The sequence below is a fragment of the Pagrus major genome, chromosome 11 (genome assembly GCF_040436345.1).
Source record: "Pagrus major chromosome 11, Pma_NU_1.0".
NCBI classification, from domain to species: domain Eukaryota; kingdom Metazoa; phylum Chordata; class Actinopteri; order Spariformes; family Sparidae; genus Pagrus; species Pagrus major.
The window spans coordinates 27,689,898-27,834,076 of record NC_133225.1 but is presented as its reverse complement, the minus strand read 5'-3'; the positions used below and the strand labels follow the sequence as shown (position 1 = coordinate 27,834,076).

At 39.3% G+C, this 144,179-nt stretch overlaps 8 protein-coding genes across 12 annotated transcripts; 4 read left to right on the top strand and 4 right to left on the bottom strand.

Moving 5' to 3' along the window:
• Positions 1-12,844: 12,844 nt before the first annotated feature.
• Positions 12,845-14,070, bottom strand: LOC141004304 (trace amine-associated receptor 13c-like). Its single transcript, XM_073475734.1, has 2 exons — positions 13,985-14,070; positions 12,845-13,646 (listed from the first exon to the last, which is right to left on the bottom strand). The coding sequence occupies exons 1-2, from the start codon at positions 14,068-14,070 to the stop codon at positions 12,845-12,847; spliced, it is 888 nt and encodes a 295-aa protein (XP_073331835.1).
• Positions 14,071-30,549: 16,479 nt separating this feature from the next.
• Positions 30,550-40,436, top strand: henmt1 (HEN methyltransferase 1). Of its 2 annotated transcripts, none has more exons than XM_073477078.1 (9): positions 30,550-30,666; positions 30,938-31,050; positions 31,968-32,102; positions 32,235-32,417; positions 35,498-35,684; positions 37,707-37,920; positions 38,078-38,207; positions 38,333-38,484; positions 40,091-40,436. In XM_073477078.1, the coding sequence occupies exons 1-9, from the start codon at positions 30,583-30,585 to the stop codon at positions 40,195-40,197; spliced, it is 1,305 nt and encodes a 434-aa protein (XP_073333179.1). In that variant the 5' UTR covers positions 30,550-30,582; the 3' UTR covers positions 40,198-40,436. The 2 variants fall into 2 exon arrangements, with proteins under 2 accessions (XP_073333179.1, XP_073333178.1); XM_073477077.1 differs by having other exon boundaries at positions 38,075-38,207.
• Positions 40,437-43,755: 3,319 nt separating this feature from the next.
• Positions 43,756-68,191, bottom strand: fam102bb (family with sequence similarity 102 member Bb). 2 transcript variants are annotated; one of them, XM_073476504.1, is made up of 11 exons: positions 68,006-68,191; positions 62,724-62,844; positions 61,060-61,089; positions 60,536-60,652; positions 57,322-57,368; positions 55,516-55,610; positions 51,328-51,429; positions 50,157-50,391; positions 48,840-48,976; positions 47,791-47,860; positions 43,756-43,862 (listed from the first exon to the last, which is right to left on the bottom strand). In XM_073476504.1, the coding sequence occupies exons 1-11, from the start codon at positions 68,149-68,151 to the stop codon at positions 43,820-43,822; spliced, it is 1,143 nt and encodes a 380-aa protein (XP_073332605.1). In that variant the 5' UTR covers positions 68,152-68,191; the 3' UTR covers positions 43,756-43,819. The 2 variants fall into 2 exon arrangements, with proteins under 2 accessions (XP_073332605.1, XP_073332606.1); XM_073476505.1 differs by having other exon boundaries at positions 51,328-51,426.
• A 2,451-nt stretch (positions 68,192-70,642) lies between these two features.
• slc25a24 (solute carrier family 25 member 24) lies at positions 70,643-85,579 on the top strand. Its single transcript, XM_073476503.1, has 10 exons — positions 70,643-71,157; positions 75,113-75,239; positions 75,400-75,487; positions 78,174-78,285; positions 81,834-81,992; positions 82,444-82,596; positions 82,816-82,923; positions 83,571-83,738; positions 83,877-84,027; positions 84,373-85,579. The coding sequence occupies exons 1-10, from the start codon at positions 70,978-70,980 to the stop codon at positions 84,552-84,554; spliced, it is 1,428 nt and encodes a 475-aa protein (XP_073332604.1). The 5' UTR covers positions 70,643-70,977; the 3' UTR covers positions 84,555-85,579.
• Positions 85,580-86,035: 456 nt separating this feature from the next.
• Positions 86,036-89,310, bottom strand: LOC141004894 (transmembrane protein 69-like). The gene is made up of 3 exons (XM_073476591.1): positions 89,223-89,310; positions 87,951-87,995; positions 86,036-87,821 (listed from the first exon to the last, which is right to left on the bottom strand). Exons 2-3 carry the CDS (start codon positions 87,993-87,995, stop codon positions 87,051-87,053), a joined length of 816 nt encoding a protein of 271 aa, XP_073332692.1. The 5' UTR covers positions 89,223-89,310; the 3' UTR covers positions 86,036-87,050.
• A 1,661-nt stretch (positions 89,311-90,971) lies between these two features.
• tm4sf4 (transmembrane 4 L six family member 4) lies at positions 90,972-97,198 on the bottom strand. The gene is made up of 5 exons (XM_073476585.1): positions 96,692-97,198; positions 95,534-95,623; positions 93,660-93,805; positions 92,696-92,882; positions 90,972-91,582 (listed from the first exon to the last, which is right to left on the bottom strand). The coding sequence occupies exons 1-5, from the start codon at positions 96,860-96,862 to the stop codon at positions 91,568-91,570; spliced, it is 609 nt and encodes a 202-aa protein (XP_073332686.1). The 5' UTR covers positions 96,863-97,198; the 3' UTR covers positions 90,972-91,567.
• A 1,423-nt stretch (positions 97,199-98,621) lies between these two features.
• On the top strand, positions 98,622-123,451 carry tm4sf18 (transmembrane 4 L six family member 18). Of its 3 annotated transcripts, none has more exons than XM_073476361.1 (12): positions 98,622-98,812; positions 100,254-100,407; positions 100,490-100,643; positions 102,198-102,404; positions 104,823-104,975; positions 105,061-105,148; positions 106,784-106,955; positions 108,212-108,368; positions 109,325-109,507; positions 109,763-109,847; positions 110,271-110,366; positions 115,940-116,075. In XM_073476361.1, exons 1-12 carry the CDS (start codon positions 98,713-98,715, stop codon positions 115,975-115,977), a joined length of 1,587 nt encoding a protein of 528 aa, XP_073332462.1. In that variant the 5' UTR covers positions 98,622-98,712; the 3' UTR covers positions 115,978-116,075. The 3 variants fall into 3 exon arrangements, with proteins under 3 accessions (XP_073332462.1, XP_073332461.1, XP_073332463.1); XM_073476360.1 differs by lacking the exon at positions 115,940-116,075 and adding an exon at positions 112,222-113,196 and having other exon boundaries at positions 98,623-98,812; XM_073476362.1 differs by lacking the exons at positions 98,622-98,812; positions 100,254-100,407; positions 100,490-100,643; ... (5 more) ...; positions 109,325-109,507; positions 109,763-109,847 and adding exons at positions 120,018-120,086; positions 120,757-120,899; positions 122,254-123,451 and having other exon boundaries at positions 110,284-110,366; positions 115,940-116,176.
• A 2,002-nt stretch (positions 123,452-125,453) lies between these two features.
• cp (ceruloplasmin) lies at positions 125,454-139,156 on the top strand. The gene is made up of 24 exons (XM_073476002.1): positions 125,454-125,830; positions 127,600-127,844; positions 127,929-128,141; positions 129,455-129,628; positions 129,715-129,806; positions 130,399-130,561; positions 130,678-130,816; positions 130,913-131,052; positions 132,943-133,083; positions 133,170-133,214; positions 133,316-133,530; positions 133,657-133,807; positions 133,902-134,114; positions 134,753-134,957; positions 135,047-135,186; positions 135,314-135,442; positions 136,363-136,469; positions 136,562-136,617; positions 136,797-136,868; positions 137,518-137,609; positions 137,704-137,843; positions 137,934-137,990; positions 138,684-138,789; positions 138,883-139,156. Exons 1-24 carry the CDS (start codon positions 125,670-125,672, stop codon positions 138,906-138,908), a joined length of 3,222 nt encoding a protein of 1,073 aa, XP_073332103.1. The 5' UTR covers positions 125,454-125,669; the 3' UTR covers positions 138,909-139,156.
• The last annotated feature ends 5,023 nt before the right edge of the window (positions 139,157-144,179 follow it).

The window sequence follows — 144,179 nt, the reverse complement described above, 5'->3', positions numbered from 1 at the left end:
AAAAACTCACTGTTTCAGTGCTTGTGAACATACATTTGGGTGTCTTGACTACCTAACAGCCCACAAACTGTGAAATAAGACATCCCAGTAAGTGTTTTTATGGGCTGCCAAGGTCAGAAAACATGAGATTCAGCATGCACTTCAGATTTTGGTCTACTTCTTACGTAAAGAGGAGTTTCATTTGAATAATACTGCCCCCAATATGAGTATCCCCAGTAATGGCTTGAGTGCTAGCTGGTGGAAGGTCCACCATTGTTTTTCTCATAACGAGGGACAGCTAGCGCTAGTTTTATGTTGAACAAAAGAGTTAAGCACAGCTGCTCTGTTTGCTGCACTGGCAAGCACTTTTTTAACAAGGTACCGTGGCTACCATGGCGAAACCACAGGATATTTTTAACAAGAGCAGTGCCAGTACAACACTAAGCAGGGGAGCTGCTATTTTTTTTTGTGTGTGCATGTGTGTGTGTGTTGCTGCTGTGTGTACATTTAGTTGCTAGACTAAAACTCATGACCATGACAGTACCCCCCTTTCAAGGGACAGCTCAACAAAACCAAAGTTATCTGGAGGAAAAGGGGAACTGGAGAGGATGGTTTGGGGGCTGGACAGAGGTGTGGCATTACAGCCGTTGGGAAACTCACTAAGAAAATACACAGGGACTAATTGACGAATTAGAACACAGAGAAAAGGCAGAAAAAGACTAAAATTATAAAGCAAAACATGGCACACAAGGAGAGTCTCTTTCAACATAAAACATAAAATAAGTGAACTAAAACTCAGGACAATGACAGTACTCCCCTTTCTAAAAGGACGTCTGGGAGCCGTCCCCCCCACAAACAAGTCCAAAGAGGTCAAGTGCAGCAAAACGAGAAAACCAAAGTTATCTGGAAGACAGCAGGAACTGGGGAGGATAGCTAGGGTGACCAGAAGGCAGGGCCAAAGGTAGAGCAAGTCTGCAGGGCGAACAGGAGGCTGGGCCGTAGAATGGAGCATCTCTGTGTAACCGATGTATAAATGTAGTTGGTTGTAAATGTAGTGTTCATTTAGCTTTTTAAATTACAACAACCATTTCACAGAAATGTTTTTAGCATTACATTTGCCCTGAGTACTGTATTATTAGTGCTTCAAAATGTTATTTTTTTCTGACAACAAGTCTGTGGATCAGAGTCAGTACTTCTGTTACAAAATCAACACACTGGCAGGATATGTTGAGGAAACTGCATGTTCAATATTTGATCCACACCAAGGGTGGAACTTCATCATCTTCACTGGGAAAGGTTGCATCAAAACAGTGGTTCACATCCTGAAATTGTTTTTTTGCTGTCATTTATTTAGTTCAGTATATTGCTACCAAAGTAAATAAGTTTATGTGTCACAACACTGTGCACACATGACTGTGGTGTTTGACTGTCTTCATTCAAAATGTTTGTGAATGTAATGCAGTGTGCAGTTGAAAAAAAAGAATACATTTCACCATCAAATTTGACCATCATAAAATAATTAAGTAAATACACATTCATTTCTCATCTCTACATTATCTTGGCCTCACAGGAGCCTGGCTGTAGTATCTGAAGGCTGACAATGATTTTGACTGATTTTCTAAACCACGGGTAGAAAAACGCATAGATCAGAGGATTAAATGTGGAGTTACAACTGAACAGCCAAAGTTGAACTAATGAATCTACACTTGTGGTGTCCTGTCCTGCTATAGAAGAGCTGTAGTACGGAAGGATACAAAGTACAAACACAAGAAGGATAACACCAAGAGTTCTAGCAGCCCTCATCTCAGATCTCTTAACAGTCACAGTATTTGATCTGAGAGCTGAAATTTTAGACCACATGACATGTGCCTGTGACACAGCCACCATGAACACTCTCATATAGAGAACTATGATGACAGTAAGAGGGCAGAAAAAGGTGACCAGCAAGTCTACTGCCCCGAAAATGTAGTTCACAACAAAAACACACTCTTGATAGCAGGAATTCAACAAATCTATCTGTGACAAGTGATCTTTCAGTATCATTAAGCTGTAGGTAACCGAACAGAACCAACACAGAGACACACAGATTTGAACTCTTCTCAGTGTTATCATGGAAGAATAGCGCAGAGGGTAACAAATAGCCACATAACGGTCCACTGATATGAGCACCATGCTCCCAACAGAGGCAGAGGTGAGGATGAAGGTACACAGGTGCAAGAAAAAACATGAAATTGTATTTGGAAATGTACAGGATTGCCACATGATGATATCAGATGGCATCACTACAAGGCCCACCAGCAGGTCAGACACAGCTAGACAGAGGAGGATGAGATTGGTGGGAGTCTGGAGCTGCCTGGAGGAAGAGATAATGATTAGTGTCTCATGTTCAGTTCAAATGAGTTTACATCACAGCAGTTAGTGTGACAATATGGACAGAATGTGGACAGTGAAATTTCATTTACAGCAACATGAAAACCAATGTCTACATAGCCTACATGCCAAATAAAGCACTATATCATTCAGATCCAAAAATTCCTGATATCTTTGACCCATCTAACTTTTTCAAAAACACAGTCAATAGAGGTGCATAGAAGGTGGAATAAGAAATTAAGTTGGTGTTTGTAGCATAGAATGACACAGAACAGCATATAATAAACATTATCTGTCATATTTCAAGAAAAGTGTCAGTGCCTGAAGTGGGAGATAGAGATGATGACCAACAAGTTGAGCACCACAGTGAGCAGAGAGATGCAGGACAGCAGTGTTTTGATGACCATGGTTCTGGGAGTAACAGGCATTGACCTGCAGGAGGTGTTGAGGGGGATACAGAGGGGGTCTCGCAGCCCTCTGGTGAACTTTTTCATGAGGTGAGATATTTATCTTCTTCTTTTCCATCATCTTTCCTCTTGCCCTCTCTCTCTTTCTCTCTCTCCTCCCCTTGCTCCTCTCCACACACACTCCACAACAACTCTTCCATTACATCATTCACTCTCACACTTGATTTTTTTTCCTCCCTACATCTCCCTTCCTCTGTCAAGCTACCAATGCAATGCAACTGATTCCCATCTCTCCCATCTTGTTTTTCCTCCATATAATTATTTACCTAGTTATTGCTTCAACCTTATCTTCCAGCCATTGTATGATTTTACATTGCCAAAGATAAAAATAAAATGTAGAGTACTTTCAATAGAAGGACATACTACCAAATCGTCCATTTCTTCTGTTTATTATCCACAGTACGGGGACACTGTATCTGGAAGATGTTGTTCATGAATATTTTAAATGTAATATTTCAATGCTGTGAGCACCTAAAAGATTCATGTAGCCGGCCAAACAATTTAATAGCCTGGCAAAGATAGACACCACCTATTCAGGAGTCCTGCGCTATACAATCCAGTTTACTACCATTTTTAATCCCTTTTAGCAAAAGGACCCAAATGCAAGACATGAAGACAGGTTGAAAAAGAAAGACGCAAGCTTCAAAGTGGACATCTAATAAAAACAAAAAAACTCACTGTTTCAGTGCTTGTGAACATACATTTGGGTGTCTTGACTACCTAACAGCCCACAAACTGGGAAATGAGATATCCCAGTAAGTGTTTTTATGGGCTGCCAAGGTCAGAAAACATGAGATTCAGCATGCAATTCAGATTTTGGTCTACTTCTTACGTAAAGAGGAGTCTCATTTGAATAATACTGCCCCCAATCTGAGTATCCCCGGTAATGGCTTGAGTGCTAGCTGGTGGAAGGTCCACCATTGTTTTTCTCATAACGATGGACCGCTAGCGCTAGTTTTATGTTGAACAACTGCTCTGTTTGCTGCACTGGCAAGCACTTTTTTAACGAGGTACCGTGACTACCATGGCGAATGCCAGCTCTAGTGTAAGCTTCCATTAAAGCAAAACGGGGACATAAGATGATGTGAATTTCATGGACATTTTTCAAAGATTCAACTTATCACTCAAATTTTGAAGTTGATATTATCATTTGTAATGAAATAAGTAGTATGCATTTTTTAGGATACCATGAGATGTGGTTATCAGTCAAATCAGCGGTGTGGGTGCATGTATGCATGAATGCAACGTGTCGTGTGGTGAGAAGACGTTGAATGGCTGAAAACAAAACAACCATGACCAGGGAGAAAGAGAGAGAGCCTCTTGAAAAGGAAGGCGGGTTATATAGTGGGGGAGCACTGGGCCCAGGTGTTTCCAACTATATGATCAGCTAGCGCTCCACCCTCCAGGTACCTGCAGCGTCATAGAAATAAAATAAGCCAGGGGTCCGTCACACACAGACAAGGGCAAAAACAAAACCAGCTCTAATGTGTGGCTGACAAAAAAAACATCTAAGTAAACAGTTGGGTTGATAATGATGTCTTTTTGGCTGCAAATAATGATCATTACAGAGAAATCTGCCAATTAGTTTCATGCTTGTTTATTTTGTCTCTAAAAGATCTGTTTAAAATATTTCATAGTACAAAGAGAATCAATTTTCTATCATTTAAGACAATGGTGAAAAATGCTTGCACTTAAAACTCAAAGCTATCAAATGTTTGGTAGTTGTCTTATTTGAAAAATATGGGACGCTAGGACCCAGGTCACCAGGTGGGAAACCTAGCAACAGCAGCCGCACAGTACATTAGACTAGGATCTCGCAGGACTTCACAAGTCCACGTTTGTTCTCGTCGCTCACCCACGTTCATGCTCCTGTTGCCGGCGCCGTGTGTCTGAGAAGAAAAGAGGTACAAACATTTTCTGGGTCTATACAGTTTTTGTTTTATCTTGAGTTTAGACTACTGCCTGGTCGATTTTTTCTCTTTATACATTCATGGTATGACGTCGTGCAGAGTGCGGAACAAAACCTGTAGCAGACGCGACGTCATAGAGCAGCTTCCGGTGGATTCCCAGCGTGTCTCTCGTGTAGAGGAGGAGCACAACAAGTTTACCTGTTCAAAACTAAAATGTTACTTTTTGTAAGTGTTTTTAGTGTGTCTGTTCAGAACATGGTGGCTTATGTTATGTTGGTAATTGTCTTTTTTGTGCTGGTTTATTATATAGTTTAACCATTAGTGAGGTAGCTGTTACATTTCCTGACACCAGCTGTTTTATCCCCCGTTGAAGCGCACTCTGCTAGACAAACTATGTCATTACACCAATTTTAAATTAGCCCAAGCATGTTTTTCTGCATTATAGTTTTTAAATATAAGGTTTTCAAATCGGTGCATATCGTGATAGGCTAATATCTGCCGATAAAATCGGCCAACCGATGAATCGGTCAGGCTCTACTATTTTGCACAATGTTCATTTTGTGTCCTTCAAGGAATTTAGATGGTAAAAAATTCCAAGGGGTCATGTAACTTAAAATGACCCTGCTTGTAGTGTATTGTGAGGAACATGAGAAAACTCTGCCTGAATAAACTCAGTCCACTGTGTACAATTTAAAGGTGTATTTACTTGTTACTTTAATACAGTTATAAAAAGACAATTGTAGTAGGGAGAGAAGGAAGATAACTGGATAAAATGGAGTTGTAGAATTAGAAATGTCACAGTTATGGTTAAGGCATCAACAATGTCCTTTGGGAGGTGTACATAGGTGTGTCGGGGCAGGGTGGTGCTCCCATTGAGCCATCCCCCCTGTTAAAATTAACAAATCACCTAATGAATGTATTAATTTTGTTTTGTAGGCTAAGCTGGTGACACACATCAGCAGGGCAGCCACTGTTCTCTCCTCCCAAAAAATTGTGTAATTAGTAGGGCTGGGTATCGTTTAAAAATTTTCAATACCAGTACTGATACCAGTACCCTTAAAACGATACTGATACCAACTGAGTACTTCATTCGATACTTTTTTTCAACTTGATTCGATATTAATCATATGAAAAGAAAGCAATCGGTTGCGTGAATGTCACCACTCCTCCCCATTCAAAAGATTTTTTACACAAATGCATGTTGAAAGTGCTCAAATATTTATTAAATAACTGTACAAACATGTACAACGAAATATTATTTGGGTTGTGTAATTTTCAACAACAACATCACAACCAACCAACATTCTGAATCTAACCAGTAAGTAACCACTGACCAGTCAGTCCTCCTCAACAGTTCTTTTTAAGGAATATTATCATGTCAGCCTTCTCTGGGGCAAGGCATGCCCTTTCCTGGCTTAATGTGTCTCCAGCAGTTGAAAATATCCGCTCTGCTGGAGTGGAGGATGCCTGGACACAAGTATAATTTGAGGCCAGGTCAAACAGTTGTTCTGGCAGTGATCTACAAATTTTAACACAAGTGATTAATACTGAATTGAAAAAATTAAAAGCATGGTTGGACGAAAATAAACTATCATTAAACCTGAGCAAAACAAGAATAATACTTTTTGGCAATCATAGAACTAATGTACAACTAGAGATACAATTAGATGGGGTTAGTATTGAAAGAGTAAATGAAATCAAATTTTTAGGGGTGATCATTGATGACAAGATTAGTTGGAAATCACAAATTAAACATGTACAAACCAAAATGTCAAGATGCATCGCAGTATTAAATAAAGCAAAACAGGCACTGGATCATAAATCACTCCGTATTCCATATTGTACATTAGTTCTTCCATACCTCATTTACTGTGTAGAAGTCTGGGGCAATAACTATATGACTACAATACATCCACTTCTAATTTTACAAAAGAAAGTAATACGGATCATTCATGGGGCAGGATACAGGGATCACACAAACTCACTTTTCTTACAGTCAAAACTCATAAAATTCAAAGATATTGTGGATTTTCATACAGCACAAATATTATTCAAAGCAAAAAATAATCTGCTACCAGAAAATATTCAGAAACTATTCACTGGAAGGGAAGGGGGTTATAATTTAAGGGGAAAATTTAAATTCAAAATACTGAAGGCACGCACAACAGGGAAAACTTTTTGTATTTCAATTTGTGGGGTTAAATTATGGAACAGTCTGGAGGGGATGCTCAGGGAATGTCCAAACATAAACCAGTTTAAAAAAAAACATAAGGAGATGATTTTTACAAGGTACAGAAATGAGGAGGGTGTTTTGAATATCACTGGGTGTAAATTGTTTATTTAGTTTGTTATTTATGTATCTTTGTGTTATCTTCAGTAGGTGTAGGGCATATGTATGTGTATGTATGTATGTATATGTATATATGCATATATGTGTATATATGTGTGTGTGTGTAGGTCTGTGTGTATGTGTGTATGTATGTATATGCATGTATGTTTATATATGTATATATTGCACTCTGTGTCATCTTCAGTATGTGTGTGTACATTATATATTATAAATATAAAGAATAATATACTATAAATTATATTTTATTAGGATAAATATTTTTGTAATACATTTATGTTTTGTTAGATATAGAACAAAGGAAATTGAAAAATGACAAATGGAAGTTATTATTGTTATTATTATTATTATTATTATTATATTGATAGAAGTCAAAGTATTTCAGTGGTATTATTTATTAAAAAGGGGTGGAATAAAATAAGTTTATACTTCCTCCCACTCCTTTTCGGATATGTAAACAGAATTTATAGTTTTCAGTTTATGTTTACTTTGTACATGATAATTTTGTTTTTTACATGTTCGAAATAAACTATCTAAAACTAAAACTAAAACAAAATGGGGAATGTCCCTCTCCTCTCCCACCACCACTCAGCAGGATTGGTGGAGGTCAGCTCTGCAGGTAGAGCTCTGTAGAGTTTAAGCTCCTTTCAAGCCTTCTCTGACCAGTCAAGGAGTGGCACTGCCTGGATAGTTTTAAGGGCCAGGTCCTCCTTGGCAAACAGCTCCCCCAGTGCAGAGTCAGACGTGGAGTGGCTCGTAGTCACAGCAGTCTATAAAGATAAGTATCAAGGTAAAAATTGAGAGAAAAAAAACCAAGTGAGACTAAACCAGAGGAAAGCACTGAAGTACTGATCATCTAAATGCAAAGTGCTTAGGTTTGTCTATTTAAGAGATGAGTAAGTAATGAATGGTAAGTATTATGGAAAGCTTACATATGTTGTGTTCTCCATAGATGCAGCCTCTTCATCCTCTTCTTCCTCCTCCATCCCCTCATCCAGTTGGTCCTCTTTGTCTTCACTGATTTCCAGTGCATGCTATGTTAATACAGTGTTATATCACTATTCTGTGTGGCATTTCAATAATTAATACTTCATCTTCATCCCAGAAAGTACAGTAACAATAGTCAAAATGAAGCAAACCTGTTCAGCATTTTCGCCGCATGCCTTCTCTTCCAACCTAGACCAAACGGCAGCATCCAGGATTTTGGTCTTAAACCTGGGGTCTTGTGATGTGGCCTCTTCCAGGAACATCCTGATGTCTTCATCCTGTGAGAGATAATTAATATGCCAATACCAGAGTTAGACCCTTTCATAATGTATTTTTAGTGATTTACTACAACAACAACAAAATACATACCGTGTAACGCTTTGAAAGGTCATCCCAAACCCTTTTCTTAATGGCAGCATTAAAGGTGGAGTCTGCATCCTGAACCTTGAAGTGGCCCTCACTCTCACGAACTCTTCTGCATGCCTGAAGTCCTGGTCTGAAATTCTCTGCAGTCTGAAAAAAGAAGACAACCACCACACACAAAACCAAAGCAGTTTTAATGAAGATATCAAATTAAAGAAATACCGTGTCAGTCTAGTGATAATGTCATGCACATCAAATCTTACCTGTCCCTTTCCATTGACCTCCTGAGCCTAGGGTCCAAAGATGCTGCCTGAATGGCTGAATACTGCTCTACAAACCGTTCAATCATGAGGTAGAGTGTATTCCACCTAGTTCTCACATCGAGCACAATTGCATGCTGTGGGAGATCTGAAAACATATTAAACAACGCACATGCATTTCATTTACATGTTAAGTAATAATTTTGGAAACATTTATGCTGCCAATAGAGGAATAGACATACCTAAGAGGCGTTGTTTCTCCTTCATAACTGGCTTGGCTAAGCTCGCCTTCCTCAGCCACACAACCACTGCCCGGATTCTTGCTGCCCAATTCGACACTGTTGGTTCAGTGTACACCTTTTGGGCAGCAAGGTTAAGAGAATGAGCAAAGCAGCCTATCTTGACCACCTTCAACATCCTAGCAGCCACACCCATATTTGCAGCATTGTCGACTGTTAATGCTACCACCTTTCCCTGAATATTAAACTCTGCCATTACGTGACGAATCTCTTCTGCCACAAATTCTCCTGTCTGGGCCTCATAGACAGCTTTAGTGTGGAGAACCCTTTCTTGCAGCTGACCTCCCTTAGCAAAGTGGACAGTGACTGTAATGTAGTGATCTTGGGCTACACTGGTCCAACCATCACAGGTAAGCGCCACATGCTCAGTCTCCTCCAACTCTGCCTGCACTCTCTCCCTCTCTACAGCGTACCACGCTGGTATCAGTGTGGTAGAGAGCATGTCTCATGATGGCGGTTGATACCGTGGGTTAAGGGCAGCAACCATCTCTCTAAGTAAAACACAGGACACAGAGAATTTTAAATGTTTCATCTCAAAGCATTAGTTGCTGAAACTTCCATTTCCTGAGCATAAGTGAGTGAGTTACAATCATCAGTGCTGGCTGGCTTACCTAATCCAAGGTGACTCTACAGTTGAAAAAGGCTGAAGCCCCTTCACAATGAACACTTTCCTGTGGCATTCCTCCTTCCTCTCCCTTGTCATCTGCGATCTTGCAGCTACTGTGAATGGTGTGAGGCTGCTGCTAGAGTCTCTGGCAACGTCAGCCGGTGCAGTGGTGGTAGTAGTAGTCGTAGTTGGACCTTAACATTAAGTACGTAAGTAATTAAGCTGCTACAGAAGCTAAAACTACCGGTAACCTAACCACTGAACCAAACATTGACAGATGTGACTGAGTACCGTAATTTTCGGACTATAAGCCGCTACTTTTTTCACATGCACACAGTGCGGCTAATTTATAGATTTTTACTGGCTAACGGCCACCGGGGGGCACTTTCTAGCAGTAAACGCAAAAGTGAGACAGACGTGGGGAAAGATTATGCGCCGAAGAAGACACTAGTTTTGATTTTGAACTGTCATTTGCGCATCATACACACACCCTCATCATGGAAAACACACGAAGAAATGCATATGATACAGCTTTTAAGTTAAAGGCAATCGATCTGGCAGTCAAAGAAGGAAATAGAGCTACTGCACTTAATCTTGGCATCCCGTGTTGGTGCCGTACTGCTGATTTTCAGGCACAGTTTGAAAAAAAGCGTGTCTTAAATTAAAACTAAAAAAAAATCTTTCTGTGGAAATACCTCATGGTACAACATGAAAACCTGCGGCTTATATTCAAGTGCGGCCTATATATGTACAAAATGTATTTTCTTTTAAAATTTAGCTGGTGCGGCTTATATTCAGGTGTGCTCAATAGTCCGAAAATTACGGTAGTAGGGTGCTAACTTGCTTATTAGGTAAAATTAGCAAGCTAGCTAGGCTAGCATTAGCACACATGCCTACAACATGCCCAAAACGATTTACTTGACAATAAATGTCATATAAATAACACAAATAAACACACAAACGATGAGTACTGTTATAATAACCTAATAACCATTTATATATTACCTGAAGTTATCGACGGTTGCGCCTGCGCCGTGTCCTGTTGAGATGACGACGACGACGCTGGTGTTGTAGACGCCGGCTTCTTAAACACCGTACAGTTCTCCATCCTTAAGTTTGCTCCGTGCCTGATGAGGTGTTTCATCATATTACTGGTATTCCCCGTTTTCCCCGAAATAATCTTGCCGCATTCTATGCATCTATTTGTACCCGGTGCGACAGGCGTGTAGTACAACCATACTTTTGAACGTTTTGCTGCCGGCATCTCGTAATGATAACCAGCCAACTCTGCACGGCTTGAACCCGCTTTACCGCCATACAAACTATTGGTGGACCAATCACACGGCGCATTGAATCGAAGAACGCTTGTGGTGATTGGCTGCGAGCAAAACCATAGAAACAGTAATTTTTTTCTTGATCTGGGTACAAAAAGAACCGATTGCAGGTATCGTTTCACAGGCGCAGTTTCGATACTACTTGGTACCGGGTTGTTTTAGTCGATACCTGAAAAGTATCGAGTACCGATACCCAGCCCTAGTAATTAGTCAGTGCCTCCTTGCTTTATGTGGTTTTATTGCTCTTGTACCTTGATAGTTATGACCATTCACCTTCCCATGGTGTCTTAGAGTGTAATGTTTTTCTTTGAAAGTGTGTAGTGCTCATTAATAGTATTTTACAAGTTTGCAGTGCTTTTTTACAGTTTGCTTCAAGTGTGCAGTGCCTTCTAACCTTTAAGTGTGCAGTGTTATTCACCTAGGGTCTTGTTTTGGTAAAACCCCTGGTACTAGTTGATTTTCCTACAGATACAAATGTGCTTATTTTATTGTATGTGAAATAGTGTTGAATAAAATTGTTATTTTTGTACTTACACTAAAAAGCCTCTGCCTTTCCTTGCCTCAACCTGTATGGAGAGCTTTTGCTGCAAGTTCAGAGTAGAGTCACACTGTGTGTGGTTCAGGGTTCAGTACTGGTCACATATAAAAAATACTTTTCAAAATAGCTGTCTATCTATAGCTATCAGTGTGGGTAAACTAATATAAGCATGTGACATGTCAACTTTTTAATTCCATCTGGTTTGATTTTTCATCAGAGCACTAAAGACACCTCTCAGGTGGATGTTACTTAATTCACTTTTCTTACAGGAGATGAAAGCTCTGACCTACATCAGGCCCTGTTTGGGTAACAGTAAAGCTTTTACAGGACAAGCCTCATGGTCTTCGAGTAAGACAGGGTACCTAAATGTTCTGTTCCTGCTTAAATTTTATCTGGTTGAGGGAATAAAAGGCCAGAATCCACCACATGTAAAGGTTCAAAGCACTCAACATTTTTTCAAGCATCATTTAATACCATGCAAAAACAGTAATGCTTTCCAATATACATAAAAGAGCCCCAGTACAATTAAGGGACAGAAAGTCAACAGTGAAAGGTTGTCTTGTGTTTTACTGTACCCCTAATACATTAAATTACAGTGAAACAATAAAATAATAACATTTCGAAACACAAGAATCAAGGGCATGTCAAATAACACAGTATAGATTCTCCTGTTTTATTCAACTCATCAGGAATTTGCATGTTTTTTATTTGGGGTTAACTTAGTACATAGTTCTGTGTTAATTATTTGGTATTTGAAGGTACTTTGAAATTAACAGTGGGAGGTGGTCTGAAGGGGGAAAAAGAGAGGCATAAATTATTAACCTGAAAGCGCAAATTGGTTTTTGTTCTACATGTCACCTCCCGTGCCCGTTAATTATGCCCAACAGTCTTGTGATGAAAGTATTCATTTAGCTTTTTAAATTACAACAACCATTTCACAGCAATGTTTTTAGCATCACATTTGCCTTGAGTGCTTCAAAATGTTGTTTTTTTCTGACAACAAGTCTGTGGATCAGTCAGTACTTCTGTTACAAAATCAACACACTGGCAGGATATGTTGAGGAAACTGCATGTTCAATATTTGATCCACACCAAGGGTGGAACTTCATCATCTTCACTGGGAAAGGTTGCATCAAATCAGTGGTTCACATCCTGAAATTGTTTTCTTGCTGTCATTTATTTAGTTCAGTTTATTGCTACAAAAGTAAATAAGTTTATATGTCACAACACTGTGCACACATGACTGTGGTGTTTGACTGTCTTCATTCAAAATGTTTGTGAATGTAATGCAGTGTGCAGTTGAAAAAAACAACATTTCACCATCAATTCAACTAAATTCTCTTTCATAAAATAATTAAGTAAATACACATTAATTGCTTATCTCTACATTATCTTGGCCTCACAGGAGCCTGGCTGTAGTATCTGAAGGCTGACAATGATTTTAACTGATTTTCTAAACCACGGGTAGAAAAAGGCATAGATCAGAGGATTAAATGTGGAGTTACAATAGAACAGCCAAATTTGAACTGATGAATTTACACTTGTGGTGTCCTGTCCTGCTATAGAAGTACAGTATAATGGAAGAATACAAAGTACAAACACAAGAAGGATAACACCAAGAGTTCTAGCAGCCCTCATCTCAGATCTCTTAACAGTCACAGTATTTGATCTGAGAGCTGAAATTTTAGACCGCATGACACGTGCCTGTGACACAGCCACCATGAACACTCTCATATAGAGAACTATGATGACAGTAACAGGGCTGAGAAAGGTGACCAGCAAGTCTACTGCCGCTAAAATGTAATTCATGAGAAGAACACACTCTTGATAGCAGGAATTCATCAAATCTATCTGTGACAAGTGATCTTTCAGTAACATTAAGCTGTAGGTAACCGAACAGAACCAACACAGAGACACACAGATTTGAACTCTTCTTGGTGTTATCAAGGAAGAATAGCGCAGAGGGTAACAAATAGCCACATAACGGTCCACTGATATGAGCACCATGCTCCCAAAAGAGGCAGAGGTGAGGGTGAAGCTAAAAAGGTAAAAAAGCGCACATGAGACATCCAGATACGTACAGGATTGCCACATGATGATTTCAGGTGGCATCACTACAAGGCCCACCAGCAAGTCAGACACAGCTAGACAGAGGAGGATGAGATTGGTGGGAGTCTGGAGCTGCCTGGAGGAAGAGATAATGATTAGTGTCTCATGTGCAGTTCAAATGAGTTTACATCACAGCAGTTAGTGTGAGGATACGGACAGAATGTGGACAGTGAAATTTCATTTACAGCAACATGAAAACCAATTTCTACATAGCCTACATGCCAAATAAAGCACTGTATCATTCAGATCCAAAAAGTCCTGATATCTTTGACCCATCTAACTTTTTCAAAAACACAGTCAATAGAGGTCCATAGAAGGTGGAATAAGAAATTAACTTGGTGTTTGTAGCATAGAATGACACAGAACAGCATATAATAAACATTATCTGTCATATTTCAAGAAAAGTGTCAGTGCCTGAAGTGGGAGATAGAGATGATGACCAACAAGTTGAGCACCACAGTGAGCAGAGAGATGCAGGACAGCAGTGTTTTGATGACCATGGTTCTGGGAGTAACAGGCATTGACCTGCAGGAGGTGTTGAGGGGGATACAGAGGTCAGCTGCTTTCAGTGTCTCCATGACCATCAGAGAAGGTGATTGTGGATCTGAACAGAGACCTGGTGAGGTCTCGCAGCCCTCTGGTGAACTTTTTCATGAGGTGAGATATTTATCTTCTTCTTTTCCATCATCTTTCCTCTTGCCCTCTCTCTCTCTCTCCTCCCGTTGCTCCTCTCCACACACACTCCACAACAACTCTTCCATTACATCATTCACTCTCACACTTGATTTTTTTTCCTCCCTACATCTCCCTTCCTCTGTCAAGCTACCAATGCAATGCAACTGATTCCCATCTCTCCCATCTTGTTTTTCCTCCATATAATTATTTACCTAGTTATTGCTTCAACCTTATCTTCCAGCCATTGTATAATTTTACATTGCCAAAGATAAATATAAAATGTAGAGTACTTTCAATAGAAGGACATACTACCAAATCGTCCATTTCTTCTGTTTATTATCCACAGTACGGGGACACTGTATCTGGAAGATGTTGTTCTTGAATATTTTAAATGTAATATTTCAATGCTGTGAGCACCTAAAAGATTCATGTGGCAGGCCAAACAATTTAATTGCCTGGCAAAGATAGACACCACCTATTCAGGCGTCCTGCGCTATACAATCCAGCTAATCCCTTTAAGCAAAAGAACGCAAATGCAAGACATAAAGAAGGGTTGAAAAACAACGATGCAAGCTTCAAAGTGGACATCTAATAAAAAGAAAAAAACTCACTGTTTCAGTGCTTGTGAACATACATTTGGGTGTCTTGACTACCCAACAGCCCACAAACTGCGAAATAAGACATCCCAGTAAGTGTTTTTATGGGCTGCCAAGGTCAGAAAACATGAGATTCGGCATGCAATTCAGATTTTGGTCTTCTTCTTACGTAAAGAGGAGTCTCATTTGAATAATACTGCCCCCAATCTGAGTATCCCCGGTAATGGCTTGAGTGCTAGCTGGTGGAAGGTCCACCATTGATTTTCTCATAACGAGGGACAGCTAGCGCTAGTTTTATGTTGAACAAAAGAGTTAAGCACAGCTGCTCTGTTGTTTGCTGCACTGGCAAGCACTTTTTTAACAAGGTACCGTGGCTACCATGGCGAAACCACAGGATATTTTTAACAAGAGCAGTGCCAGTACAACACTAAGCAGGGGAGCTGGTCTTTTGTGTGTGTGTGTGTGTGTGTGTGTGTGTGTGTGTGTGTGTGTGTGTGTGTGTGTGCGTGTGTGTGCGTGTGTTGCTGCTGTGTGTACATTTAGTTGCTAGACTAAAACTCATGACCATGACAGTACCCCCCTTTCAAGGGGGCTCAACAAAACCAAAGTTATCTGGAGGAAAAGGGGAACTGGAGAGGATGGCTTGGGGGCTGGACAGAGGTGTGGCATTACAGCCGTTGGGAAACTCACCAACAAAATACACAGGGACTAAGTGGCGAATTAGAACACAGAGAAAAGGCAGAAAAAAAAAATTATAAAGCAAAACATGGCACACAAGGAGAGTCTCTTTCAACATAAAACATAAAATAAGTAAACTAAAACTCAGGACAATGACAGTACTCCCCTTTCTAAAAGGACATCTGGGAGCCGTCCCCTCCACAAACAAGTCCAAAGAGGTCACGTGCAGCAAAATGAGAAAACTAAAGTTATCTGGAAGACAGCAGGAACTGGGGAGGATAGCTAGTGTTACCAGGAGGCTGGGCCGAAGAATGGAGCAGCTCTGGACGAAGGCCTTAATGTGGGCGATGTAACTTGAGGCTGGGACAGGGTTGCTGGACTGGACACCAGCATCAGGGCAGCAGGACTGGAGGCTGGCAACAGTACAGCGGCCGGGAAACTGGCAGGGGAGCCAGTGGTGCAAGGGAAACAGGAGTCATCTTCTGCAAAGAAACCAATGACTGCTGCAGCTCAGGCTCAGTGTGTTGTTGCAACACAGAAGAAGAAGACAGCTTCCGTGATGGAAAAGGGGACTGCTGCAGGGCAGAACAGGAGGCCAGCAGCTGGAGGTCAGTAGGGGCTTCTGCCTGCAGGTCTGGTTGTGGATTTGCAGGGGCTGCCAAATGCCGTTCAGGTAGTTCGAGTTGGAAATTGGCACAGACAGTCAACTGAGGGCTTGGAGCAGGTGGCAAGAATAGGTGACAGCAAGGCAGGGCGACATGTGAAGCAAGAGTGGGTTTCAGCCAGACCACCAACTGCAGCAGGAGTCGGAGGAACTGGCTACTGGAAACCAGTGTTGGGACCGACCACATGGTTCTGACATCAGAGCGGCCTGCGTGTAGCCCAACACTTAAATGCGGCCTCCTTGCACTAACAATGCCTGGTAAGCAAAGGAAAATGCACCAACCCTAATGTCCATTAGGTGGCGCCTGCCTGTCACAGTCCCCCCAGATTTGAAAACTCCCATCCCCCATTGTTTATGAGCGCACCTGATGGCATCAGTTCCGCCGTGACCCGAGAAGATAGGTACAGCAGGCAGGCTCATTTCAATGCAGTCCCAGAGTTATGTGTTGCTGGAAGCATCAGCTTTCGTCTGCACAACTGTTACTCAACGGGAGCACCCAGACATTTGGATTTTACCCGCCTAGGCCGCAGTCTTTCATCTCGCTGGATGAGCCAAAGCTGACATGTGTTTACTATACACGCTTCAGATCCAGAAAAGACGCTGCGCAACCAGCCTCTTTTCATACCCCTGCAGAAGGAGGATTTCCCCTCAGAAAACGCCCGCTTTGCCCGTTTTCTTAATGCCCACGTCGACTACGCTGTTTCAACAGCTACTGCAGGACGCTGCAACCGCCTCTAATCCACACTGAGGAAGCGAGCTGGATTAAAGAAGACACGCACTACAAGTGAGGCTTAATTAGTGTCTGGGCAGATACTTAGCGTGTATTGTATGCTTGTAAGCTACATTAACTGTGAGTTTGTGGACCGCTGAGTCCTTTTTATTCGCTATAGTTTTATGTTATAAAAGAAAGCTTGCTGCTTGCTTTTTTTTGTGCTCATCACAAACTGATTTGAGCCTTTGAGTGTTAGCTTAGCTGCCGTTAAGAGCGTTATCTCTTAATCTTTGTCTCTCTCTCTCTCTCTCTCTCTCTCTCTCTCTCTCTCTCTCTCGCTCTCTTAACTACACGTACACACACATGTAATCTTTTCCTGTTACCCAAAGATTCCACTGGATGCATGTCTGCTGTGTTCCGGCTCCGGTACAGTTTTGCTTCATCATCCGTCGTCCGGCAACCCCCACTGGCTGCGTTTTTAATCCGCCACCAAGCTCCGCTGAACAGCTGGAGTTACGAGACTGAGGAGTTCCCACGATAATTACATAATCACGCGCGACCGCAGTTATAGGTATGTGTTACAAACACAACAACAGGAAGTGTTCCCAACCGAAGGATTAGAAGAAGAGCTTGTATTTGTCTCTTTTTCGAGGTTTTTGTGCTGGCGTCAACATGGAGTGTTTAATTTTCAAAATTAATCGGAACATATGTTGTTGTTTTGTGTCTGACTTCCTGTCTGCTCTGTGCTAAATTCGGCTGAATTGCTGCGCCGTGCTCTGGCATCCACCAGAAATAGAAGTCCTGCGTATCTGCTCCCTAGGGCTGAGGACTGCAGGAGCTGGGACGGAGCAGACACGCAGCGCAGCAGACCCAGTGGAAGTTAACACATAGACTAGAGTGAAACCAATCAGTCAAAACTGTTAAATTTTTATTGATTTAATTTTTATAATTATTATCAATAATTATTAATTTCTAATAACCACACCTGCCCTACCATCAATTCCCAACACCAGGAATGGGAGTCAGCAGGACTACTGTCTGGGAAACAAGAACAGTAGTGGTCCAGACCACCGACTGAGAATTAGGAGCAGGTGTAAGTCAATCAGATGCCAAAAACCCTCAGCGGGAGTCGGCCGGGCCGCCAACAGAGAACCAGGAGCAAGTGTTGGCTGGTGCGCTGACAAGGCACCAGCAACGGGAGTCGACCAGACAGCTGACTCAGGAACAAATTATTCTGACTGAGGAACATGCACAGGACCAGACGAGGTTGCAGCTTTCCCAAGAACAGGAGAGGCCAAGACCCCAACTCAGTAGCAGTTAGATCCTCTTCTCAAAGAATAAGTGTACTAATTTCACACATTGAAGTGTGTTTGAAGGTCTTGGGGAGGACTAATGCATATGTGATTAAATGTTTATATCTCTGTCTGTGGACACATTTTGTCAACACGATAGCGCCACAACTGCTCAAGATGCAGTGAGAATGAGACTTTACAGGTGTGTAATTGAGATCAAAAGTCAGTCAAGTTTGAAGAGGGGTGTGGTTCTGAGTACTGTCGCACTGACAAAATGTGTCCACAGACAGACAAAGTACTCAGAACTGCTTCTGTGTTAGTTTCAGCAACAATACGTGTCTCCAGCACCACATTTTGCCAGGCTGACATTCTCACACACACACACACACACACACACACAAAGAAGGGCGAAAAACAAAACCAGCTCTCATGTGTGGCTGATAAAAACCCATCTGAGTAAATAGTAGTGTTCATAATATTGCTTTTTTGTTTCTTCCGGTTGGCACGTTGGGAAGATGGCAGGCTGACTGAACACTCTCCCCCTCACACAGACTAATTCCCCAGATTCAAGTGCCTTAACACAGTAATACAGTTGTTAAACTATGGAAGGGGAAAAAACCAGTAAAGCTAAAAGTAAAGTGAACACAAGATCTGGAAAATACGAGAAAGCAGCCGCGGAGAGCAATGACGACGCTAATGCTAGCTCACCTAGCCCGGCCAGACTTGACCCCCGCTGAAGCTAGCCTGCTAGCTAGTATTCATGCAGAGATTAAGGCGATGCGCTCCAACGTAAAGAGTGAGCTGCACTCATTCCAGTCTACATTGAGAGAGGACGTGAAGAAGGAGCTGCGTGAACTCCGGGACGAAATTAACCAGGCTCTAGGAGATATCAGGGGGGACTTGAAAAACACAACAATGCAAGTCGAGGAAGGTGAACAGCGTGTGGCCGCTCTGGAGGAGTGCAACCTTGACCTCGAGGATTCGCTCCGCCAATTGGAGCAGAAACAGGAATTCATGCACACAAATGTGACAGACTTGGAGGCTCTGTCACGGCGAAATAATATCCGCATATATGGCATCCCCGAAGGTGAGGAAGAAAATAACATGATGAACTTTATGGTCAAATTTCTGAAGTCAGAGCTGGCTGCCTCTGGCGAGCTCGATCTGAAAATACAGCGCTGCCACAGAGCTCTGGCTCCGCGACCTCCACGAGATGTTCCACCGCGGTCCATAATAATTAACTTTCAGGAGTATAAAACTAAAGATCAGATCCTGTCGTCTGCTTGGAAGAAGAAGGAGGTATTAAGGGTGTGCAGTTCCAGACCCCCCCGCCCACCAAGCTCAAGGTGTTTCTGGACGGTGGACCCAGGATTTACAATGACGCAAGAGAAGCTGCGACGACCTGCGGAAAAAGGGGTTCCCCGTCGACCAAGACTGTCAGGCCTAGGCTTGGAAGGAGGACTCAGGAGCAGAATTAGGACAATTAGAGCAGGCTTTATTGTGAAATTTGTTTTCTTCACTTGAACTCTTGAGCAAGGTGACAAACAAACAGGCTATAAATCACAATATCTAATCTGCAGGTGGAGAAAACAATAAACAGCACAACAACAAAATGAGGCAAAACCTCAAAGAAAAAGGATAAGGAAACCGAAAATCATTCCTGAGGAGGCAAATAAAAGGACTAAGATCCCAACTACTCTGGCTCACTCGGCTATGAAAACTTATAACAAAAAGTCACTCCAATCGGAGGAAGAAGAAAAGGCTATAAACATAAACTACTCTCACGACTGACTATGAAAAATGAATGAAACAAAAGAGGCACTCCACCGGAGGCAAACAAATGGCTATGAACTAGACTTGAAATACACTGAGAAAAATTACAAACAAAAGTCACTCACTTAAGAGGATCAAGGAAAGAAATACAAACTTTGATTCTTGGAGCTTGGAGCTGGGGTGCGTGACGAATACAACACTCTGGCACAGAACAAAGGGAGACACAGACTATAAGACACATCAGGTGAGGGAACACAGGTGGAAACAATTAGGGATTAGGGGAGACGTCAGACTGGTGGCACATGAGGAAGGGCAAGTGACCTGAAACGAGAGGAGAGTTACTTTTCAAAATAAAACAGGAAGTTCACGAGACACCAAACCCAGGACAAGACATCCCTCACCGCGGTGTGACAAAGACGAGCCTGGCCCAACTCCAGGATCTCGCATCACAGCGTGGCAGAGGGTCGGGGACAAGCGCCATCAACGAGCATCCCACCCAGAGCAGATATGAGAGAAACTGCGCGCTTTCAGCTGCAACCCCCAGGAGACCAGATCCCAACTTCAGGGTCTGAATGCGGCTGATCCTCCTCAGCCCCATCAGGTGAACTGATAATTAACAAATGACTTGTAACAACTCATATCCTCTCCTTCCTCTTATTTTACTTTGATTTAAAGACTGACTTTTAGCTTGAGATAAGCAGGTTTGTTGATAGAGGGAGAGTGCACCGGTGGAAAGACTGCCATGGTAGAGTTCAATGTCATTTGAAGTGACTCTTGTAACTTCAAGGAGGGGCCCTTTTGTTAAGTCAGGCTTTCCCCTCAGTTTTAAGGAGCATATATGTTCCCTAGTTGTGGAAGTCAATTTGTTGTACGCTCACTGTGTTCTGCATTGTTCATATTTCAATAGTTGTTTACACCTAAGTTCAAGGGTAATATGTTTCAGGTTGCAACAGGCCATTATTGACAGCAAATGGACTATCAGAAATAAAAGATAATGACACTTAATGTGAATGGGTTACATAATCCTGTGAAAAGAAGCAAAGTTATTGCTAAAATTAAAAGGGAAAATATTCAAGTGGCTTTTTGGCAAGAGACACATCTCTCTAACTTAGAACATGAAAAACTAAAAAAGATGGGGTTCATGAACACATTTTATTCCTCTCACAAATCTAGGCGTAAGAGGGGAGCGACAATTTTACTCTCAAACAAGTTACAGTTCCAATTAACTGCTCAAATCAGAGATAAGGAAGGTCGCTATATCTTAGTCAAAGGCAAGATTGATGACAAAGAAGTCACCCTGTTAAATGTATATATGCCACCAGGACATGACAGATCATTTATTAAAAAAATATTTGACTTTAATCTGTGGGGGAGACCTGAATATCCAATTGCAACCCAAACTTGACTCAACAAATTTACACAAGGAGAAATCAAAGTTCAGTATTCATGTGGAAAATGCTAAGGGAATTTGGTATGATAGATATATGGAGGGATCTGCACCCCACAGAAAAGCAATTTACCTACTACTCCCCTCGCCACGCAGAATATTCCAGATTGGACTATTTTTTATTTCAACTGCAGATAGACATAGAATAAGTAATGCGAGATAGGCGTTAGAGATGTCTCAGACCATTCAGGAGTATATCTCTCTCTGCATTTAGATAATAAAAGGAAGAATATCCTATGGAGGCTCAATACCAGCTCATTGAATGATGTAAGGAATATATAAAAGAAGAGTTAAAAGAATACTTTCTCGACTGAAGACCAATAAAACACCGGGGTCAGACGGGTTTGTTACTGAATGGTACAAAACATTCAAGTCTGAGTTGACGCCGCTGCTCCTCAGATGCTTTCACCACATCCTAAAGGAAGGCCGGTTGCCCCAATCGTGGAACGAGGCAGTAATATCAATAATTCCTAAGGAAGGCATGGACAAGGGAGAATGCAGTTCATATAGGCCAATATCTATTATGAATGTGGACTATAAACTATTTGCCTCAATTATGGCCAAAAGGATAGAACACACGGTCTCTGAAAGGATAGAACCAGATCAAACAGGGTTTGTCCGAGAAAGACAAAAACAGGACAATATTAGACTAACACTCCATGTGGTAGACTATGTGGTCAATGAAAATATTAGTGCAACGCTGATCAGTTTAGATGCAGAGAAGGCGTTTGACTCGGTTGGGTGGAGCTATTTACCAAGTACTGCAACGTTTTGGCTTTAATGAAAAATCTGTTCAATGTATTAGATCACTTTATTCAAACCCCACTGCTAGAATAAGAATCAACGGTCACCTAACACAACCCATCAAGCTAGAGAGAGAATGTCGCCAAGGCTGTCCACTAAGTCCCGCCCTCTTTGCGCTCTTTATAGAACCCTTAGCTCAGGCAATAAGGGAGGACCCAGAGATTAAGGGGATTTCAATTGGAGATAATGAATACAAAATAAGTCTGCTTGCCGATGATATATTGCTCGCTGTGAGTTTCAAAGTTTCAAATCACTAGTGCAGGCAGATCCCTCTTGTGTTTGTGTGTCGCTCGGTCGCTCACAGCAGGATGTAAATACCGGTGTGTATCTATCGCGAGTTCTGTTGATCTTGTCTGGCGCGGCTTCCCTAGTGCAATCGGCTGTGAGGGAGACTCGCGTTTTTATGCTTGTTTATTTTGTCTCTAAAAGATCTGTTCAAAATATTCAAAGTACAAAGAGAATCAATTTACTATCATTTAAGACAAAGGTGAAAAATGCTTACACTTAAAACTCAAAGCTATCAAATGTTTGGTAGTTGTCTTATAAAAAATACTTTTCAAAATAGCTGTCTATCTATAGCTACCAGTGTGGGTAAACTAATATAAGCATGTGACATGTCAACTTTTTAATTCCATCTGGTTTGATTTTTCATCAGAGCACTAAAGACACCTGTTAGGTGGATGTTACTTAATTCACTTTTTTCTTACAGGAGATGAAAGCTCTGACCTACATCAGGCCCTGTTTGGGTAACAGTAAAGCTTTTACAGGACAAGCCTCATGGTCTTCGAGTAAGACAGGGTACCTAAATGTTCTGTTCCTGCTTTAATTTTATACAAATAAAATCTTTATTATTGCTGGTTGAGGGAATAAAAGGCCAGAATCCACCGCATGTAAAGGTTCAAAGCACTCAACAGTTTTTCAAGCATCATTTAATACCATGCAAAACCAGTAATGCTTTCCAATATACATAAAAGAGCCCCAATACAATTCAGGGACAGAAAGTCATCAGTGAAAGGTTGTCTTGTTTTTTACTATACTCCTAATACATTAAATTACAGTGTAACAATAAAATAATGACATTTCGAAACACAAGAATCAAGGGCATGTCAAATAACACAGTATAGATTCTCCTGTTTTATTCAACTCATCAGGAATTTGCATGTTTTTTGTAATTGGGGTTAACTTAGTACATAGTTCTGTGTTAATTATTTGGTATTTGAAGGTACTTTGAAATTAACAGTGGGAGGTGGTCTGAAGGGGGAAAAAGAGAGGCATAAATTATTAACCTGAAAGCGCAAATTGGTTTTTGTTCTACATGTCACCTCCCATGCCCCTTAATTATGCCCAACAGTCTTGTGATGAAAGTATTCATTTAGCTTTTTAAATTACAACAACCATTTCACAGCAATGTTTTTAGCATCACATTTGCCTTGAGTACTGTATTATCAGTGCTTCAAATTTTTTTTTTTTTTTCTGACAACAAGTCTGTGGATCACGGTCAATACTTCTGTTACAAAATCAACACACTGGCAGGATATGTTGAGGAAACTGCATGTTCAATATTTGATCCACACCAAGGCTGGAACTTCATCATCTTCACTGGGAAAGGTTGCATCAAAACAGTGGTTCACATCCTGAAATTGTTTTTTTGCTGTCATTTATTTCGTCATTTGTTCAGTATATTGCTACCAAAGTAAATAAGTTTACAGACATACATTTCACCATCAATTTGACTAAATTCTCCTTCACAAAATAAATAAGTAAATACACATTAATTGCTTATCTCTACATTAACTTGGCCTCACAGGAGCCTGGCTGTAGTATCTGAAGGCTGACAATGATTTTAACAGATTTTCTAAACCACGGGTAGAAAAAGGCATAGATCAGAGGATTAAATGTGGAGTTACAACTGAACAGCCAAAATTGAACTGATGAATCTACACTTGTGGTGTCCTGTCCTGCTATAGAAGAGCTGTAGTATGGAAGGAAACAAAGTACAAACACAAGAAGGATAACACCAAGAGTTCTAGCAGCCCTCATCTCAGATCTCTTAACAGTCACAGTATTTGATCTGAGAGCTGAAATTTGAGACCGCATGACACGTGCCTGTGACACAGCCACCATGAACACTCTCATATAGAGAACTATGATGACAGTAAGAGGGCTGAGAAAGGTGACCAGCAAGTCTACTGCCACTAAAATGTAGTTTATGACAAGAACACACTCTTGATAGCAGGAATTCATCAAATCTATCTGTGACAAGTGATCTTTCAGTATCATTAAGCTGTAGGTAACCGAACAGAACCAACACAGAGACACACAGATTTGAACTCTTCTTGGTGTTATCATGGAAGAATAGCGCAGAGGGTAACAAATAGCCACATAACGGTCCACTGATATGATCACCATGCTCCCAACAGAAGCAGAGGTGAGGATGGAGGTAGACAGGTACAAGAAAACACATGAAATTGTATTTGGAAATGTACAGGATTGCCACATGATGATTTCAGGTGGCATCAATACAAGGCCCACCAGCAAGTCAGACACAGCTAGACAGAGGAGGATGAGATTGGTGGGAGTCTGGAGCTGCCTGGAGGAAGAGATAATGATTAGTGTCTCATGTTCAGTTCAAATGAGTTTACATCACAGCAGTTAGTGTGACAATATGGACAGAATGTGGACAGTGAAATTTCATTTGCAGCAACATGTACCAATGTCTACATAGCCTACATGCCAAAAAGAGCACTGTATCATTCAGATCCAAAAAGTCCTGATATCATTGACCCATCTAACTTTTTCAAAAACACAGTCAATAGAGGTGCATAGAAGGTGGAATAAGAAATTAAGTTGGTGTTTGTAGCATAGAATGACACAGAACAGCATATAATAAACATTATCTGTCATATTTCAAGAAAAGTGTCAGTGCCTGAAGTGGGAGATAGAGATGATGACCAACAAGTTGAGCACCACAGTGAGCAGAGAGATGCAGGACAGCAGTGTTTTGATGACCATGGCTCTGGGAGTAACAGGCATTGACCTGCAGGAGGTGTTGAGGGGGATACAGAGGTCAGCTGCTTTCAGTGTCTCCGCCACCATCAGAGAAGGTGATTGTGGACCTGAACAGAGACCTGCTGAGGTCTCGCAGCCCTCTGGTGAACTTTTTCATGAGGTGAGATATTTATCTTCTTCTTTTCCATCATCTTTCCTCTTGCCCTCTCTCTCTCTCCTCCCGTTGCTCCTCTCCACACACACTCCACAACAACTCTTCCATTACATCATTCACTCTCACACTTGATTTTTTTTCCTCCCTACATCTCCCTTCCTCTGTCAAGCTACCAATGCAATGCAACTGATTCCCATCTCTCCCATCTTGTTTTTCCTCCATATAATTATTTACCTAGTTATTGCTTCAACCTTATCTTCCAGCCATTGTATGATTTTACATTGCCAAAGATAAATATAAAATATAGAGAACTTTCAATAGAAGGACATACTACCAAATCGTCCATTTCTTCTGTTTATTATCCACAGTACGGGGACACTGTATCTGGAAGATGTTGTTCTTGAATATTTTAAATGTAATATTTCAATGTTGTGAACACCTAAAAGATTCATGTGGCAGGCCAAACAATTCAATAGCCTGGCAAAGATAGACACCACCTATTCAGGAGTCCTGCGCTATACAATCCAGCTAACTACCATTTTTATTCCCTTTTAGCAAAAGGACCCAAATGCAAGACATGAAGACAGGTTGAAAAACAACGACGCAAGCTTCAAAGTGGACATCTAATTAAAAAATTAAAAAACTCACTTTTTCAGTGCTTGTGAACATACATTTGGGTATCTTGACTACCTAACAGCCCACAAACTGGGAAATGAGATATCCCAGTAAGTGTTTTTATGGGCTGCCAAGGTCAGAAAACATGAGATTCAGCATGCAATTCAGATTTTGGTCTACTTCTTACGTAAAGAGGAGAATCATTTGAATAGTACTGCCCCCAATCTGAGTATCCCCGGTAATGGCTTGAGTGCTGGTGGAAGGTCCACCATTGACTTTCTCATAACGAGGGACCGCTAGCGCTAGTTTTATGTTGAACAACTGCTCTGTTGTTTGTTGCACCGGCAAGCACTTTTTTAACGAGGTACCGTGGCTACCATGGCGAAACCACAGGATATTTTTAACAAGAGCAGTGCCAGTACAATGCTAAGCATGGGAGCTACTCTTGTGGAGCTACTTTTGTGTGTGTTGCTGCTGTGTGTACATTTAGTTGCTAGACTAAAACTCATGACCATGACAGTACCCCCCTTTCAAGGGACGGCTCAACAAAACCAAAGTTATCTGGAGGAAAAGGGGAACTGGAGAGGATGGCTTGGGGGCTGGACAGAGGTGTGGCATTACAGCCGTTGGGAAACTCACCAACAAAATACACAGGGACTAAGTGATGAATTAGAACACAGAGAAAAGGCAGAAAAAGACAAAGACAAAAAGTATTAAGCAAAACATGGCACACAAGGAGAGTCTCTTTCAACAGAAAACAGGAAATAAGTAAACTAAAACTCATGATCATGAAAGATCCCCTTTTTCAAGTGACGGCTCAACAAAACCAAAGTCATCTGGAGGAAAAGGGCAACTGGGGAGGATGGCCTGCGGGCTGGACAGAGATGAAGCTGGAGACCAATGAAGGGCAACAAAAGGCAGGGCCCAAGGGCGGTCGTAGGGGTTCAAGACACAATACCAACAAAGTCATCTGTCACCTGGCAGATGCAAGTAACCTAATAAAGGGGGATTCTGTGACATCACAAGACGCTTTGTGGAAAAGCGTTAAATCATGCTGTGATAACATGAGTCATTAGGTTTGCACAAACTTGTGGAGGCCATGCCAGCTCTAGTGTAAGCTTCCATTAAAGCAAAATGGGGACATAAGATAATGTGATCATGGACATTTTTCAAAGATTCAACTTTTCACTCAAATTGTGAAGCTGATATTATCATTTGTAATGAAATATTTTTTGGCATAGTAGTAATAATTGAAAACATCTGTATCATATTTTTGTATGGTATTTGTCTGTTGGGCATAAAAAGACTAAACTCTTTGTAAACCACATTGTTATGAATAGAACTGCAGCAGATGCAGTGTACAGTGCTGCTGTACCATGTGTTTGAATTACATATCTGAGTTCAGCTTTAGATGCAAATTAACTTTAAAAGTTCAGCCGTAGGAGTGTACAAGTGTTCATCATGTGTCTACTGAAAGTCACAAACTTAAACGTGGTACAAGAAAATTTAAAGTGGTTATCAAACAGTCTCAATTTAATATGAATTCCTCTATATGACCTACAGCACATAAGCAGATGAGACCATCAGCGAGAAGTTTGACTTTTTCTATACAATGATCATAGTTATTCTTAATGCTTGTCATGCAGTGTGATTCCAACTTATTTTTGATTTATCCAGGTTGGATTAGTCATAAAATTTAGCCTGAGGAAAGAAGCTGGTCAGTAGTAACAGGGGTGGTTAACACAGTGGTACAGTATGGCCCTAAAACAAAGTTTACTTTGTTTAACCCTCATCACCTTTTGTCCAAAGGGGCCACCTGAATTTAACTTCATCCTAGTAGATTTAAATATCTGGCTCATGTTGTCATGGTCTGTTGTCCACTTACTTTGCACTGATCCACGATATTGGCCTTATAACCCCATTTTGGAATAAGTGGCTGAAACACTAAATAAACCATACTGTTTTTGGGACACAAAACTTGTTTCCAAACTATTGCATCATGTTTAGATGAGGAGAACTGCACAGTGTGTTTATGTTAAAAGATATTTTCTTAACACCTTTGATTGGAGGCATGTCCCTGTGGTTTGAGACACCATTATTTATCAAGAAGGTGTTAACAGGCTGCCACGCAATAAGGTACACAAATTGTGGTATAATGACATGTTGTTTCTCACTGAAGGGAATATCATATTCTCTTGGGCATTAGTCCATTCAGGCAGGGAGTTTGTGTGTATGTGGTGCAGCACAGTGTGAGCTGATCGATGTTAATCTGGTATGAAGTATGTCTTCTCTTTCTTTTAGATTGTTATATTCACATGGTCCCTGGCAAAAATAAAATAAAATAAAACACAAACTATAATTTGAAACCCAAAAAATTCTACAGTGGACTCAAAGTAAGAATCAAAATAAGTTTGAGCTTTACAGGGCAGAAATCAAGGCCCTGCTTCCACACAAAACAACATCCAAAAGGAGGTTAGAAGCAAAATAAATAAATATATACATTTTAACAAAACAATAAATCACAGCCATGCCCGTGGCTCTCTGAGGCTGGTGCTAAGAGCTACATGCTGACATGTTCACAATGAAAATATTAACAACAACAATGTCAAGAAGGTGCAATGTTTACCATGTACACCATCTTAGTTAAGTGCTAAACACAAAGTATCAGAGCTGATTCAGTTAGCTAGTCGATACAACAAAATGTTGATTGCCAGAAAAATAACTATTCTGATTTTGATGATTACTCTGCAAAATACCCCAAATTCCCTTATTCCAGCTTCTTAATTGTGAGAATGTGTTGCTTTACTTTGACTTGTGTTATAAGAAAACTGAATGCCTTTGTTTTTGAGTGTTGGCAAGACAAAACAAGACTTTAAATGACATTATCTTGACCTTTAGTTAATTGTGATGGGCATTTTAACCTCTTTTTGGTCAAACAACTGTTCAAGAAAATAAACATATAGATGATATAAATATAAATTAAAATGTTGACAGTGTTGTACTCTTGCTTAATTAAATCTGTTTTAACCTTTCATTGTATTTATTGGTTTGGGTCATGTATTTTGAAAAATAAGAACAGATTAGAGAATCAATTGAATTAAGCACTCATCGGTCCCTGCTGCTATTGGGCTGTTACATTTACAGTTATAATAACATTAAACACCTTGTTCTGTTTTGTTTCTCCTGTCAATTGTTTGTTTGCTGATCAGTGTGGGTACTACTGTCAGCCTGATATGTGGACTTGTGACTTTGTCATTGTGACTTTGACTTGAAGTCAGCTTGAGTCACTGTTCTGATGACCTGCAATTTGACTTGGCAGTAAAAAAATAACTTGAGACTCGACTTGCACTTGGAAGTTAAAGACTTATCTTGAGACATAATGACTAGACTTGTCTGTGTTCATTTTATGTTTTCAGTTAAGCCTTTTAGGTTTTTTGATTCTGGCTGTTAGTATCTGCCTTAAAGTGATGGGGAGGGAACATTGTTTTGATTGAAAAGGAATTAAGAAACAGAGAAGCATTGTACATTTATTTGTTTTTTGTGTGATTACATTTATATCACTGAATTTGAATAATTACTGTATGATATAAATGCAATTCATCGTCATAATTTTTGAACAGGTTAGATAAACTGGCCAATTATTAGACAGGTATTCATACCTTGTCTTTTGTCTTTATAAAGACCGGATACTGCAGATATGACTGTAGTATCTAGGGTGGGGGGAAAGTGACTTGACTTGCCTTAACTAAAGACTTGACTTGATTTAACATTATCTATGACAAGAGCGTCAAAGGCTTGGGAATTGTTTGAGACTTGGACCAAATAACTTGAGTCACTCATCTGCTGCTGGCTGTGCAAAAAAGCCTGTCAGGAAAAGACCGAACATTGATACATTTCCGTACAATATTCCATGACAATCTGCTGGTAAATCCTTCACCTCAGAGTTTTGTCTGACTAATGCATTCAACAATCTTCCTACTCTTGACAGAGAAAAGTGCCATGTAAATGTATCACATAACAATAAAAAAATTTAATCAATATGGACTAATTTGTACGACATGAAAAAACTATTTCCACTCTTGCAAACTGTTGATTTTTTTGTAAATCTTCCCAAGCTATGTTATCTTTCTTTACACTTTCACTTTGCATTACCCAAAATGACGGCAGCCATCTTGTTTTTAAACTGATTAATGGGTGGTAGTGTCATAGACATACAGTATATACATGTATATATGTCTATGGGTGGTGTAGCGATGACGTATTTTTGTAGGCTAACCCGGTTTCCTTGACAAAAAGTATATGGGATTTTTCCATTGGATTTTGGAATATCGCCGAAAATAAGCTCTGTGGCAAACCAAATTTATGATACTGACACATTCTGGTCAGCAGGATAATGTTCACAGATGAACACCACTTTTGTGATTTTCAAACAGTAAAATAAACCCTGCGCAAATATGCACATCACCGATGAAACTGCGTCGTCGTCCAAAAAAAGTCAGCGCGTCAGCACTCAATAACAACAGCGCCCTTTGTGGTCCGGCGGGCTTGTACACGCTGACGTTAGCCAGAATTTGCAGGATTAAAACGTTAAAGATGGAGCCAATGTTCAGTCCGCCGCTTCACAGGCAGAGACACCATTATGTCATCGATTTTGTCAAGAGGAACAAACCACTTAAGGTAGCTACTGTCTTCATGGGAAACACTGAACTCTTTAACTTCAAAGCCAACGTTTGCTGACGGTCTAAACGGTCATTCAGAGGCTAATTAACGTCTTCACCGAAACAATTAACGCTAACTAGCGTCGCGGTGCTAACGTTAGCTTAACGCCGATTGTCCTTCATAATGTTTTTGGTTCCTTGCTGTGATAACTTTCACATTGCGCTCGGTCGTTGTACTCCCTCCAGCCAAGACTAGCTTTATTTCTCACATGGTTCGTCATTCTCCTCAGGTGGTGGACTTGGGCTGCGGTGAGTGCAGCCTTCTCAAGAAACTCAAGTTTCACCGTGAAATTGAACTTCTGGTTGGAGTGGACATCAATGGTGCCAAAGTAAAGAAACATATGTATGTAGCTATTTGTGTTCAAGCAAACCAAGATGTGACTGAATAATTAACAACTGGTAATGTTTCAAGGCTGGGCACATGGTTGAAATTAGCTTAATTTTATTCTCCTGCCCTGGTCAAAAAATAGGACAGGATTTTCAACTTTTCTGATAGAATCCTTTTAGGAGTCCCATACATTTCTAGGAATCCTATAAGAAAAATGTTGTTTCTTTTAGGATTTCTCAGTCCTATTGGAAATCCGTTTTAATCTATCAGTTCCAGTTAAATACCTTGTAGACTTTATATCCCCTTTATCAGAAAAGATAGGTTTGGTTCTTTTTTAAAAACTTCTTGGAAGACCTGATTTAATTTGTACAAGAATTAGCTATATGACTCTTACTTCTTATTCTAAATCTTTTTTTGACTGTGATGGATTGGGATGGACATTTTTAATTTTCCTCTTTGACATCACAAAGATTAAACAATTAATTGCTCAATCTGGAAAAAAAATCATTAATAACGTAAATAAAAATGATTTGCAGCTGTACGAGCTGTACTGTATGAGAAGTAACATAAAATAATCAAAACTGATTGTCAGTGCTTTGAATGTTTCCACCACAAAATATTGTTATACGTATGTTTAAATACCATTTGCTTGCAATGCAGTCAAGTGGACAATATCATACAACACAATCTAGCCGCACATATCTAGGATTGCATGATATTGGAAACAGTTGATATTATACTTTGAAAAAATATCTCTAGGATCCAAATTGAATATGAGTAGTTTCTCTTGCAGCGCCCAGAATTTTTAAAATTATGTGAAACATAAAAACATTTTAGGTATTTGACTCCTCAATAACGGTGTGTTTTGTTGTTGTGATAATTATGACTGTGTGGATTGATGGTAAGTACACTGTGCTTTTATGTTCCCGCAGGCATGGTTTAGCTCCCCTATCAACTGACTATCTGCAGCCAAGTTTTGATCAGCTGCGCATTGAGCTGTACCAGGGCTCAGTCACACAGAAAGACGTCCGCCTCAGAGGTTTTGATCTGGTGACCTGTGTGGAGCTGTAAGGGGCTGTTGAAGTTTTCTTACCATTTCCACATGTTTACCTGGCCTTTCTTTCTATCTGTGTTGTTTCCATCTCTCTGTCCCTCTGTGCCATTACTTATCACCATCTTTCCTCCCTGGGTATCTGCAGCATAGAGCACCTCACTCTTGTTGATGTGGAGGGCTTCTCTGAGGTGGTGTTTGGTTACATGACCCCAGTTACGGTTATCGTCAGCACCCCAAACTCCGAGTTCAACCCCCTTCTGCCTGGACTGACAGGTTTCAGGCACAGTGACCACAAGTTTGAGTGGACCAGAGCTGAGTTCCAGTCCTGGTATGCTATTTTTAAGGATCCATTTTCAGGCTTTTTTGACTGTAGCTGACAGCAAAATGATTGCTGTGAGTGTGTTAATGAAGATGTAGCAACAGATTAATATTTGATATGCTCTCAAAAACAACTGATAAATCCTCAGAGCTACCAGCCTCCCTTACCTTATTTGCTGTTGTGACACAAAATCTTATTTTAAATAACAGTTAACTAAGTCTTTTGCCTTTTTTTGATTACAAGGACAGATTGTAATCCTTCAGCATTTGCACAAAGATTTTGAATATGCTGTACTATGAGGCTGGAGTAGATTATATTATATTAATATTGCTAGGGAGTTGGTTGACAAGAACAGCAACCTTTCTTCAGTTGTCTTGATGCTTTAGGCTCTGATAACTTTAAAGCTGAGTAAAGTCTTTCTATGTATGTTACTAGAAGCGTCAGAATTTAAGCATTAGAAAGGACCCTTCTCTGCTTCTCTCCTGAGCTCATTTCTACCGATTTTAATGTCCCACAACAGTGATTCACTAACTCTGGTACAAGCTCCACCTGGTGGTATGCAAGAGCTTCTGAAATTTGCACTCCAAACTGGCCCAAAGCCCCATTCATTTAATAAAATTTTATTACAGACAAAAGTTATATATACACATCACAATGCGTTAAGAGGAATTTGCGTTAATGCGTTTACTTTGACAGCCCTAGTTTAAATAGTAAAAATTTGGAAATTAAATTTGTCTGCGCTTAGCTTTGTAGGGTGAACATGACATGACATGATGTGGCGTATATGTCCATGTGATGAAATGAACTAGTAAGCTAAGGAGCGCAGTCAGATTCAGACTTCTCAGTTGCTCATTAAAAACCAGTAGCCCCATTCACACTGCCCTTTGAGTGCGGGGATCCTGCGCCATTCTCCGCATCCTCCTTTATGCGAAAGTCTCAGATGCGACAAGGGGTGAAATTTCGCTGCGCCTCTGGAGGTAGTATCAGAGCCACGGCATTGGCGAACCGTACCTGTGTGAATGGATAAGCCAGCGGCGCGGAGCGGGGGCGTGTCGATCTGATGGTGTTCACTCTCTGATAACTAATCAGATCCTTCACTCAACAAAATAAAGAGAAATGTCCCACAAAGCAACGTTATAGGACCAAACAACAGTAACGTAGTAACTGGTAGTGTCTTTCGCAACTTATATGAGGAAAAAAAATACCGCAGTTATACATGGAGTAGTGTCTGTCATCCTGTCTGTCCTAACGACTCTTGGTCACATTTCTTCCTGAAAAACAGCGTCTGTCCCCGGCAAAAAACTTTAACTCACCAAGTGCTTGTCTCCTTCCACTATTGTGTTGTTGTAGTTACTGTCTTGAAAAAATCACTGCGACGGTCAGCCCTCCAGACCGAGACTTAAGTGAACTTTCCCCCAGAAAACAGCCTCCCTCCCTGCGAGTGAGAGAGTCAGACAGCGTCCTGTTTACTGATGGCAATTATGTAATTATGTAATTTGGAGAAAAACGTAACTTTGTCACTTTCCAGGATGCATGGTGGGTCAGGATCTCAATCACAAAAAACCATAACAGCATCCATATGATTATAAACAGTCAGCGGGTACATGTTTAGATTAACAGGTGGACACCGGGGGAAACATGTTGAAAAAAACACACAGACGTCGTCATCATCATGGTGCGTCTTTATGCCAGAGCTGCTTGGCTCTGTGTGAACAAACAACGGCTGAGAATTGGTGAACCACCGCTGTGGCGATAATGCGGTGACTCTGTGTGAAAAGGGCTAGTGAGTGGAATATTGAAATGGCAAACAGGCAAACAACAAAACAGTTGAGAGGCAAGTGAAAACGCTGGCCCTGACTGGTCAGATGAACTCGATGCCAATGAGAACCTGAGTAAGCAGTCGGGCCGCCGGTGTGACAGTTTAACTGGAGTTCATTTTAACTGGTGAGGGTCCCAGATGTGCTGGAGGCGTGGTCTGAGAATCCCGTCTCGAGAATTTCCACTAACCAGGAAAACATTCCGATCACACCGCTCATGGATCTAAGTCATGCATATGTATATCATTTTTAACGTGGCCTGTGCACCACTATTCCACACAGTCTGCGACCTGCAAACCACAACAAACCCTACAGAGCACACAATGACAGTGTAGGTGACTGTGTCAATGCCTGTCCAAAAAAACGCAAATGTCAATAAATCGTCCAAATCTGCATGTTGTCGGCCTTATATCTTTGTCATGAACGTCAAACGCAGTGTGGAGATCGCTGTTAGCTGTGGCGTTGAGTGCGCAGCCGCCAGGTTGACTTGTAACGCAACATGGTACCATTGGTTACTAAAAGTAATCGTTCCCAGCTGTACTTGGTATGTAGTGGTACATGGTACATGTTCTGAAAAGTTTGGGAACCTCTGCCTTAGACAATATGTTAAACTGTTTCAGGCCCTTAACAACTAATTTGTTTTATGTATTACCTCCGAATCCCCCCTGTGTCTGTTTGTTGGTTTTTCAGCAGGATTACACAAAAACTACGAAACAGATCACCACAAAACTTGTTGCAGGATGGGTCTCTGCCTAGGATAGATTCCATTAACTCTTGGTGTGGATCTGGATAAAGAGACAGATCCAAGAATTTTTTTCTCACTTTCTTTTACATTGTGAGATGTGTTCCTAAATTTCTCAGGGAATAATGCATGGATATTGATTTTTAAAAAATCAGGTGTATTTATGTGGCTGGTATCTATGAGTGAGTCCAAAAGGGGACGGTTGGGCCTTGGCAAAGGTTTGCGCTCTGTTTTGATTATGATTATATTACACTATATGTATATGTGTTTCCTTCCATAGTTTAAGTTGTCTAGCCTCTTAATGTTATTATTGGTGGGGTGGGGGTTATCTACCAGCCCAAACATGCTGATATAGTGAATTGTCAAGGCTGTGGTTACAAATTGAGAAATAAACTTTGTTAAAAAAAATAAAAAGGAAAAAAGATGATTGCAACAGGAAATGTTAATAAATCAACCCTAAAACACATCAGCGCTGTTAAAGAACAATAAAGATTTAAACTGAATATTGTTAACATTGCATCCCTCCTCAGGGCTCTGAAGGTGTGTCTGGAATACAGTTATGAGGTGGAGTTCACTGGTGTTGGAGAGGCACCGACAGGCCAGAAGCAGAGTGTTGGCTACTGCACCCAGATTGGTGTTTTTCAGCGGCTCAGGGGTAGAGATAGCTGCAACGTGTTGTGTGGTGATGATGCCGAGGATGTGTTTTCATACACATTGGTAAGTAGATTTCTGAGTTGTGCAACATGTTGACCCAGTGTTTTAAGACTCATAACATAATTTTCGTTCCCCACCTTCTCTCCCCATATCTCCTGCTGCTCTCTAGTTTCACTATCAAATAAAGGCAGGATAGTGTAAAAAAATGTTTTAAAACAATGTGTGAGTTTTTAAAAGGGACAAACATGTATGCAGGCAGAAACTGGTGACACTTTTATTTGCTGATCTGCCTTAAATCCTGTGCCATGGTTGCCGGTCTGTGTTGTGCTGGAAGCCCAGTGTTGGTTTGTAAGTTAGTGGACTGCATTTCTAAGCTAAGCTGTTGCTCTCTGTAAGGAGAGAAATCCAGCAGCAATTTGGTCATTTAAAAAGGCCCTGCAAGAGAAACTACTCATATTTAATTAACTTAACATCAAGTTTTTGTCCAGACGCGGAAAATCCGGTCCTTTGAGTCCTTCACAAAGAAATCCACAGTCCAGCATCATTAAACAACTTAAACAAATATTCCACAGGCTTGTACAGTCAGTTGAGAGAGATGGGGACAGTCTCATTTTTCATGTCACGTTACAATCCACTCTGTGGGCAATAAAAAAAGTGATGTAATATATGTAAATGTCTACAAATTATTACATATATGTTGAGACCCTCTCAGTTAGAACAATTCATTAGAATTATAACCTGTTGCACAACCCTTCATCATTTCAATACAAATCAACAAATTCTGCACTCTTTCAGACTAATTTTATCTCCTAATGTCTCTGGATAACCCCTAACTATTTTTAAAGTACAAAACACATCCATTCCTTAACAAGTTTCAAATTGTTCTGATATAATCCAGTTAAATGTGCAAAAAATGGCTTCAAGTCAAATCCTTCTTTTAACCATCTTGGTCTTTGTGCCAATCAGAATGCCTCCTTCTTAGGGAGCAACTTGTTATAACAATTTAGTCATACAACTGTTTTCTGTTTATTATTCCTAACAAAGAGGGAAAAGGAATCCTTAATATGACCATGTATTGATACACTTCAACAAGTCCCCTGTATTTTCTAAATCATATTGTGAAGTATTAAGTATCAACAAGTGGACAGATCCCCTCAAACAAGCTCTAATTAGTTTTGAGAGAGTGGAAGGAATACAAATTGACTAGCACAGAAAACCAGGAAAACAGTTGTGAGTTTTTCAAAAGGGACATTAAGTAATCTGTTACCTTTTGTCGGCCTCTGCTGGTGAACATCAGCAACTATAACATCAGTAGTTTTGGTAGCATGCATGAAGTCTGGGGCACTGCCCCCTTAAAAATAGAAAACTGCTATTAACATAAAGTCAAAGTAGAATCATAATTCTAGATGAGTAACTAGTTGGTAAGAGTTGGGTTTCAACAGACTGTGATCTTAGTTTTGCAGCTCCAAGTTATAAAAATGTTACAGGCAAGAAAAAATGTCTTTTAAAGTCAGATGTTTCACATTTGGCTAAGTAATACTTGACTTATTGTTATTGATTAGCAGCCATATCAAGCTCTAGATCAGGGAACTCAAACTTATTCTTCAAAGGCCCGTATCTGATTTTTTATTCAAGGTTTAGGGGTCTGCTATGATTGGCGATAACAAAATAACATTTAATCAAGTAATTATCTGTCACATCTCACATCTTTAGTATTTAATTAAGAATGTTGCAGTAAAACAACCTAAACATTTTCAATGATAGACTGCATTGGCATCTGTTATACAAGAATATAGTTGAGTTTGCTGATAACAACAATTATATAAGATAGATTTTAATAGTTTTTAAAAAAATCTGCCTATAAAGACATGTACAAGACAATCTGATGTTGTTGTTGTTGTTGTTATGATAATAAAATGTATTTAAAAATGGAAAAAAAGACTTTGAGAAGCCCTGCTCTAAAGATGCTGTTTACTTTAATCCCCGAGTGCTGTGGGGAAGTTAAAATCTCATTCAGGGGTCTCAGTCGGTAAAGGCTTCTATGGTAATCTGATGAAGAGATGTCTTTATCTATTTCTATATCAGCTGTATACTGTCAACTACCCCAGCCTGCGTGACAACAACATCTTGCGAAGGGTCCTGGTGAGTGAGGTGTTGTACTGGACAGAAAAGCTAAAGACAAGATGGATGGAGGAGAATACTGGAGAGAGGGATGACGCCTCTACACTGTGCCATACTGAGGGAGGAGTGGAGGGATGTCTCAGAGCATTAGAACGATGCATGGAGATGGAAGAGACAGGTGGACTTACCAACAGTAGTTCACAATATAAAATAGAAACCGATTTTGAAATGACAAGGGCCAGCAAATGTCATTGAGGTTTTTCTTAGTTGTGTGTTTTGTCACATAAGGTGCCTACAGTATGTTTCTCTCTTTAAAAAAACATACCTCACAGCAGCATGTGGAGCAGAGAGGAAACATCTAATGGAGCACTGTGGTGGAGCTGTGTCAGAGGCCCAGGAAGGACAGGATGAAGAGGTGTCTTGGACAAACATCCAAGAAAATCAGGAGTCTTGCAAACTGCGCAGGTGTTTCCTTGAGATGAGGAGGAACAGTATGGATGTGTCAAAATAAGGCAGTTTGTGTCATGTAGATTCTGGCATCACAGCTATGGTCCCATAATCGTAATTTCTTCTTTTTTGTGTGCTGGTAGGTGTGTGTCTGTACCTCTGGCTGTGCTGTGGTCCTGTTGCCCCAAAATCGGTACCCTGAGTGGAAGTCTCAGTAATCTCAGACATCTCCTGATGGGGGAACCTGAAGTTAAGCTGAGCCAGGACAGCTCTGCTGTGCTTGTGCAGGTGCAAGGTACTGTAAATATTTGAACACTTTCTCATCTGTTAAATGTGTAAAACCTAAACATTATATAAGATGTGCAAATTAATAAGCAAGTTAATCTTCTAGTGGTGGAAAACATTTCCTTTCCATTGGTAATTTATTTTTCACTTTACAACACAAGGTTGAAATTTAAGATTTAGCCCCTTTTCACTACACACACAGACGCACACATGCGCACACATACAGAACATTTATACAAATATTTAAATGTAGAATAAAACAAATATAAAAACAAATAAATACATTTATTTATATATATGTACACTATTTGAGCAATAACTTTTCAAAGCAAAGGTATCACTTAATAATGTATCAGTACTTTGCTTCAACATTGCAGAAATCAATGTTGAGCACATATCATATTCAAAACTATGTGACACTTCTCTGATACCAGCTGTAAACTCTCCTTTATACAAACATATCATTTACTATGCAGTACCAAATGCAATACCAAGGGTTTGCCCAGCAGATGACGCCAGTGCTTCATAAAAATGGCTCCATAGTAGTGAAATGATTCACAAGGCTTCGGCCCTGTTCATATTTGATATCAACAATGCATCCCAAGTGATCTGATCACAAGTGGACAGGTCGTAGGTACAGGTGTGAACACCCCCAAGATGCATTGAGGACCCATTTGAGATCCAATCACTCAGACCACATTAAGAGGTTTTGTGTGATGTATGTGACCACATTCTTTTACAGTGTGTACGCACATGGAGATTTATTTGGGCTCTCTCAACCTGCCCGGGCTCCCCTATTAATCGAGTGATTTTTAAGAGTTTTTGCTTGAAGAGAAACTTAAACTTTGTGAAACAGCTACAGGAAATTCTATATCATTGGTGCCTTCTGTAAATTTGGCAGTAAATGCAATGGTTTATTTCCTTGTACAAAGTGTCAGTTTGTCACGGCACTGCAGTACCAGCATGGCTGTGCATCATACCTCCCAACAGCTGTTTGAACACAGTTTCAACTGATTTCACCAGTTGCACAAAATGTATTAAATATGACATATTGATGGTAAACATGTCAAACATTACAAATAAAGTAAACCGTAACTAATAAAGGCTTCTTCTTTGTCGTCTGTGGAGAAAGTCACCAGACCCTCCAAAAAACAACGCTCAATTTTGAGATTTTCAGAATTTTTAACTATTTGAGCCTAATTGTTTATTCAGCAAATGTTCATGAACATAGGATTTCTTTCTTTGTGTAAAAAATGTTGTATTGGTTTGATTCAGTGATGTGGATGTATACACTATGTGCACATGAGCATATAGAGCTGGAAGGTGAGATCCGATCACAAGACGTCACTCGAGACCCATTTAATGCCAGGTGTGAATTGATGGGCTTAAAGCTGTCCACTTGTGATCAGATCATTCAGGATGGATGGTAATAGCAAAAGTGAACAGCCTCTTGGTTTCCCCAATTACTACTCTCAACAACTCTGCTCATTGAACTTAGAAATACATCATCAGCTGACTGTACAGTGTTTTTTTCCTGCTCTTGTGCTTATCCAATGTAATTGATAACTGAATGGTTACCTGTGTTTGTGACACTGGTCATTTATTTGTGTTTTTAGACCTTGTGGAAGAGGATCAGGCTGATTGGGAGGACAGCGGGTATGCAGAGGCCAGTCTGTGCTCACACAGTGCTGAGCAAGAGGAAGACTGGGAGGCAAATGTTTGATGTGGAAGACACAATCTTGTTGGGACAAGTAGGTTACTTGTTCAAAATTATCAAGGACAATCACAAGAGAATAAATGGTGACAAGTTGAGAGTTAAAGAGTTGCACTAAGTTTGTTTAAATTTCAGCTTTGGATCAAGATGATTTTGATGGTTTGTATGAACCACAGCTGTTTCAATTGATAAACAAAATGTCTTGAGGCAGGTCGATGAAAATAAAATATCAGTTGGTCTGTAAAATATCTTCATACTGTGGTCATTGTGCATCATACCCAGGCTGAAGCACAATCTACACATGCTCCAAGTTTTTAACTGTTTTATTCAACAGTGCAAGGTACACATGTGAAGCATCCAGTACACTTGTTAAGGAAGCAAATGTTGGTCTAAAGAACAAGTCTGTAACAGGTAACACTGGACAGTGTCATAACAGCGGAGGACATCACTTTACAAGAAAATACATTTTACAGTTTTATATAGACAACAGCTTCACAGAAGAGAAGAAGAAACCATGTTTGTAACAACATGTTAGGTACCAAGATGAATATACCTGTGTCACACAGGTAAAACAAGTGATTTTTATCCAAAAAAATAACACAAAAAACTGCAATAGTTGATATTTGGTAGCTGTAAAATCATACACCTACCACTGTCTTAACTACGTAGTGAGAACACTTTTGTCCAGAACAATAAAATATTTAGCAAAAATATGGCACAATATCAGTAATCAAAGATTCAAAAACAAAGACGATGGTATCCTTCAGATGTGATTTAGCTTAGGACATTTAAACCATGCCGAAAATAAAAACATAAAATGAGAACACTGACTTACAGTTACATAATACACTGTGCAGGCATCTGCTTTTAACATGGAGTAATGACAACAAAATGATTTCCTACATGCTATATAGGCGAGCACAATTGTTCCTTCAGTGTGGACATATTCGGATTAAAAGATGGCACAATATCAAATCAGGAAAAACATGAAGATGTGTCAAGTTCTGCAAGCTAACAAAAGGACATCTTAATCATGCAGAACATACAAACATAAAAACAGAGAACACTGACGAATAGTTAAAACACCACACACTGATGACGCTTGTGCAGATATTGATATAACATGTATATAGTTCATCTAGAAGAGGAATCATCCTACCTCTACTATGGCTTATGACGGGAGACAGAAGATTACAGATACTGTACAGTCTGCGTTCACTAGTTATAATATGTCTAATATTCTCCTTATGCATAGGCCTGACAGTTCCCAGGTAATAACAGTATGTTGTGTACTTTGGCAGATTTGCTTTCACTTAATCTCCAATTAGGCTAGAAATGCAAGTAGTTTACATGCATGAAACCTTTAGGATTTCAAAGATCTCAGCAGATTATAATTGTTGTTGTTAAATGAGATTTATTTGAAGCACTAATCATTCATTGACTTTGTTGGTTATAACACTGTTCTCTATTTGACTTGATGTTATACACACACAACTGTTACCCTGGGTCTTTTTTAAAGAGTTCTGAGTATTTACTTCATGGCAGTGGATTACTTAACTAGTCCTTCACTGTACAATCTTAAATTGAAACAAACTATAGTAGGCTTCCGTTGCACATTAATGACATTATTAGAATGTCACAGGATCTTTAATTTGTTCACTGATGTAAGCTTCCTGGTCAACAGGACAGCGCAGGAAAGATGTAGCTTAGTTGCAAAGCGTAAGTATACAATAGGTACGTAGCTGAAATGCTGGGCATTAGATATATGCCCTCCTATAGTGATATTCATCGTAAAAGCCCCTTTTGTTTTTGGTATTTACTGCTCTACAAAGGCAGAGACCAGTAACTTACAGACGATGTGAATTTGAGAAAAAGGCTGGCAAACTGGGTGAAAGACAGATGGTGTAATATCTTTATTTTTACATCTTAGGCTGATTAATTTTACCCCAAAAATCCAAGCTGTGTTATAGCCTACATCATACCTTTTTTAAAAAGAAAAGAAAAAGCAGAAACTGCACTCTGCATTTGGATGATTAGGGAGTTTGAGGAGAAACACAGTATGTACCAAGAAAGAAAATGTTTTTTCAGCTGTCTTACCCTTTTAAAATAGTTTAAAAAAATATACTTCAGTTTGATAGTGTATAGGTTTTAAGGAATTACATGTAGCTGTTTTGCTGGGTGTCTGTACATCTATTAATATATTTATATTGAAATTGATAAAATACTTTACAATTTAATACATTTAAATGTGATTTTAAAAGTAGCTTAGTCCAATCGAAACGCATACATTTCTCAAGTCTGTTACGATAGTTGCCCTTTGCAGGGTTTAGCCGTGTTTTCGCCTTCTTGATGGGCTTTAACTACTGCTTCATGTAGTTACTTAGAATAAGAAAATTAATTACCAAGATGTGAGTTCATCAAAATGGAATTTAATTTAATTTACAACACCTTACAACACCTAAAATAAAAATCTCCTTAGCTGGGCATTTCACCAGCTAGCTTTCACTTGATGTAGTTCTTGTTTAGCTCTTTGGCTGTCTTTCTGTGACAGAGTGCTGTTTATGTGACAACAGCTTCTAGAGCCAAAAGCAGAGTAGTTACTCTAAGCTGGAGTGCAATACAAAGCCATAATGCACGTACTGTGGTTTGGATTATTTTTAAAGCTCCAATTTCTGGTAACTGCAAATTTTTAAAGCATTTCTGCAACATTAAATTTGATTATATACAAGCAAAAGTAGGATTTAGGTTATTTTTTTTCCAGTTTCGACCAAATATGCTGTTACTGTGTTTTGCCTTTGTAGAGCGGATTAATGCTGCAGGATATTCTAATACAATCCTCAGCAGTGTGCCAAACAAATAAGAACAAGGACTTTTATGATATCAAGTAAGCACGTTTTTTCCCAGTTTGTCTTTGTAAGTACCAATATAGCACTCCTTACAAGAGATCATGTCACATCTCTCCACTCATCCTCAAGATAACAGGATAACTCTTACTACTAATAGAAGTGGTCTTACCACAGACATAAACACATTCAAACACTGTCCACGTTCACACGTCAAATAGCTCAGGTCTGATGCCTCATCTGTGTAGTAAAATATCATCTAACTGTTGTCTACAGCTTTTTAGCAGCTTATAGGCGAATATTAAATAGGACATCCTTTTAGAAAAGGTAGTCCAAAACAAACTCGGAGAGACAAAAGGAATGTATTGAAAATGCATCGTGTACTCCTCTTCAGCGTAGATGATGCGCACACACAGCTCGTCCTGGTGTCCTTCATTAGAGAGAAAGTTCAATTGTTTTCTTCCAGTTCCTGATGAGGAGTGGACAGTTTCAGGTACATATATGTCAATGTTTTGAACAATCTGGTCAATGTTTCATTTGTTTGTATTTTTAACTGAGAGAACTGTCCACCTCTCACTCTTAAAAATCTAACAGGGGAGCTACAGTATCGTGTAGGAGATATGAACACAGGAGGGCGCTGTTGTAACGTCGACTGATCAGAGTGCTCATGTCAGACACTGCTGATCAGGTATAGTGTGTGCTGTAGGAATGCAGATTCAAATAGACACAGCCTTGCATCCAGTTTTTTCATGTAAGCAGTGTGAGTCCACCTGTTAGAGACTGCAGGTCTAACGCTTAATCACCACCTGCTCGTACGCTCCAGCACCAACCCTAGGAGGACAAGAAGACACAACATGAGCAACACAATATAATAACTGGCTCACCTATGACACAGTAGAACTGACAATTTACAACACATATTATTCCCTCTTTTATTCAGTTATTCATGCTAAATCGTGTTTTGACCTATCACTATGCCCTGCAGTGGCTTTAAGGCTGCACTGTCGGATCTACAGGGCCTTATTTGGGGCAACACCATTCTCTAACTTTGACCTAGCTTAGCTTTAATTTGCCTTTAACTAATTCTCTCACCATAGCAAAGAATAGATAACTCAGCCGAATGACCCACCCTTATATCTACATTGTATCTGCTTAAACTTAAACTGCTGCGGTTGGCCACACTGGCTTTATGGGCGACTTGCTTTGGATGTCATGGCACTTCAAGTTGTCCAACCAACATCACTATAACTCTTTTCACCTGTCTCACCAATAGTCACTAATTAGCAGCCCTCTGGTATGAGGTTTTTAATTTTTTATGTGTCAGAGTTGGAGCACAGATAGTGTCGTTAGGTTGGCACCCTCTCAACAACTGGTGTTTGGCTCAACATTGTGTACCAGCATCCAAGAGCCACCAAACATTACCTACTGCACCTACAATGTCACTTTGGGCTAATTGGTAATGTTAGGCCAACTCACTTGCCTAATAGGACGTCAAATGAACAAAACAACCTGTTAAACTAACAGGCTGACTAAGTAGACATGCTTTCCCATATTATTTATATAAGATATCACAGATGGGCCTGTTTGGCTAAAAATCATCAAAGGTGTTGGTGCAAGTAAACTAGCAGGAAAAAAATCATGGTACATAGAAAGTGATTCAGAATTAAAGAATGTTGCGCAGCTCTTTCCAGTAAAGCTTTTTATTCATCAAACATTTCTGGCCATCTTGCCGAAAAAAAGACGGGCCAAAATGTGTAGTAAATAAAGCCTGCTCACTTCCGGTTATGGCGGCCACCTAGACAGTCACGTTTTTACACTGCTCTGCTATAACTATTACAACTTCTACTAAAAACACTTGTTTGCAACAAACCTCTTAATCTAGTTCAAGTGTGGACACTGTAGTGCCGAGGGGCAGCAAAGTTGGTAAAGTAAAGAATAAAGTGACAAACAGCCAAAGTTAACTGATTATCGTGATTGTGGTCAAACACAGAAGGCTCACGAGGATATGGCAGAAGAGGTCGCTAGCAGAGAACGTGAGCTTGAGGATGCAAAGGCGGATGCAATGCTGGCTGCTATAGGCTCCATGAAAGCAGCGTTTTCAGCAAGATTGGATGGAATTGGGACGACGATAGAGGATTTGAGGAAGTAGGTGAGTGATTTCACCGAATGTGTATCGCAGGTGGAGTTGCGAGTATCAGGCACCGAAGATGAAGTAGTTAGCCTGCAAGCTGAAGTATGGACACTGGAGTCAAAAAGTAAGATGATGGAGAGTAAACTCTTGGACTTGGAAACCAGGTTGTGGTCAAACAAGGTGAGACTGGTGGGCCTGCCAGAAAGCGCAGCGAGACAAGTCCCATGTTCCTTCTTGGGGATCCCAGAGGCATTGGATGCTATGAATGGGCACACCGCATCGGACCGATGAGTGCTCATAAAATGTTAATAAATACACGTCTTAAACTAATACAGTATAAATGGTTAATGTGATCATATATGACACCAGTGGATTTAAATCGAAACACTAAAAACATACCAGACATATGCACAAAATGTATGGAGACTACAGGAACATTGTTTCACTGTATTTGGCAATGCTGAAGTATTCAAACCTTTTGGGAGAAGGTAAGAGCTATAACAGAGAAGATCATTCCAAAACAAATCTTACTAGACCCTAATCTTTTTCTGCTGGGCTTGTATCCAGAGAAGCATAATTCTAGCAAAAAAGGAACAAACATTTATAGATCACAGCTTGCTTTACACTTAAAAATTGATTGCACTGCTATGGAAATCCATTCACAGACCAAGCACTACTCAAAGGATAAGATAAGGTGTTATCGGGCATCCCATTAGAAAGGATGACATATACCCTGAAGGCCAAACAGCATGTATTTGAAAGTATATGGAGACCCTTCATTACTTTTGTTAAGGACTTAGGTTTAACAGATGATCAGGCGAATGTCTAATTTCTGTTGACAATGCAGATTCCGAGCATGTATAAATTATTTATTTTTTCTAAATACTTGTTGTAGTTTGCATCTACTGGAAGTAACTCACTCTAAAATGTATAGATTACCACTTGTTAAAGTAAAGTCTAGCTACAGCTTTGAGCTAAACGCTAACATGAGCATGTTAACAGACTCACGATTACAATGCTAACATGCTGATATTTAGCAAGTACAATGGTTACCCACTTAACCATCTTAGTTTAGCATTTGAACATGCTAACATTTGCAGGTATTTAGTCATAATACATAACTTTTTCCTGATGATGGCCGTGGATGGAAAAATAGGGGACCACCCAAATGATTACAATTCAGCCCGAGGGGGGCATAGATGTGTGCACAGAACTGTCCAGGCAATCTATACAATAGTTCTTAGACATTCACTCGAAACCAAAAATGCCAACCTAATGGTGATGACCTGATGGGAAAGGTTTGTACAAATATAATGGCTGTTCATCTAATAGTTATTGATGTGTGGTTGAACCTTCTACTCTCGCAATCACCTCCAACTTCTCTCTCCATCATCTATAAAGTAGAGGTCGGCTGATGGTGGATTTTTAAAGGGTGATATAATAACGGTAGAAGGAAGAAGCCGATAGCTGATTAATGGTGATTATTTTTTATTGGTGAAAGCTGGAGAGGCACAACAGAATATTGAAAAGTTACTGTGAAACAAGGGCTTTATAACGCTGGTAAAATAGAGTAACTTTAGAGATGTGCGGGACACAGTCTTTAATTTGAGTTGAAAAGCTGGCAGTAGCTGTCTGTTTGATATCAAGACACAAAATCTGGAAACGTGTGATTTAGTGGATTAGATCGTTGGAATCTGTTCTATGTACAATGGACGATGTGCTGTTCTGTGGCCAGGATTACTTCTGCGGAGCGTCCTGTTACATTGTTAAATACCATTCTTACAAATCATTAATGTTTTCGCATATTCCCGGGGTAAGGAGGTTCCTAGAGTGTGCGATATAATTTCATGAATGGATGGATAGTCACGTGGCTGGATTATTTGGAAGAGAGAACGCCACATTGGTAAGTACAATATTAAGTGACGTAACGTTAACAGAATAGTTTCTTTTCCTGCCTGCCTTCAGTGCCCTGTCCCTATCGTGGACAAGGTGATGGTGTCACGTTACATATTCAAGACTAGATAAACTGAAAACAGGTCAAATGAGAGAGGTCTGGCTATGCAAGACTAGATATGACTTGAATGCCACACTTGTCAGCCTCAGGTAAAATCAGCTGTTCCAACGTTTAACGTTACCCCGGGACTGCAAAGATTTAACAGTAGTGCCATGTTTACTAACCCTATCGCAGGAGTAATGTGTGGAAGGTATTTCATGGAGTGGAGAATTAATTTATAAAAAAAATATCTCTGATGTAACGTTATTCTCACTTAGTCTACATTGAAAAACGTGACATTAATTAAAGTCTGTCGTGCATGTATGGCTGCTGCATGTCTAACATTAACATACAGCAGTTACCTGTCTGTGCCAATTTGTTTACTTTAGATTAAGAGGGAGAGGGAGATTAAGAGGATTTAGATATTTTCAGCAGAAGTGGCCCTCAAATGCTGAGGATTGAGGATTGACTCAGTGTAACCTCCATACAAAATGGTGACGTAGACCCCCCCCACAGTCGGCAACTATTGGAACCAAGTTCAGCCCATAACAACAGTTTGTAAAAGGTCCTATTGTTGACCTCTACTATGAAGAACAAATCATTCAATAAGACTTCAGTGAATATCCTCAGCTCACCTGGTGGGAAGGTGATGGCTTCCAAGGGCTGTACTTCCCCCAGGGCCAACAAATAGACGCAAGCCTTCCTCTGAAACAGACACAGTTGTAGTAACGTGGTCAGTACAGAGAGCAACCACAGCCTCCTGTGTAATTCTTGTCATGAGGAGCAGCCAGTTGCTAGGCAATCTAAAAATAATCATGTATTGACAGAAGCATTCTTTTCCTAGCTTTGAGCTGGATGAAACCTTGGAAAGAAAGAAAATGCCCTACTCCTCAAAGTACAGACTGACTCATGGGGTAATGTAATACTGTGGAGTTAATTATTGTGTTGTCCAAAATGGCTGTGAGATTTATACAAGTGAACAACACATTTTTGTTCATTTGTAAAGCTGATATGATTCGTACATTTATAATTTGACGGTCAGAAAATAAGTTGGCAACTTTTCATAATTTAATTGTTGTTTGTGTCAAATTTCAAGTGAAAATTGAACATCAGCTGACATCAGCTTCCTAAATGTGAACATTTTCTGCCCTTCTTTCTTGTATATCATTATATAGTTGGTCAAACAAAATGAGACATTTTAAAATCTCCCTTTGGGCTATGGGGAATTTGGATGGGCATTTATTATTATTATTTTATTAATAGATTTATCAAGAAAATAATCAATAGGTAAATAAAATGATGGGCTAAGTGTTGATGTTAGGTATATAAACAATGTGAATCACAAATTCCCAGAGCACAAGCTAACATTTTCAACAAGTACTCACTTCACAATTAAAACAGAGGAAAGCAGCCAGCCTTCACATTGGAGAAGCAGAAACCAGCAAATGTATAATTCACAATTACTTCTACAGAACAGTTTTCAAAATGGTAACTGATTACTGTCCTGTCCATCATGTAATGGATTATAATTTCTACTATAGTGTATGATAATAAAGTTGAATTTTATAACTTTAACCTTTCCTTGAAGAGACAATATTAAATGGGGAAAATCTGCTAAGAAACGTATACAATGGTCATAAACATGGTCATTCTAGACATCTGTTTCCCTGGATGAGTAGCCTACCTTCAGTACTGGAATCCAGTAGACTGGGTGTAAAGTCTTGACTCTGGAGAATCTTCTCCACAACGTCGTCAGCATCCACCCGCGTGTCGTCCATTCTCTTCAGCTGAGACTCCATAGAGTCCTGCTTCACTGGGTGTCTGAGAGGAAGATACAGGAAAGTCAGTTTGTGTCTGTTTGACCACTAATGGCTTCCACCACAAACTTAAAGCAAGGTCCATCAGAGATCTCATCAGCATAAGGGTGAGTCGATAATGACTGAATTTCGTTCTAGAGTGAACTATTCCTTTAAGATGCTGTTTCTTTCTCATATTGAATCTGATAATCTCTGTTAGCAGGCAGACAATGGAGACTAAAGCTGTTAGCAGTAGTTTCATATTTACATCCACAGATATAAGAGGGGTGCCTTTTTCTAATCTAACTCAAAAAGAATGTGAAAAACTGTGGAACTATTCCTTTAAAAACCTTGAAGTAATATCTTGATAAAGTAAAACATGCTGAAATGTCTGATGTAATAATGCCAAGAGACCTACATGACAGAATGCAGGTCTTTAAAGAGGCTGGTGCACTTTAATTCATTAAAGTTCTTAAAACTATCCCCAGTCTTGAGTTTGGGGAGGTTGATTCATGGTTGGATATTTTTAGACCCCACAAACACAATGACAAACATTTTTATAAATACAAGGAGCCCCTGTTGACCACCACATAATGAACCCAGATACTTTTCCGCTGCTCTGCTTCGCAGCTGTTTCCTCAAATGTGACAAAGGTATCAGGTGTGAAGTGGGTCTGTCTTAAACCGGACCCTCCCCACTCCCACTACGTCACAGTATAGAGTGTAATTCTGCTTGTAGTCAGACTGGCAGCTCAATGAAGCACCTTTCATTGAAGTGTAGGGCAGCTGCAAGCATCGGAACAAACTTCCCTCTCTCTCTGTGGAAACTGGAACTATTATACTTTTTCGTAACCATGGTTTCATAATCAACATCCTTGGAAGCCGCATTTCTTTGCAAAAATGTTGGCAACAGTCCCTGTAAGTATCCAACACTTCAATGTCTGTTTTAGTTTGAGCAGTTTACGTTTGTAGTAGTTGCACAAACGTACAAATGATGGAGTGTTTTCTTTGACAAACACATCACGCAACTGCACTTGGTCAGTAAGTCAGCATTGTTTCAGAAAGGCCCTAGAATAACTTACTGCCACTCTATTTGATTTGACTTGCTGACTGGTTTCTGGACTATGACAATGATGACATCTGTATTTACTTTTCATAAATTACATTTCCGTGTGCTCCCTACTTGCCAAATAAATTAAGAAGCACCTGTTGAGTCGTTCACACGATGAGGCACTCCGTACTGGTGTACCCGTTGGGTTGCTAGTGGTGGCTGTGGGGACTGGGTGTTCAGGTAGAGCAGGACAGGGTCTGGGCTCTCTGTCCCGGTCCTCGCTGGGCTCCGGGATGCTGCCGATGCCCGTTGAAGTACTGCCCACTGAATGGTTCCGTCGGTGGCTGAACTCTGACATGCTGGAGGAGCGGGAGTGACCTGTGCTGTAGCCTAAGAGATGGGTAATGGTTTCATTTAATAATATAGATAACAGTTCTTAAACCGAAGATACATTCATAACATTACAGATTTATGGAGCAATACTCTAATCTGCATTTAAACATTAATGACAGAGGATCAATTTGATATGCAGATAAAAACTCCAATAATTGCTTTACTAATGGAAGACACTCCTAGGAGAAGATACAGATTTACAGCCTAATGTCTGAATTAAAACATTGATTCATAAATGATTGTGAATTAATGTTAATATACAGTATTTTTTTCCTCGCAAAACTCATTTTGCTGTTCTGCCGAGCTGATTTGTCGAGCAGTGTGTTAAAAGATTTAAAGCAGTGCAGGGACACCCACACACTGACATGCTCTTCGTGTCTGCAGGAAGCCATTTCCAGCAAGACACGTCTCAGGGCATCAGTTCACTACAGCCATGGAAGAGCAAACTTCCCACACACTAATATGTGGTTCAGATAAATCTATCAAGAGTTATATGTGGCAGGAAGTACACTTTCAAATTCAGAATTAAAGGGTCATTAGAGCTGTTCTCAGTGCATCTCTCCACTTCCTCCGATCTTTTATTACAGTCATCTGATCTGCCTTTAATGGAAACTCGAGCCTCAGATTTGGCCTGCTCTGGTGGAGTTTCACTGGAAAATAATTTTATCACTCACTTCCTTTCTCCTTAGTCAAACACTTTTCTCTGTTTGACCTCACACACATTATCGCCAGTAGAATGATTGTAGGAAAGCAAAAGATAAGCGTTATTTAGTAAAGGCTGGCAGTCTGTCACTCACCAAGCCAGCTTGGACAACTATATATACATTATATCTGCAAAAATGGTCAGACGGATTACCATCCATCCTTGTTAGGTCAAGAACAGGAAATCAGAACAAAAATCATTTACATTTTCTGTACCTGTGTTGCCCCTACCTGAGAGTTTGGACTGTTGGCTGGCATAGCTGGATGTTCGGGAGTGGCAGCTGCCCCCGAGATCGTCAGAAACAACTGGACACTTCCCTTCTCGACTCTCTGCTAGAAGAGAAAAAACAAAAGAAAAGACAGTCAGGTCTTAAAGCTCTACAAAAGTCTGTTATGTTGCAAAAACCTACCATCATTTCAGTCAAAACACTACATGTACAGCTATGCCTCCTCATACAGTATAGTCAGAGAGAAACTGGTGCCAAAGCACTAAACCTGTAGAGGCCCACTCTGTTTACTTACCATGGCTCATTCTAAGCTCAACATACCAGATCTATTTTTGGTTTGGATTGTGTTTTTGTGAATGAAAGCAGGAATAGCTGAACAAGGTGATTGTGGTCAATTTTGCTCAACCAAAATTTCAACAGCAACACAGTAAAAATCTGAAAAATGCAGCACCTCCCTGCATCACGTTCATTCTTTAAATGGTCAATAATATGTGTCAACATACTTCACTCTTCCTTGCAGATCACACAGACAAGACCAGAAATGTGCTCTATGAAGCACGTGTTTATATGAATAAGATCTCTGTGTAGGTTTCAGCTGAGACCACAGACACAGACCTGGTTTCTGCAATGTTACATGGCAACCAAAATAGTGTATCTATATTGTGTACAACATGGATTTTTTTAATGGCTGTTGTTGCTTATTTCTGCCAACAGACAACAGTTCCAACAACAGAGAAAACTTCTCTCTGCCTCCCACACGCTGTCCTTTAGTACAACATAATGAGCAAGTTGGAAAGTATCTGGACACAGCAGTAGCTCTGCCTGGGTTGTGGCAAAGATAAACACATTAGAAGACTGGCTGGGAATCACAGGGTAGCTTCTCATTCAATACTATTACATATGATAAAGTATGGGAGCTGAGCAGAGGTGGTTCAACAATAATCTACTATAAACAGTGCGCCTGTTACACTAAAACATGTAGGAAAAAGTAACCTAGAAAAGCAGTTTTAGGACATTTTGGACACGTGAGATGAAATGGTATGTACAATAGTTTCTTAAGTTTGAGTCTTTTTACCCTTACCCACGTGAAGCATGTACATGTGTGCCACCATTTTAATGTCAAGTAGCCAAACTAGCAAAAGGCTGAGCTGCCAGACAGTAAAAGTTCAGAGTTCAAGTGTCTGCAGAAGAGGGAGAAAAGGCCCCTGTCTCTGCGACACAGGAGAAAATAGCAACTTTATCTAAAGGTATAAGCTGATACTGCTCGGTGGGTCAAAAATTACCCCGCTACTGGTTTTTTTTCTCCAATATTTTGGGGATGTAAATATGTTATATTCCAAATTTTCCTCAAAAATCTATTTTTTTTATATATATCTCTCAAATGATAAAGAAAAGAAGATCACGTGATCAAGTGTCAAGTGTGTAAAATAGTCATAATAGCTTACTTCTATGTAAATAAACCAGTGTGCAATGATCTTGGCCAGAAACAGGTAGTGTGAAATGCTATTTTTAAACAGACAACTGTATCGCTTTCTGTTTTCCTTAGAGTGAGAACTACCAATGATGCAGGACAAAACATGAGTTTAATCATTCATTTAGTCTATCATGGAGATGTATAAGAAGATAGAAATGGTGCCAGGCTCATTTTCACAGGAGTTTTCGTGCCTCATGGCAGACAAAATTGCAGAGGTAAAGCAACATTTATAGGGAACAAAATGTATTAGTAATTAGGCTTATTAGTATTCTATAGCCATTACATTGTGCAATCAACCTTAATTTCAAAATACGTTAAAGCAAACGTAAAGCAAATAATTACAAAGACTTGTAATCTTTATAATTCTTGGTTAGAATTCCAGTAATTATTTTGTGCAAAATTCAAAGATCCCATTTATTTATTATCAACAGAATCTACTGATTCCAATTCTAATACAGGTCACTTTCACCCATTTATGGAAGCTTGTTGGTTCCAGTGGAGACCCTATGCAGGGTTGACACAATATCTCCTGAGATAAAATCTCCTGTTCATACTTGTCTTGGAGGATTAGCATACATAACTAAACTAACTGACAAAGTCATCTACAAAATAATACACCATAATTGCTCATAATATAAAAAACCTCTCATTTGATCTGATACTGCTCACACACATGAAACACACCAGCACATACACTGTAAACATGCACAGCCATGATGATGCTGATGGGAAAGAGCATTGTTTTCAGCAGACGAACACACACGTGGTGTGCACATGCAAACACACAAACCCCCTAGACGGGCTTGCACACAGTCCTATTTTTAACCATGTGAGAGCCCACAGGGTCAGAGCAGATTGTAGCTAATCTAAAAGAGAACCAGTTTAAATTATACATGCACTACACTCTGAAGCTTCTAGGAGGAGCAGGCATTGCAATGTTTCACACATGAACACACACACACAGAACAAGAGTGAGGGGGGTGAAACAGGAGTGAAATGTAGCAGAAAGGGGCCGTTGCAAGAATAATATTTTCACAATGCTGGATCGTAGATAAATTGCAGTCATATGAAGTATGATAAGATCATGCTGGAGAGACATGAGTGCAGATCAATATCCGAAGCATAATTAATTAACCTGTCAATTAGGAAACAAAAAAACAGAGGCTGATTTTATAAAGTTGGAATAACTCCATGATAATTGCAGCACATGATTGCAGGACAGCATTGTCAAATTGATGCTCGTCTTGATGTGTTCAAAATGTTCTTTATCTCTGTTTATTAAATGTTATGAACTGTATTAAAGGTATTATCTTCAGTTTAGGAGTTATTAGACATTACAGTCACAAAATATCATACCAGATAACTATCTGGACCTCATGGTGAAATGTGAAAAACCTACAAAAAAACAAATACAACTTAATCTAATATTTAATTAATCTAACTAATTTTAATCTAATGTCATCTCTGCCACAGGCATTATTGTAAGAGTGTTAGCAATGCAGTTAAATATCACAAAAATATCACATCCAGTTGATTGTTATGTTTGTTAATTTTTTCCCTTAAAACAAACAATTTCATTTTATGGAATTATATATTATTATAAATAGTTTGATGCAAAGTACTGTAAAAGATTGTCATACATTTTGCAGCTAAAATCACATTGCAGAGTTAAAATGGCGGTAAGGAACTTGAACAAATAGGCTCATGTCAAGCAGGTTATACTGAAAAAAAATATTTTTGAGCTCTTAATATTGGTAACTGCCTCAATTTATTTATCTATTTTTATGTTATTATTGATTTCAAAAGTTTATATATGATAGTGTTTTGAGAACTCGTTACCGTTATCCCGTATGACATTTTGACTGGTGTCGTCATATTTTTCTCATTTAAAACAATCAGAATACGTTGTTTAAAAATAAGAGTTCTGTCATAATAAATATCATCCTCATATAAGATAAAACTACTTTGATGTGTTTTTTACCCAATTTAATTTCTGGTAGATTTGAAAATCTAGATCATTACTGTGGTGAAATATGTCAAGGAGGCAAGTAAATCAGAGATTATGCTACAGTTCATTTAGTAAGTGTTGGAGATTCTCTTGTTGTGGCAGAACTGTAATGAAGCAATTATTTATTAAATATAACAGAGCACTCTATCCAAAATTACTACTTACAATAAATGATACCCTCCATTACTCTGAATTTGCCCAGTAAATTTGAATTATAACCATTCTAAGATTATAAGGGTAACTAAATACTTTTAATTTAATTACTTTAAATCTATCAGTTTGTTTGCATTATTGTTGGTTCGATCTTCTAGCTACATAGCCACATATAGCTGAAATTGATGCTGCAATAACAACAGATGAGGTGATGTTAAGCAACTCCACTCATGCACAGAGAGCTTACACAACTATGCAGATGGGACCCAAGCAAAATGAAAAATCAGTTTCAGCCTTGTGATTTCAAGCTAAAATGTTGGGAGAGTTATTAGGGAGGTATGATATCCATGTAATTCCTTCATAAATCTAAACCAATTTTTAGCAGGAACATGACATAACAAAGGAGAGCTGATCAGAGAACCAGTGCCTAATAAGAAAGTGGAATACAACTCCAGAGCGAAGACTGTGTGCTCTTTCAGTTGTCTGTAAATGTTTGTAAAAGCCAGTGGGATGACTAAGCAGAGCAGAGGAGTGTAATGTGGCGTGATTGGTCTCACCAGAACAGCCTTTCTGTGAGTCCCCTCCCCTCCTCTCCTCCAGCAGGCTCTCTCCATCACTCTGGATCCCGATCACTGTGGCTGTGGAGGGAGGCCTGATGACAGAGGAGAGACAATGAGACTTGTTTTCTCCTTTCTTGTATTTCATTGTGTTCATCATTCAGATCATTCTTAAGAAAGACATTACTACAAAGCAAGTGAGAAAGAAAAAAAACTGTGAGACATTAAGGAAGAGATGATTAAAACATTAATCAAGGGAAGTACCGTAATGTTATTTCATAAAATATTAGCATTCAGAATGCAGGCTAAAAGTAAAGGTACAGTACTGAGATACTCAGCATTTAAATACATGTTGGAATTCAAGCTTTTGGCATAAACATACAGGCTACTGAATATTTTTTAGGTCAAATTTTGCCCTCGGGTTCTGCAGCATTTCATTCTCTGAACATATGTATGTGACCTGTACTTTCACTGAAAAAGTATATTTCAAATCACAGAAGCTGCAATTTTTGGTAAAGGTTAAATCTGTGACAAAACAGCTTTATAATGAAGTACTGTAGCACTAGTACAAATGCAAAAGCCTTTTCCATCTAATCCTGAATCATACCCTAATATCTGTCAAAATAACGGCAATATGGTTTTTTTTTTACCATATTTTGCAGCCCTAAGAACTAGTATAACAACCTATAGTATATCATTCCCCAGATGATATCAATGCTTTTGCCATGGGAAATTTATTATGCAAGTTATTTAGGCTTGCATAATACTGTGTCATTTGGTTCCCATGAAACTTTTCCAAGTCTCCCAAAGCACAGTGTTGACAGATGTCAGTGCCACACCTACAGCAGCTTTCTTGGAAGAGCTCCCAAACAAATGAAGTCAGCAGCAGATCTGATGTCAAAATTATGACACATAGTACAGAATGATTTTGATAGTAGATTTATTTAGGATTTCTTTTTTTTAGTAATTGACACACTGGTGCTTAATCTACAGATGTTCTGAAAGAACAAAGAAGAGATAGCTTTAAATGACAGTCCGGTCCAGGTCAGGAAAAAGCTGCTGGTTGGTGTGGGTTTCTTAAAGGATAAGTTCACCCAAAAATTAAAAAATTAAAAATATAGTTCACAAAACATTTCTAGAGCATCATATCGAAACAGTGTTGCAGCATTCGCCTGAACAACTGAAGTAGATGGGGCCTTGTTTTAAAACATAAACATAAAACAAAAAAAATGGCTCCATACAGCTCTTCCAGCGTATTCCAAGTCTCCGTAAGCTTCAAGATCCGAAACTGGTTTCTGAAGCTGAAATCTGCGTCGAGGGTGTAAACACAGTCAGTTCAAATCGATTTGGGATCTCGGGTCTACCAGCGACTTGGATAACGATCTTGATGGAGCCATTTTATGGGGTTTTTCGGTTGGTCCCCAGCCACTTCAGTCGTTTTTGTTTTGCTGTGAAGCTCCACAAATGTTTTTGTGGACTACAAAAGTTCACTTGACTTTTCCATTAGCAAAAAGGGGGAGGAGATAATGCCTGAGCTTTCTTTTTTGGGGGAACTTCTTCGAGGGGTTTGTAAATATCCAAATCTGAGCAGGTTCAGTGTCGAACACATTCATTCACAAGCTTTTTCAGTAAACAAACATATGGAATTGAATGGTCTTCCAATCTGAATGAGATCATATGGTTAAGTCTCTTGAATGACTTAACAAGTCAGCTAACACCAACCCTGACTGGCTTCATACAGTACGAACTGCTGACCAAAGCAGATTTAGCACCATATTTAAGTTCAATAATATTACTATAACTTACGTTTTAAAACAGGGATCCCCAGACATGAGCTGTGTACTGATGATAACCTAAGAAAGGAAAAAGAGGCTTGTTAATTGATTCAGGTTTGAATTACCCTGATGGTTTCCATTTGCTAGTTTTTTTATGTATTAGAAAAGGAAAGGTGTTTTGGTTCAAGCATAGTTGTACTTAACAGAAATCATACATGCAAATCCAGAAGTCAATGAAGAGCTGTAGATTAACACACCCTAATTAGCTCAAAATGTTGAGGAGATTTTTCTGTTTTTCTTTTTGGTTCATTAGTTTTGTCAAAAATAAGGGAGTGTGCTGATTGATGAAATTAAGAAGACAATGGCTGAGGCCTAATCATGAGGATCGTTTATTCCCATGCTCGGGGGGACTCCAACAGGAGATATCGTTGCTGTTAACAAAAGGGGCAATACAGATTGTACCTCCAGAGCAGAGCCAATGTGGCTTCTACTCAAGGTATTTCCTCATGCCAAAAAAAGGGGGGGGACTGGGCACCTCAGGTCTTACAGGTTCAGAATGCTGACACACACTGCCCTGCTGCAAATTGTGCGCCTAGGCGACTGGTTCACTTCAGTCAACCTGAAGGACGCATATTTTCCACATATCCATATATGCTCCTCACAGGAAGTACCTGAGATTTGCCTTCCAGGGCACAACCTATGAGTATATGGTCCTGTCGTTAGGGCTCTCCTTGAGCCCTCGAGTGTATGTCAAGTGCACAGAGACAGCTATTGCACTTCTCAGGAAGCAGGGCATACGCATAGCCACATACTTTGATTGGCTACAGAGTCCAGTCGGGGCGCTGCAGAACACAAAGTTGCTCCTGCTGCACCTGGAGAGCTTAGGGTTCAGAGTGAATCAGGAAAAGAGTATCCTGACTCCCAATTGGAGAATCTCTTTCATTGGCCTGACCCTGGGAAAGTTGTTACCCTTCAGAACATGCCTACGGCTGCTGGGACTGATGGCATCAGCTATAGCTGTCATCCCCTTAGGTCATCTATACATGAGAGGCTTTCAACGTTGGGTTGCATCCCTCAGACTGGACTGCTCAAGTCATGGGCATCGTCACGTGAGGGTTTTGGTGGATTGTGTGGCAGCACTTCATCAGTAAAAGCACCCCGTTTTTTTTGAGACAGGGGAGTTCAATGGGACCTGTCCTAGCCAGGAAGGTGGTCACGACGGACACATCACTGCAGGGGTGGGGAGCCACCCATGAGGGCAGAATTGTGAAAGGGGTGTGGGGTCCTCACCTTCGTGTCACCCACATAAATTGCCTGGAGCTCCTGGCAGTATCCCCTGGCGCTGAGGCACTTTCTTTTCTTCATAAGGGGTCACCATGTACGGTCAGACAATACGACTGTGGTAGCATACATCAGCTGTCAGAGTGGACTTCGGTCCCCTCGGTTGCACACATTGGCTCACAGACTGATTTTCTGGAGTAGTGTCCACCTTCTGTCACTGAGAGAGAGAGAGACTTATTTTCCAGAGGCAATCCTCTTTATGGGGAATAGAAACTCCTCCAGATGTGATCAGTCAGATTTGGGCATGCTACGGTCGCCCCAATGTTGATCTGTATACCTCGAGTAAGAACGCTCAGTGCCCCATGTTCTTTTCCCTGAGAGATCTGGATGCACCATTGGGGATAGATGCGAAAGAGGGGCTTATCACTCATCCTGAAAGCCCCTCATTGGCCAGCGAAGCACTGGCTGGCAGACATCAGCCAGTTCCTGTACGACCAGCCATGGCCACTCCCTCTACGTAGAGACCTGTTATCACAGGGAGGGGAGATATTTCATCCTCACCCAGAGCAGTTAACACTCTGGGTTTGGCCCGTGAAAGGCTGAACCTGGATGTGGTTGGACTCCCACAGAGCATCATTACAACCATTCAGAGTGCAAGAGCTTTTTCTACCAGGTCACTATATGACAGTAAATGGCTTGTGTCTGAAGACTGGTGTTCAAGGTCATAGGAGGTGCCTTTCCAGTGCTCTGTGCCAGTAATTCTCATTTTTCTCCAAGACTTACTGGATAGGGGCAAAGCCTTCTCCACAATTGGCTGCCATTGCAGTGTGCCATGTGGGTTTTGATGGTCAGGCTGTGGGGCAACATCCCCTCGTCAGCCGTTTTATGAATAGTGCTCGTCATCTGTGGCTAGTATCCAAACAGCTCACTCCATCGTGGAATTTGTCAACTGTTTTGGATGCACTGTCTCACCCCCCTTTTGACCCTTTGGATCAGGTGGATCTGAAAGTGCTCTCACTTAAGACTGCTCTTTTGCTGGCACTGGCATCTGCAAAGCAGGTCAGCGATGTTCATGCATTTTCTGTGCAAACTGACAGTCTTCAGTTTGCCACAGGGGACACTTGTGTTGTGTTACAGCCTAATCTGGCCTTTAGATAAAAGAACCCTGGTCTGGTGTGTCTTCCTCTTGACCTAGCAGCTTTTTCAACCTCCATTCTCCTCAGAGCAGGAGAGTTTACAAACATTGTGCCCTGTGCGTGCATTACGCATGTATGTGGACAAAACGCAGGGGTCCCTGGGCCCTGTTTAGAGGCATCTATCCAAGACATATGTTTGGCGGCCAGTTAGGCTTCACCTCACACCTTTGCAAGGTTCTATGCACTGGATGTCACTGTGCTCCCTTTCGCACACACCGTGCTTAGTGTGGGCTCCTCCCGGGGTCATGGTTTGTCAGCCTAATGATTGGCAATTGGTAACCCTGGTTCTCTGATAACATGAGTGAGGTATCTCACCAGACCACCCTCCTTACGTGAAGCGAGGAAGAGGTGTGCTTATTTTGAATGAACTGATGACTATGCATCACCCTCTTTTATAGGGAGAGGATGTCCCTCCTCTTGAAACAGTCATCACGACTGCCAGCCAATATGACTGGTGTAACGAAATTGGGCTTCTGAGGACTACGCAGAAGAGCGTACCCCCATAGTGAGATACCTCACTCATGTTATCAGAGAACCACGGTTACCTTTGTAACCTAAAGTTTTTATTTGGATACCATCTAATGGACTACTGGGAACCCAGCCAGTGTTGTCGTAAGCAATCCTTGATGTTTATGCAAAAACCTTTTGCATGCCTTACTGCTAGTTGAGAAAAATACCAGGGATGGTTTGTATTCAGAACACAAAGGTATCCTCCTCACACAGTCAAATCAGTTTGGTGTGGCTGCTTCACCTGAGCTTCAATGTTACCTTGAGAATGGAGTTATCCTGGCGAGTATTTTTGGTATCGTAGCCTTCCAGCAGACATCTGCGGGTTGTATTCCCTGAGCCAGCAAACTCTGCTAAATTCAGATCTGCAAAACCAAGCTGAAGGAGAAAGAATGACAATGGGTGAACTTTGTTTTCTCTCAGGAGACTCATGTTTTGCCCAGTCAGCACAATATGACAGTCTGAATGTAAAATGACAGCGGTCAGATCATGAGAGAAAACTTCAAACTTAATTTATTCTTCTGCAGTCTTAATATTTGGGAGAAAAATCTTTTTTGTAGTCGAGAAAGTCCACGAGAGGAGGTTCAACTGCTTAGTAAATAATAAGTATCAAACAGTGACATAATGAGTTAACCCGCAGGCAGTGACGGCCATCTGTTTGCTATGGGCTTACATGGCTATCTACATAAATATGGCTGATTACTGTAAATCTAGGTGACCTGGAGTTTCGCTTAGGGGATGGGGGTTGGATAACAGTACAGTATAACAAGTATGTGAGGATTTACCTTTGCATATGCCTTCCCACCTTTCAGCTCCTGGAAAATAGAAGCATAAACATTTAAATATTAATACACATAACTAAATAAAGTTTAAAATGCTAAAGTCATGCTTAACTTAGTCATAAGCTGAAAACATTGCATTGGTGATGATCACCACCTGCTCATCCAATGTGTTTGAGACTTATTTGAGTTCTAATATATTTGGAAGGGAAAAGGAAGTTTAATAAAATGTTTTGGCTCTGTACAAATCAAAGTGAAGAGACAGATTCATAATCACAGTCCTGGTACTGTATGGGAATACCGAGAACTTTTTTCAGGATGGTTATCGTACTGTGAAAAGTGTATATAGTGTAACCATAACTGTAACATTAAAATATCACAAATATAACAACAAAAAATTACATAATGTAAGGCCTTAAAGAGGGCTGCCGACTAAAAGTTGATGATTTGAGTCATTGGTCAAGAAGACCCCGAGTTGGCCTGTATTTTGTAAGTTGAATCCCTGAATTTTTTTTTGTTTTTTAGCTGCGTCACTGCACACAGCAATGCAGGAGCAACAGCGTTGCATGCTGTAAACTTTACAAACTGAGTCTCAAATGACCACAAAACTACCTGTGACGAAAACAGATGAGGGTGATAGATAAGGGCAGCATGACGCCGAAATGCCTAAGGCAGGGTCCGACATCTCTTCTCTGGTGATGACTGTCTGAAGTCTTCTGAACAACTTTTGAACCAGACAGTGGTAGAAACCCTCTCTTCTGCTGTCTACTGTGATCGACTCTTCAGCCGCCTAGCCGGAGAGATGCTACGTAGTGCGTTTGGATTTTTATAACTGAACTACGAGCAGGATGCACACTTTTCCTTTCTCTGACTGTGGGAAAATCTGATGTTTTCACATCCCAGATAACAAAAAAAGTCATTTTGAGATGCTTAGGTTCAGCCCTAGCTCTAACACCAAGCAAGAGGCAACTGCTTAAAATGTCCAATACCAAAATACTGGTTAAAAGGGGCCACCATAAAGGCAAAATAACAAAGGCTTTTCTGGGTTCTATATATGACATGCTTTGTGTCCTAAAACAAAAACGGCAAGACACCCCAGAAATAGCTTGCAGAGACAACATGGATGCACAAGATCCATTTTACCAGGAAGGTTTATTTAAGTTTTTTATCTTATATATCCATAAAAATATGTAACAATACATAATCAAATATCATGAGCACACATGTGAAAGGCTAAAGGAACGCAAAAGGATGAGTGGCAAAAGATTTCACAGTGATGAGTCTGTTTCCTTCTGAATGCTGTGCTTGCTGACTTTGCTGCTGTTTTAGAGTTCACATTTCACTCTCAAGTTTCAATTTGCCACATAAAAGTCTACGTAACCAATACCAGAATTTAAGCCGGGTACAGCAATTTTATTCGCAAGGATAAGACTCTCCTCTCCTGTCCCTCTCCTCTCCTGTCCCTCTCCTCTCCAGCCTTGTGTTTACACTGACAAGAACAATAACCTTTATTTTCACATAAAACCCTTGTCTGAGCTTTGTATTTTCACATGCAAAACATCAGGTTTTGCATGTGAACATACAAAGCTATGCACTATGTATATACACACTATGTAGGTATATCTATATCTTAAGTCTGAAATCTGGAGCTCAGTAGCTGCATACTGTACCTTTCTGACAGACACACGACACACACAAGGGTCCAGTACACCTGTCCCTGCATTGGCACTCATCTTGCAGGGGAAAGAGAACCGTTTCCTCCATCGAACACAATTGGCTTGCACTGGCTCCCTGTAAGAAGAAACCACAAAGACTTAGACCGTCTTGAAGCACTCTGAGACCACAACATGCAGCAACACAACAACTGCATGATATCTGATCTTTCAAAGGCTAATAATAGATAATAAATAATGCTTTCAGGTTTAGCTGAGGAGGGACTGATGCAGGATTTGGGATTTCACTCCTCATGTAGCTCATCATTTGAGCATGTCTCCGTACAGCTGAAGAGCTGCTTCATTTCCTTTGTGGTTTGGACAACTCACATTATAAACACTCATTAGCTGTTTGGCTTGGTACCAGAATCAAATACAATAAAACCAAAATGTGTCTGTAGAACTGGGTATTGGAAACCTCTCAAATACAAATATTTTCTGGTTTCTTCATGCCTTTACGACAGTAAACTGAATATGTTTGGGTTGTGTACAAAACAACAAATTTGAGCACATTACCTTGGGACACTGACATTTAATGGACAGACAACTGATCAATTAATCAAGAATATAATTGAAGATTTATCGATCATAAAAAATAATAGTAGGTTGCAGCCCTAATTAAAAGTCAAATATCTGAACAGTTTAATAATCTTGTTTATTACCTCCACCAAGGAGGTTATGCTTTCAATCGTGTCTGTTTATTGGTTGGTTTGTCAGCAGGATTACACAAAAACTACAGAACAGATTTCCACGAAACTTGGATAGAGGATGGGTCTCAGCCCAAGAAAGACTCAACTCTTGGTGCTGATCCAGACAAAGAATTTTTTCTCACTTTCTTAAATACTGCAAGATAGGGTGTTTTCCAGTTTTGTCAATTACTTGGGGGAATAATGCATGGATCTTGATGAAAATTTTAATGCGGCTAGTATCTATAAGTGAGCGCAAAGGGGGACTGTTGAGCCCTGGCGGAGGCATGTGCTCTACTGAGTGCCATTCTGGTTTATTCTTTGATTAAGTGTTAACATTTTTTTTTTTTTTTAAATTGACTCCATTGTATGAAGGAGAAGTTTTTGTATGGTGGATTTTACACCAAATGTAACATTTAAGAACTCTTTAGGGCTTTTTTGGTAAAATACAAAATGGTTTTGGAAATAAATGTTTCAACTCTTAAAAGCATGCTATTATAAAATATTTTGTAACTGTACCAACAAACAAAAGAAAAACTGTATTGGAAGTGTAATCAAATTATAAGCAACACCCAACCCTACTCATGCAGCATTATTCACAACCATACAAACTGCTGTCAGACAACAATGATTTGACTGGCAAATTTCTTTGGGCGAGTACCACTGACTTCCTGCTTTGTCACTTGTTTTTTGCTGGCCTGATCACATCACCTGTCTGTGGGAGCACAATTTCATTTCATTAATTTTGATATCACTATTACATAACAATGAAAACCACTTAGGTTGAATGACTACTGGATTAACAATCATCGCATCTCTTCCCTGCTTAAGGCTACTGATTCAAGTTGCCAATACAAGCTTATGTGCTAAGCCTCTGATTTTTCTGGCCACTTAAAAAAGAAGCTAATTACAGTCACAGTCCTGTTTTCACCTATTCATTCATTTGATGGCTGAATCCAAAGATTACGCCGGTATGTGTAGCTCGTTTTGGCATGAGAATAATAGAGAAACACGTGTGCACACATCCTCAGCCAACAACTAGAGGTTAAAATGAGAGTGAGGTGTAGCTGTCTCTCAGTGAAAGGATGAGATCGAGTGAAAGAGAAAAGCGTGTGTGCGTGGGCAGCATTACGATACCCCAGATGGCCTCTTTTTCACTGGCGTCCTCTCCTCTCCCACTCACCTAACCAACTCCCTTCTGTTAAGACACCCCACATGCCATTCATTTAGATTTTATTTGCTGGATTTGAATGCAAACAGAGATGATGGTTTTCCTCACTAAACCAGTACACATCACAATGACGCATCAAATTATGACATATTGACATGAGCTTGCATCTGCAGCACTGACAAAAAGAGACAAAGAGTGAAGGATAAAGACAGAAATGTTGTCGTGCAACATGAGCGTTGATGACATAAGACTTAAACCATTAACAGGGTGTGCAGATTCCTGTTAAGACGGTTAAGACTGACCGTTAAACAGGCTCGTGTTATGCACTGTATCTCTGCCTCACTATAAATAAAAACGCAGCAGATGCGTGACCGATGTTTTACAAACACTGACTTCATCCTGAGGCTGATACATTTCCGAGAGTGAACTCCCTGAGTCGGAGAGGGAACTCCCAGCCAGCTGGACACGGTGTGTGCTTTGGGAATTCTTGCTAGATTGCATGTACCGTAGCTCACAGCACTTCTCAGCTCAGCAAAATACTATTAGTGAGTGTGACTAAGTCTGCTTTAAAGCACAAGTTGTCTCTCTCATCTCTGTACATGGGTCAGCTATCTTATTAAACTACAGCTGCTCTCCTTTTAAAAGGCAGCTGCAGCATAAACTCTCACAAATGCACTGTCACACAGAAAACTCATCTTTTTGACATTTCTTGGATTTGATGCAAGGTTTTCCTGTTCCTTGCAGCAATACAAAGATTGTCATCGAGAAATGTTCTTTCAAAAAAGCAAATTTATATAACAAGGGAAACTTGTTTTGGGCAGAAACAATGGTGCACTCCCTGTGACAAGCCACACCAAAGGAAAAGAAAAGCTCATGAAACAACAATCCTCACTTCCCTTACACTCACAGTTGGGATCAGTCAAAAGAGTGTCAGAGGAAACATAGTTTAGGGGTTCAACAGATCAAACTGCTGCGGAAAAAATCTAATTTAACAACACTCAGGGTAGAAATTCTGCAAGCTAAAATATTTCAGAGCCAGAACAGGATGTTTTACTTTGAATCTCAACCATATGAACTTCATCGTCTGAGTAACGGGATTAAAGAACATCTCACGGTGTTACAAAGACAATTGTTGCTATATTAAAATGACCTTAATGCCGTGACCTTAAAGGCATCCTGATTCACGTCCAACACATTTAGCCATTTTATAAGAGCTACTTACTGTAGAGCAAACAGAGGCCTTGTTATATAACAGGGCCAAGCAATCTAATCTCTACAGCCTCACTCCAAAACAAATGCTTTTCCGGTAGAAAGCAGTCTAATTAATGAGTGAAAACCCAACAGGTTTCAGAGGAGATGACTGTCAATAACAGCATTACCATGGCAGTGCTGTGGACTGCAGAGTGACTCTGAGTAACAGGCATACAGTGATGTGCTTCATGGCCAACTATTTAGTATCCCATCTTCTATTTCCCTTTAACAATCAAAGCAGTGCAAACATGTAACCATAATCTGTAAAGCACCACATTTCTGTCGTCTGACACATAGTTTTCACTTTGTCCATTCAGCGAAACCAGACAATATTTCCAGCTAGAGGTTAGGGCAGGGCAATATATCAACATTAAACAATTAGTGTGAGATACTGTAAGACGATAAATCACCTTAGATTTTGGATATCGTTATATTGTGATATTGCATAAGTGTTGTCTTTTCCTGGTTTTAAAGGCTGCATAACAGTAAACTCTGATCTTACCAGCCTGTTCTACTCTAAAGTACCAATTGTCTTCCCTTCAATATCAATAGAGGTATTTGGTCTAAAATACTGTGACATTTATGAAGTGCTTCTGAAGAGATTTCAAAATATCATGATGAATAACATTTATTGTGATGTAGCATTAAAATACTGAGATATCATTTTAAGGCCATAACAGCCTGCCCTACTAGAGGTAAAACAATTATACGATCAATCAGTTACTCGATTGACAGAAATTAATCTACTCATCAGCAGAACGCCAAACATGCACTGGCTCCAGCTTCAACTCTCATTCCATATGGGAATATTTAATAATAAATTGAATACCTCTGGATTTTGGTCCAAAACTGTTAAATGGTAAGTAGATTGACAGAATATGAATCAGCAACAATTTTGATAATCTAATAATCATTTTCAAGCAAAAAAGCCAAATATTGCATTTTTCCAGTTAAATGGTCGTAAGGATCTCCTGCTTCACTTTGTCTCTTTATGCAGTAGTAAATTAAATATCTTTAGATTGGACAAAATAAAAAAATAAATAATGTCATTTTCACTTTTCTGACTTTTTATGTCTCATTTACTACCTACTATCTCATTTGCAGTCCTTGCTTTACCTTTGTATAAGGCGACAAATGATAAAAGCCACTTTAACTGTAATTTATAAGTGAAAAACTACTTTCTTGCTTGTCGAAACTTGAAAGCAATAATAGCATTATCATGACACTGCTGTGGACTACAGCACAACCAGTATATCAGTTTGCTGATATATCACAGATATGTCAGCATCAACAATATGTTGTCTGATGTCTGTCGATTAGGGATGAAACTTTTAGGCAATTTCTTTAATCGATAGTTGGACACCGATATCTTTTTTTTTTTTTTACCACTGACATGATAGATGTTTGATACTAAATCATAGTATTATCACTGATTATTATATAACAGAAATCTCATTGTGATGACTATATTGTCATCTATCACACAGAAATGACTTGGAAAAGCATTATTGCCCTACTGACTTTTAGAGGTTTACAACTCTGCACTGTCCTTACATTTGCCTGATCAGATAATCAATGACAGATTGATTAAGAAGACAGTCAAGACACCTTCCTTCTACTTCAATGATAATTTTATGGCCAACAGGGGCCATAGACAACGCAGAACATACCGGTAAGTGACTCTATTGATCTGGGAGCAATGGATAGGAGTCGTATTCAGCTCTGTGGCAGTTACGTGTCAAATCAATTCAAAGAAATCAATCCCACAACCAGCGAGGAAGTTAGCTTGTGAAATGCAACCAGATGTCGCCTCGAAAATGAAAACTAATTAATGTATATTACAGAGCATGCTAATGTGTGTTTTGTCCAGTGAATGCTAACAATCTGTCATGTAACAGTCGGTTTAAATAGCTCTGACTGGAAGGGGACGTTGAGTTTAAACATCCAAAACACCGTTATAGTGTCAAACCACTGATTGACGTCAGCTAGTTTCAAACGTTACTCACATAGCCTGTTAGCTGGTTAGCTAATAACGTAACACTGTTGGCAGACACTCCTGAAATGATTTAACCTGTGAGATAGCAGACAGTAAATTCAGTCTCCGTGGCTGTGTTCAGAGCGAACATCCTCACCGTGAAGACTCCTCGGAGAACCCGCCGTCCAGCAGTCTGACTTTACAAAAGAGGACACCGTTAACAAAGGGGACCGAGGAGAGCTCGTCCAGTTCAAAATCCACCTTGAACTTGAATTTCTTCTTTTTCATCATCATTAAATCCATAAACAGATTCAGTACTGTCGAGAAGATGCTCTAATCTCGCCCGTCGCTGACATTACAGCCCATTGTGTGGTGGTACAGATACAATGTTGTGCTGCGGGAGGATGGTGAAGCTGCTGGTGACAACAGTCAGCCCGTGAAACTGACGGAAGTGAAGATGAGAGCCACTTCCTGTTCCTTTCAAAATAGAGGCATAGACTTGGAAGCATTTTGGAAGAGATTTTTAATGTTCAGGTGTAGTACAGTGCTCAAGTAGAGATTTCCTCAGCAACAGATTAATACTACTTTTTAAAAATGCTTATGTAAAATCAGGTAATCACACATAGGTGTCACTGTTGATACCTTCTTTGTTTGTTCATGATTAATTTTAAAGGGCGGGGAACTGATTATCATTCTTAATTGTGTGGAAAGAGACCAAGTGATTCATATCCACATTCACCTGACATCTTGACAAAGCAGTTTTCCTTCACAACTAAGCTTTGCACATTCAATTTACTTTGATGTCAGTGCTAATTACCATTAAGGCGCCATAGTATTTGTTATTACTTTCTCTCCCTATAAGGCCTAATTCCTAATGTGTGTAATGTGATTATGTAAAGTGTCTTTGAGTATCATGAAAAGCGCTACATAAATAAAATGTATAATTGTTGTTGTTGTTGTTATATCTTCATGGCTGCTGTGTTATTAGGACACACACATTTAAGTACTATACCTCTACTACATTTACTTTTATGTATCCTAAATGATATGTAAATTTTAGTTGGCCTATTAAATAATGCTGAAATGTATCATGTTCAAGTTATACCCTATTGTAAAGCTCATAACTTTACCTAACTTGAACAGCCATAAAGAACATCTTTGCATAGACCAGGAGTTTTAGTTTTTTTCAAAATCTCATATTTCTGTCAGATTTATTACATTTTGACTGAAATGCACCCGTCTCTTTTATTTTGAAGTAATTGTGGATTAAGCGGATGTACAATACTGACAGTAATTAACTTCAGAGTTCAGATGAGCCCGCCTCCTCTCTCCGTCGCCCCCTGTCGGTCAATGAGGACACCAGCAGCTCTGATTGCACGGACTACAACAACAAAGTGAAACCAGCTGCTGTTATGTAACATTTGTCGCCGCCTCGTGGTACAATTTGGCACTGTTGCTACCACACTCGTATTGAAATGCACTTTACGAGCCAGTTTCTTTTCATTTTTAATTTAAATTTTAGTTTTATTTTCAGAAAGAAAACAATATCACATTATATTCATCAATTCATATGTATCATTTGCATTTACTTGTATTTTTGACACCTAAGTAAATTTATTGACAAAAAAATTACTTTTGATACCTAAGTACATTTATTATAAAATACTTTGGGAATTTTACTCAAGTACTAGAGTATTTCACTCTTATGATAATATATTTACTTTCAAGTATGACTGTTGTGTACTATTTTTTACATCACTGGGTGTACAACATGAGTTGTGCCAGCTTTACAAGAGCCCAGTTTTGGGAATGTAATTCAGTATATTTACTCAAGTTAACTCTGCTTCAGTACAGTTTTGAGGGACTTTTACTTTACTTGAGTATTTGTATTTTCTGTTACTTTATACCTCCACTTTACCACATTTTGGAGGCAAATATTGTGCTTTTGACTCACTACATGTATTAGATAACTTGAGTTAGGATTTTAGAGGTTTTAGATTGCATGCTGCATCCGTGCTACAGCAGCTACATGTTATCCACAATCACACATAAAACACTGATTCTGATCATCAGAAAAATGCAGATTATTGGATCTGACAATCTGCCAGGCCAATAATGTCTCGATCCACAGTATACATGTAAATATATGTACAATTTACTTTTACTTGTACTTTTTATTCTTAAGAACATATACTATCTCTTTAAGACTTTCACTCAAGTACAATTTGTATGGGCGGCTTTCACTAGTACCAGAGTAATAGTTTGACACAATATCTTTACTTTTACTCAAGCATGGGTACTTTATACAACACTACCAGAGCTGAAGTCTTCCCTGCAGTGGCTGTGGGGGCATCTCTGCCTCTGTGCTCTTCACAGTTGTGGAGCCTGAACTGAAAAAGTTTGGGGGAAATGTTTTTTTCCCTGGAACAGCTGCCAGATTCCTGTGGGTATGACTCACTGAGCAGAATCAGACGACACAACACTACACTGCACTATAAAGGGAGCATGGACTATACCCTACTGCTACTCTATGTGGCTCTGAATATGCATACTGCGTGCGTGTGCGCGGGATGTGTGACACCACCGAACCACAACAGAAGAGTCTGACGGAGCTAAACGCGTGTAGAAGCGCATTGAAAAGGAGCTTTTTCTTAGAGGAATTCACAGCGAATTACAGTTAAACAGCTTTGTTGCGCTTCTTATGTGGAAATAAAAGCACACAGTGAAGTAACGAGTGTGTTTTCCTGCTGAAGGGTGTGTCTGTAATGTGTGTGTGCGCAGTAAAAGAGGAGGTCTTCTGAGGCGAACTGGAGCTGCTCCCTCCACCCTTCAGCTCTGCGCCGCCAGACTACCTCATCCACACACACACAGCCCTGTGAATCTATACATCTGCACTGTACCTCAGGATTACACACCTGTCGGGACTTCACTACGACTTTCCTCTGCTCAGAGCTGCTCCGCGGAAATCTCCCTGAAATCACACGGGACCGTCTCACTGCTACAAACCAGAAGTGCCAGCCACAGGAATCAGTTGTGTGTGTGTGTGTGTGTGAGTGTGTGTGTGTGTGTGTGTGTGTGTGTGTGTGTGGAGCTGTGCAGGCCAGGAGTGTTTTCAGTCTCGGTCCAGTCATGTATCAAGTCGTGAGGAAGCTGTTTTTTGCGGACTGTCGCTGCGAAGGAGATGCGTCGAAAACGTACGAGGATCTGTTCGCCAGGCTGGACACCAACAAGGATGGGAAGGTGGATGTGTCCGAGCTGAAGGCCGGCCTGGCCGCCATGGGCATCAAGGCTGGGAAGGGAGCAGCTCAGGTAGAGTCATGGACACAGCAGACAGGACATAAAGAGGCCTTATAGGGAGAAAGTAGTCGGATACTATGGAGCCTGATGTGTGCAGGGCTGCATTCCTGAGAGCACAGGGCAGGCTGACACTCCTCAGTAGTAACCCTAAGTACTCAGGAGTAACTGAGTACATCTACTCAAGGATAGTCAAGTACAGTTTTGAGAAACATGCTGCTTTATTGTTCTTTAATTAATTGATTCATCTATTAGTCTCCAACTCTCTAAAGTTGGCCCACCACATGTTTCTAGCAAAATAAAAATATTAAACATTAAAGGGGCAAATTTTAATATTTACAGTATTAATGAGGTAATAATACAAACTCTGAATTATTTATTTTTTCCATAACTGAGTACACAAGCTGTTCTCAGAGGAGAATAAGGTCCCCAGAACACTGTTTGAAGCTAGACAGGTGGCAGGGTCCGCCACATATAAACAAAGTGAAACAGTATTAAATTGTGTTGTCCTTTAAGGTCAGTTTGTTTATTCAGTTCATTCAGTCATGAAAGCAAAGAGAGTTTGTTTCAATACAGGGAACTTGGGATCCCTGTACCATTTTGCATCCCAACAATACAATGTAATAGGTGTTTGCTTTTGGCCTGTGGCTCTGAGTAAAGTTTAAGTTTGGCCCTCCAAGGGAAAAGTTATACGTCGATACAATGTCAGGAAATAGTAAACTGCCCAAGATGATATCTTCAGATGTCTTGTTTTGTCCAACCAGCAGTCCAAAATCCTTCATATATTCAGTTTATGATGATGTAAACCAGAGAAATACAGCAAATCTAAACATTTGAGTACTTTGACCCAGTAATTATTCATCATTTTTACTTAAAGGGTAACTCCACCAATTTTAGACATTAGCGTGTGTTTACAGGTCTTCAGAGACATATGTGACAAAACTAGTATGAAGCCTTTTGTGGCTCCAGAGGAAGCTGCATGTAATCTGATAAATTGCCGTCAGTGATGTCACTCAGAGTCTAAATTGCATTGTGGGTAATGTAGGTGCCAGGTTTTGAAAAGCAAGAAGATTGTGTGGAAATAAAAAAGACAAGATTTCTGGTTCTGTTGTATCAATTCTGTTTTTAAACCGTCCATAATGGGTCCAACAGCAGTATAGGAGGTGCCTGGTGCCTACATTTCCCACAATGCAACCTAGCAATCTATCAGATTAAATGAAGCTTTGTTCGGAGTACTCCCCAAGACCTCTAAACACAATTTTAATGTGTAAAATTGGTGGAGTCACCCTTAAATAAGTGAGTTAAATCATAAACTGATGATCAACTACTGGCAATTTTCAAGCAAAAATGTCGAACATTTGCGAGTGCCAGCTTCTTGAATATGAGGATTTGCTGCTTGTCTTTGTTATTAATGATAATAGATGAAGAGTCTTTGGGTTTTCGACTGTTGGTTGGTCAAAAGAAGCAATTTAAAGACGTCAGTTTTGACTCTTGGAAATCTTTATGAGAATTTTTCACAATTTTTTAAACATTTCACAGACTAAACGATTAATCATGAAAATGATGGGCAGATTAATCAATAATGACAGTGACCGTTACTCGCAGCCGTAATCAGGATGACTTTACGTGACTATGTTCTGTATAATAGTTCCATAGTATCAGTTCAACCTGACTGTGAATATGACCTGTGTCTTGGATTCACTTTTTTTGTCACCTCTTCAAGAACAACATAATGTATTTTCAAACATTGTCTTAAGAATCGAGGCATCAGGCTCGGCAGCAGGTCCATTCAGCTGCAGTCCTGGAGCTTTACTTTCTATCACATGATCTTCATCAGCAGATGGAGTTTGCACAGTCGTCATGAAAGTGGAGAGGTTCTGTTTTCCAGGGTCCTTTTTAGTAGCTGTTCTTGAGCTTTCAGCACCATCCTTAGCACACCATCCTAATTATGTCTCCAATTTGACTTTTCCCTAACTTTGGGGATTTTCATTGATGCAGCCAAAGTTTGACTGCAGGACTTTTACTGAGCGGTGAGATGAAAAAGGAGTGTTTACACCTCCCCGTGAGGCACTCAACCCAAACTGCTCCAGCCTGTCTGAACAGAACAGATGCCAAACTCTAGTCCTAAATATAAAACAATCCCCTCGGGCAGATGATGATCCGAGGAGGGTGGTAGTTTATTATTTGTATGCACGTCTTTTGTCTTGACGGTTTGAAAGCAAATAGAAAAGAAGAAAATATTTTTTAAAAAGCCATTTTGGCAAATAAACCCCTTTAAATTTTTTTGCAAGCTGATATTCAGATTCAAACATGCGTTGATCCCTCAGCAGAGACTCTCAGCACCCTAATTTGAGTCTCATTTCCCTCAGTAGTTTCTCACATTCACCTGGAGCATTTATCTTAACAACCTGGCTCATCTATAAATAAGTGCTCTCTGCAAAATGAACAAGAATCTGAGGCCGGTAAAGAGCAGGCTGCGTGGAGAAAGATTGCACCAGAATATCTGAAACTGTCTCAAAGTTCAAACTACAGGTGCAGTTGTACTTTTATTATGGGCTGTGACTTTTCAGAGGAAGGTTCCACCTTTAATGTCACATTCCTCACCTTCATCAGGAAGACTGATGACATAATTATGTGCTATATGGTATGAGTCAGACAAAACATTAAGAAGAGGTCAGGTGTTTAAAACAGGGGCTCTTCCAATCCATGTGATAATGACATGATAAAGAGTGATGAACATGCCTTACAAACAGCCTGATTTTGTCAGTATTTTTCTTATTCAGCATAATAATTCATCGCTTGATTGGCAGCAGGACAGTCCTGGGAAAAAAAAATGAATCCAAGTTCAGATGGTTCAGAGGAAAGCAAAGCAGGAAATGTAACACTGAAAGAAAGCATAGTCCATGAAAGATAATGACAGATAATTAGACCAATCAAAGGAGTGTACACAGGAAGTGAGTTCAGATAAAGTAAAGAAGCTTTTGTCTGCATGATTCTGCCACCAACTGGTGGAATCAAGCAGCTGCTGCATGAAGAGAAGAAGGGAGAATGAAATAAAACCTCTTCTGACACCCAGTGAGGCCAGACACAAGACAGACAGTACAACAATTGGCCTGGATGTAGTTTTTGGCTTTGGATCAGTCTTTCTCCTCTACCATATCACATGGAGGCCCATAGGTGATAATATATCACTTCCCCTGTATCATACTCTGTTGTGATGGTACTTTTTTTGGAGTTCTTCGCAGTTTACTTCGTCCACTGCTCTTCTATGTATCGCTCTTGAAAAAGGCATCCTCCACCTAAAATACAGCTGAAAATGACACTTATTTGGATACAGTCACCGTGGATATCAACAAAGAGCTATAAATATTTGTATGTATTAGCATTTTTATTTATTTTTTGTTAGTTTGTTGTTGTCCCCCCCCTTGGGACTTTGCTTCTCATCCACATATCTATAATCCATGAATCCATGAAAAGAAGATGTTTATTCACTAAACTATGGATGTATGAATTTTTTGGTATAAGTAAAAAGTTAAAAACAGAAAACAATACTTTGCACATCGGTTTCATGAGCCAGGTGCGTAGGAGAGAGAAGAGTAGACCAGAGGTTCTAAGCAAACTCCCACACAACGTCTCACCAACAGAAATACATTTATGTGTGACATTTCGGTACAACAGCTAAATGTCAGGCAGTTTTTTCCAAGGAGTAGCTGCCGTTAACAACCATTCACATTCCCCACATCAAAATAGAGACATAAATAAAACACAAAATCATCAATTTTCTTTATGAAAGTACAAAAAAATATCCCGTATCAAAATATTATACACAGTAACAGGGAAAAGGTATATCACTTCAATATACATAAAAGGTCTCACAAAATGGACAAACATTACATTACAACAGTATTTGTTATCTGTTTGATGTACAGTACTTGAAGCCATCTCCATCTGTGCTCTGTGTTTTCTTTAGAAAATAATTTCCTCTGGAGACCAAGACAAGGACGAGGGGCTCGACTTCAGCGAGTTCACCAAGTATCTGAAGGAACACGAGAAGAAGTTACGGCTCACCTTCAAGAGCTTGGACAAAAACAATGACGGTATGATGAAATGATATATCCAGCAAACTTTAAGTTTATGGATTTAACTGTGGTCCAAAAACTTTACAAACTGATGCTGAGAATATACCCACAAAGTAAAACTGAATGCTGGGAATTTCACATATTATATACAGGACTTCTGTGTTTTCATTTTTAACAGGTCGAATAGACTTCATGGAGGTAAAACAGTCGCTTGCCGATCTGGGACTGGACATCAGCAAAGAGGAGGCCGAGAAGATCCTTATTAGGTTATTATACTATTTATACTAATTTTGTAGCTGCTCTGAATTCAGGAAGATCACTCTGCAGCTGTGCTCCACCAGAGCTCATGGAAATATTATGTTCCTCTTTCACGGATCCAAAACAAAACCCTCATGAAGTAAAACTAAAATGTAAATAAGGATGTTGAAGGTGGGGACGAGTGTGAGGGACTGATAACAAAGTTCAGTCTGTGTGTTGGCTCAATGTGGGCTGATGGTTCATGATAAAGAGCTGACAAGATGTCTGACTGAGTTGGAGAGAGACAGTATACAAACATGTAGGAACAAGGTCATCGATGGGAGAGTTTTCTCTCAGGCTTGATTACAAATGGGCAATTAAACAAGATTGTTTCTGTTAGCTGGTGACTTCAATTAAGAATCAAGTAAATTAAATCTGTAATGTATAATTACCAAAGCCAAGGACCCAGAGTGCAAAGTTTTTGTTGCAATCAAATTTTTGCAAGTATAAAATTCACCTCCCTGCTTTCTGTAGTTGAGTTAAATGACCGCCTATTGTGGCTTTTCTGCATAATACACAGATCATTTTGCACATAAAGAACTCACATCACCATCATCTTAAAAAAAAGTACAATTTCAGCATGACTCATATTGCAATTGCATATTTGTCAAAATATTCACACTATGATTTTTGCCTTAATGCTGAGCATTGTTTTACTTTTAATTACCAAATAATAACAATCTAAAAATATTCATTAATTTTCTTCTTGGTATGCAGGGCTGTAAAAGTTATATATTTCATTCATCATGATGCTTAGTTATGGTCACTTGTGCATTATTATGTTTTGACCTACTTTTGTCAGTTACTATATGTGCATTAGCATTGCAATGGTAAGAGATAGTCATGGTACAGTCACCATCTTATAAAATATCCCAGTTTCAGGTTAGCACTGTATACAGTATAACACAGTACATATTATTATGATCAGAGACAAGGACCCTGAAAATGAATCAAACAGAAGCTGTTTTTTTTTGGTTAAACAAACTCTTTATTGTCCCGACAGACATGAAACTTAAAATAAAGTTGAAAAACTTATTTTTTTAATAACACTTATACAGTAGAATTCAACAGTACTGATGAGGAAATGAACATGGAATGATAACTGTCAGTTTTCATAGCATGGTATACCTGAAAACCAATAAACCGCAGCAGCCATCATGTGCACAAGTTAATATTTTTCTGTGATTTCTGAAAACTTTATATTCACATAAAAAATATCCAGTATTAAAAGGCTTCTGCTGACAGTGATGTATAAAAAAAAGCAATTGATCGGATGTGTCATTATTGTAGGAAATGGAAGTTGTGCATAAATAGTAGAAAAACTAAAGTGACGGTATTTGGCCAACATAAGACTGAAGTTAGGCAGTAGCCTACTGATTCTTCTGTGATGGTGAGGAGTTAAAGATTATACATCGCTTTGAATATTTGGGTATTGTATTTAATTAAAACGCTTCATTCAAAAAAGCTATAGAGGAACTCTGTGAGCAGGCCTCAAGAGCTGTGTGTGCTCTACTGTTTAAGTGTAGGAAGTTTAATTTACCAAAAGATATCAGGATAGAGCTTTTTGATAGACCAGTTATCCGACTGAGCTGGATTCTGTTTCATATATTCCTCATATTGTTCTTTGCTCAGGAAGTCAGGCCAAGTTTATACAGTGAGCTCTACAGTTTGTTCTATATTTGCATAAACAAAGTTTGATGCAGTAGATGTACCGGAGCTTGCTTGACAGTGAGGCCTGGAAAGAGAAGTGACGCAGGATGTGAATCAGATGACTGTGAATCAGACAGAAAGATGTTTGAAAACCACAGAAGGAAGGAAATGAATGAAAGATGAACAGTGAGGGCAGACAAGGACAGATTGTAGAGGAGACACATGGTTTACCCCCTTTTTATAAGTACATTTGTTTCAAACTATACAAAAATAAGCTCATAATTTTGGTGGTTTATGTGACTTCAATCTTCAAGGCTTGTGACCTAATTCTTGTTTGCATGCTCCCACACCACTATCTGTTGCCATTAGGCAAATCTCTCTCTCTCTATCACTTGCTCTGTCTGACTGAGCAGCAGTAAAGAGAAACCTGATCAGTCTAGAAAGTGAATGGGATTTGGAAAAGAGTGCTCTAAATCCAGGCGTCCATTTCCTTTGGTGGAGGGCTCGATGATATTTGCAGGATTAATTGTGACTTTTGCTTGATGAATGCAAAGCTTGTGATCAAAAACAGTGAATTAGTCCCTGATGTCTTATTCTTTGTGTTCTTTTGGTTTGTGTCTGTCCCTCTTAATATGACAAATGAAAGATTCTGGACTGTGAGTTTATTTGTTGGTTAAACTTCAGGTTAGATTTCACATCTTATTTTGTTCAGGATTCAGAATATTGTCCTGTTTTCCAGGAGTTTAAGGTGCTGACAAAGTCCCCGGTTTGAGTCAGACTGAAGGCTTTTGTTTCATATCAAAAATATTAAGAAAAAATGGCAAAATGAGTAAATGTAGGTCAGTAAAGACATCCATAATTCCTGTTATTGGATAAATTAGATTTGTTGTTCGGCCCTTGTTTGTAATGTTTGCTTGTGTGCTTCCAATAAATGCCAAAGTTTTTGAGATGAAAATGATATAAAAGTAGTTAAAATGTCAACGTCTTCTGTCTGTCCTTGCACAGTATCGATGTCGATGGCACTATGACTGTGGACTGGAATGAATGGAGGGAGCATTTCCTGTTTAACCCGGCCACCAACCTGCAGGAGATTATCCGCTACTGGAAGCACAGCACGGTAAGAGGAGGAGGCAGGACTCAGCAACTGCACTGTGTCCATATGTTAGTGTGTGTGTGTGTCTGTGTGTGTGTGTAACTTTAGTTCAAATAATAGTTTAAATTAATGACACATTAATACTGATTGAACTTCAAGTAAAAGTAATAAAGTACAGGCTCTGAAAGGCAATCAAAGTAAAAAGTTTCCCTCTGAAGGACATTTCTAGCGGCCATTTCTTAGCAAAGCTAACTGAAGCTCACGTCATATTAAGATTCAAAGACTATTAAACTTGAAGATAGAATCAGCTGTATTTGTCCGAGCTGATCCTAAACGCACCACAAAGACAGTTGATTGTTGAGTCTCATTCCCACGATGTCAAATAGCCACAATTTATGTTGGTAAAGTGTCCCGAGCAGCAACAAAGAGAGAAAATAAGAAAATCTCTTCAGATATGAGACACTAACACACCCTTTCTCCCTCTCTGTCTGTTTAAGTCTTGTTACGTCTGCCGTGCGTGATATGCACTGATAGTTTGAAATCAGTCTTGCGATGTTGGGAAGGCAGCGTGCAATGACACAGAAATAAAATTAATCATTAATTCCCCTCAGTTGCATTACAACTAAAGTAACGAGCCTGTTTTGAAAATGAAAGCAGTAGACAGTACACATGTTTCTGTTATAATGCAGGAAGTAAAAGTAAAAAGTTGTCAGAAGAATTACAGATAGGCCTACTTGAAAAATGTACTTAAGTACAGTAACAAAGTATTTGTACTTCTCACCTCTGGTGTTCACCAACTTTTAAAGCTGAGTATTTTACACTTTTTTTAAAGCCTGTTTTGGCTTGATGAGTTTACCATGAGTTGGTGATATTGGTGACGCATCTGTATTCCCACATTCCCTGATGCCAAGTTATTTTGCAATCACATATTCTTCACAGTAATCAGAGGCATAATTACAGCCCTGTGGTGAAAAAGCATTTCTTACACAATCTCAGTTTTGGTCTGCAGCCAAGCCCAAACTGAGCAGAGGAAATACAGAAAATAATCCACTTCATAGAAACTTTATCTTAATTAAAATGGAACTGACATGGAGGCAAAACAGTTAACAGTCTGATCCGTGCCTTCAATGTTCTCTGACTGTTGCACTCAAAGGGAAAGTTGAAAGAGAGTTGACGGCCAAAACTGGATTTGGACGAGGACTTTGGCAGCAGATCGTGCTTTGACGTCAGCAGATTAGACTCAATCATTTCCAGAGAAGAGGTGTGAAAAGGAGCAAGAGGTGGAAATAAAGCCTGAAGAGAGAAGGAAGAGTTTGTGATGACCTTTTCTTAGAAAGAGAGGTTGTAATTAGGAGCCTTCTGGTCTGGTTGTTGATGAATACAGCTGCAACTAACAATTATTTTTGTTATCGATTCATGTGCAGATTATTTTCACAATTATGAAATGCTCAAAGTGACATCTTAAAATGACTTATTTTGTTGAAGCAACAGTCCGAAACCAGAGGACTCTTAATTCACCATCTAACCAAATCATGAACAAAGAAAAGCAGCAGATCATCACATTTAAAAAGCTTTAACGGGCAGATTTTTGACATTTTTGCTTGAAAAGTGACTGAAACTATTCAACGATTATCAAAATAGACACATCTTTAAACTATTCACATAAGTTTTAATAATAATATTTACATCTTTAAACAGAAATGTCAGTTGTAGATTATTGGCTGTATGCTTGTGTTATGGTTGCATGTCACAGTCAGTCCCAGTCAATGGCTAATCTCTGACGTTTGTGGCCTCTGCTCACTGACACATCCTCAGAGGTTAAATAAACCTGTGGCTGCTAAACTGAGGCGGAGATAAGCTAATTTCAGTGTGACCTACGGCAGGATTAGCTCAGTCGGCGGGATTGAGACGGGTCGATGAGAAAGGAAGTGAGTACAGAACAGGACAGGAGTGAGGTAGCTCACATGAAGCATCGGTGGTAACATCTATGGCAGTGAGAGCTTCCCACCCTCTCCAGTATTCACGCAGATGGTCACTGGCTACTCTGGATACAGCGCTTCCCCTCTCGGGCTGGATTGGATCTGCAGACCCTCGACATCTGACTGGACACTTTATTAGAACCGTAAAGGATCCTGATCAGTCTGAGAATTAGAGTCGAGAGGGGACTACATTGTTGTGGATCAGCAGCTTTGTCAAAGGCTTGAGATGGCCATGGCTCTGCTGCAGCCCCAGCAGCAGCAGAGAAACTGGTTTTTCATCGACTTTGAAGATGATGGGGGGATCTATGAGGTGGAGGTGGACATGGTAGGTTCGTGTATTCAGCCTCTGAGTCAATGTTGTTACCTGGTGATGAATGAAAACTTGTTTTATGTATCTTTACAGTACAACCAGATCAGTACATCAGGGTGGCCATTATTGTCAGTTAAGTTCAGCCTATTACAGACACTGAATTTTGTATCTACACATACAGCGTGTAAATAATGCAATATGCATTCCATAATAATGCAAGATGTGTTGTTTTAAAAACAGTGTGTTTCCAATATGTACTTGTTCTTGTACATGTTCTTCATGCACTGGTTAATGTTGAGATTTTGGTCTTTCTTGCTTCCATAACATGTCCTCTTTCAGTCACTTGGAAAGAAAACATCATAAAGACACATTTAGGGTTTAATTAGAATATACCTCCATATGTAGGATGAGTTGAAGGCAACGCGCACACCACTTGCTTGCTTTATGTTTGTGGTGTAGGGAATCAACCCCCCCCCCCAAAAAAAAAAAAAAAATCACAGATACCTTTCTCAAGATACCTCTGGCTGTTGACTGTCATCACCCTTTTAAAATAAATCTGTCAATGCAGAGGTGAAAAGTGAGTGAGGAAAGTTACACTCAAATTTAATTTGCAAATGTAAACATGAAATTTTAGAAAACTTAAAAAAAATAATAATAATAATTGTCAATGATGTAAATAATTAACCAGATAAATTTCAATGACTCATTATTGGATGGACTTTACAGTAACGATGCACAGACAGATTTTAGGAGAACTCTAGTTTGTGCAGCTCCATTAAAGGTGTCGCAATGGCTAATGTCAATACATGCCATGGTTTTTATTTAACTGTATTGTCAATTTATGAGATTCAGAAACAACATTCCTGATTTAATGTCACCAAAACAACTGGTTGTATAAAGTGGCATGCTATGATGTAATTGATCTCTCAGCATGGAGCTGTAGTTGCGTAAGGTTTTGGATAAGGACATGGCATTTATCCTGTCCTGCCAGGTATTAAACTCAAGGTGAATCTGTGAATCGTGTGGCTTTGAAGTGAATGAAGCAGACATGAAATTCACACAGATGTATTTTTGCAGCCCTTGAACAGATTGTGGGTGTACTTCATCAGTTTGAGATCATACAGTGCTCTGCAAAGTTTACATTTTGGTTTGAAGTTGCAATTTGAACTAAAGAACTAAAGACATTTTTCTTTTAGCTCTTCGTTGATGTTTAGACACTGAAGTTCACACAGTATTCAAAATATCATTTAGCTGTCACTGTAATTATATTGTGTTGTGTGCAGGTCCTGGACATTGGTGACAGCCTCGCCATCCCAGATGAGTTCACAGAGGAGGAGAAGACGACGGGTCTGTGGTGGAAGCAGCTGTCGGCTGGGGCCATGGCGGGCGCAGTGTCCCGTACAGGCACCGCCCCGCTGGACAGGATGAAGGTGTTCATGCAGGTATGTCAAAACTTTTTATAGTTGTCTGTCATATCCCCTCTATCAGATCTTTTTCATAAATAACATTTTGAATTATATTCTGATTGAACTTTTGGTCGCACTGGTCATGAATTGTCCTCTTAAAAGGCCAACGTGACTTTCAGACCAAACAGAAACATTGATCTACATGTTCACATGAAAGGTGCTGTATAAATAAGGTTGAGCTGATTAGTAATATGCGACAGAGGGCGCATTGAAATAGGATAATCCCACATATGATCATACTCATACGTATATACCACAGGATTTCAACAGAACGTGGAGAAGCTGTTCCTCTAAAGGAGGCAAAAGTGAAAATAATTCCCCATTTCTTAATTGTATTTTATATCATTTATATGCTTCTTGTTAACTACATGAATGTGTTCACTTTGTAAAATAATGGCTCACATCTGAGAGGTGTTTTTGTTCACAGGTGCATTCCTCCAAGAGCAACCAAATCAACCTGGTTAGTGGCTTCAAGCAAATGTTGAAAGAAGGAGGCTTGACGTCTCTGTGGAGAGGAAACGGTATCAACGTCTTGAAGATTGCCCCTGAGACCGCCATTAAATTTATGGCCTATGAGCGGGTAAACACATTTCACTTCAAATAAACTGAATACAGTATACGCTGCAGGGTTTGTGCTCGTCACAATCATATAGTGTGTTAAGTTAAGTTAATGCTTTATTATCAAAGATATTATTCATGTTATAATTTCAGATGAAGTTGTTTACACCACTGTTAAATGACCCTCAATAGTCATCGAATCTTGCTGCAACTCTTCCTTGTCGTCACTGTGCTTCATTAGTATAAGAAGATGCTCGCCAGTGAACCCGGGAAGGTCAGGACCCATGAGAGGTTCATGGCTGGATCTCTTGCTGGAGCCACAGCGCAAACTGCCATCTACCCCATGGAGGTGAGCACAGGTGGAGGCATTTACAGGTGTATCATTGTGTATTTGTGGTTTGTTTATAGCATCCTCGCTCATAGTTCCAGCGAGTCTCCTCTCTCCTAGAGATGCATTTAAGAAATTGATACATCCTCTGAGGTGGCATGCTAAAATCAATTTCTGGATCACAGGCCGGAGGTTGGAGGAGAGATGGGACGAGGAGGGGCAAAATAGAGAAAGGAGAGCCCACAGTCATTTGTTGCTTTGTTTTACATTTGTGAAAGGAACGGATAGAAATGTATAAAGCCTACAAGTGACAACATTTTAGAAGAATTTAGGAACTACAGGACCAAAACTAACAAAATGTAGGTGTGGTACTTCATCTATCACTGTATCGACAGTAGAGAAGTGGATTGTGTTGCAGGAGAGTTTTAAAAGTTTATCTTGATGATTTGAATTGATTGTGTCACTCAAACCTCACCACCAATAACTAATATTTTATAAGAAATATTTTGTAAAGAATTAAAATGGACATTTAGCTTAATATCGGGAGTGATGACGTGCAATAAAGACAAAAAAGACTGAAGGATAAGTCCTTATTGTTAATCTTCAGCCACTTGCTGTCACACTGTCAGTAAAAAGGCTCAATCAGCCTCACTGATTCGTCCTTCCAGGTGCTGAAAACCCGTCTGTGCCTGAGGAAGACTGGACAGTACTCAGGGATGTTTGACTGTGCCAAGAAAATCATGAAAAAGGAAGGACTGAAGGCGTTTTACAAGGGCTACATCCCCAATATACTGGGCATCATTCCATACGCTGGTATAGATCTGGCAGTGTACGAGGTACGTGATTATGGATCTTCCATCATTAACATAGTGAAGGGTTTCCACTTGTCATGGTTTATAGATGTCACATATTGATTTTGTGAAATAAAACTAATGCTTCTTTCTCTCACACAAACACTTCCCTGTCCTCTCCAGAGCTTGAAGAACCTCTGGTTGTCCCGCTACGCCAAAGACACAGCCAACCCCGGCATTCTGGTGCTGCTCGGCTGTGGTACCATATCCAGCTCCTGTGGCCAGCTGGCTAGCTACCCCCTGGCTCTGATCCGCACCCGGATGCAGGCACAAGGTACAAATAACCAAACCTCATTCAAAATTCAACTGTGAACACAACTTTGACATCTTGTTTTTGCTGCTCCCAAGTGGCCGAATTCAGAAATGTTCATTTTCTGGTTGTGTTTGGGACAGCCGTCTGGGTGTTTGTTTGCATTATGGGTTCAAAAAAGGCTCACAAACTTTAAGGGCAAATGGTTGATTGGAGTAATTAAAGGGGACAAATGAGGACAATTAATCCTTTTATATAAAATAAAACACTGACATTCCCTGATTCTGGTGCATGCCTTTGTCAATAATCCAGTGTTTTTTTAAATGTCTTTCTCTTTTTCACATGTGTATCTTGTATTTCTTTTCTCAGCTTCTTTGGAAGGCTCAGAACAGGTGCCCATGAACCTGATGGTGAAGAAGATTCTGGAAAAGGAAGGCTTCTTTGGACTTTACCGCGGCATCGTGCCCAATTTCATGAAAGTCATACCGGCCGTCAGCATCAGCTACGTGGTGTACGAGTACATGCGGTCCGGCTTGGGTATTCAGAAGTAGGCAGCAGACAGCAGAGTGTAAGAGGATGTGCAGCATTTTGTTTTATTTCAAACTGTCGCGTAAAGAACTTGTTTACCTTTAGTTCCCCAAAGTCTGGACTCAGACTGCAGATGGAGTCATAGTGGAAGTTTTTAAAGCGATTGCAGGACTTTGTCTAAACTGTTGAGCCGTTATAAAAAAGAAATTGTTTACCAGATCCTGCAGTGCTCACACAGGGCTCTTACAGATTAATAAGACTTCTACAATGTTTCCAACTGTTGTTTGTCCAACCTGCGTTTGGGATGCACCCACAGATTTAAGAACACTCTCAGGGCCCAGTTTGGGTCAGCTGACTTTCAGTTTAATCAACCAAAGAGGTGGATATTTAGAATTAGAAAACCAAAAGCACTGGTCGGAGGTTAATTTTGATGTCATTACATTTTTGTTTTGTTTTGTTTTGTTTAATTGTCTCTTTGGGTAGAAATGTCTTTTTATATATATATATGAGTAATTTTGAATATTGGTCCCGTTATGTCACTGCACCGTAAACACGTCACATGTTCCTCTAATATCTGACCAAAAGGCACCTTATTGTACCAACTCAAAAAGCGGAACACTCTCAGAAGTGGAGTAACACTTGATTTTTTGCTATCTAAAATTTTCAATTCACTCGTCCAGACACTCGTCCAGCTTCATGTAGTTCCCCAAAATGTTGTCAAAGATGTCACTTTTCAGTGGGGAGATGTTTTACTAAGAAATCTGAGGAAACTTTTGAAGTGCAATACTATATTTACTCTCTGGTGATTCCCATTCTGGTATGTGTTTGGGAATGGATTTCACCCCAGTGTTGGTCTCTTTTATATTGGATGTCATTATTGCACCTTTTCAGTTCTTCAGTTTGGCGAACAGGGGAGTAATGTGCCTTATGTGCTTTTTCTCAGATATCTGTGGACTTCTCTCCCCTCTGTGTTTTTCTTGCCTTTGTTTTCAATATTTGGTTAATTAGATGCTGGTGTTTACATGAATAAAAACATTTGAATACAAAAGTAAGACGCTTTTTGTGTATTTATTTGATATTATGGTTGACACGTATTTGAATATGTTTGATGTTGGCTCTACATGTTGGGATCTCAAAACATTTTAAAAAACTGTAAACAAGGATGTATTCTTCACTGAGACAGTACAAGCTCTCACAGGAGTCTTGTGTGTTGTGCATTTGACTTCTGAGGCTTTAAGTACAGATTACTCCAGTTAGATCTTATGTAATACCTTTTTCGGTGATGTTAATACTCGTGACGTTAGCTGTCTGATCCTGGCCATGTAAAAGGAAGCAGTAACAGTGGCTTTGCTAATTTGTAGCACTGCACAAAAGAAGGGACTGCAAGGGAAATTGATTTTCACTGTTTAATTCCTGGTGAATAACTCAAAAATGTTTTGATATTGACTTTGATGATTTCTGAAGAATCCCTAAAGACAAATAAGAATACCAAACACATCTTGGATACGGTTTCTCAGATTTATTTCTTTTTAGGGCTCCATCTAATGTATTTTCAAAAAAATTAAGGAACTTAGAAAAATTATCCTGGCAAAACTTTTTTTTCCAACCAGTTCTCAAGTCATAAACACAGGAGAGAAAACAATTTAGATCAGACTTAGACTTTTACATTTGAGAACCTGTAACAATGAAATTCTTGTAATTTTTGCTAAAGAAATTGCGTAACAATTAATTATCAAACTAGTTGCTGATTTGTTTTCCATTGATCGACCAACTGATTCTTGGCTTATCATTGCAGCTCCACTTCTTTTTACTCTTTTATATGACAAATTAAAGACCTCTGGCTCTGAAATGTGATATATCAATTTTGCTCAGTTCCTTTGATGTGAGGTGTTTGAAAATCTTTGGTTTTGGTGATTCCTATTTGTGGTGTCAAAAACAAAAACGTATCACTGAAATAAGGCTAATTTGAAAGATGGTTTGTGACATAAAACCTCTAAACAGGGGCTTTAGAGTAAGGGCCTGATGAGGGGGAAAATATTAAAGAGGAAACAGGCTGTGTGTCCTGCTGAGAGCACATTAGATGTTAATTCTATTCCGGCCAGTTTCTGTTGAAAATGCACAACTCCTAATAAACCATACAGATTCTAACCAGACAGTCTATCATTTCATATTTGGTTTACTTTGTTGTGACGCAAATTTATACAGCATTATTTTTTCGTCATCTGCATGGATGCAGTTAGGACGTCTAATTCATATAACAGATACTACAAAAAATGTCATAGGAAATAGGCTTTTTCATGTGGTCTTTTTATATAGACTATTTCTTCAACTAATTTACAGCATCGTGATAGCTATCGATATCTGCATATAAAATTACCCATGTTGGGATAAGAGATTACGGTCACATCTTACAGCCCTAAGGAACAGAAAACTCTCCCATTAAAAAAAAACTTTGAAATGTGATCACTCACTTAAATAAAAACATGTTGGCTTTATAGTTTGAAATACTTTTTTAATATTTAATCTGAGAATATCTTCTTTTCTGGGTACATTTCATTGATTATCAGAGTACCAAGAAGAGAAAAAAGCGCCACAACAGTCAGGACGGTGCGCAGGGCTTTGAACCAGCTGGGGTAAGTGGGCAGCAGAGACAGATCGTAATGCAGTGAGATCCCAAGTCCCATGATAATCATGGTGGCTGCAGGAGCAATGCTGTCGCTCATCAGCATAGTCACCCAGGCCAACAGGGAAGGGACCACACTGTTGGCCAGATTTATCCAGTCAGGTTTGGCTGGGCTGCTCTCAGGAAGAGCAAATCCCCAGCGAGCTCCACCCAGGAAGGAAAGAATGGAGGCGCTGTAAGCTAACTGAGCATAGGCCAACTCTGGAGAGTAGATCTCAGACACAGCCATGAACAGAGGCGGGGTGACAAAGGGGATCAGCCCCGCAAACCCCAGGTACAGGGCAGGTTTGGGACTTTTCCATAAGTCCTTCATGTCATAGCGCAGCAGATCCAGCTCTCTGGGAGGAGGTTCAAGCTGTGGTCGCTTCTTCAGCTTCACAGCAGAGGAGTGGAAATGTTGGTTCCTCACTAAGAATGGAGCTGCATGTGTTGCAGTCCTCCTGAAACGGAGTACTGGTGAAGGTTTTACTCGTCCATTGTCCCTTTCTGAAAACGGCAGCCTTGCTGTTGAGGCACAGCAGGTCTGCAGTGAGATGGATCCACCATAAGAAGCTCCGATCAGAGCTGATGTCCAGCATCTTTGTGGAGGACCTGCCCAGAGCCACACCTAAAAAGACATTCATATTAAAAATGAAAATACATTTCAGCTTTAAAAAGATTCAGTATATTTTATTCATATCATACAAAAAAATGAGTCAAAGAGCTTTTCAAGCATGCAAATCACAATGGTTGTTACCTTCTGGGCTGCAAAGGTGCTTCTTTTAAATATAACAGAGAGCATCTGATGGAAAAAGGAATAAAACAGAATAAAATATCAAACAGATCACATTAGTTTCCCAAAGGCAAAGCCAGAGCTGATATTTTGTCTTATTCACCCAACAGGTCAAAATCCAAACATATTCAGTTTACGCTCATGCAAGAAAAAGCAAATCAGACAATATTTATGTTTGAGAAGCTGGAAACAGTGAGTTGAATATTGTGAATATTTTGTTTTAGCATCATAGCATGTGCAATGAAAAGTCAAATTAACTCATCTTTTTTCACATTTTAGATGTGATTTATATGTTTTGCGGCATCAAGCTGAACATAAAGTTACCACTCATTTTCTGAAAATTTATTATTTGGCTTCTTTAATAACTCCTCTACCAAAACAAATCATCATTTTGCTTGTAATGGCATGAAACTGATGATGTCATGCATCATCAGTTTCATGCCATTACAAGCAAAATCACACATTCATGAATCAAAAATTTTCAAAAACAGTCCTTTCGATATTTTGAAAATGAAGATGAATGAACCAATACATTACATCAATTACATACTCAAAAAATAGAAAAGCTATCTAAACATTGAACCTATGTATCCTATGTAACATGTTTATGCATTGATCTATGGTTTCTGTCTGTGCTATGATCCCCTGGCATTAGCTGCTGTTTGTTATCTGTTTGTTTTGTATTTGCTGTCAATAATAACATTATGTTGGCTAATAACCTTTTTTTTTTTTAAAAAAAAGAAAAAAATTATCTGGTGGAAATTCCTGTGTATTTTCATATCGCAATGTATATCACTGATACAAACTAAAATATCATGTGTGCATTTTTATTAAACTCAACAGAGAAAACCTGTTTAAATCTTGTTTCTTCGCCTCCATGAAGACTCTGACTGAGGTCAGACTCTGAACCAGACACAGAAATCAGTCAAACCAGTAACGATACTGGGTTCATCCTCACCTCTGAGCTATACCAACACCTGCACGTCTCTGCGGCAGCTAACAACAACTGCACAGCTCAGACTGACACATGTAACAACTGCATACTGTGAGAAATTCAAATGAAGCTAGAGGCTGCTTCGTACTGCAGAGACTGTCTGACCTCACACGACACAACACACACAGCAAAAAAAGTTAGCTACCGAGCTAACAGCTAGCGTTACACAGCTAGCCAAAGCCTGTGTTAGCACTTGGCTACAATATAAAGTCATACTTCCGAAACACAAACAGTACAATCACCTCTGTTTCAGGTTGTAATCCTCATCCTTACAAGTAATATTTATCCCCGGGGTCACCCAGCAGGAAGTGGGAAACAAATTGGTACGCGTTGAAATGCTTCCGTGTTCTTTAAACTACCGTTCCACCAGAAAGCAGGAAGGCTTAATAGAAGCAAGCTAGCTGGATAAATAAATATTATTCACTCGACTTGTTTCAAACCAACTCATTTTGTTTTTTTTCTTTCTTTTTTTGGGCTGGAATTACAGAAGACAAACATCATTATTAACTGGACTTTATTGTAGTCCAAATGTTGTAAGCTCACTTTCCACTCCACAAGAGTTGCCTGACAGCTGTAGAAGCTTCTTTTCAGATTACATGTTTTCATACCCCTCCTGTACAGTGAAAATATTACTTTCCAAATGTGGTGATTTTGATTAAAACATTTTAAGTGTTCTTTAGTGGGCTGAGAGAAATTTCCTAGTTCTTAACCTGTTAACCTGTTAAGAACTAGCCTCTATTTTGTGTCTCTGCTGGATAATTAACAGTGTCTATCTGAAACTACAAGGTCTGTTTGAATGATCAAGGTATCGTAATAAAGGGAACACTTTAAATATTTGTTCAGATATTGTTTATGTCACTGGGTCTGAGTAAATTAAGTTGGCACACAGCATTAATTAAAGATTTTTTTTTTTAATTACAAATTTAAACTGAATATCTCTGAGGAATGATGCAGCTGCAGCTCCAAATCCCTAGCAAACCATAGCACAACATTACCTCTGCCAACGTTGATGCTAATAAAATGAATCAGAACAAAAGTGAGAGGTTTTAGTACAGAGCACTCAGGCAGAACATTTTGGCACATTTTGGCACCATCTGTGCCATTTGAAATTTCTCAGGTACCAGACTATATATTTCACTTATATGTTACCATAGGTGCTCAAAAAAAAGCCCAACTGGGCTCCGCTTGGGCTTAACAGGTTAAACTCATGATTAAACATCTAGGTTTACAGCATTAAAGTGCAACATAAACATTAACGCAGCTGTAGTAATAATCCAAAACCAACATATATAGTAGTCAAACAATGACAGGGACCTTTTTCTGCATTATTGTCTTTACAAAAAGTTCATTTTGCTGATACTCACGGTTTTACTCTAGTACAGTTTTGAATGCAAGACTGTAATTTGTAGTGGAGAGTATTCTCATTCTTAGTACTTTTTTTCAGCACTCACTAAACAATGGGTTAAAAAATGTTTCCAGAATGGTGCTATACTAGGCTAACTCCACTGTTTTTACCCACTGTTGACATTATTTTTACATTATATGCTACTGAATCAAAACAACCCTTATGTTGGGTGGTTTTCTACACATGGGTACTGGGTAAAATTAACACCATAAACATGACATTAGGTCAAAACACCACACAGGTATTGGGTAAAGTTAAACCAGTATTGCGACTGTACGATATTGATCTGGGTTCAATTTTAACCTGGTGATTTTAAGTGTCCATGACCTGACAATGCTGTAATTGCTGCTGGCTGCTTATTTCACTAAAATAACCCTGAAACACTCAGATCAGTCATTCACAGACTTAGAGAAATGTGAACTTTAATAACACATAAGACAAGTTAGAGAGTTAGAGTGCCTCACAAGAAGACCTTCATATGTAATTGTGTATAAAAGAAAAGTGACAAAAGGCCAGTGACAGCTGTAGCCCTACCTACTGTAAGTAATGCAGCAAAAAAACAACAACAAATAAACATCACAACACATTTGTTATGATAACAAGATGTAAGATTTTATTGACAGTGTAGATACATGTAGGTCTGTCTTTACAATTTGTAACGCCCCATCCCATCAAACTTAAAACACCAAAATGCCCAGCAGGAGGCAGCCATGCACCAGAAATATCTTATCTGAAGAGAGAAACTCATTATCTTTGAACATGTTGCTGCTGCCTTTGTTTAACTTTGACTGGATAAGAAAAAAACAATCTTTAAAGCAGTAACATGGTCCTGTCCTGTCTCATGCTCCCATATCATTTTCATACATATATAAAAATAGGATATTTACTTACTGTTTTGACTGAACTGGCAAGAACTGATTCAAATACATATGACGAGAGGAAAATCATTAACTACAGCGGTAAGTGTTTGAAAATGAAGTCATTAGTGTTTGCTAGAGAGTAAATGGAAAACCCTTTAAATTGGAGCTCTGTCATTTCACTAGTGTTTTTAGATAGCACACACGATGCCATCAATGAGCTCTGATGCAGAAACAGAAAGGAGCGTCAGAAAGCAGAGACAACTGTCCTCAGAATAAACACAGGAAACAGCCGTCTTCAGACACTCGCTGGAGGTGCTCAGACTCAGTTTCCATCGCTCTGTAAGACAAAGATTATGAACAATTTCATGTGGTTTACTTGAAAAATGGAATCCATCCCTGTTTACACCAACACTCCTAAAGCCCCAAGCTGTTACATAATTTACTGAATCCCAGTTAACGAGTTAGTGTCTGACCTATTTTTTTTGTAACCGAGTATCAAATCTGGAATTAAATGGGCTATACACAGCTAAAATATTAAATAATGGAAAATATGTGGATAAGTGTTTGACCTGGTAAGCATGCCATTTTTTAAACTTCCTGTCAGATCGTTGCACATCAACAAGCCCACATATGGTGTTTAATCTTTGTTATTAATATTTCATTATATTTCATTTAAGTTTAATCATAGTCTTCTTCTTCTTTTCCTTTATTAAAGCAGGTATAAGTACCACCGAGGTTAGTCTCTATCTCAGCAAAGAAGCCAGATGAAAAAGAGTCATAAAACAACAAAACATCTTTTATCTCACAGTCGTATCTTTACTCTTACCTTTCTTCTTTTTACGTAATAATTGATAAGTATGTATGACAATAACAATAACAATGAAGGGCTTAGTGATATGGCCTTAAAAACTATATAACAAACATTTTAGATTATATTATGATACTCTATGTATTTCAGTATTTTGAAATTTTCTCAAAGCACTTCATAAATGCCAGGACCAGATGACCAAATCAAATGTCACAATTTTTTTATTTTTTTTTACCAAATACCTTGATATCCATAATGAGACAATAATAAAGGAATGGCTGGAGGTTCAAAAAGTGTGATAAATAATTATCAGTAATGTGTGTATTATGACTAAGTGGGTAAAGGCAAGTATTTGAACAAGTATATATAGAACAGTCTGGTAAGTTCTGAAAATTAAATTAATTTACTGGAATGCAGCCTTTAAAACCAGGAAAAAAACAACATTTATGACATATCATGATATAAATTCTAACATAATATACTGTCTCATATCACAATATCAATATAATATTGATATATTGCCCAGATTTACAATATCATTTCAGAAATGTTAATGTAAATTTAGATTTCCCTTTAAATTTATCAAATTATCTTAATAAATGGAGGAAAGTGAACTCATGTCATCGCAGTATAGATACTGACCCCTCCACAGCAGCCGCAGCAGTCCCCACACAGGGCTCCCAGCAGGCCGTTCACCACCTGCACAGCACACAGTGCCATCTGGATTAAACCCATGATCAGCAGCACAGAGAACAGGGAGAGATGCCAGGACACCATGTTATCTGGCTTTATACATTCATCCCAGGAACTTTTGTTGGACAGGTAGTCACTGGAAAGAGAGGGTGAAAAAGAGGTATGTTTTATCTGTGGACACTTTAAACTGGTGAAGAGCCGGTTAATTAGTGAGTGAGCAGTGGTTTACAGCTACTTTAATAATGTGGTGTTAACGTACTAGCTTTTTTATGTTAAAAGAGTTCTGTAGTAAAAGGTAGCATCAATAAATTGGGCTTGCTAGCTAATTAAATTCTTATTACGGGTGTTAAAATGTTCATTTTAAAATGAGTTGGTTCACAAAAATTGGGAGATGTCGGGGAACAGTGAGTTCCTGGAATATCACAAAATATTAGTCTGCTTAACTTTGGACAGAGCCAAGATGGCTGTACCCCCCGTCCCTATGCTAAGCTAAGGTGACTTAATTAAAGCTAAGCTAAGCTAAATGACTTCCACCTGAATGACACACCTGATCGTGGTGTCAGTCTTCATATTCAACTATCAGCAAGAAATCAAACAAGTGAATCTCCTCAAAACGTCAACTGTACCTTTAAAGGAACAGTTCACCCAGAAATAGAAATGTGGTCATTATCTGATCACTCTCATGTCGATGGAAAGTCGGGTGAAGTTTCAAAGTCAGCAAAACATTTCTGGAGCTTCAGGTTAAGGGGTGAGTAGATAATCACTGAAGTTTCAATTCATGACAAGTGAAATGAAAATGTGCTTTACATTTTCCTCTGAAATAAACTGCATGCACCATACATCTTTGCATTGCTGATCGTGCAGGTTATTTGGAAGAAGTAGTAAGTGTTTTAATACTTGCTGTGTGTCTCACCCGTTTGAGAAGGGAGTGTCCCACATCGTCCCTGTCCCGTTCCTAACCTCACACATAGGTCCGTGGTTTATGGCCACAGAAGAAACAATAACTGAGTAACCAGCCCCCAAAACACCCACACCTGCAAAGAGTATGGAACTCAGCATCTACAGAGGGACAGAGAAAGAACAGGTACTTATATTGGGAATCGGTCTTCTCTTTAACAATCTCACTTTGAACTTCTGTGACAACAATGAAGTTATTCTCTCTGAGGGTCACAAGCAGAGCACAGCCAACACTTGGTGTGTGTGTATGTGTGTGTGTGTGTCAGACTTTTGTTTGCTGATGCTTTGCTGGACCCCACACACAACCACACACCTACACATTCCTGAAGTATCGATCAGTATGTGTGTCTGGACCAGAACAATACGCACTCTGTGTGATAAAGTCATGTGAAACTCCCAGCAGGGGAATTTCTTCTTACAGTTATTGATGTTGGATCAGTTTGTGTGTATGTGTGTGTGTGTGAGAGAGAGTGTATGGTTGAGTGTGTGTTGTTTTGTCATTTATTGCTGTGTAAATCATGGAGGGTGTGTGTGCATAGTGTCACTGTGTTTGTTTTAAATGACTCCACAGTAAACAGGTGACATAGTAGATCCACTGGTAGAGAGGAGAAACAACTAAGACAAATTTTCACTGCTGCTTCTAATTAAGGTCATCTTGTGGCGAGCACAGCCTGGTATACTTAACATAAAGACAAATTTTCACTGCTGCTTCTAATTAAGGTCATCTTGTGGCGAGCACAGCCTGGTATACTTAACATAAAGACAAAAATGTGGAGAAAATGTAAACAAGCTACTGATTCATAAAACAAAAGTGAAATAAACCCTAACTTAACATGTACCATTTCTGCAGTAAAATGTCTAAAAACGACTGGACCTTTGTTTTATATTTTTGCGGGGTTGAGTACTTACATGATCCCAAATGTTTCCGACAATGTTCAAACTGTTCAACCTGTAATTATATTTGTGGTAACAATGCGTTTCATCTGGTCACCTGTTGCTGTAACCTCCAGGAGAGAATCAGAGAGTGAGGAAGGAAGTCGGCGAACGTGACTTAACGTTTAACGAATAAAACTTTAACACATGAACATCTTGCCTGACTCACATAGATTTTAATCAGCAAAGGTGGTTGTCAACAAAGACAACAACTCCCATGTTCACACAGTTATTGCGTTTTTTGTCTAGATTTATTTAATGATGATTTTTATTAGTATTTCATAATCCTATCTATACCAGCATTTGATTCTTTAAGTCTGAATTTCACCTCTTATTTTTTTTATTCAAATTATCATTAACTATTTGTTATTTTCTAGGTGCCAAATATCCAAAACAATGACGTGCCCAAACAAGAAAGTTATTTCACTCCAATTAAAGTTGTTGACGCAAAAATGAAAAATGTTTGTTACTTTTCCTGTCTCTGTCTGGCTGACTGCCTGTTCTGGGTTCTGGGTTTTTGGGTGCTACATGATTTGCACTTCTAACTCTAACCTAAAAACTGGTTTAAAAGGTTTAATAGGCTTCCTTCACTGAAGACATTTTGACATGTCAGAGTGGGGAATACATAATGGAAATAATAATAGCTCAACATCCTGGTATTGTGCATGTTAGCAGTCCCAACTGGCAAACTTTTTCAAAATGAACTAACTTCCTAATTATCAGTGTTTTACTGAGCCTACCCTAAAATAAACTGAGACTTATAAACTTTAACATTTTTGTTGCTGCAGAATTATTTTGGGATCCGTTTTAATCATTCTGTCCTGTGACATTTGAAGCCACAGCTGTGAATAATTACTTCATGATGGTGAGAAGTTAAATGGTGAAACATCTTCTCACCGCAAATCTCCGCCCACAGCTTTCGTTGCCACAGCAACCGCAGCAGTCATTGTTCTTCAGACCCAGGAAGACCAGAGCTGGGAAGATCATCTGCCATCCGAACACACCCCAAGTTCACACACACACACACACACACACACACACACACACACACACACACACACACACACACACACACACACACACGCACACACACAGAGTTATAAAACAGCAGATGATGATTATTTGTCCCTATGCTGTTTGCAGGAGGAAATTGAACTGTCAAACGTCCCACCATTCTAAATTAAATACACAGTATTACATAACGAGTACCTTAATGTGCCATTTTTCAGTGCTTAATCAATTATCACTACGACTGACAAAATATTATACAAATATGTCATCCGAATAATTTCAAAGATGCTAAAATCACACCTATTATTCCGATTTTTAAGCAGCATTTCTATGATGTGTGTTTCTAATATTTCTAATGTGATTAGTTAGACCATACAAGATCTAATAAGACCATTAACTCTTTCAGGTGATGCACAACTGTATATAAGTTTTAGAGCTAAAAGAGCTGTTGATTGAATGATGAGTTAATTAATTCCTTTTTTAGGCAAAAATGCTGAAAAATGCTTCAATTCCAGGTTCTAAAATGTGAGGATTTGTATTTATTTCCTTGTTGTACTTCATATTAAATTGAATATTTTTAGGTTCTGGACTTACATACATATACATCTATACACCATACTTATGATAAGACAAAACAAGCAATCTAAGGACATCACCTCTATTTTTTGACACTTTATGAAACACAAAATTAATCGATAACTGTAATCAAGACGCTTATTGGCAGATTAATATATATAGGCCTAATCAAAATAATGATTAGTTGCAGCCCTAATTTTTTTTTAGTATGTTATTTATAATTTACTGCGTTCATGAGCCTCCACAGGCACACGGATGCCATCATGATGAAGTGCTATCTAAAAATCTAAATCTAAAATGTGAAAAGCTACAAAATCACAAGAATCCAGAAAATGTGTCTTCAGTGATGATAAAAGCAGCTGGTATCAGGCAGAGTGCATCTTCTACCCTTTGATACATTTAATCCAGTAGTGGCAAAGTGGATTGTACCAGCTTTTACTGTCACTGTTGAAATTTTAACGTACTCACCAGCACTCCAGATCCCAGAATGCCTCCAAAGTACCAGACCTCAACTGTGATGTGTTCGCTGTCCACAGGCTTTCCACCAGGGAAGAAGAGCAGGATGTTACACAGCACACATACAATAGCCAGAGGCATCAAAGTGATCCCCAGACACTTGGCAAAGCCGCCTGAACACATTCTGACGCTGATGTCTCAACCGCCTCTACCAGTAACAACTCCCTGGGTTTACGAAGTATCTTTTGGGCTTCAAAACTTCACTTTGCTTTAGTTGATCTTTCAATTTAATTATATCAAACTGAAATTGAAGTTTAGACTTAAATCTGGTACAGTCTTTGTCCACTCCACTTCAGTCAGGGGTTTAAATTAGGGAATGATAACGCTCCACCTGTTGTCTTTATATTTATGTCCAGCTGCAGCCTCCCGGCACTTCCTAACAATTTCTCCTTACAACCCTTGAGGTTGATCGTTACTCTGAAAAGTTCTGTCCTCTTTACTGAACAACCCTATCTGCCTCAACTGTCCTGCGTGTTAGGATGGTCGATGCTATAGTTGAGCCTTTATACCCCCACCCCACCCCACCTGTCTCCCTGAGTGATCTCACTGCTTCACTTTTACAGCAGCCAGTTGTAATATGGCAGGATCACACTCACACATGTGCTCGCTTGTGACTGCATGCAAACACACACAGCAATACATATCCATGTGTGCACACAGGCACACCCGTGAAGACAGCGGTTAATGTTCTACCATGTGTTTTGTGTACATGGAGACAGAAGAGGAAGTGACAGACAGCTGGTCGATACAGCAGAGCCCTCACCACCTACCACTGGTTAGTGAGTAACAAGAGAGACTTCTTCATTAGTTAAACTCTGGATGAGTTCTCTAGTTAGTTTTTTATTGCGTATTATAGGCTGACAGATATGAGAAATCTGAGGGTGAAACATAGCGATAAACCACAAAATGTTTCAAAAGTGCCCAGTAGGAAGACAAATTAGGAATCACCTGGATGCAAACATGCCTGGTCATGACGCGGGCTACTCAATGAATCCATCATAAATCATCAATTTTGAAAGGTTTATAATTAATTGCTCTTTGTGTGATGAAAAAGACAAACATACACTCAAATAAATCATTAATATGGGACCAAATTGGCTTGGATGAGATCCTGGTCCCCCCAAAAACAGTCTCTGTAAGTTAAACTATTAAGTAATGATCACAATTAAATATTTTTTTATGTAAAAAAAACAAACAACCTATGTCTAATTGTCAGACTGAAGATACTGCAGTACAGTATTAGAGTTAGGGTTAGGGTCTTTTTGCCATGCTGCTGTGTTTTGTCTGTTTTTTGTGCCCTTGTCCCAAAGAAATGACTTATTATCTAATTTCACCCACTGTGTGAGGATGTAATGACTCAACCTGGAGTGAATTTGAAAGTTTGACAACATGGGTTAAGTTTCCTGAGAATTTCTGCTATGCATCTTAAACTTGTTAGATTGTTTTATTACAAATAGTTTGGAGTGTAACTTTCGGGGGAGATGAGCATTTCATCCAAATGCAACAAAGCTTGTGGTTGTTTCTATTTTACCTGATCAGAATCTCATTAAGTCTTTGTGTATCACTGTGCAGGAGTCATCTTGGTTTTCTATCCACGCCCCTGACAATAGTTGTTAGCCTAAAATGACAAACTGCAAAATGCTTCTGGTGGGCCCCTCACAAGAGCCGTCATGATTATTTACGTCCTGAAAAAAAGTGGGAATGCTAACCTAAAATATAAAATAAAAAAACAAACACACTTGGAACTGGAATGTAGAACTGTATTGATGAATATATGAATGTAGAAATGTATTAATCTCTGCTGCTGATCTCCAAGAGCATAGATCGATGTGATCTGTCATCCACTTCTCTTTGCTGCCGTCCTAGTTAAGCCAAACTCAATCGACTCCCGAGTAACCGATCAGGAGTTGAAAGTCTCAACGCATTTGACTTTGTCCCGTGTTTTTTTTTGTTTTTTTGGTAGTTGAAGCGGGATGGATACCGACTTGACTTTCTCCTCTCGTCGGTCACCTGTGGTGTGCTTACACGGCTGCGTGGCCTCCAGCCAGCCGTTAGCTTCAAGTGTCGGACTGGGTGAGTTGGAAACAGTTGCCATGGAGATGTAAAAAGTTCAGGCAGCAAGATGTCTGAGCAGCCAGAAAGCGTTACACTCTGTAGTGTAACAGAGTATAACAGGTAACACAGGACATAAAAAGCAGTATCGGTACCTTTCCCCGAACACTTCTATGTAGCTCATTAACCTAATGCAAACAAACAAGCTAACGTTAGTTACAAAGTCATTACACGAAGGAGAACCGGAGCACCTGAAACACAGAACATTATGAAGAGTAGCGGTGGGCGATACCAAGTTACCAAGTAAGTAAAGGCACATATCAAGTTACTTTTTATTATGATTATTATAAAGTATCGATATTTTTGGATCAATCTGCCCACCTCTAATAAAGATAGAAACAGTATAAAGTAGACTATTCACAGTTGGAGTTGAATTAACCTCATTAAGAGGAAAACAACGCGACTTTTTGCTAGTACTAGATATTACATGCATTGAAAGAACGACCCACAAGTGGCCCTAACAACTCTGAAACTCAGAGCTCAGTGTCCTTAATGACTCTGTGAGGACACTCCCACACGGTTTAAAGGCCTGCAGCTCCCCTCCAGTTAGTTACAACTGAAGGAGCCTCTTGGATGAGAGGTGAAATGTCATCTTCAAGAAAAACTGAAACAAGTCCAGTTGCCTACGATACAACACTTAATTAATAAAATACAGAATTACCATGACCGGGATGACTGAGAACCTTCATCAACAACCCTTCCTGAGCCCAAGGTGACATATTTAGGACAAACTTTTGTCTAATCAACAGTTTAAACACAAATATATTCAGTTTGCCATCAGAAAGAGAAATAAAAACATATTTTCACATTTGAGAACCTTGAACCAGTAACTCGCCAGCAGTTTTCTTGAAAAAAGACAGATTATTCATTTATTCAGTTATCATTAAAAAAAGTTGCTGATTCATTTTCTGACCATCGATCAGTCATCTAATCATTCAACTCTAGAGCATACTTCAAATATCTTATTACTGGCAACCATTTTCTATGTATACTAGTTGTATCAATTTTGGAATATTTATTCCCTTCATCCATGGCAGCCAGTGCCTTTAAACGACAACCTGGTATGAATATTGTAAGGTAATGCAGTTGAAAGTGAAGAGTGGTTTTATAAATGCTCCACTAGCAGGCATTTTCATTTTCATATTTTGGTCTGTACATCCTCTGATTTGTAAATGTAAAGACTTCACCAGCTGGTGCTGCATATGTTAGTTCTTGTTTCAAATGTCCAGGTGCCTCTGAGAGTTGAGATACAAAGTGGGAGAACGGAAGTTAGTTTATGGACCTCAAACTATACATGCTATGTTTTGGAGTGGAGTGGAGGAAAAAAACTTGGAGTTGGATACCTGGAAAACTGAAAATAAAACCAGTGTTTTGTTTGTTGATCACACATATTTCTGTCCAGACATCCTGAAGCGTGGTGGCAATGCAGCAGATGCTGCGGTTGCTGTAGCGGCAGCGCTGGCTGTGACAGAGCCGGTCAGCACCGGTCCTGGTGGAGATGCCTTCTGCTTGTTCTACAACAGCAGCACTGGAGAGGTGACAGGAATTAACGGCAGGTGGAGACTCTTCTTTCTCGATATGGTTGCTATTGCCTTCATAATACAGAATGATAAGCTGAGCCTCTCTCTGTGTCTTCAGTGGTCGTTCGCCCAAAGCTCAGACCTTGGACTTCCTGGAAGGCCGTGGTTACACTGCAGAGGCCCCTCCTTCCCCTTTTGATGCCTTGAATATCACAGTGCCCGGGGCCCCTGCATGCTGGTGTGATACTGTACAGCTGTTTGGTAGTCACAAGGTTTGACTCTGTGTGTGTGTTTGTTTATCTGTCTGTGTAGAACTGTGTGTGCTGGTATGTGTTTTATGTAACACTCAGGTAGCCCAATCGGGGCCATCTAACATAATTATTTACATCACATAAACAACCCATGTGCAAACACACTGCAAAGGGCACCATGTTAACTCATATCACTAACACAAACATATGTGGAAGTAGAACTCTTGACTCTTGCGTGTGTTCTAAACTGTGGTGTTGATGAGAATCAAGGAGATATAAACAATGAGTGGACAAACTATCATTGGGCTCTGTGGATATTCACTTTAACGTTGGTCCAAACTGCATAAACTTAGCCATCTATGGTAGGGTTCCTACAGGTCCACGAAAATGGGGGTCTTATATTTAACTACTAGGGGGCCACTGACCTGGTTGTTCTCTCCTTGGGGGGCCCTTTAACACTCAGCAAGATAGAAGACTGAATTTCTTTTTTTTTCTCTCAACAGTACATTTCAGCTATATGCACTCAAAATCTGAACAGCTTGTGTACTAGAGATGTTCAGGGAGAATGAAAGCTTTCTATTTGTAGATGAAAGCAGTAGCATTACACATTAAACACGAACATATAGTTAATGTCTTTTGAAACTGTTTATCCCCCAGGTTACTTTTAGGTTCAAAAGGAGACATTTTAGTGCCAGATGCACTGGAGTGAATTAGTGCGATTTCGGTTCTACATTGTTCAGTTTTGCCGTTCTGATATAAAGTTAAAAGTTTCCTCAAAAATAAAAGACTTGTTCAAAATTGGCTATATTTGCAGCCAGACTTTAACAATGAAATTGAAATGATCTCACAGGCTGCATGTGGAACCAGTACCTGTTTGAGCTCCTGTTTTAAAATGAATAATAAAAGGTGTTACATGCCCTTAGAATGTACAGTAAGAGTAATTACATATGCCCAAAAGCTTCTTTCATTTTTATTTCCCTGAAGTGCTTTTCTTACATGGCTACATAACTTTACAAATTACAAATAATAGCATTGCCAGCTCTGACAAAAAAACAAAAGTGGAGTTTTTAACCCGTGAAATAAAAAACTGAAAAATGTCAATCAGTGTGAAACTGTTCATCCATTTTTAAAGTATCTCAGAGGCTTTACTGTCTGACATTTGTAGTTTTCTAAATCCAGTGACTATAAAAACTGGCATCAGATGTTCTGAATATGGCATACTCACTCTAAATGTTTTGAATCAGAGACACTTTTCACAACAGCTGTGCCCACTCACATATAAACAAATGAACTAGAAAAAACTTCACTAAAAGTTTGTTGTGAGAATGTGTTTTAGAAACTGTAATAAATTAATAATCTAATTAGAAATGACTTGTGAATATTAAGAGAATTATGTCACATTCAAAAATGTCATATCACTTGCATGGATTAATATCAATTATTAGATTTTTTTCAACCTGGAAAACCCTCAGAGACTGGCAAATTGTTTAATCTCCAAACAGTGACTCACACTTCCTGCTCAGGGAGGTTTACTGTGAGGTAATAAGCATGTGTTTCCTCTCCCTGTTTCCCTAGCTGTCCTTGCAGGAGGTGCTGAGTGGGGCGGTGGAGCTCGCAGAGGTGGGGTTTCCTGTTGCCGAGGTAGCGGCTCACCACTGGGCAAACTGGGTGGCTGCTCTGAGAGATGCTGGGAGGGATCTGGGTGGAGACTTGCTGACTGATGGTCATGCACCCAAATGTGGACAAGTATTCAGAAACCCTGCCCTGGCTCAGACCCTGAAGGTAAAAATGTTAAACTAAAACACAAAAAACTCATGTTTATAGGTCATGTGAGGAGCACTGGGTGGGTTTTTTTTCTAAACTTGTGTTATTTTGAGAAGAAGCAAACAGAACACTGTAGTACCCCAGAGACACCACTGCACTGGTTCCATTTCCTCTCAGAGGTTGTCTGTTTTTTCAAACTTGCCTTAGCCTTTCTATATGGGAAGACCTTGGATGAATCCAGGGGCATGGTAGGAAATTAAGCCTGAACCCATTAGGGGACTTAATATGGAAGGAAAACAAGGCAGATAGAGGGAGGGATGAGCATAGATTGTGCTGGGGTGGGCCAAGAAGGAAGGACATTAAATGAGGCAAAAAGAGAGAGAAGGATTGAAGGGGAGGGAGTGAACACAGGACAAGGAAGAGCAGACAGGGAGATGATAACGCTAAGGTGAAATGGTTAGAAGACATTGCCTGATATCAGACAGGATTGATAACTTGTTACACTGTTTCCATAGTAGAATCAGTCAGCTTGGTGGACTGGGTGGATTTGGACAGAAGCAGAGAGAATAATAGATGGATGGTAAAAGAAGAGAGGGAGTGGGGAGAAAGGAAGAAGTAGGAATGGAGGATTGCATGGTAAAACTATAGAAATGCATTAGAAGAATTAGAGCATTGACATGAAAAACTTAAAAACAGTAAAAAACTACATCCATATTACATGATGAAATGATACAAATAAATCAACTGAATCACATTGTGTCCACAGTACTGTGTGCATAAGTCAAGCTGAGGTCAGTCAGCCTGTATACTTGGCCATCAACCAAATTCTTCATAGTTTAACACACTTTAACACACAGTTTAACACACACTAAAATAGTTTCCAACAGATCTTGGTTCCAGTTTATTCGACTTTCAAACTGTTTAATGGTACCTGTGATAAACAAGCAGAAGTGGTTATGCTTCAGTAGTAGGTTATAAAGATTCTATGGATGTTTCAACACATTTTTCCCACCATAAAAAAAACCTGTTACTGTTAGAAACCACACAGGGGTTATAGATATTGTATGACTTTGCAAGCTCATGGTAATCTTGATTTGGTGAGCTGTTGCATGTGATTATAGACACACCTCAGGCACAGCTGTGGACCATCATGTTGTGACTGTTATGTCTTGAGAAAGGTCTTTTGTGACAGAACTGTCGACCTTTTCTCATAAATTATTCTATGCAGAGGTGAAAAGTGTGTGTGCGCGAATATTCACCAATTATTGGATGCATTGCCATGAAATGTTGTACAGAACTCCATGGCTCCCAGAGGATGAATCTGACTATTCATTTAGCCCTACCAGCAGGTCAATTGAATGTATATTTTCCAATACGTTGCTTTGACGTTAGCTAAAAGTACCACTGTGCCTAAGTACATAGAGAGTATTATGAAAGTATTACTGTACTTCAGGCAGTATAGAAGTAATGGAACAAATCAACATTTCATTTGAGAACATTTAAGGGTCAAATATGACGGCTCAGCAGAGATCCTGTGTTAAGACTTCTGCTTTAGTCAGCTACAGTGGAATTCATTTTAAATGTTATGTCTCTAAATGAATTGAGCCTCTTATAGTGTAATACACTGGAATATAGTTCTGACTTTGACAAGAGTCATAGCAAAAAATGGATGGATGACACTTTGAACATTTCCATTTAAGTGCTTTAGAGTATTCTTTGAAACAAAATGTTGATGTATTGACATAACTATTTTAAATCTGTTGGCACATTGTTACTTATATGAATGTGAGACCATGATTGTTTGTCTGTGTGTGGACGTATTCATAAAACCACACTCATTCTGTAGTTTCCTGTCAGTGTGACTTCACTAGAACGTTGGCTGACCCCACCATGGGTGTGTGCGTGTGTGTGCTTGTGTGTCACCATTAAAGTATGCACTCATTGATTTTGTCCTGTATTACTACATCAAACACTCAGTCTTTAGTAATGCAGTAATGCAGGAACACTGCCAAGTACGCCTATGGTGACTCCTCACACACACTCCTGAAACAGCAGAAACAATAGGGGTGACCTCAGCCTCATTGATGGATGGTTTCCATGGCATCATAACGGTCATTCCTCAGTCACAACAGTGTGTTACTTCATTGTGGTGAAAAATCACACATTCACACACACCATCCTGTTCCATTGATAACATTGACTGAACTGGGAGATATACACAAAAGCAAACACATCACCTGCTTATATTTCAGGTTAAACTTGTGTGGTATTAAGTCATGCAAACATTAAATGTTAAATGTTTTTGGGTTTTCTCCCATGGATGTAAGAATGTAAGATAACAGTTAACTGTTGATTGATCGATTGATTGATCGATCGATCGATTGATTGATTGATTGATTGATTGATTGATTGATTGATTGATTGATGTATCGACAGGAGCTGGGTGAACTTGGCAAACCAGCTTTCTATCAGGGCAGAGTGGCTCAAGCCATCGTCGATGTCATCAACCAAAATGGAGGAGTTATGACCCTGGATGACCTCAGCAGCCATGACAGTGAGGTCATTACCCCCATAAGCACAGACTATAAGGTGGGGTCAGCGGCGGTGGAGGCTTTTTGAATCTGTATTTTTGATAACATGGTCAGCAGAGGTAATGACTCTGTTGTTTGTTCAGGGCGTGTGTCTATGGGAGCCTCCTCCTAACAGTCAGGGACTGGCTGCCCTGCTGCTACTCAACATCCTGGAGAACTTCCCCCTCAAAGGTATTCACTGACATGCATTGCATTAAGACGTCATACTAAAGAATCTCAAATATAGATAATAATCTGGTTATGTGAATGAGTCAGAAATCACTTACTAGAAGAAATAGCAAAAAACATTTCACTCAACCATAAAGTCTTGTTTTTATTTGCCTCTTTAGGGAATAATGACACTGAAATATACTTATTTTACTGCCTCTTAAGTCCCCAACGAAATTAAATTGGAAAAAACTGTGAAAAAGGTGTGTAAGGGTTCGTGTATCAAGGGGTTCAGTGAAGACAGAAAACAAAAGAAACCTGCAGGTGCCAGGCTATTGAAAGGCAAGCAATAAATAAGCACAAATAAGCAGAGCCCTGATTTAGGTAGCTGAGTTGAATGGTGACTTTTGTTGGTCTCTCAGGTTGCAGAATGCAAACAATTTCCCTCAACTAGAAAAAACAAGGGCAGCAAAGAAACCTCAACAGGGCCTAAACAGAGCAGAGTTTCTGGCTGACAATCTGTTTGGATGAGGTCTGCACTGGGTCAAGAACAGAATGATAATCAGACTGACCTGGGGGGCATTGCCCACCTCTTCAGCCATCACAAAAGGCCGTAGTCAAACCCTGATTGGCTAGGAGAGGAATGCCCCAAGCTACTTTCACTCATTAATTAGGAGCCAGTCTCCACAGCCTGGGCAGCTCTGGAATGTTGACTCAGGACACCAACACAGTGCCAGTGACAGCTGACTCACTTTCTGGAGACGCAGGACATGAATCAGACAGGACTCAGACGTCTTACACTCAATCTGATTCATCTTGGACTCGAAATCCCCCTCAAACCTGTCAGAGCAACAAACAATCGAGTGACTACACCAAAAGAAACATTGTCTGAAACTGATTCAAAACTGATCTCTTGGAAGTGGTAACAAACACAGCAATTAGAGCAAAGTGTCCAATATCTTTAGTGACAGTCATAAGAAAAGAAAACTACTACTACTACTACCACTACCACTCTACTAAGCCCCAACAGTCCCCTTTAATTCAATCAAGCCTAATCCAATATCAAACTCACTAACCCTAAACTTTAAACCACCATATCTGCATCAAATTCTACTCACTTATAGATACCAGCCATTAAATAGGCCTGTTTTTTTTTATCAAGATCCATGCATTATTCCCTGAGAAATTAAAATTAATTTAAAGAAAGTGAGAAAGAATTCCTGAATCCGTCCCTTTGTCCTGATCCGCACCAAAAGGTAATAGGGTCTATTCTGGGCCGAGACCCATCCTCCATCTAAGTTTTGTGGAAATCCATTCTGTACATTTGTGTAATCCTGCTGACAAACGAACGAACCAAACAAACTGACACTGGTGAAAACATAATCTCCTTGGCGTCCAATTAATTACATGAAATGGACGTACCATAATGGCCATAATGCTTAACCAACTGATATATCTATTTATTTTTTTATTTATTTATACTTTTGTAAAGTAGCTGTCATCTTTACTTTACTACTTCAAGTGGGCACAACAAAAAGTCGCACAAAAAAATACAAATCATGAAATTTTATTTACATTCTAAAAATGTAAGTGTTGTTCTCCTGTGGTTATGTGTATGTATGTGTTTGTGTGTGTGTGTGTGTGTTTGTGTGTGTGTAGCTTTAGGCCACAACAGCCCTGACTACATCCATGTATTGGTGGAGGCTGTGCGCCTGACGATAGCAGATGCTCTGCATTACCTGAGCGACCCAGAACATGTGACCATCCCTCTGGAAACGTTACTGGACAAGAGCTACAGCCAACAGCGAGCACAGCGCATCTCCATGGACAGGTGTGTGTGTTTTTGTGTATGTGTGTGTATGTGTGTGTGTGTGTGTGTGTGTGTGTGTCTATTCGTACCAGCGTGTGCCAGTCGGGCTCTGTTGACTTAAGATAGGACTGCAGACTTTTACATCCCTCCGACTTTAATGTCCATCCCTTCATGCCACGGCCCCTCCTCTGCTGCTCCGTCTGTCTGCTATGTGTGTGTCTATTTTGGCAGCAATGTGTGTTTACTGGTCAGTGCTGTAGACTTTGAACTTTAGCTCTTTATCAGTTGTAAGACAAAGACAAACAGACTGTAAAAGTATAAAACAGCATAATGTTCTCATACTTCTGTTGTTGCTGTTGTTTTATGTTTTAATAATCAATGGAAATTACTGAGGGTGTTGTCCTGCAACCAAACTCAACCTTAATAATTCTACCAGAATTGAATATGAATTTTAACGTAACGTCTCCTATTAACATAAACAATAAATTTTGTTGGTCTTGTAAAATTGTCCTCACAGTCAAATCTGGTGAAAGCAGGAAATTACAAATTATTTTTACATGAAGTTTAATAATCTGGTTACCATAAAATCTGTATTTACATTTGAGATCTCAGCCAACACCCAAGGATATTTTTAAACCTAGGCTGGCATATGGTTTATTGGTGATATAGTACAGGCTGAAGAGCTGTTTGTTATGGTTGAAACATGGACAGTGCTGTGAGAGGGTAGGTAGTGAGAAAACACACAGTTATAAAGCTTATGTAAGTGATAGGCTATGCTTCCACTATGTGGGGTTGGCAGTTGGGGCCTTGTTCTTCTTTTTAGGAGCTTTATTTTCCTATGTGTAATAAAATATTATATTTATAATCCTATTATTTATCACTTTCAGTGCAAGGAAAACTTCAGAGTTTGCTGCACAAACATGCTTAACAAAGAAAAAATAATAGATCAACATTTTCAACAGCATCAAGTTGAGTTTTATTTTAAGTTAAGCTAACTGGCTGCTGGTTGTAGCCTGGTATTTACCTCACAGACATAATAGAAGTGTTGATCTTCCAAGCTAACTTTAGTCAAGAAAGCGTACAATGTCGAACTCCCCTAAGATTTCCTCCATAATGAGTTTTTATCACTGACAAACAGACAATGTGCCAAAAGTGCTTCAGGCAGAATGTTTTGGATCCTCATTTCTTAGATATTTTTTTTCATAACAACACATAAAAAACAACGACAACATTGAGGGTTTGTGCTTATTTTTTGGTTTTTTTGTGTGTATCTGTAGGGCCATGGAAGACTTGGAGCCTGGCCTGATGACAGGAAGTGACACGGTGTATTTCTGTGTGATTGACAGTCAGGGCAACGCCTGCTCGTTTGTCAACAGCACCTATATGGGGTTTGGAAGTGGGCTGGTCCCTAAGGATTGTGGGTTCTCGCTACAGGTATGAGGGGTCAGAGAGAGGGTATGAGTGTGTATTTGAGTGCATGTGAGGTAGCTATGGTGTGTTAAACAGAGTGTTGTCTACAGCCCAGACGCTGTATTTACTGTCAACAGCTTAGCAATCGTGTGTTTCACAAACTGGTGAGCCTCACCCCATCAATGTTTGAGAATGACTGAGCCTTTTGAGGATGCCCCTTTCATACCCAATCATGATACTACCACCTGTTACCAATGAATCTGTTTACCTGTGGAATGTTCCTAACAGGTGTTTGCGGAGCATTACACAACTTTCCAAGTGTTTTGCTGCTCCCGTCCCAACTTCTTTGAAACGTGTTTCTGGCATCAAATTCAGAAAGATCATATATTAACAATAATCAGCGATGAAGTAAAACATTATTAAATTGTCTTTCTGCTGTTTTCAGTTTTTAGTAGAGTATGTGTAAAAAAGGGAATAGCATATATCACAATCAGTTTTATTCATGTTTTACACAGAATACTAACTTTTCTAAAATCAGGGTTATAATCGCCACACAGTAGATGCAACTTCATTGGAGTTGACGAATAAGAATAAAAGTCCATTGTGATACTAGATGTGCAGTGTATGTGTGGGAATATCTGATGGCAAGTGGTCATACATTTTCCTAGTTTATGCTCCTGTTTTGCCTCCTAATATTACATAAGAGCAAGAATGTATAATGTGCTTGTGCTTTGTGTGTGTCTATGTAAATATGTGTCTGGTGCCACCATGGAAATATTTATTTAAATCATGGACTGGACATAAAAAATGACATAACATGACATCATGGAATGAACTTCATTTACATAGAGCTTCTCCACTGTAAAAGTAAAATTAGCAGATTGTTTTCCAGAAAGGCACTAAAACAAAGAAACATGGAACTAAATGAGAACATTTGTAAGGTTGATTTCTGGTGTGTATCATTGTGTAAAATCTCACAGAACCGTGGTGCCAGCTTTACTCTGCGTCGTAACCATGTTAACTGTGTTGCTGGGGGGAAGCGGCCATATCACACCATAATACCTGCACTCCTCACTGAGTCTGCAACCAAATCACAAAAACCTCGACTCCTCGCTGCACTGGGGGTGATGGGGGCCTTCATGCAACCACAAGGACACGTCCAGGTACGCTGTAATCAAGAAGAGACTGAGGTGGAGAGTGAAGTGTCCCTAACAGTGTGTTTATTTATTTTATCTCTTTCGTTTTTGAATATTTATCTAAAATTTGTCTGATTTTAAATAAGTTGCCATTGCTTAGTTTAAAGTCAGACCATATCAGGTATTGGAAAAATTCTAATTGGAAACACACATTTTTGGTTTTAGTCTTTGTCGAAATAACTGGAACATACCTCGAGTGTAACGTCTCGCTCTTGTGTTTAGGTTTTGTTGAACATGTTGGAGTTTGGGATGAATCCTCAACAAGCTCTGGATGCACCGAGAATTTATGTAGCATATGACAACAAAAGTATGCCCCCTCCCAAACACACACACACACACACACACACACACACACACACACACACACACACACACACACGCACACACATACACACAGATTCTGTACAGTCACAAAAAGAAAGCAGTGTGTTAGTATAAACATTATGTATATTACCTTACATTAGATTGATGTAATTAGACTGTAATTAGATACCAACATTCATGTGCTATTAGTGATAGAAGATGAAGCTGTGTACTTCATCATATGGAAGGATAGTGGTTGGATGAACTCTACTCTCGCTACAGTTAGATTAAATTACATTGTAAACCATATCTTAATTTGTGCAGGAGATGTATGGGAGTTTTGTGACAGTGTATTTTGCCCTACATATGTAAAGCATTTTTTCAAAAGATCAAAATCATATTCTGATCAAACCTTCTGTGTGTCAAGCTGATCAGTGGTCGGTTAATCTGGAGGAGGGGGTCGACCAGCAGGTAGCTGAAGAGCTGAGAAGACGGGGCCACAAAGTCAACTGGCCAATCACAGGTACGTTTTTTTTTTTATACAATAAGCAGTATAGCTGCATGGGATTTTTTACATGATAAGTTTGCATTACTTCCAGAAGGCATACATTTCTCTCATTTATTCATTAATAGAATATAAATGGAAATCTCAGAAAAACGGGGCTAAAAAAAACAACCTTTTCAATAGCTTGTAATTTACGTGTATTTTCATTCTTAATTAATCCAGCGATTATTTTCACGATTAATCTATTAGTCATTTTGTCCACTGAATGTGAAAAATGCTCACAATTTTTCCATTTTGTCCAAGCAACAGTCCAAAACCCAAAGACTCTTCATTTCCCATCATAAATGCCAAAGAAAAGTTTCAAATCCTCACGTTTAGCAAGCTGGAACCAGCAAATATATGATGTTTTTGCTTGAAAAATGGCCAAAACTATTAACTGATTACCAAAATAGTTGTTTCATTAATGCTATATTCTATAATTAAAAGGTCCTACATGTAACCTTCTCAAAAGTTAATGTTCTACATAAATCGTTATATTGATGTGTAGTACGGCCATAAACACGAGATACCACGGGTGAAACAATTGGTTTTCTTAAATGACTGGTATTAGACCGTTGTTCCCATAAATGCTGTTACTTCCTGTTGCAAACAGGATGTTGTCATTAGTTCCTCTTCCCTCCCCTGTAAATCGTTCTTGCTGGCTTTAGCATGGTCTCTGGAATTTCTGAAGAGTATGAACATGTTTTGTGTTCAGCTTCTATCACACTTTCACTCCCACACACCTCCTGCTATGAACTTATTACCTTTGTTCATTCTGGAGGACCAGCACAACCCTCGTCATCGGTTCTTTTGCATAAAGCCCAGTAGCACACAATGTATAATGCAGTGAAGAGGCTTATAGTGACTTAACTATTTTTTTCGCTGGGCATAAACTGAAAGAAAAGCCAGTTGTTTTGTGTTGGGGTTTTTTTTTTTTTTGTAATTGAACTAAACTGAACTGAACTGAGCTGGAAAAGTGGACATTGTTTGTTGTTTTCCTTGTTGTGGGAAATACAGTGTTAAAAGAAAAAGAAAGTGGTGTTTTTTTGGTTTGTTCACCTTTGTTCTAAGGTTGTATGAATTTTGTTTGAATTTATGCACCCTTTGTGTGGTTTACTCGAGAGGGATCGGGTTTTAAAAATTGTCAGGCTGAGCCCTGACTGGCACCCCAGGTAATAAAATAAAATAAAAAAAATAAAAAAAACACAATAAAACCGTTACCCCTGAAACCATCACAGTACAATTCTCAAGATAAAAGGTGGTCTTTTCTTAAAATAAATGCCTCAACGAAATGTAGATTTTCCAGGGAAACATGTAGCCCCTTTTATGAAATAAGCTGTAGAATGCTGACCTCCTAAAATTGAGTCTCATTAATGTATTTTAATAATATTACTTCAAGGTTTCAGTTATAGAAAAATACAAAATTAAATTAACCCGTTCTTCCTTACTGCCCTAATCTGTTCATGTTTCAAACTAACCAGTGAAGACATTGCGAGCCACTATACAGAGTTCTTGCCTGTGTGTGGACTACAGACTTGCTCACAAGGTCTCGCCTTAGATTAAGTTATTCAGACTCATGGTTCTAACATCATTCATTCTTTAATGAACAAATCAGATTTAAGGAACCAAATATCTAACTGTTCAGGCCCTGAACTTTCTGTTACTACGAAAGCCAGAGTCCAACCAGAAGTCTTCATCTCATGATCTCAGCATGCTAATGACACATTGGATAATTACATTTACGGTGAATAAGAGGGGACAGTTTAATTGACGCAGTGTTTTTTATTTTTTATTTAATTTATTTTTTCATTTATCTTTTCATTCAAACACACAGGCCACAAAAGGTCTCAGTTTGGGCGGGGACAGATCATCACAGTGGGGGATTGGTGGAGCTCATCCGTCAGTCAAGCTGATCACCCATCAGTGCTGTGGGCAGGATCAGACCCCAGAGGGGATGGATGTGCACATGGATACTAGACATACAGTACATGACTCCTCTTCTGTTTCCTGTTGATAAGTTGATCACAAAGCTTTCTGACATGAAGCGCAGGAGGACTTTGAATACTTGGCTGTGACATAATTCACAGTAAACATTAATTTTACACATTAACTTGACAACAACTAAGGTTTATCACATTCCATCATCGCAACACATTACACCTTCATAAAGATGTTCCTGTTGTATGTTTCAAGCACATTTTCTTTGTAATCTTTGATATAGCAGCAGAACTGTGCATCAGTTTATGAAGTCAAAATGAAAAAGTCTCCTAACAGTTTGAGTTGAAACTGTGCCATATTTCATAGTTTGTGATGGAATCATGGTGCCACTTTCCTCATGTCCCTCTATATCCTCTTGATTCCAAGCTACATTTGTGAGTTAGTGCAATATGTTTTTGGTCTTGTTGCTGAATGAAACAGGAAAACATATCTTTGTGTAACACTGTATTACATACCAAAGATGCCTTTCCTCAACTCAGTCCTACGGTTGAGATAATCATCTGCTTAAATCCCTGTAATTAGTTGCTGCTAATCTTGTGTTTATATATAAAACCCTCCTCCCTTAATAAAAGTTCAGTTTTCGTCTGGGCGACATTTTACAAAACAAACACAGTTCAGATAATGTAAGAATGTAATAATGTGTTGTCAATCAATATCCTACATTTTAAAGTATATTTGTTTCTGATGTCATTGGAATTGAACTGATTTAACAGTATGTATTTCAAATTATCTTTGAAATGTGCTGCTCTATTCATGATTTTATACATTAATATAAATGACAAATAAATTAAATCTATTTTCAAATGCTTTATTCTCAAGGTTTCTGTGTTCATGAGTTCATAATCGTCTGCAGATTCTTCTGAACCTGATGATCGTAATGACCCTTTTCTCTTCATTATGTTCCTTGGAGAGAGACAAGAAAAGCAGGAGAGAAAGAAAGCGGGGTGATATAGAGGGCAAGGGGTCCTGGCAGAACAAGATGTCTCAAAAAGGACTAGTATGTGTGGATAGTTAGGATCCCCAAATGTTGCTTCCTAATAATCATTCTTTGCACTGCTGTAAGAAATGTAAAGTACACTTGTAAAACATGTTAACAACTAGAGATTTTATGTCCGCAGAAGGTGAATCCTTAAAAAATTTGCAGGAAAAATGTCAACACGATTTTTTCTCTAGTACCACCATCAAAAATCATTTACATTTACTGAGCAAACCAAAATGTCAGCCGTGCAAAAAAGACATCACTGCATTCAACTCTGAAAGTGCTTTTGATTTTGATGACAACATGGCCTTTTCCACTGGCACAACTCCAAGGACATATGATCTTGATGTGGCACATGGAAAAAAAGCATCTATTGTACTTCATGTTTTCAAGCTGGATGAGCTTTATCTTTTAGGGAATTTTTTGCTGTTGGGAAACACCCTGCTTTCCCTCAAAGTAGCAAAGAGACGAGATAAATACAGACACAGACGGCATGAATTGAATTACAGTCTAGTGGCTTGAGTTGTGTGAGACGGGATGTTGAAGTTGATAAACAGCTTGTAAACCACTTGCAGCCTGGAGCAGGAAGCTTAAACAGGATTCTACTTCAGCACAAATCTCTCCATGTTGGACTTTGTTTCATTGATCTCCTTACAGCTCCGAACCCAACCTGGTACCAACCGTGTACTCCTATAAAGAGCCATGTGTTCTGTCACCCAAACACACTCTGTTTTACATAATCTGCCTTAATTAACCTGGTTGAAGCAGCTTGTTAGTGGCTGACTCCAGCTTACAGCGCACTTTATCTGGATGTGCTGCATTCCAGCTGGATTATAAAGCAGCTCACAACATGCTGGGCCCCTGAAACACACATATGTATACATACAGAGTGTTTCTGACACAGCACTATTAGGAGTCATGTTGTGCCCTATTGCCCCACATAGACCTGCTGAGCTGTTGTATCATCCTGACCCAGAAAGAGGCAGCTTTGCCTTTGGGCACTTTGTGGATCAGTTATACAAGGACAAGTCAGATCCAAAATGTTTAGAAGATGTTCCCAAATTTATTAGTGTTGCAGTCTGGAGAAAACCTCTGCTTTTGACATTTTTTATGTTTTCATCTGTGTGCATTAAAATTATATGCAGGGAATTGAAAAAATCTTAAATTTTATTAAAGCCTATATACTTTAATCCAGATCTAAATAACTACAGCATATCTTGTCATTTTTATATGAATGCAACGAATTACAAGTACCACAAGTAAAAGTAGTCATTATGCAGACTGGCACTGTTCAGAATGATATTTATCATATTACTGGATTATAACCATTGGTGCATTCGTGTGTTCATCATCATTTTAAAGTTACAGCTGGTAAAAGTGGAGCTCTTTTTATGTACTTATATACTGCTGAGTATAGTTTAATGTATTCTAGTAATACATCATACATATTTATCAAATGTATACTTTTGATTAATGATTTCTATCTGCAAATTAAATACTAACTACAGCGGTCTGAGTAAAAAGTACATTATAAGCCTCTGAAATGATGTGGAGAAGTATAAAATAGCATAAAATGGAAAGATTAACTAAGTAAAGTAAAAGTACATCATAATTGTACAATTTACAAGTTCATGTACAAGTTCTTGAGTAAATGTATGTTACATTCCACCACTTGTAATAGAGTGTTTTATGAATTAAAATGTGCTGCTTTTCAAGGTAAATGATGAAAATGAATACTTCTTCTAGCCCTGTGCTTCTTGCACACTAAAAAGTCTTAACAGGAACATAGGATGAAACAAATGTGTGTGTTAGTTGCCAAATCTGCTGGTTTTCCTTTACTTCCTCTAGTAAATGAAATGATCAAGTGATATAATAGTATGAGTGTAGCAGAGGTTACTGTAGTACTTAAACAGTCAGTTTTTGTCTTCCTTTATGTAGTTGTCTGGACAAAATAAGCAAATTAAAGATGCCACCTGGGGCTCTGAAAAACTGTGACACACAATTTGTCTTTCCAACATCTTACAGAAAAAAAGATCAATAATTGATAACAGCCCTGGTTTAGACATAGTTTTTGCATAATAGGGTGTATTGACTGTACAAATGTGTAAAAACACTGATTTAAATTTGTCGCCCTGTTGTAGTGACTCAGTCATCCTGAGGGAAATTAATTCTTTAGTGTTCTGTGTGAGGCCCTGCTGACTAAGAGGCTGTGAGAAACACACACACACACACACACGCGCGCACACACACACACACACACACAGAATCACACACTCTTGTGGGATTTGACATATTTCTGGCTGAGCTCTGTCGGTTAGCCCCCTTCCTGCGAGTGTGTTTCCTTGTGCCTGTTGTGTCATTGCAGAACTCCCTCTGTAAGGAAGGAGATTCTGTTTAACACTTACACCCTTACACACACACACACACACACACACACACACACACACACACACACACACACACACACACACACACACACACACACAGAGCAGGCTCTCATCACTTTTTTTTGTTTCCTGGCTCCCCAGCTGCTCTGACCCTTCCCTTCCCTCCCCTCTTTCTTGGCTCTCCCTAGTCCATTCCAGTTCTGTCCTCTCCTCCCTGCGGTCGTGAGTGTGTTTCTGGGTGAGCGATGTGCTGTTCGGTGGGTTTCGCCCGGTCTCTGGGTCTGGCCCTGCTGCCTCTGGCCCTCTGTTGTATCCTCGCCAACCTGCTGCTGCTGTTTCCAATGGGGGAAATCACCTACATCCAGCAGGACCGCCTGGCCAGCTTCATCTGGTACTTTGGTGGACTTGGAGGAGGCGGACTGGTGGTGAGTAAAAAACTGAACTTGTGTTTTGATTAGATGTTGAAGCCCTCTGGTTAGTCCTGTGGTATATTTCTGGGGTTTTTCTGTAGGTTTTGATGCTGTTACAATATTCTGATCCAAGATTTTTTCAGATTTGGCCACATCATCAAAATTCTGGAGGTGGTGTGACTTCAGCTTTAGTTGTCTGGTGAATATCAAACATTGGGTGTTGGTCTTGGTTGTGACATATTTAGAAGAAAGGCCAACGAAATACTAAAGTCCCATTATTTTGTTTTACAATTGATGTTACGTCTTCATTTGGTGCCAGACAAAGTGTGGTGTGGTTTTCTTCTCTTCAAGTCTCAATTTTAACATCATGGGATAACTTTAACTTCATCCAGTATTAAAAGTGTTTAGCAACTTTAAAACAGAATGTTGAATTGCTATGATGATGTTTTCTACTTTTTTTTCTGAATGTTTTTTATGCTCAACAATGATAGAAAAAAAATCTTATTTTTTTCTTTGTGTGAGACACGATTTTACCCCAAAACCTGATATCTCATTCAAAACTAAAAGCACTTCTCCCATGTGGTGCATGTCCCTCCATTCATTTTTAGCTGCTTGAACAAGATTCAGACTGGGCTTTTTATAAGTTATTATGTTGTTATTTTTAGAGTTAAATATATTTACTCAAAGCTTACAATCTATATATGTGACAGGTTTTGGTATTTATTTCTACATGTTGTGAGTGATGAAAGTTCATAAAAATCGGAGAATAAGCTGATATTAAAAGCGGTAACTTAAGAAAGTGAATAGTCACTGTTTAATCTGACTGCAGCTTCTGTATGAACTTCATCATGTCATTGATAAATCATTTTTCTCATTCTAAATAAAACCTGTGACTGTGAAATAAATGAATAATAATTAAGTAAGAGACGTTGAGGTTACTTGAGGGGATTGTTTTGGTGTTGCTAATAACGTGGCAGCATCTTTCAAGTAAATAATGTGGATTATTTTGCTTGAAGAGGATAAATGAATGAGGATTGAGGTTTAAATCGAGGTCACTGAAAATGTACCAAAACTAAAAGTATGAAATTCAGTTTTCATCTGGAACCAAAGCGAGTAATTGTCTTAACTGCTGTTTATAGACAGACAGTCAAAGAGATTCTTTGACTGTTTTTGAGCCATGTGATGCTAAAACTCTCCACTGAGAGCAGCTTCTTAAAGCCACATTCACTGAAAACTATGATCAACCCCCCTTCCTTCATTCCTTCCTTCCCTATTCAGTGTTAACAGAGACAGACGCTGATACATGTAGACACAGTGTGTGCCATTATGTTGACCTTTTTTAACCTTTTTCCCTCAGTTTTCAAACTCATATATGCTTTCAGTCTGCTTTTTTCCATTTGATTTATCAACATCTGTACACAGGTTAAGCTTTTGACTCCTAAAAACCCTGAATTTCAGACCTGAAAGATTATTGAATGTCACTTGTTTCCCCTTTAACACCATTCAGGCTGAGTGTGTTTGCAGTTGTTCGTTGGGAACAATGGAGTGTTGTGTGAATTCATAGTTAATCCGTCTGCTCTACATGCCGCTGATCTGATGGGTTTATGCTCCCACTGAGCAGAATTGAGCTGTTCTTTTAGTTTGGTTTTAAGGAGGAACAGAGGAGAGATTGTGTTTTACCCACACAAGATTAACCTTGTTGACCAGCAGAACACTTGTGTTGGGTACATAAAACTTCACTTTCTAAAATATTTAGATAATTTCATGGTTTGTTTATAGCCTGTGCAGGAAAGAGGAAGAAATTGCTTAGAATATCTTAATATTATTGTTACGGAAATAGATACCATAATCTGCACACTTTAGTGCTGTAGTGTGTCATTGTTAGAAAGTTTTATTTATAGAGCTGATGATTCAGCACAGGAGTGTGAGGCCAAGCAGTCCCAGACCACGACAGGATGTAGAACAATGACCAGTGGAATTATTAAGTCCATTTGAGTTATGAGAGATAATGTTCCTTTCATGCCCTAAATGACACTTCCTGCAGATGTTTCACAATAAAAGTGAGGGCGATTATGCACAATGTGAACTAAGGAGGAAGTGTTTAGTTTGTGTTAACGTCAAACAGCAACACATTGACAGCATGTAATGGTTTAGACTTTACTTCAGATGAGAGAAATAAAATCTTGCTCACGTTTTAGGACTACTCAGAATGAATATGTGTTTGGGTTAGCCTCTTATGAGGAGAAAGATTCTTTCTGCAAGCACATGTAGAGAATATCATAAATGACTTTACGTTTGTGTTTCCTTTGTCCGTCTTATTTTTTCCTCTTTGGGCTTTTCCTCTTTTCCTTTCTTTATGTGAGAACACCAGAGAGTCAAAGAGCAAACTGAACCCCCCCCCGAGAGAAATCTATCTTTAGCTCCCTCCTTTCCTATCGCCCTTGCTCTTCCTCCCTCCTCTTTCCTCCTTTCCTTTCTCGCTGTGCGCTTCCCTCTGTGTTGTCAGTCCTCCTCTCACTGCCCCTGCAAAAGGATCCATCCAGGATGTGTATGTTATGATGCCTATGATCTGTGTGTGTGTGTGTGTGTGTGTGTAAAACCTTGGGAACTTCCCTCCCTCTGTTAGGATGTGATTTAAAGTCCTTGACCACTGGGAGAGAGACAACCACACAGGAAAGAGGAGGAGAGGAAAAAGGAAAGAAGAACTCTGAAACAAACAGATGTAGAATTGACATTATTTCTCTCTTTCTTCCACAGTTATTTGCAGTAACGCTCTCCAAACAACTACAGTGTAACTAAGCTGCTGTTACCGTTTACAGTACAGACTGTTTGTGTGCTCTTGTATTGTCAGGAGATATTAGTTTCAAGAAGTTTCAATCAAAAATCATGTTTAATCTGCTCTATCAACTGAAATATTTCAACTATTAGATGGATTTTCATTGTTTTTTATGTTTTTTTAGGGTCCCAAGAGGATGAATCCATAAGCCTTTAGTCATCAAACAGCAAATCAAAGATTTCACTTATACAACGACCCTTTTAAGCCTAATTTTGTTAACATAGAATGCAAACAGTCCAAGGCAAAGTCCAAAACAACTCCCTGTTTACTCTACAGTGCACTTTACCTGCTTTCAAGTTTTTTTTTGCTGTTTAAGGGTATATTCACACGTGCAAATTCAAGCGTATGATCAAAGTTCACCAAAGTTGGATGCCACGTGAAGCTAAGGTGCCAATCTTCTCACATGCTTCTGTAATTTAGTGCATGTGTGACTGTACCCTTAATCTGTTCATCTGACTCTAGTGTATGAGGAGCATTACAATGTCATGTCACCAGTGTCAGTTGTTTTACTTTTTGGGTAATGAGTCTTTTAAGTAATAGCCAAATGATCAACGCTGCTTTTAACAAGGATTCTAATTGATTAGTGGTACAAAAAAATATGGATAGAAGGTCCTGTGTGAGATAATTCAGCTTGAACTGACTTGACTTTTAGGACTTGTAGTGTAGGGTTGCACAGGTTCAGTTGGTATATGAAATACTCCCAGCAAAGAGAAACAGGTTCAGTAATGTTTCGTTTTAGTAAAATATTATAAATGTAACTCCAGCATGTATATGAACTATTGTTTTTTTTTTCTGGCGATCCATTTTCTTAGTCCGATCTGATTTATTTTCTATCTATTCTTTATCTGACTTGAGAACTGGTGAAAAAAAAGGTAATCTTTGTAAGTTCCTCAACTTTTTGGTTTTTATTTGTGAAAACGGGTAAAACAATTTTTTTTTTTACATGCATGAAACCAAGTGGATAAAACAAACAAAAAAATGCTGTCGTCAATTGAACAATATTCTCTCCTGTGCTTCCAGATGCTGATTCCAGCTGTGGTCTTCATCACTCTGGGGAAATGTAGCTGCTGCTGGAATGAAAGCTTAATGGTAAGAGACTCACTAAACAGTCAAGAATACTCAAAATCTACAGAAGGTACGCTATACTAAGCTAAGTCTGCCAAAAAAACTGATTTGACATATTAACAAGCTAATGCTAATGCTATTGTAGATGGGTCTTATACTGTGTTTATGCGAGATTAGTATAATGCTATCTGACTTGTCATATCAGGTAATGAACTATTTACTTGTAATTAATTTAATGTTGATATCTGTATTTTTTTCAGTTTCAGTTGCTGTTTTCCTTTTTCATAAATCAAAATAGAAGGTTTTAGAACTTTTCTGGGGCCCAAAACTGTCTTTGTAACTCTTCATAATGTTTCTATTATCTGGTTTTCTTTCTCACCGCTTGGAGAAAAATACTGTACATTTGTCAATAAGCCAGCTAACACTGAGTCCCTATGAGGTGGAATGCTAATGCTAATCCAGCTATGACAGTTTAACAAGGGTCCCATTGTTAGGTAACAGTCAGAACAGTAAGCTTGGCTCACACCGCTTGAGCCTCATGTACAGCTGCAGTTGTGTGTGTGCGTGTGTGTGTAGCAGCTGCCTCAGTAACTTATCTATGAAATGAACAGACAGTCACACACACATTCATTGAGGCATCCAAACACGTGCACGTTCTCCTTTAGAATCACTTTGTGTCTGTGTTGCTCTCCAGATGTGCGGGTCAGTGTTGGCAGCTGTGGTCGGCCTGGTGGGGTCTGGTTACTGTTTCGTCATATCAGGGTTCGCCTTGGTGCAGGGTCCCCAGTGCTTCACCTCTTTTGGATGGTCATACCCGTTTGCAGACCAGGGGGGCAGGTGAGGAGATACTTACTGTCTGTGGCAGTAGAATGTGTTCATACAGGAGGGCAGCAAACCATGATCCAAATGTTCTGTTTTTTAAATGAATTTATTAAGCATTTAGAAAATGTCAGAAAATAGTGCATCACAATTTCCCAGAGCCCCATGTGACAAAAGGAGAAGAAAAAGAAGAAAAGGAGGAAATCCTCACATTCAAGAAGCTAAAGCCAGCTATTTGATTTATTTATATTTGGCAGTGATGCTTAATAAATGATTGATTGTCAGAATTATTCTTGTTTTGAATAATAAGTCAATTATTTCAGCTCTAATTTGTTCGTAAAGACTTTGAGTTCTGTGAATAACAATGCAATAAAAAGTGTATTTTCACAGTTCAGGTTTTGTATTAAAAAAACCCAACAACATTGTAGAACTCACACTTTTTGGGGATTTCCAGTTTTGCAAGATCTTGTCTTTTGTGAGGCGTTTCTTGTAATACTGCTGACACCAGGGATACGATCACAAAATGCTGAAATATACCAAGTTGATACGTGAGTCCTTTAGCTGGACTGAACTTGGCCATTTAGTTGACATTGCACTAAATGAAGACACCTAGTTTTCCCACCTTTTTCAATTTAATATTAACTTTAATATTAATATTACCTTGTACCATGTTATAGCAATACTTTGCAACATAAATATAGGATTGACTGACAGTTTGCTTTTGTCCAACTTCTGTTTTCAAGATGAAGAACGAACTTTGACACACACCTCAAACATAGATTCACGACAAAAGAGTACGCAAAGTGTATTAAAGGCCTCATACTGTATAAAAGGAAATTTCCATTTTTTTTTATTTTAAAGTAGTTCTAGGTGCTACATTAGTACTGTGGAAGTATCAAAACACTCACATGGAGTAATGCACACAGACTGTATTCATAAACTGGGATTTCAAAAGATCCATTAGGACTTCTGTACGGTTGTGACACCTAAAATAAAAGTATGAACCTGAAATTTAGCAGAATGTGGGACCTTTTTACCTACCATTTAACTTTCACCAGTGAAACAGATCAAACCCTGGGTATAAGTGACTACAAACTGACTTTAAACATGGAATTTTTTCCCTCTGCCTGGGAAATGGCCATGATATAAACGTGATGATACACAAAAAGATGTCCTAATATAGAAAATAAAGGACTTTGCCTCTACCTTGTTTGTTTTTTTGCATATCAGGACACCTTGTCATGCATTATTGCTTACTTATGTCATTTAAGTCATCAGTATGTACTTAAAGCTGCTTTTACCGGCATTCCATCAGTTACAGCTCACTCTGTCTGTGATTGATTCTCTTCTGATCCGTCTCTCTGTGTTCCAGGTATCTCCTACAACCTGAGACTTGGTCCCGGTGTCTTCAGCCGGTTCATATCGTGGAGTGGAACGTGACTCTGCTGTGTGTGTTATTGGGCCTGGCTGTGCTCGAGTTCATCATCTGTCTCTTACAGCTGGGCAACGGTTTAGTCAATGCCGTGTGCCGGCCCTGCTGCTACAAGCAGGAGTATAGTCTCAATGCTTAGATTAACACACACGTATATGTAGACTCACCTGCAGAGACTCAAGAGCAAAAATAATCACAAGCAAAGGACATTAATGGACACATGCAACAGCAATGTTTGCATACAAGGCCTCACCGACCAGCACCTGTGTGTTCTGATCAGACACACTTACACATGCAGTTTAATGGACACCTGACAGCCACAGTCAGTGTAATCAATGTATTTTCAAGCTTTTAATCTGTTAAAGCAGCAAAAATCTCTCTGCAAGCATTGATGATGAGTCTCAACATTCAAATGCAACAGGTCATGATAACGTAATAATGTGCATGTATGTATTCTGCATAGAAACATAGAATAAAGATGCAGTTTCCTTTGTACCTCATGAAAGACGGCTGTTCAGACCACTATGTACAAACAATAGAGACAAAGTAGAACTTCCTTCTTGATAATACTAATATAATAAAGGTATACAGGATAAAAGGTTTCACTGATGTAATTGTGCAGTCAAGATAAAGAACTGTTCACTTCAAGAAATCTGTATTCTTAAGGTCAAGGTTGCTCACTTTATCTATCATTATTTTTTACTGTATACTTTGTAAACCTCTGTTCCGCTACAGTTTTTATTGCATAAACTGATGTTACAGCTGTTTAAACCAATGCCATTACACTAGTGAACTTACTGTAAGATGGCAGCCACATATTGTTTGATAATGTTTGAAATGACAGAAGCTCGGTAGCATCTTGGCTGACATGATTATGCACCAGGAAGTGTCCTTTCTCTAAAGTTTTATTCTTGTGCTTCCAGCATTTATTCACTGTGTTGGATTATGAGCAGATGTTTGTGTGTTTGTACATTTTGTTTTCATTTTCAGAGTATTTTCTTTGTTTGTAAATTGTTTTCTTTGCGTCTTCCAGATGCCAGATCAGCGTTAACGGACATTTTATATATATTTTAGTGACATATTTTTATAATGTATGTTTGTTTGTGCTGCCTTGAATTAAAAAAAATGACTATTTCCATTTCAAGTATCCAGTGAGTTATTTGGTAGAAGCTGGTTGTACAGCTGATTAAAAACAGGTTGTCAGGAAAGTCTCATACATTTGACACTACACACAGTATGTTGTATGAGGCAGAGATGCAGTAGATTTGTGCACGTGTGTGTTTGACTCCCTTCCTTCAAACTGTTCCTGTAAATGAAATGTTTCCATCGACTTATCTTACATCCTCTTTTTGGTTCAACCCCTAACTTCTGACCCCATTACTCTTACAGAGGAGGAGGGTCTGACACAATTGCAGCACTAGCTGACGCATGATAGGTAGATATATTGTGATGTATGTGGCCGTGTGATCATGCATGCAGACTGTTTGCTGTGTTGTAATCAATTCCCGGACTACTGTCACTGTTCTGGAGTTTCCAGAGTTGCCTGTTATTGATCCATATAAGGATCCAAACTGAGCAAATGTGGCCTCTGACCCTGGGAGCCAAGCCCATCAGGCCTCTTCGTAGGAAACAACAGCAACTCCTACAAGTGACAATGTGGCTATGGAAAGAATATTTCCTTTTCTGTCAGTGGCAGATGAATCAAAATACTTTATTAACCTTAAAACAATGATAAACCAGTCTTTAGATAAAGTAGAAAGAAAGTAATACATTAAACTAAATCAAAGTGGTTTTGGCTGCATTTCACAGGTTGTTTTTAATATTCCAGCCAAAACTGGACATGAAGTGCGATGTAAATGTTACTTGAATCCAGAGATGTGGTTAATGTGATTTGTGACCTGAGTCTGTGACAGAGTCACTGTTCTGATGACTCGACTTGGGCTTGGAAGTTAAAGTTTTGTGACTTGACACACGCTCATGTGTTTATTTTATGATTTACTTGATGGTTATTCAAATATTGGGCATGAACAAGAAATCCTTACAAATATGTGGCTTTGGAGCCCAAACTGTTCACAACAAACAGACTGTTCTGCAAACAGGCAGACAGACGGACAGGAGAGGAGTGTAGTCTGGCTGTTAGATTTCCCCATTTAAAGTTAATTGAGAGGGAATATTTTTGATTTAAACACAGATTTAAATAAGCCTTTATAAGCTTTGGTTTTTTACTATTTTTTTAATTAAATATCAATAATTATTTTAGAAATTAAATTGTCATACCTGGACAATGAAAATATAAGATACATTTGCCAATAATATCATTATTAGACAGGCACTAGTATCTTGTCTTTATCTCTTTATAAAGGCCAAATGATCCAGGTAAGACTGAAATATCTTGGGTCAGTGTTGTAAAAAGTACTCAAAGTTCATACTTGGTAATAGTGTAATTCTCTGGCAATAAAGTTAAGATTACAAGGAAAATTCAATTATATATTTATCACATGTGTATATGATGTATACAGTGTACTTATCTGCCTGGCTGGTTATCAGATCAGATTTTCAGCATTTCTCTGATCAGTGTCAGTGTTTTTTTATTTATCTGATTGCGGATAAAATCATTTTATTTAAAAATGTGCTACTTTAGCTCTGATGCAACATGTTATTTGAAAATTAACTTGTAACTAGACTTAACAATTTAATGTAGTGAGTATAAAGTACAACATTTGGCCTCAAAATGTGGAGTGGAAGTATAAAGTAGCAGAAAACGCCAGCAATCAAGTACCTCAAAATTTTACATTGCTTGAGTAAATCTACTTATTACACATTTTTACTTTTACTTGAAAGACTTACTTAATGTACTCTACTTACAAGTAAAGTTCCAAGCCAAGTCTCTTTATCAGCCCAAGCAGGGACCAGATGTAACTAATGAATCGACTTGACTAGACCAAGAAAAAATGACTTCTTTGATACTTGGACCAAATGACTTGAGTGACACATCTGCGTCAGTCTAATCTTTTCATGTTTGGACGGTCGCAGAGTGACACATTCTGCTCTTTTGCAACTCTGACCTTTTGTTCAGACAGAAAGGTTTGGGTTTGGCCTGTCTTCTCTGTTGGTCAGTGACCCCCTCTGCCCTGCTTGTTCCCTTCCCAGCAGTCAATCAGCTGGGGGTATAAAGACCCACAGAGGGTCTAAAGTCTCTCAGACAGAGTGACTGATAAACGTCTGTCAGCTCTCTGCACTGTCTGTCTTCATCGTCATCATCGTCCGCTGGATCACTGAACAGAAATCAAGACTCTTCTTCCTTCTTGGCAGTTCAGCTGTGGACTTACTTGTGGTTGTAGCACTTTATCCCGAGAATGCATCTGTTGGGGTTCAGGGTGGCGTTGCTGCTGTGCTGTGCAGCAGTGTGTGTGTCTGGGATGAGGAGAGAGTACTTCCTCAGGATAGAGGAGGTGACTTGGAACTATGCCCCAACTGGGATGAACATCATTCAGAACCGCACAGTGCAGGAGGATGAGTAAGTACAAGCACACTGCACTGTCTTAATTGTGTTGGAGTCAGACCTTAAACTCCTGGAGCTCATCCAGGAAGGAGCAGTACTGGCGCCATGAAAAGATACCGTATCTCTCCTGTATTGGCGTCACTTAAAATCTTCAAAAATAACATTTGAAGATTTGTTTTTAAGGCAGTGCATAGATTTGAGCTACTTCTCCACCTTTCTTTGTAATTCAAGTGGCCACTCCACCCCCACAGTCAGACACACGGGCCAATCACTGCTCTGCATTTAATGCCCTCAATTGGTCAACACTCATACAGTGTGATCAGGACTACAGAAATGGCTGTCGGATGAAACTACGTATTTCTAAAACGTCAACTTAACGTCACATGAAATATAGTCTTATTTTCTTAGCTCCGATGTCACTTTTTTCAGCTAATCCAGTGGGTTTTGAAGTGATTCATGTCAATTCAGAAGTAGAAGAATGTTCTCAACATTTCCTTCCTTTCATATGAGAAAAAAACAATATCACCAATTTCATTTAGAAATAAATAGCTTTCATTGGACAGTGATGTGTTTCTGTATATTCTATTTAATGCACGTCTATTAGCCCAAACCAAAACTTATGTTTGTTGGAATTATTATTAGGGCCCAAACACCACAATGGTGCATGGGTCCTCTTGAAATGCAAATAATTATTGTTTGTTTGTTTGTTTCTTTCACGCCTAAGTAGAATTACTTTTTTGAGGGCCTTAACATGCTCAAAAACCGAAACTTTGCACAAAATTTCAAAGTGGTACAAATGTACGGATTTAAAACACACCGCCTGGGAATACTTTCCAACATTTACAAAATTTGGTACATATGTGTATCACACCTACTTATTATTATTTCTACTTTTAGATCTGTCTGTAACACCAAAAATAAAATGCGTAACATTTTGGTGTGTGGTGGTGAACTTTGATCTTCATACTTTATGTTCCTGCAACTGACCAGCACCAGATAAATTAAATCAATAGGTTTGATCTGAAACATGCAATACAACACATGAACCTAGATGAGTGTCAAGGTCTTCACACAATAACAGCAATACAAGCTCATTACTTCACTTACACATTTACAGCACTAACATGCAGAACTCTGCAGGTACCTGAAGGCCTCACAAACTCTTGCCAAATATTGGTTACAAACACAACAGACCAGAAAAAAACCACAATATTCCGTTTTTAACAAATATAAACCAGAGTTAGTATTAATCACAGTTGTGAACTGCATACAACATTAATGACTTCATCTAAATAATCTGTTTGTGGTTGAAATGTTGTCAAGGCCAAGTAGAATTAAAGATGAAGTGTGGTGCTACTTTTTTTCATTTTGCATGTGCAGAGTATTGTTATTTGGTGTTTTATTGATGTGCATGTGATGAGTGCCTGACCTAAGAAGACATGTTTTTGAATAATTCACAGAAGACATTTTCACATGTCACAGCAGGGAGAGAAATTGCTGATTAATATTAAATAATGACTTAATTCCATTTTGGCGAGCTAGTTCCAGGATCCTGCCATTTTGTATGCTGGCACACTGTCATGGCTTCCTGGATCTGTGGCGTCATTAACAAAATTTGTTTTCACCTTTCCAACTATCACAAGTCAAATTGTCTGCTGTAAAAAAAAGTCTAATTAGCATGCAACCAGATATACTGAAGCCAAGGACGTTTCTGAAATATTTTAAGCATAATCTAAAATACATTCAAAGACACACACACACATTCTCTATCCCTCTCTTTGCAGAGAAGCCTCAGTCTTTTTAAAGAGAGGCCCCCAGCGTATCGGCCCCTCCTATAAGAAGGCTGTGTATAAGCAGTACAGCGACTCCTCCTTCAGGACAGAGGTGACAAAGCCAGAGTGGCTGGGCTACCTGGGACCCCTGGTGATGGCCGAGCAGGGGGACACTGTGTTCATCCACCTGAAGAACGCAGCGACCAGACCTTACAGCATCCACCCACATGGACTCAACTACAGCAAGGGCAACGAGGGTGAGGAAATACTGACCTAATGCAAGAATCAGTTTATGGACAGACCTAACAGACTGATAGATGTGTGACTCTGTGTCTCTTCAGGAGCCTTATACCCAGATGGAACCGGTCCAGCGCTGAAGCGAGACGACTCAGTGGCTCCTGGTGCAATGGTGACATATGAGTGGACCCTGGCAGAGACCCACAGCCCAACAGCAGAGGACAACAACTGCCTGACCAGGTTCTACCACTCCCACGTCTCCGCACCCAAAGACATCAACTCAGGACTGATAGGACCCCTCATCATCTGTAAGAGAGGTACCAGAACCTTGTTTTTTATAGTATCGTGTGATGGAACTAAACATTTACTCATGCACATTTTTAAGTTGCCTTTACTTTACTTTTATGTCCATTTTCTATATACCTCCCCTACACTACATTTTAGAGGTGACATTTGGTACTTTTAACTCTTTACTGTACAGATGAAGATATACAATTCAAAACATTTGATCTTTTTATAGAATATGATGCATTTTTGTATATCAAACCACCCAAAAGTGATAAAATAAGAGTATTTAAAGTAAAAGAGTCTGCTGCATTAGGAGCTTTCATTGCTTTAAGATTTTCTATTTATAATGGAGTAGTTCTGTATGGTTGTATGCTCTGAATATTTCTTACACAGCTAATCTCACAAATTTCACTTAAATTCAACTAAAAGTTGATCAACGAATCAATTTTAATGAACCAATATGTTGGGCACTATTTCTACTGTGTTCACCATGTTTTCACAACCAGCCAGTGTCTCTAACTTAACTCTGATCACATATCTCACATTAACTGACTGTAACTTTTATAACATTGAAGCTCCAAACACATTTTTTATATCGTTAAAACTAAGCAAAAATGAAAAAGGTCACATCCATTTTTGACAATATCTGCAAAAAAAAAACGACAAAAAACACATTTCTTTCTATTTTTCTATCAAAATCCAGTTACGTCGTCTCGTTGTAAAACCAAATGTCATGTGTATTTACGTTGTCTTGAACCAACCAATTTCATCCAATAATATCATGTCATCCATCAATCAATCAAACTTCAGCTTAAAGCAGTGAGCAAGTGGCACGTTGCTCAGATTTCATGTCTCAAAACGTACATTTTTTTTAGTTATTAATTTGGGTAACACCAAATCATTTTATGGAGAACATTTTTTGTGGTTTACTCTCTAATGCCCTCTGGCCGCCCTGCCTGAACTCTCTGTGATTTATGGAGTTTCCTGGTGGACAGATGGCTTTACTTGTTGCTGAAGTAACCGCTAACAGGGGCTGACTGTACCAGGCTCCAAGTGAACATGGCCGTTGTCAAGACTGAACACTGACTTGATAAGATTTTATTGTCATACTCATAAGGTACAACTACGTACCATCACCTTTTCCTTACTGAGTCTGTCCACTTCAAAGAAGCTCACAGAAAAAATTGAAATCTCTTATGTGCAATAACCAAAACAGTTCAAGTACAAGCTCATCAATAATAGTAAGAAGTTAAATGAGAAAATACCCCTATAAATGTGTTTACCTGTTACAGACATACATCTATTCACATAATCCTGAAGTGTTGTCTCCTCTCCTCTGTAGGAACTCTGGACGTACATGGAGACAGGTCAGGAGACTACCTGTATGCTCTGCTGTTCATGGTAAACGATGAGAACTTCAGCTGGTACCTGGATGAGAACATTAGGACGTACATCACGAATCCTGCTAGTGGCCTGAAGGAGAACGAAGATTTCATTGAGAGCAACAAAATGCACGGTGAGGGGGGGAGCTTTGATATACACATACACGTAACCATACACATACCCATAAAATACCTTCAATTCTCTGTGTGTGGATTGCAGGTATAAATGGTTTCCTGTACGGTAACCTGCCTGGACTGAGCATGTGTCAAGGCAACAAGATCAGCTGGCATATGTTTGCCTTAGGCAATGAGGTAACTACTGTATTATTATTATTATTATACTAACCAGAACGTCTGACACTAGAGGGATTCTTTAACTGTTTCTGTAATGTTCAATGTAATGTGTACAAAAAATCTTCTAGTTTTTCCATTGTGCATCATCTTCCCCTGCAGTGAACAAAAGTCTAGGCTGACAAAATATACCGTACCATTAGCTCTTTAATCCTTAGAAATTTTGCATTATTGTCTGTTTTACATTTTTAGTTAAAACGGACTTCATTCAAACTTGACAGAAACAAAGTAAAACTCACTCAAAACCACCCTGGTTTGTCTTTCCACAGTCACCTCTGGTTTGGTCAAAATAAACCTTAAATTCACTGAGTATGTGAAAATATCTCCCACTCTCAGTTACAGTTATTCTGCTGACATGCAGCCCCCTAATAAAAATCCCTAGCTTCAAATTCTTCATAGTATTTATATAAAATAATGGACTATTTTTCTACTCATATTAATGTTTTATTAATGGCAAGTAGACAATGGTATCTGTATCAGTATCTATAAAATCGTAACATAAAGTATCAAATCAAATTACAAAAGTTTGGTATCACCCATCCCTTTACAACAGGTGGACATGCATTCAGTTCATTTCCATGGCCAGATCCTGACTGTACAGAACCACCATACAGACACGGTCAGTCTTTTCCCCGCCTCCAGCTTTACAGCTGAAATGGTGGCAGACAACCCCGGACACTGGCTGCTGACGTGCACCGTCAATGACCATTTAATGGGTAAGCTCTTAACCCCCAATTCTTAATGTGATCATTTCACAAAGATTAAGCTGTGGTGTTTTGTGGATGATGATTTTATTTCTTCAGTTTCGTTTGTGTTTTGTGGTTTTGTCCAGCTGGAATGCAGGCTATATTTGAGATCAAAAAGTGTTTCCCCAACGTCCATAAACCTCGACCACACGGTGAGCTCAGACAATTCTTCATCGCTGCTGAAGAAGATGTGTGGGACTATGCTCCTACACTGCCTACTGATGGGTTGGTTACTGTACACACAGACGACACATTTTCACAGAAATGGTCCCATGTCTCGTTCTCTCTTCCATTAATAATGTTTTTTTTCTGTGTGTGTAGTGAAGCGGACATGTTTGTAACCAGAGGTCGAAACCGTATTGGAAGCCGTTATAAGAAGGTTCGCTATGTGGAATACACTGACAACACGTTCACCACAAAGATGCTGCGTGCCCCAGAGGAGCAACACCTTGGAATTATGGGTAAATTAGAATGGGCTGGGGTTGGTAGCTATTTCAGAGTCAGAGAGAGTGGTGGAAGAAGTATTCAGATCCTTTACTTTAGTAGAAGTACTACTACACTTATAAAATACTCTGTCACATGAAAGTCCTGCATTAAGAATGCTTCTTGAGTAAAAGTGCATGTATGCAAGTACAATAAGGAAAATATACTTGAAGGTTTAGTACTCAGTGCAGAAAAATGTCAACTGCGACTGTTATACTTTCATATTGGCAGCACTGGCAGGAAAATGCCTACAAACCAGCCCCAAAACAATGAAAAAAATGTATAGACTAAAAGAATATATATTTACAGGGAATAACAACGTCACTAATGCTTTGAATGAATGTCTCTTTGGATGATAACGAAATAGTGCCTCGATAGGGGATAATGAAACTGAAATATACTTCCTTTACCACCTCTTAAGTCCCTAATGAAAAAACTGAAGGTATATAGGGGGCTTGGATATCAAAAAAAATCCTGCAGGTGCCAGGCTTGCACAAATAACCTCGGCCCTGCTGAAAGTAGGCTAGTTAAATGGTGACTTTTGTTGGTCACTCAGGTTGCAGAATGCAATTTCCCTCAACTAGAAAGAACAAGGGCAGCAAAGACATCTCACCAGGGCCTACACAGAGCAGAGTTTCTGGCTGATAATCTGTTTGGATGAGGTCTGCAGTGTGTCAAGGACAGAATCAGAATGAGAAAGAGACTGATCTGGGGGCCATTCTCCACCTCACTTAAGCTGGAGAGGAATGCCACAAGCTGCTTTCGCTCATTAATTAGGAGCCAGTCTCCATAGCCTGCAACAGGTGATCTGAATCCACTGCAATCATTCCAGAGGGACCTTGAAAGTCAGCTAAAAAAAAAAAAAAAGATGGCGAGTGCTTCATAATGGGATAACTACAATATATATTATTAGATTATTTATATTAGTAATAGTTTACATTATGGAAAACAGTAAGAAATACTGTCAGTTACTATCTAATATAAAGGAAAAGCAGCAAATCCTCATCTTTGTGAAGCCGGATCCATTAAATGTCTTCAGCATAGTTTCAAATAATTTTCTTTCAGTTGACTAATTGTTTCAGCTCTATATGCTGTTCGGTCTGTTAATTTAGTAACTAGAGCTGTCAAATTGTTGCAGTAAAGTAAAAAGTACAATAATTCTCAGAGAAAATGGCATTAAGATTAAAGTGAAGTACTAATAACTTAAATTTGTATTTAAGTACAGTGCTTGACTAAATGTACTTAGTTAGATTCCATAATAGTTAGCTAGCAGGTTAGTTTGTCTTGATCCCCTTCCAAGTAAGAACTATCTGCACAGCTCAATTAGGACTCCAACTATCATTAGTTAATCTGCAGATTATTTTTTTGTCTCGTCAATTAAATGTCGAAAAACAGGAACAGGTGCACATCACAAGCTCCTTGACCATTTCAGACGGCTCTCAAACCCAAAGATATTCAGGTTTCAACAAATAAAAACAAAGGAAAGCAGCAAATCCTCACATTTAAGAAGCTGTAATGTCAATCAAATTCTTGCCTGTTCAGTCAATCCACTCCTAAAATATTGACTAAATTCTACAACTTTTTGGGTAAGAAATCATCTCATCTTCTCGACTTCTGGTATTATTGTTGTTGAAGGCATTAATGTTGATAGTTTTTATTCATATTTTGGACAGACTTACTTCTTTTCTTCAGCAGTTTGCCAGTTAGTCCAGACTAAGAAACCAGTACATGAAAATGAAAAATGTTCGAGATATGTCAGCAGGATCTTGTTATGATGAGGTATCTGCCTCAAAATATGACTGTATGGTCCTTTGTCACAAATTAAACAAACCGACATCTGTGTGTGTTTGTGTGCATCCATGTCACAGGTCCTGTGCTGCGAGCTGAAGAAAAGGACACCATCAATGTGGTGTTCAAGAACAAAGCCAGCCGTGCTTACAGTATACAACCACATGGTGTTCAGTACAGTGTGGAACAGGATGGGACGCTCTATTACAATGAACTGGAAGGTTAATACATAAACATATTCTGTTGTCAAGGTACTAGATTAAACATGAAGAGCTTTCTCAACCTTCATTATATCTCCACCTTTCAGAGTCCTACACAGAAAAGAAGCTGCGGGAGCTAAAGAGACAACCAAGTGAGTTAAACCTGAATTACACTACAAGTCTACGTTGGCATCCATTAACAAATATCTTCTTAATATAATAATTCTCTCTTTATTTAACTGTATGTATTCAGGAGTGGTGACCCCTCCCCCAGCTGCTCTGGTCAGACCTGGGACGATGCACACCTATGAGTGGATGGTGCCATTGGGTGCTGGTCCAGTACAGGGGGAGGCTGACTGTCTGACCTATTTGTACTACTCTGGAGTGGACCCTGTTAAAGACACCAGCTCTGGACTGGTTGGACCGCTGCTCATCTGTCGAGCTGGGTCTCTGAAGAGAGGAGTGCAGGTGAAAAAAAGAACGTCAGGAACTAAACTTAAGGCCATGTGTTGGAACATCGAATCTGATTTCTTTAGGTCTGATTTGATTATTTAAATAAATGCCTCCTCAATTGTCTGTTTTCTCCTCATGTAGAAAAACTATAACAAAGAGTTCCACCTCATGGCCACAGTGTTTGATGAGAACCTGAGCTGGTATCTGGATGACAACATTAAGACCTTCTGCACTGCTCCCACCACTGTTAACAAGGAGGATGAAGGCTTTATGGAAAGCAACAAGATGCACGGTGTGTAGAAGAGAAAAAAACAATAAAGTTTAATATCTGCTTTAAATGTTGAGATAATGACTGCATGTTTTACTTCTCTGGCTCCCACTTCTAGCCATCAATGGGTATGTGTATAGGAACCTCCCAGGCCTGACCATGTGTAAGGGGGATGCAATAACATGGCACCTGTCAGGAATGGGTTCAGAATCGGACATCAACAGCCTTTACTTCCAGGGAAACCGCTTCATATACCGCCAGAACAGACGGGACTCCATCAGCGTCTTCCCCCACATCTCCCGCACTGTCACTATGGAGCCAGACAGCATGGGTAAAACACAGAAATTCACATGGCTCAATATCTATTAAAGGGAATTTAAATGGATTAAAAGCAATCAGCGTGTCTAGTTTAAAAAGTTTCTGCAGGTTGTTCCATTTGCATGGTATTTAGGAGCCATCTACCCAAATTTAGTATTGACTTGGTGATCCTCAAGGACCAAATAGTCCAGAGATCTAGTACAGTGTTATCTTAATTTATAGTTAAAAAAACATGAGAGATTATCACCCTACTTTCTGATTACCCAAAATCAGATGGCAATCAGAATGTTTTGAGCCACCTGGCCAACAGATTGTGCTGTTATATATAAAATGGCATCATCTGCATACAGGTGAATTGTACTATTTTAAACTTCTTCACCAAATTTATTTATAAGAACTGTAAAGAGAAGTGGTCCCAGATTAGAATCCTGTGGCACACCTTTGTGAACACCCATAAAACTGGATGTACTGTAGGAGCTCAAAGGGACATAAATTAGTTACAAGGCAGAGTCTGACAGAAGAATGGATAAAAATAAACCACTAAACAAAGGCAAACCGACTTGTATTCGACTGATACATGGGGTTGATATTAAGTATGGCATGTATATTGTATATTTATGTAGTTGTTTATAATGTGCATGTGTGTTTCAGGTCAGTTTGAAGTGGTGTCACCGACAGTGAACAATTATCGAGGAGGGATGAGAGCCAACTACACGGTACAGAAGTGCAGCCTCTTTCAGCGTCAGGGTGAGGTTATGCTCCATTCAAAAACCTACTACATCGCTGCCATGGAAACAGACTGGGACTACTCTCCAAACCGCACCTGGGAGACGGAGATGTTTCGCAGTATGGAGAAGTACGAAACCGCCAGGACATGTAACGCATGAATGTGCTGGTTGTTCTCAACGCAACATGGCAAAACAAACTTAAACTCTCTTTTTGCAGTCCTGCTCCTGTCTTCCTGGATAAGGCGGGTGGGTTTATAGGCTCCCGATACAAGAAGGTGGTCTACCGCCAGTTCACCAACGACAAGTTCACCACGCAGGTGGAAAGAACAGCTGATATGGAACACCTCGGCATTATGGGTAGGCTTTCAGCACAGCAGAATGTATAAACTGCGATCGTAAAGTAAAAGGAACACATTATACTATGCTTGACCTACCTTTTGTTAAGCCTAATTTTTTTGGGTAATTAGACTCTCCCTCTGCTCAGGTCCAATAATTCATGCTGATGTGGGAGACAAAGTGAAGGTGGTTTTTAAAAACATGGCATCCAGGAGTTATTCTATCCACGCTCATGGAGTCAAGACAGAGACGCCTGATGTTCACCCCACCGGACCAGGTAAAGATAGACAGAATATTAGCTAGAAGGGAGGCAGACAATCAAGAAACTTTCGAGAAAGTTTACAAAACTCTTCATTCTAATTTCCTATTTATTAAATTTTTATTTTGTTATAAAATTAAAGCCTGTCAGTGCACTTAAGCCTGAAAATCAAAAGCTTATTTGGTCTTAATACTGTCTGTCCTTCCACCCAACTCTACCGGACTGTGTGTAACTTCAGTTTTCTTACAATGTAATTTGGGTATTTTTAAACCTGTGCCTCATTTTTACATTTTTTTTGGGGTCCTAATGACTTATAGGTGCAAAAGTGTTATATCAATCTCTTCAAAGCCACCAGACTCTCAACAAAAACAATAATTTTACTTTGAAAAACGGGAGTTGCTGGTTTACTGTTGCCTCATTTGGATATTTTGTGTTATTGTGTGACTTTGGTGTTTTAAAAAGTTATTTTGGATCCTAACTATGGTGTTAAAACACCAAAGTCACACAATAAAAAAAGTAAGTAACCGATTGAGGCAGCAGTAGACCAGCAACTCTTACAAGTCTTCTTTGAGGTAAAATTGCCATTTTTGTCACTGGAGTCTGGTGGCTTTAAACAGAGTGAAATAATGACTGTTTCTGCTTACACATTAAGGATATCTGTAGGGATCCTTTTCATAATGTTGTCAGACATTTACAAAAACAATCTAAGCCTGTCAGTTGCAGCCACTGCAGCCTGTTTCACAGCTGCAGACTGAGGAAATCTGCTGGATCAATTTCTAAACTGTATATTCCTATCATTCATTCAGACCCCAAAATATGTAATTTGCATGTGTATATTATAATATAATATTTTTAATAATATTAAAAATCCCGGGACTACCATTTAATGTACTAGGGGATTCAAAACCTTGAAAAAAAACCTGTATTGTCTTTCCCAGGTGAGACTCACACCTACTACTGGTATGTTACAAAGAAAACAGGACCAACCACAGAGCAAGAGGAGTGCTCAGTGTCAGCATACTACTCCACTGTGGATGTTAGCAAGGTATGCACACACACACACACACACACACACACACACACACACACACACACACATAAGCATTCACACACTTATGTTATCTCCCTGCCTACCAGGACCTGTACAGCGGTCTGATTGGTCCGTTGGTGATCTGTCGCCGTAGCTGGGGCAGGTGAGTGTTTCACAGCTGTACATTAACACAAAACTAGTTATGACTTCAATAACTGTATGCAGTATACAGTGTGCTTGTGTGATGTCAGGTACAGGAGATAATTTTGTATGTGTTTTTGTACTGCGTAACACAATAAATATATTATAGTATAAATGCAGAATTGTATTAACTGCTTCCAGGACTTTTGGTGTAAAAAAGGAAGTCGAAGAGTTTGCACTGCTTTTCATGGTCTTTGATGAGAACGAGAGCTGGTGAGTAAAGAGTCACAGTACTTAACAATCTAATCCACTGACCCCTCTGTTGACATTGACAATTGTTCAAGTGAAACTTTTTGAATGTATTTAGTTTGCCTTATTTAACCAAGTTAGTCCCACTGAGATCAAGGATCTCTGTTACAAGACAGACGTGGACAACAATGGCAACATAAGAGAGTTACAACAACAAATTTGCATGTAGGCAACCTGGAGTTTAAGATTAGTCTGTAAAAGGTTCCATGCAATATGTGCAGAAAATGTAAAAGCTTTCTTTCCCAATTCAGTTTGGACATTGGGGACGATGAAATCTCAATATGCCCAGAGAACGAAGATGATTGATTTCCATATTTCAAGTGTAAAGTTTTGTACAAGAAGAGCTGGTTATGAATTCACCGGGTCCCACATCATACCTTAATCCCCTTTTAACATTATGTTCTTCTTAATGTTCATTTATTAAGTCTGGGGCAGTGAGAGCACTGTTTTTGGCCTCGAGATTGAAACATTCTGCACACATCACTTTCAGAATACTACTGTACGTTACTGTGTGTAGTGTTTAAATCTCTTTGCATCAGTGCCAGGAAAAGAAGCTGTTGTACATTTATTATTTGGCAATATTTGCAACTTGTCACTGTTTTCCTTATTCTAGGTATCTGGATGAAAATATCAGGACCCACATCAGGAACCCTCGTACAAACTTAAAAGATGATGAAACCTTCATAGAGAGCAACAAGATGCATGGTGAGATGAAGATACACACAAAATGAACCACATCTAAAGAAGTGTCCTCGAAATGTCATTCCAATACATGCGTGTGTGTTTGTGTCCTTCTCAGGCATTAATGGTTTGATGTATGCTAATGTGAATGGTTTGAACATGGAGGTGGGTGATAAGGTGTACTGGTACCTGATGGCAATGGGCAATGATGTGGACATACACACCGTGCACTGGCATGGACACAGTGTGGAATATAAGGTATATAAATACAAACAAACATGCGAGACAGTCACACATTATACAAACATACTCTAGTACACACAAATACCAACTCTCCTTTCTCTTCAGCTGGGTGGAGGTCCTCATCGTACTGATACGTATGAGCTGTTTCCAGCCACCTTCCAGGTGAAACCTCCACACATTCTGTCCTCGCTTCAACAGACTTAATTTGTCTTTAGCAACATTAAAGATGCTGCATGTTGCATTTAAAAAAAAAATACTCACCACTTAGTGTAACTTCAAGGAATGGAATGTCAAATCTTCATTGTTAACAAGATGTTTTCTTAAAAAAGGTCATAATAAATCTGCAAACAATCAAAATAGTTAATACAAATGAATTTTCTGTAAACATTTTTTAACACACAAACAGATGGCAAATGACAAAACTGACAAGCATTATTAAAATAAGATGCTATAATTGTGACTAAGCCCAAGTGTTCCTTTTCTAATTCTATCATCTTTAATAGCAAATAAATATATATATATATGTATATATATATATATATATATATATATATATATATATATATATATATATATATGTATATATATATATATATGCAAAATCTCCTAATTATGCCAGATTTTAATATATATATATATATATATATATATATATATATATATATATATATATATATATATATATATATATATATATATATATATATATATATTAAAATCTGGCATAATTAGGAGATTTTGCATCATTAACTTAGAGGAACAGCAGTGTCTCAGTGGGCTTGTCAGTGCTGTCAAACATGAATAAAATTTCAACTTGCGACCAATAAATCACATGGCGGTTTCTCTCCTCTTCAGACAGTAAAGATGCGCCCTCAGTACGCTGGTACCTGGCTGCTCCACTGTCACGTCACCGACCACATTAAAGCCGGCATGGAGGCGATGTATACTGTCGCCGAAAAAGGTAAGAAATTAGGCAGGTAGACTTTTCAGACTATTCAGACTAAGAGAAATAGTAATGGAGGATGATGAGAATCCTGTTTTTTCTCTTCGACAGCAAGGAGAGGAGGAATCTTTGGCTGAAGAGTCGAGGAAAATGCATTCAGAGAGAAAACAGCAGAGACTGGATGAAATTTAATTTCAGTTCTCCAATTCATTAAACTCATTTGCTTTACAAAGCTGGCACAATTACAGCTCAGAATTAAACATCACAATCCAAGAGGCATTTTACATTAAAATGTGCATTTTTATAATTGTCTTACTGCTTGGATATTTTCCTAGTGAAAACTGTAATATTATTGTAAAAAATAAAGAAATATGAAAACCTGAAAGTTGTATATGACTCTAATGTGTGGACTGTAATGACAACTTTCAGGCAGCAGAGGGCACTGTAGCCTGACAGTGTCAAAGCATTGCAGCGCACTGTGGCAAAAATCATTTGTCACACTTGAGAACATTGTTTTTTTTTCAAGTAACTCTGAACCTAGGAGGTCTGTAGGAGAAACCTGTATCCTGTGGAAGAGCCTCTTTTGGCCCCATCCCGATTACGAGTCCTTTAACAAAGGGTACCAAGTCTGATAAACTGGCAATCGACAACTTTTTTACTTTTACTCATCATTCTGAAGTATATGGTGTGCGGATGTTTTCTGCAAAAATGAGGGTTGCATTACGGCACAAAGGAAACATGTCTGCCATTTCGCAACCAAAACAGAAAAAGAGGCAATGTTTTCCCCAGTAGCTATCCTCAGGTAACAATGGAACAACTGGAATAATTGGAAACAAATATATGTATATATATATATATATATATATATATACACACACACACACACACACACACACACACACATATATATATATATATATATAACACTGATGGAGGAGGCAAACAAAGCAAAGAGGGAGAGTGGTAGAAACCGAGGTAAAACAAGAGTGAAGACGGGCATTCACTTGATGGAGAGAGCTCCGGTGTTGTGTCAGTCTGTTCCCCCATTGATGAATTTCCTTTTACCACCAGGACTTGAGAAAGTTCAGAACTGCATTCTTTCTACTATTCCAAACCTGCCTACACTGTCAGAAAAGAAGGTTTATCAATACATAGAGCACAGAAGACAATAATAATACAAGGACAGCAAACCACATCAGCAAACAAAAACTAACATTGGGTACTTATTTGTACTCTTGTGGTTTGTACCACAAAGAGCCCAGTCTTGTGCCTCTGGTGGCAATTTTAAGAGGACAAAAACTGACCCACACAGGTACACATTTACCTTGAGGTTCAATATTTAGCCCTATAGGCCGTACATTAGTGTAGATTGTACACTGGGGAACAGAAATGGACTCATACAGTACCCCCATTTTCTGACAGTGTTCTAATAAAACTGAGTGTCTTACTCTGTCTTTTCATAGCACTGAGATCAGGGTTTCTAGGGCAGATTGGGATTGTCACAGTTACTTTTTTGCTTGGGACAGTAGCCAAATTGTTAGTGGTAGCCCTGTTGCTAATGCTGTGTGTACGGCAACAGTAATACCACAGGGAAACACTGGGAGGGGGGAAAAGTTGAAAAGTGGTCTATTTCTGCTTTAAACTGTATCTGACACACTTGAACTGAGCAGTGGGAGCAGTCTGTGACCTGCAGGCTGCATGTAGCTGACACGTGTCTCTCTGCAGTGTGATGGCTGCTCTCTGGACTTTCTACAAACATGTGGATGCAGGAGTAACACATGTTGTTTGTCCAGTGGAGCTGCTGATTAAATAAAATACAGGAAACATCTTTGGTTTCAGGCAGGGTTCACCCTGTGTGATACAGCAGGAAAGTTGAGGACTGTCTCGTGCTGCTGCAGTTCCTCGGTTCCTCCAGCTGGTGTCACTGTGAACGAGGCAGCCACAAACCCCTCAGAAACACTGATTTACGAGGGTTCAAGGTGATGCGGCTGTGAGCCTTTGAGCCTGTCTGTCCCACAGAGGGACCTTTTGGAGGGGTGGTTCCACTAGCAGCAGCAAGTTCACAAGAACTGAAGAGAAACTACTTCAATCACTCAAGCCATTTGTCTGAAGGCTGCCACATATCCTACAAGTCCTGTAAGATCTGTGTGTGATTCCTGGGGTCGAGTGTTACGATGAAAGTGCTTAACAGTGCAGTCTAAGAAAAATAACTCCATAAATAGAAGATGTATAGAGTCACTTCAGATCTCTCCGACTCAGATACATGCCTCAAATACATTTTAAAAATAAATCAAAGATCCACTTTACTCTGATTTGCCCTTTTTGATTGTTCAAAAGGGATCTGAGATTGTGAGGATTACCTATCATCACCACACACACACACACACACACACACACACACAGAGACACACACACACACACACACACACACACACGCTGTACTGAGTGCAGATCAGTGTCTGAGCAGCCACCTGCAGTCCTCCATTAGCTGGCAAGGAAATGGAATTTAAAAGATTCAGACCATGAAATGTGGCCAATAATGCCCGTTTTGATCTAAACCTGTGCTGAATATCAATGATGCGCTAACAGCTCTGTCACATTCAACTAGTGAAAGGACACTTTGCCTGACACTTGCTCTCACTGTCACCTGTGGTGTCTTCACCTGAGCCTTTGTACTTTGCCAAACTATTGTGCATCTCTTCTTAGACGCAGCTGTTAGATTTATGCAGCTGATGATTGTAATTGTGATTGTGGTTTTGGGCTACATGAATGAAAGTAATGTGATTTGATTTGAATTGATTTAAACGATAAGTTCAACCCAAAAACAATAATTTTGTCATGATCTACTTGCCCTTTTGTAAATGGAAAGTCGGGTGAAGTATTGTGGTCTACAAAATGTTTCTGGAGCTTCACAGCAATACAGCGTTGCATCATTCTCCAGAGCAACTGAAGTAGATCGGGTAGTCGCCTGCCGGTGCTGAATGTGTTCACTGGAAGGTGCAAAACACACAGAACTCAGTGTGCTGGTTTGTTTCTGTTTGTGGGGTCGAGGATGCACACATCTTTGCTATTGGTTGTGGCTGTGATTTCCCTATTTACGGTTTACTAAAGAAGAACTCCATGTGAAGCCAAGATGCGTATTTGCTTTGTAACCAGATGCAAATGTTTTTTTGCCCCTCTGCGCACATTGAACGGGAGGCAAATGTTTTATTTGCGTTGTGTTGTGTGTTACCGTAGCCTTCAAATGTGATTAAATCTTTTTTTTAAAAATCTCCAGAAGCTCAGTGAAGGGTGTAAATAATGTCCTTTCAAATTTATTTGAAATCTATTTGATCTCTGGGCTTCTGGAGACATGAATTATGTCAGACAAGCTGTAGGGACCAACTTTGTTTTCTTTTTCATTTTTTACACTTTAAAACAAGTCCTCATCTACTTCAGTGGATTGCTGCAATGCTGTTTTAATGTGAAGCTCTAGAAATGTTTCTTGGACTACAAAATTTCCCCCAACTTTTGATCAGCTTATGGGTGAACTTATCCTTTAAAGCTAAAGCTCACTAATTTACATGCAACAAGGTGAAAAATTTGAAAGCCAAGCTAGCAGCATGTGAGGCTGTGATGTCCAGATGCATTAGACAACACAAATGTTTCAACTTTGTCATTCTAAATACATAAAGTTTGGCTTGAATGTGTCACCATAAGAAAGACAGTGTTGCTCTCAGATAAAAATGGATTTATCATGTTAAGACATTGTAGATTTGGTTCCACTTTTAATCTGGTCAACGAAAATGGTGTTTGGTATGGATCAAAAAGCTCAATCAGGATGTGAGCCACCATTTTTGGGAAACTTCACAAACTTCACGTCACATCACTAATGAGAGCAGAAACACAGAAAGTCGAGCATTTTTATATTATTTTGAAACCTGTCTAAACTCACAGGAAAAACTCGTCACTGTTTTAAGTGGATTTGTCACAGTCTACAGACAAAACAAGCACACATATCAAATAGCAGCTTTAAATGACTTCCAGTCAATATCACCAACATATTACATGGGTGTAAAACACAACTAAAACAGTCAAGGTAATTACAAAAAAGTTTTGTAACTGCAATATTCAGTTGATTTTTCATTTAGAACAGCACATATTCAAGGCAGACTTTGTCTTGCAAGGCTGACGGGAAAAATAAAAACAAAACACAGAGAAAAAAGAACCCAGCGCTTCCTCCCTCCAGACTGTTCCAGACTGCCAACACACACACACACACACACACACACACACACACACACACACACACACACACACACACATCATATGAACAGACGTTATTGAACACTGGTGTGCTCAATGTAAAACACTACCAATACTGAATAACACAACCCAACTGGTGCAAGGTGCAACCTAAACTCAGAAGTCAGAAACTAGTTTGTAGCCTTTATGTTGCATTTAAAGGTATGCAATCAGCTCTCATGAGGGCTCATTACGTGCATGTGATGGTACATCTGTGCGTCTATTTTTGAGTGTGTAATTACATTACCTGCAGGTGTCTCTGTGGACATTTTATAGTGGGATGCTTTCTGATGTAGATTGCCCAGTTTCAGCCCTGTCAGTGTGCTGTGGAAAATAACGCTTGTTCTGGCTCTGCCTGGACGGAGGGCCTATTAGGACTGATCGCCTGCAACATCAGCATGTTGGAAGCAGATGGCGGGTGGCGCCTGCAGTCGTATCGCTCTCCCACACCAGGCTCTCTGGGTGGATTCGACATAAGCTTAATTAATGATTTGATAACTGCAGAGGCGTTAAAAAGGAGCATGGAGACAGGCGTGAATTCCAAATGTAAGAGCTAAACTGGCTCGTAATGCGATGTGAAGGGATTTCTTACCACATGCTTTACCAAATGCTCTCCCTTTCTCTCTCTGTCTCTCACAGTTACTCAGATCAGCCCAGCGTGAGCTCTACAGCATGCTGAGAGCAAGTAAGAAGTTGCCGATCTAAAAACTAAACAAAGCACATGTTTATTGAAGGCTGTGCTTACTGTGGTCTTTCACACAGGGAGAGCCATCAACTGTCCTTAAATCTGGATGTGGGTAACCATCTGTTAGATATGCAAGTCAAGTTGGATTAATGAAGCTAGGCTGGTAGATCTCAGTAGGAGTTTGTTAGTCCAAAACACCACAGATGGATTATTGAACCAATGGCGATTCTGAGGGGTGGCCTGAAAACTCATTGGCCACCCCTGTGGCCACCCCAGATCTGATAGGTAGTTGGTCAAGTTCGTCAACACAAGAAACAAGAGAAATGCTGTCAATCAATGATGACAGCTGATCAGCTGATTTAGGGCCAGTTTTACATTTTTAACTAACAGTAATGGTTGTACTGAGGCTGTGAGAGCCGATTTCTGCTCAGCGGACGTT

What these genes read in the sequence shown, in the direction of transcription:
- LOC141004304 (XM_073475734.1), bottom strand. Translation starts at nt 14,070, where the DNA reads ATGGTCATCAAAACACTGCTGTCCTGCATCTCTCTGCTCACTGTGGTG. An exon ending in ATCTCTATCTCCCACTTCAG is followed by an intron (nt 13,647 to 13,984) that starts GCACTGACACTT and finishes CTCTTCCTCCAG; the next exon opens with GCAGCTCCAGACTCCCACCA.
- henmt1 (XM_073477077.1), top strand. Translation starts at nt 30,583, where the DNA reads ATGGAGCCAATGTTCAGTCCGCCGCTTCACAGGCAGAGACACCATTAT. An exon ending in ATGTGTTTTCATACACATTG is followed by an intron (nt 35,685 to 37,706) that starts GTAAGTAGATTT and finishes TTTCTATATCAG; the next exon opens with CTGTATACTGTCAACTACCC. An exon ending in CATGGAGATGGAAGAGACAG is followed by an intron (nt 37,921 to 38,074) that starts GTGGACTTACCA and finishes CATACCTCACAG; the next exon opens with CAGCATGTGGAGCAGAGAGG.
- fam102bb (XM_073476504.1), bottom strand. Translation starts at nt 68,151, where the DNA reads ATGGATTTAATGATGATGAAAAAGAAGAAATTCAAGTTCAAGGTGGAT. An exon ending in GTCGTGTGTCTGTCAGAAAG is followed by an intron (nt 61,090 to 62,723) that starts GTACAGTATGCA and finishes TCTATTTTCCAG; the next exon opens with GAGCTGAAAGGTGGGAAGGC. An exon ending in AGCCATCACCTTCCCACCAG is followed by an intron (nt 43,863 to 47,790) that starts GTGAGCTGAGGA and finishes TTGTCCTCCTAG; the next exon opens with GGTTGGTGCTGGAGCGTACG.
- slc25a24 (XM_073476503.1), top strand. Translation starts at nt 70,978, where the DNA reads ATGTATCAAGTCGTGAGGAAGCTGTTTTTTGCGGACTGTCGCTGCGAA. An exon ending in CTGGGAAGGGAGCAGCTCAG is followed by an intron (nt 71,158 to 75,112) that starts GTAGAGTCATGG and finishes TGTTTTCTTTAG; the next exon opens with AAAATAATTTCCTCTGGAGA. An exon ending in CTGCCATCTACCCCATGGAG is followed by an intron (nt 82,924 to 83,570) that starts GTGAGCACAGGT and finishes TCGTCCTTCCAG; the next exon opens with GTGCTGAAAACCCGTCTGTG.
- LOC141004894 (XM_073476591.1), bottom strand. Translation starts at nt 87,995, where the DNA reads ATGCTCTCTGTTATATTTAAAAGAAGCACCTTTGCAGCCCAGAAG. An exon ending in GCACCTTTGCAGCCCAGAAG is followed by an intron (nt 87,822 to 87,950) that starts GTAACAACCATT and finishes ATGTCTTTTTAG; the next exon opens with GTGTGGCTCTGGGCAGGTCC.
- tm4sf4 (XM_073476585.1), bottom strand. Translation starts at nt 96,862, where the DNA reads ATGTGTTCAGGCGGCTTTGCCAAGTGTCTGGGGATCACTTTGATGCCT. An exon ending in TTCTGGGATCTGGAGTGCTG is followed by an intron (nt 95,624 to 96,691) that starts GTGAGTACGTTA and finishes TTCGGATGGCAG; the next exon opens with ATGATCTTCCCAGCTCTGGT. An exon ending in GCTGTGGGCGGAGATTTGCG is followed by an intron (nt 93,806 to 95,533) that starts GTGAGAAGATGT and finishes GTCCCTCTGTAG; the next exon opens with ATGCTGAGTTCCATACTCTT.
- tm4sf18 (XM_073476360.1), top strand. Translation starts at nt 98,713, where the DNA reads ATGGATACCGACTTGACTTTCTCCTCTCGTCGGTCACCTGTGGTGTGC. An exon ending in AGCTTCAAGTGTCGGACTGG is followed by an intron (nt 98,813 to 100,253) that starts GTGAGTTGGAAA and finishes ATTTCTGTCCAG; the next exon opens with ACATCCTGAAGCGTGGTGGC. An exon ending in GGAGAACTTCCCCCTCAAAG is followed by an intron (nt 105,149 to 106,783) that starts GTATTCACTGAC and finishes GTGTGTGTGTAG; the next exon opens with CTTTAGGCCACAACAGCCCT.
- cp (XM_073476002.1), top strand. Translation starts at nt 125,670, where the DNA reads ATGCATCTGTTGGGGTTCAGGGTGGCGTTGCTGCTGTGCTGTGCAGCA. An exon ending in CGTCAATGACCATTTAATGG is followed by an intron (nt 130,562 to 130,677) that starts GTAAGCTCTTAA and finishes GGTTTTGTCCAG; the next exon opens with CTGGAATGCAGGCTATATTT. An exon ending in AGAGAGCAACAAGATGCATG is followed by an intron (nt 137,610 to 137,703) that starts GTGAGATGAAGA and finishes TGTCCTTCTCAG; the next exon opens with GCATTAATGGTTTGATGTAT.